The sequence below is a fragment of the Pelobates fuscus genome, chromosome 1 (genome assembly GCF_036172605.1).
Source record: "Pelobates fuscus isolate aPelFus1 chromosome 1, aPelFus1.pri, whole genome shotgun sequence".
In the NCBI taxonomy this organism is placed as follows: Eukaryota; Metazoa; Chordata; class Amphibia; order Anura; family Pelobatidae; genus Pelobates; species Pelobates fuscus.
This window is the reverse complement of record NC_086317.1, coordinates 434,582,133-434,726,311: the sequence shown is the minus strand read 5'-3', so window position 1 is coordinate 434,726,311 and position 144,179 is coordinate 434,582,133. Positions and strand designations below refer to the sequence as shown.

Genomic DNA, 144,179 nt, shown 5'->3' with positions numbered 1-144,179 from the left:
ATCATGTGCTACAGCACTCACACAGCAGACATTTATAGAGATTAATGCTGAGCTGGATGGACTAGAAAAGATGGATTGAGCTCACTGTTCTTGCCACAGACAGTATGGATGGACTATACCTTAATAATCAGCGGGATCACATACTGGGAAAGCAGAAGGTTAGATATTTAGAGGAATTATAGGATTCATGGCTAAAGGCGAAACTACATGAGTAATTAGAAGGTTTGGTAGTTAGGCTTTACTAGAGGAATATAATGGAGTTTTTTTTTTTTTTAAATATCTAGATATTGTTTGGAATATTGGCATAAGTAGGTCAATAAAACCATGTCCAACTTGATCCTACTATTTCTTAATGAATAATCCACAGTGTATAAATGTTTTTGGATTTTAAATGTGTGTTGATTCAACCATTTATATCCAGTAGTAAATAACCATTGCTATAGTGAAATTTGCCACGGATCTTAATTTACTTAGGAACATTTCAAAAGTCAAGCTTATTTTTAGAACATGATAAATTTCTACTTTATGCATTTTGTGTAGTTTGAGAATGGAATCCAATTAACACGTGGAAGTGGAGGTGACTATCTGGAAGCAACAGGTTCCTATTTTATACATGTAGAGTCAATTACCCACTGACATATTAATACATCTCTTATACTTCCATTTAGGATGAAGCCTGCAAACTAAATATATCCCAATTTTAAATCCCTGTATGTTGCCTGTTTTAAAATACTATCGTTATATTCCTTTCATTTAACATTTTGAACTGATTTAATATTTTTGCATCAACCTTTTCATTTTAAAGATTTAATATTTAAAACAATATTTTAATATTGTAATACTTTGATATTTTTGATCTATTGAAATATTTGTATATAGTATATATTTTTTTATATATTCATATTTTTTATTTTTTTAAGGTTTGTCTAAACATTTGAAAACCTTATCCAAAAATATTAAATCGAGGCCATAATACTTGATCTTAAACAATGGGTTCAACAAAGAAAAACAAGAACAATGGTTCAAAATACAAAGTTTCTAGCTGCAAGGATACATGCGAGGTTGTACATGTATCCTAATGTATACTGCAATAGCTAGCTAGTCACATAATTGAACCAGAGGAGACCATTTTTATCATTAGAAGTTGTTCTTATAATATCGGTATACAGTGACAAGAAAAAGTATGTGAACTCTTTGGAATTAGAAGGTTTTCTGCATGAATTGGTCATAAAATGTCAACTCATCTTCATCAAAGTATAGACAAACACAAAGTGCTTAAGCTAACAGCACACAAACAAGTATAATATTTCATGAATGCATCCAGTTAAACATTCACAGTGCTGCAGAAAAAGTCAGTGAACACTTGGATTTAAAAGCTAGTTGATCCTACTTTGGCATCAATAAGCTCAACCAAGCGTTTCCCGAGCTGCAGATTACACCTGCACAACCTTAGAGAACTGATTCAGCTCAGCCATATTCTTAGAATGTCTGATGTGAACAGCTCTTATGAGGACATTCTAAGTTAAGGTCTGGTCCCTGACTGTTTCAATACAAAAGATTTTTTTTTTAAGCCATTTTGTAGTACATTTCCTTTAATGTTTAGGATCATGGTCCTCCTGCATCACCCAATTTCTACTGAGCTTCAGCTGGCGTACAGCCATCCTGATATTATCCTGTAGGATGTCTTGATCAACCTGAGAATTCTTTTTTCCCCAATTATGGCAAGTGGTCCAGGCCCTGAGGCAGCAAAGCAGCCCCAAATCATGATGCTACTTCCACCACACTTAACAGTTGGGATGATGGTTACATGTTGGTATGTGGTGCCCTGTTTATACCATAAATTGTGCTGGATTTCTTTCCAAACAACTTACTTGCTTAGTATCATCAGTTCACAAAACACTTTCCCAGTAGCGTTGTGACGTGTCAAGGTGGTCTTTGGCAAACTTCAGGCGCACAGCAATGTTTTCTTTTTTTTTGTTGTAAATACTGTTTTTTATTTGTTTTAATATTTTCAATCTTTGAGCTTGAATAGCAAATAATGAGACTTGCCGGTCTCGTGTAGCAAACACATGGGAACAGAAACAATATGTTATATAAAGATAAAGTTTGACCACGCAGGCTCTGTACCAATCTGGTAACTTTGGCAGGACTCGCAAGTCCGCCTTTGCATGAATAGGTATATAGCAGTCAGTAGGTAGTCGCAATAACTAGATTCCATAATCATCTGAATATAATCAGGGGAGTGGGAGGAAGGAGGGAAGAGGAGGAAAATGAGCATAAGGAAAAATAAAAAGAAAATAGAATTATAGTCACATCTGTCTATTATGGTTTGTAGCAAAGCCGGTCTGCCAAGTCTGGTTTTGCTGTCATCAGGAGCCAGTGCGCCATATTGTTAGGTATGTTTGTTTAGGGCAAACATTGCTCATAGTAAGGTCCTCCGTTGCCCGGAATTCTTCCATCTGAGCAAACCCAGTAGTGAGTGGGGGTGTCTCTTGACTTTTCCAGTACTGTGGGATCACCTGTTTGGCAACATTTAGGTTCTGGATTGCTGCGGGTTCTTTTTCTTTTTAAAGCATCAGCTTTCTTCATGGTGTCCTGCTATGAACACCATGCTTGTTCGATGTTTCCCGTGAACAGAGATGTTAACCAGTTTAATGATTTCTTCAAGTCTTTAGCTATCTAGGGTTCTTTTTAAATGACATTTAGAATTATGCGATGTGTGCCCTTTGAGTCATCTTGGCTGGACAGCACTTCTAAGGAGAGTAGCCACAGTACTAAATCATCTCCATTTATAGACAGTTTGTCTAACAGTGGACAAATGAATATCTAGGCTCTTTGAGTTAACTTTTTAACCCGTTCCAGCTTTATGCAACCCAACAATTCTTGATCACAGTTCTGTTGGGAGCTCTTTTTTTTGTGAGGCATGGCTCACATCAACAGATGCTTTTTGTGTATGGTAAATTCTAAATGTTTGAGTGCTTTTTGAGTGCTTTTTATAAGTCAACATAGCTCTAACCCACACCTCCAATCTTGTTTCATTAATTGACACCAGGTTTGTAATTTCCAACGCTAAAGTGTTGAAGTGATTAGCCTAGGACAGGGGTAGGCAACCTGTGGCACGTGTGCTATGCACGGCACTCAAGGTGTCTTTGCACGGCACTCAAGGCTGCTAGACACAAACAGGCTCTGGCCTTTTAGGAGTACCAGTAAAACTTCAGTTATCTGCTAATACGAAAAGGTGGTAAAGGACAATCCTCAATTTATGCATTGCAGCACGTAGAGGAAGTGATCTCAGATCACTTCCTCCCAGCACTTGTGAATGGGAATCCCCACTGTAGTAGAGCAGCCCGCAGCTGCTCCTTGACCTGTACCTGGCCACAGGGAAGCCACTAACACTGCTAGGTATACACAGAAATGCAGAATAACCCTCCCCTCATACAAATAATACAAACAGCCCACACACAAGCATACACACAATCTTCACAAACTCAGCACCACTAACAATCCACATACATGCACTCAACCCCACATGCAGCCTCTCACATGAAATACCCCAAACAACCCCTCACATATACACAATGTGACACATCCACACACACAATTCCACAAGCAGCCCCCATACAGAGCCCACATTCATAGGTATCATACACAACACCACAAACTACTTGTGAACATATACAATATAACAGCTCATATATGCACGATTACAAAAACACAAAGAAACTGCAGTATAAATAACACAAGCAGAATGCGACAACATACACACCTCAATTTAAAAATATAGGACTGTCATGCTACGGGACATCGCAATCTTATTTCGGCACAGTGCTGCTAAAAGGTTGCCTACTACTGGCCTAGGATTTCACAAACTCTTTTCAACCTCTACTGTGAATATTTGAATGATAATGGTTAAGATACGTTTTTTTCCACTAAATGAAAATCACCTCTGTCAGTGCAAGTCATCAACATAATTTGAGCTCTAGTACTTAAAATGGATGACTACACACTTAGGACTATTTGTGCAATCCTGTGATTAATCCCACTGAAATCAGCTGATTGGGAGAAAGACAATACCTATTTAAGATCCATATTGCTGTGACTTGGGTCTCTTTTAAAATATTCAGTCTTTTCTGAATGACCAGAAGGAGGAAAAGCACATTCCACATATCATAAACTATAAATTATAAATCTATTAAGAACACATATGTATTATACACATATACCACTATTGCACATCCAATGTAAATGTATCTCTGTAGAGTTAACGTGGAGCCCACGTATATAGAGCTTAAATATATGTATTTAAGGCATAAGGCTGCTAGAGTAGGACCTGCCAAGAATGGTGTACATTGACGTTGTGGCAGGCTTTTGCAATGTATTAGCATATACGGTAACTAAACCCCCATTATTTTTTGCCTAGATTAGGTGTTTTTAAATAAAAACATTGCATTCTGGGAGACTTCAAATTGCTGTTTAGTGAATGAGCGAGTGGATTATGTATTTATATGCTACATATATATATATATTTTTTTTTTTAATTCTTTATTTTTGTAGTGCATAAGCTTTGAACAGTCGGTTGTGAGGTACCCCAAAGGCAATCCTCCAACGCATTATAAACAGTTGAACAGAGAGGTACATGAGATAGCTAGCACAAATTTTATAATTAAAGGTAATTGAGTGTGAACACGGTAAGAACAAGCTTAGGTGATATTACACTGAGTAACGCTGACAGTCAAGAGTGTGTCTACTGGGTGTACTAGTGAGGTTAAACGATGTGTTATGCTGGGGCACAAAATGTGTACCCACGTTAGGTCCGAACAATATTTTGTAAGAGTAAGTTAAGTAAAATAATAGCATTTTGAATAGTATACGTTTGCCATCGCTACACATGCTAATCATTAGGCGTATATGCTCATTATACATGCTAATCCTTATATGTTTATGCTCGTTTATGGTTTAAACCTGCTCTGTAAAGTCCTCTGTGCCAGTGTCAGCACTGCAATGCGCCAGCGGGCAGCTTCGGTCTTCCAGCCCCCTCATCCTGCTAAGGGTAGCTTACCCGACGCCTGTCCGAAGGCTTATAGAGTCCCGTATCCAGGCTGGGTGTTGCAGGTTGTCTCGGTGTGTTGAGAGTCGGTAGGTAAAAACTGTCGCTGGGGGGGCCCCCTTTGAAGCTTCCCTGGAAGTGAGCTCTCCCTGGGGTGTCCTGCTATGCTTCGTGGATCGAGGTCGGTGTCCCAATGAGACTCTCCTCCCGGCGGGTCGTGGTGGTGCTCTCCTCCCGTTTTGCTCTGTAGTGCCAGTCCACGTTGCAGCTCGGTGTATGCCGTTGCAGGCCGTGTGTGTCCAATTGCGTGGAGTAGCCCGCTGTGGGTCCAGAGGTTCTGGGGCCTCCGGGTGGCCTTCAGGCTGGTTTTGGCTGCGGCTCTTGCCCTGGTGTAAACGGGTGCGAGTGTCAGCATCTAAGGGGCTTGGCGCCGATTCCCGCCTCATGGGGTGCTGGCGGTGCCCACCATGCGTCCCTCTGGAGGTTCGAGGGTGGTTGCAGCTTATCTGTCGTCTGGTAGTCGGGCGGATCCACGCCGCCGCTTCCCTCCTTGCCCGTCTGAAGGCCGGTCCTTGGATGTGGAACTTGGTACAGAGGTGAGCAAGGAGGCCGTCGAAGAATTCTGCTGTATTCTTGGGGGGTTTGTTTAATGTGCGCTTTTTCGACGCCATCTTGTTTGGGCCTCGTTGGTCCCGTTTGGTTTTGATTTGGTCTCGTTGATTTACTGGGGTTGTTGTCCCCAGCGTGGACCGGGATAACCCCCGCCGGTCCTGAGGGGGGGGTAGCAGGGCTTTGTTTTTCTCACGTGTGTGAGCGGATACCGTGCTGGGGGATCGGCCGCCTCCTCCATGCTCCAGACCCCGCTCATGTTTAGGCCGCGTGGCCGGTTCGGGTATTCCCGGGGCTGTCCGGTGCAAGATTGGTATCATTCTGCTCCGCGTGAGGTCCCGGTTTGATATCTGAAAGGTTTGTGCTTTGGGCTGCATTAGGTCGGTTAAATCGAGCGTTTGTGTGCCCTTTAGTGCAGGAGCCCTCAGAGAACCCATCCGGCCATCTTGGCTGTCAGGCCCCGCCCCCTTGCTACATATATTTTAATGTTGGTCATCAGTTTTTAAGACGGATATTGCAGAAGTAGAAAAAGTGCAGAGACAGGCTACAAAATCAATAAGGGGGATGGAAAACATTAGTTATGAAGAATGACTAGAGCAACTGCATTGTTTTCTTTAGGGGGAAAAAAGGCATCTCAGAGAGATATCATAGCAATTTACAAATGCATACAGCTCAGTACAAATGTTCTAACCCAGTGGTTCCCAACCCAGTCCTCAAGGCACACGTACCAGTCCAGAATTTAAGGATTATCCAATTGTGTCTAAGGTATTTTTTAATTTCTAAAAACACCTAAGACACAACTGAGTAATCCCTAAATCCTGGACTGGTATGGGTGCCTTGAAGACTGGTTTTGGGAACCACTGTGCAAACCTGTTTGTTAGCAGGAATATACAAGAGACAAGTTGTCATATATTCAGACTGGAATAAAGGTGTTTTCGCTCACAGCAAAAAAAAAAAAAAAAAAAAAGAGTTATTTACAGTAAGAACTACAAAGATGTGGAATTCTCTACCCAAAGAGGTCATCTTCTCAGATTCTATATATTTTTTTTCAAAACTCTGAATATTTTATTGGAAAAGAAGAATATTCAACAATATGAATATTATATATGTGAATAGGTGGTTGATCCAAGGAATGTTTTGACTTCACTTTTTATGTCATAATTGTCCCTCACTTCAAATAGTTTTTATTTTGCCTTGTTTTGGATCATATTTTGGTCTATATGTTAAAAATAATATTAATATATAAAAAAAATGGAAATTAAAATCACAATAGCACAATAATAGCAGTATATTAATGCATTCATACTGCAGTTCAGAGTAAATCTTTCAACTACACATCTAAATCACATCCTCTTTCAGTTATTCATTAAAGCAAACCTAATCATATTTCAATCACACATTCCGATTGCTTATTTGATTTTATAACTTAACTTTGCACATTAAAACAAACTGAAACTGTTTAACCTTTAAGCATTTATGTGAGAGGTGTTCTAATTTTTTATAATGAATATAAATAAGGTAGAAAATAAATGATCAAGTATTTATCACTAGACACATTTCCATGATGTGATCAACTTTAAATTATAAAGGAAAATTAGCAATTCCCAAATTAAAACAGAGTATTATGAATCAAAGTCTAATCAAGCGTAATCAGACTAATTTATATCATTTGAGATCAGTTCGTATGAGGCTAAAATATATTAACAGAAGGAGTAAATTAAAGAGAAACGGTCTACTTGTTTTAATAAAGAAAGAGTGGAGTTTTAATCTATATACTCCGCCTTTACGTGTAATTATGACTGACTCGCACACCGACAAAGTTGCTCATTAAAGTTTGTGAGCATTTCAAAACTAATTTCAAATTTTAGGTAAAAAAAACAAACTAAAAAAAATCTTCAAGTCAGCTATATTTTCATGTTGGTTGTTCATCTAGGACAATGGAGGCTTTTTAGCAGGGGCAGGTGTGGCAATAAAGATGTCATTAGGACAGGAGTGTCCGATTATGTGTGCGAGTTTCTTAGCTTCATTTGGTTGCCTCTATTTCGGAAAAGATGCATCTAATTTAATATTTTTTTATTTTTTTTTATTTTGCTCTGGAGGTGAGCTCTTCTTCTTGGTGTTAGTGTCTGTTCAAGGTTCAGAAATTACTTGGACTATTATACCGATTCCTACCCGGCTATTCACAACTGCTGATCCCTTGGAATTCCTTCTGTAGCTCGTCTTCCTTCTCTGGCTTCTGAATCGGATGTGTACCTGACCACGCTCTTCTGAGCCAGGTCTGTATGTCACCACACTGTTCTCTGGCATCTGATCTGTATTTGACCATGACTTGACTTTACCTGCCAAGTTAGTTACAACGCTTCTCTCTGGCTTCAGCGTTAAATGCTCATCCTCTATATATTAATTTCTGAAAACTTACCTATGGAATGTTGTTCATGACTGTTGTGCAAGTTCTAATGTATAGCTTTAACCGGAGTTACTTTGAATTTCTATGTCCGGTGAATTACTCTCAAAGCTTTAAGTATTGGTACTTTATAACCTGTGACGTTCTTGGAAACCTATATCTTCATTTACATCCTCTCCTTGCTTGTTCTGAAAGAATATCTGGCAAAGTAACACTGCAGAAATTATAACTTCTCCTTGATCTGCCTATACTTTGTGCTAGCAAAATCATTAACTAATGTATCGTATTTGTGATAAACTTCTGCTAATATCACTCCACTCCCCCATCAGACAGACTATGGGTTTAGACTCTATGCCGATGTCTGCCTGCAACACAACATGCCTCCAGGCTTGGTTTTAATCATGGAAGTGTCACTGTGCTTCCCAAGCAAGGGCACTGCCGGAGTGGAGGCTGCGCTAAAGCTGTTGACCAGGCAGTAAGTATGGCGACAAGATAAACAAGATGCATAGAAGGTGAGTAAAAAAAAACCATTTTATTCATACACTACGGAGGGAGCTAGACAGGATTAGCTTAAATTATTATATGCATTACAGATTCACTTAGAATTAGCCTGACAGTATTTGCACGGAGCAAATGTTATTTCCTTTTCTACTACAACACCTTAACTATTCTCTGACTTCTGTTTGAATTGAATGACTTAATAGTTAAACATGATCTGTCCTTCCTAAGCAAATCATTCTAATGATATTATTGGTCAAAATGCACTTATAATCGTCTATCAAATAATTTTCTCGCCAAAGATGTCAAGCACTCAGAATTCTGAGCTCCTGGCTAACATTTGAATCCCTTTTAAATATTGACATCACATCTGCTTTAAAAAGTTCCTTTAGTTCCATTTTACAAATAAATAATCCTTTAGTTCCATTTTACAAAAAAAGATAAATCTTACTCCTGGCTAATCCATGGCAGCAGCACAATAGGGTTACTTCCACCCACTTGGCCATTAAGGACTACCAGATGGGATCTCCAGGTTGTGGACATGATGGGATACTGGTTGTGGACATGTTCTGCTTTTTTTTTTTTAAAGTTTACTGTTTTATTTCATGCTCACCAGCCCACATTTTGAAAAGGCCCAGCCAGTAGAGTTAAGATTCTCTTCTCCTGGACAGCCAGAACATGCAGCCCTGTTAAAGGTGACTCCTCCCTGGTTGTACTCCTTTCAGTGACCGGGGCTCTGAACTAGACTCTCTCCTAATGGAGATGACAATGGTTTATGGTGCGCACAAGCATGCCTCTAGTTTCAATACATTAGATTTTCAGGTTTTCAAATCCCCATGTGCTGGTGGAACACAGGTCTGCAAAGTTTAATTAATCCCGGCTGCTAATTTTATTTTTGGCATGTCTCAGGCAAGTGTATCAGTAGTATAGATTACCGGCTTATATGAGTAAGGGGGTTTACTGTTATTTCAGTTACTCCTGTTACATAGTATGGGTTTTCCTTATTACCATTTAGGAGGTTTATTGGTGAGCATCTATGTAAGTTTTATAAGCCTTTGGTTGGCATTCTAGGAAAGAGTGCTGTTGATGACTGTATGGACTACTGACTGTATGCTACAGTCAAGTACATTTCCAGAAGCCCGATACCAAGTCCACACTGGGCCTTGTTTAAAAGAAGATATGTGGCAGTGATTTCCAGCACTGGTGTATTTTAGCACATACACAGGTCTTCCATCAGAGAATGAAATATCCTTGGTTCTGGACACTTCTGTACTTGTCTGAGTCAGCACGTATACAATTCAAGCCTGGCTGTAAGACCATATTGGTGTGTACTTCAGCACATTAACGTCACCTCCTTCAAAGAGTGAAATATATTCTTTATTCAAGCAACTAATAGTATCCAATATAATCTTCAGACACCTAATGGTAAGTCCACTTCATCCATGGTTCTTAATAATTATGTGACATTGATTTATCACTTGTGGTGTTCAGCACATAAACAAGTTTCGTTAATTGAGGGCTATAATCTTGTACAGGAGTGAGTGAGTGTTGGTAGGATACATAGGTAAACCAGGAATAAATACATAGCCATACTTACCATAGTTTTCTTTTCCTGGATATAACCATAGCAGCATGGTATGCCTCCCGTATTCATTTTTTAGGATTGTGGAATATTTAGATCCTATCTAGTAGGAGGTGAATTCATAGCTTTTATTTCCTGTCCTAAATAGTCAAGTATGCAGAGCTAACCCTGTTGTAATCCTGCCATGAATTAACCATGAAAAGAAAATGATGGTAAGTAATATGATTAAATTTTCTTTACTGGGCAAGCTATTATTAGATTACCAGTGGGTATATGCATTTATGTCACTTGTCCATGGAGCTTGTCCAAGTGCACCTTAAACTTTATTCCATTGCAGCAATATCTATGTTGTATCAGATAATTACACATTTGTATACAGTTTTTGTAATACTGATTTAAGAATCTAGATCAGGGGCGCCCTACAAGTTAGATCACCAGATATTTTAAAACTACAGCTGCCACGATGCTTTGTCATTTTAAAAGCATTCTAAAGGCATGCAACGTATCATGGGAGTTGTAGTTCTACAACATCTGGGGACCTACCGTTGGGGGCCCTGGTCCAGAGCCACTTCCATTTTATACACTGCATAAAATAATATATTTAAAATACACACCTTCTTCTGATGCTCAGTTACCAATATCAGACAAATTCACCAATTCACCAATATCAGACAAATGTACGATGGACTCATATTCATATTATAGGCATTAGTTTCCTTAAAATACTTTGTTATTTGAATTTCTCTCTTTGATAGCAAGTTTTAGATTTTCTAATTTAGCCCACCTAAATATCCATCAACATATTTATTGCCTCTATTATTTATAAAATATATTTCCTAAGGGCAGACTAGATGGACCAGTAGCTTGTTACCATTTTGATGCTCAGATTACAAAATGCACCATTTGTTGTCAGTGGGTTTTCATCCACAGAACAGGTGATGCAAGATGTGTTACACTTTGTTCATGATCTGGTCGAAACAAAGTGCGCGTATAATATTCTGTACAGCTCCTCTGCAGCACCTATCGAAAGTATCACACATCCAGCAAGCCTGTGAACCATTTCATGCTGTTTTTTTTTTTTTTTTTAATCTTTGCATTGCAGAATATGTGTTTGTGGAATGCATTGCTCCCCCTCATGGCTGTTTGCTGTCATTACATTACTATTCCACATATCTTGAATCATTTTACTATAGTGTAACACTGTACTATAGTGTAGAGTGTATTTATCAACCACGTTTATTAATAAAGCCAGAACAATATATACATTTATTTTTTTCAGAATCCACTTTGACTAGGAAGAGATGTTACTTAAAGGACCACTATAGTGCCAGGAAAACATACTCATTTTCGCCTGAGGGTGCCCCCACCCTCAGGGTCCCCCTCCCGCCGGGCTCTAGGGGGTGGAAGGGGTTAAACTTACCTCTTTCTCCAGCGCCGGGTGGGGAGCTCTCCTCCTCCTCTCCTCCCTCTTCTTCTGTCACCGGCTGACTGCGCATCGGCGGCAGGAGCCGCGCGCGCATTCTCATTGCTTTCCTATGGACGCTGGCGTCTTCTCACTGTGATTTTCACAGTGAGAAACGCGGAAGCGCCTCTAGCGGCTGTCAATGAGACAGCCACTAGAGGCTGGATAAACCCATAGGTAAACATAGCAGTTTCTCTGAAACTACTATGTTTACAGAAAAATGGGCTAATCCTAGCTGGACCTGGCACCCAGACCACTTCATTAAGCTGAAGTGGTCTGGGTGCCTATAGTGGTCCTTTAACCCCTTAAGGACACATGACATGTGTGACATGTCATGATTCCATTTTATTCCAGAAGTTTGGTCCTTAAGGGGTTATACAAGCATACATTAATTGTTTAGCTGCTGTAAGGACTAATTGGTATACATCATACATACAGAGATCAGTGCGAAAACATACAGTACAATCTACCTATATATAAAATGCTGCATAATAGTAATACCTTGTTCACTTTAATAATTCAGGTTAAAGTATGCCCTAATATAGCAGTTCTCGACCATGCATACATGGCTTTATCCAGAAATGACACTATTGTAAATAGTATTTAACCCCTTCCACTGCTTGATCCAAAAATGTGTTGATTTTGACTTGGCTTTGACCATACCTTTTCTCTTCTCTGGTTTCCCTTCAACTCAGCTTTGCTAATCAGATTTGTGACTCTGGCTTCCTTTAACATGTTTCACTATTTACTATGGTTTTTTTTTTTAAAGTGTATGCATATTCATGTTCTATGTGTTAATTCCAACCATTCTAAAGATGTATCTGTTTCTTTCTATACTCTAAGTCCTGATCTATAATTTGTATGCACAAACTTTGGGATACCTGGGATGACCTAAATCACGCCTTGTCTTCTGTGTGTCTATGTACTGTGTTTTGGGGCACAAAAGTGTAAAAACTGGTTGAATAGAAGCAAAGTGAAAATAGCTCAATTTAGATATTACAAATCAGTAATCATTTCAGATAGATAAAACACACTTGACAGTTGAATTTTCTATAACTCTTTTCATACACTGATATATAATAGTACAAAACACAAAAGCTTTCTTTACAGGATAATTCTGTTTGCGATTAATTTTTATAACTGTATTTAAAATGTTATAATCTTGAGGGGGCGGAGCCAGCGCCTTAGCGAGACAGTCGCAGCTCACCACAGCTCCAACGGCCGACCCGACAAACAACTGAAACGGAGGCTAAAACCCCAACGGGGACCCGTGAAACCGTCCCCCTGCATACCCAAGACCATGGGGAAAAAAGTGAAAAAACACAGAGCGGAACCGGGCTCCGGAACCAGAGATATAGGTGCTTTTATGCACCAGACACAGCGAAGCGAGACAGCCAAGATGGCGCCAGCTGAGGCCTTTACCTCGCAATCTTCATACGACGACAGCCTCCCGGAGGACACTGTGCCTGCACATTCAGAGGTACGACCTAAGCCCCAACGGACACCAGATCGTGGTGACCTAGCACCATCAACGAAAGTCGATATCAAGGCTATGATGATAGAAATCAGAGCGATGTTTGACGCTGATATGGCACTTATTAGAGGAGAGGTGAACACTCTCGCAGCCCGTGTAACCTCAACGGAGGAGACGCTCAGAAGCACTAAGGTGGCACAAATGGCCACAGATGCAAATCTGGGATCCCTACAGAAACAGTGCACTACACTGGCAGCCCAACTAGCAGGCATGGAGGATAAAGCTAAAGCGCGCAATGTGTGTATTAGAGGGGTACCTGAAACCATCAACAATATGGAATTGCCTCACTACTGCAGAAGGCTGATAGCCACATTGCTACTACCAAAACAGGCTAAACTGGTTGGAATTGACTCCTGCTTTAGACTCCCCAAGGCCACAAAGGCACCACAGGATGCCCCAAGGTATGTACTACTTAAAATGGTTCGGGACTCTGATAGAGGGGCCCTTATGGGGGCAGCACGGGGTTCCCCTGCAATCACTTTTGAAGGAGCAAGCTTGACACTGTACAGGGACCTGTCGAGACACACCCTCACGTGGCGCAGAACATTCCGCCACATCACGCAACACCTACGAGAGAACTCTATCCCTTACAAATGGGGTCCCCACAGACTGATGGCGGAACATGCTGGAAAGACACACCTCTTACTGAGTGCTTCGGAAGCACCAACTTTCTTTCAATCGATAGGCATCCCAGCGCCTACGGTGAATACAGGAGCCTGCCCACCGTGGAACATCGCAGAAGTTACTCCCTTTGCTCCCAGGGGAACAGCACTAAGGGCGACGGACCAGCAAACCTGAGATGAGCGGACGCACACCCCTACAACATTATACAATGTACTTTGTTGTGGAGATTACAACTCCCAGTTGAAGGCCTCTTAGGCCCATTGTTTACACCAGTTTTATATGCATGTATACATGACCTTTCGTCACGTTGACACTTTCTCCGACGTTACTATTCACACTTACAGTTCAACTTAAGAGATACCATCTCTACCCTGGCTCCGTAAGCCGACTGCCTAAGACATGACCTACGCAAAACACCATTCCCCCCCACCCTTACGAAGACAGAGTAGGGCCTCAACCAACTGGTCTATACCTCCGCACCACATGGTAAGAGACCCACCTGGAAAACTCTGACCGACCAAAGGGCCCACACAGGGGCACGAGCATACGCAGGCCATACCTGCTCAAACTCCCCCAACCCCCACCATAATTGCCCTAGGCAAGGCACGTTAACCTAACTATTCAGCAGGGCACATAAAGCTTAACACCCAAACCCTCCCAGACATATTGCTGAACACCTTATATACTGACAAGAGGAGGATTACCCTGACAAAAAAAAAAACTGGTAGACGACGCACATGTGCGACTTTATGACATACGATGATGATCCAGTTTGTACAATGTTACATGTTATCTCTTTGAGCACATGCTGTAATTGATATTCTTGACTTGCAAACCCACAAAAATAAAGAATTAAAAAAAAATTTTTTATAATCGTGATAATATTTTTAAGTGGTTTGGTATTTATTGTAAATCATTTTACCTTAAGAGGTCAACGTATAACTCTTTCATGAAAGTAAGATAATTAATGAAAATTCGCACAATGCACAGCCAGCATCTAGTCTCCAAAAACCATAGCCCACTAGGAGAGCCTGTCCTTTTTAAAGAGGAGAACAAATACTGGCGCTATGCATCAAGGGAATTCATTCTTTCATGTTCTGTCTCAGCATGGATCACGAGGAGGCAACATATTTTGATTCTTCAGCGCTTCTCCATCATATTCAGAATAAATACATTTGGTATAGCATGTCTATCCAGTCCCACATATTGTTCTTGAAAGAATGACGAGGGAGAAATTATAGCAGATGAGGGGAGAAATCCCTAAGTCACAATACCCCAGGCTTTCGCCCTTCTGCAGGAATAGGAAATAAATTTAAAAAAAAGAGTGAGAGAGAGAATGTTTCAAAAATGTTTTTTTTTTCTTCTAAAGCAGAAAAGTCACTTTTAAAGAAATTACAGTTACTCATTCCTTCATTTTGCTATTTCAATATTTACTGGGGCGAATAATGCTGCAGAGATAAGGCTAGAATTTACTTACCTCTGCATCAGTTTCGTTTCGTTTTTTGGTGATTCGCTGTCCCAGGAGGCCCCAGGCAGACGCCTACGCACACGGCTACAGATCTTGGATAAACGTAAAAAAAAAAAGAGCCGATGTCAGAAAATAAGCCCCAACTCCCACCCCCTGGACCTTTTTGGAGGGGGGTGCAATGACTTCCATACATGCTGCTGGAATTAAGAAATTGGCTGGTGAGGGCAAATAGTACTACAATGTTGAAAAGTGGTGGCAAGCAAATAAATAGGGGTCACTGGGCAGGACTTATTACTCAGCAGAAGAAAGATTGAGCTAGGCTGATCTCATTTTCTCCCAGGCATCCGCAAAAAAGGTGATATTTATTGGATTTCAGCTGTTTTCTTTTTGTAGTGTTCTTGTCTTTGTGTGTTGTGTTCTTTCTTGTTTTGTCACAGCGGTGGTTCTCCTTGCTAACTGAACAGTTAGTGAAAAAGAATGTTTGCCTTGACACAGACCTGGGGAGTCGTGGCCTGCTGTGAGGCTGAAGGTTCAATGCAAGCTCTGCGGACTTTGGTTCAAGTGACATAAGAATTGTATGATTGTTTTAGGTTATGAGTTGCTGGCCAGTTAAACATTTAATATAAGCTGCAGCCGATGCCCTATCCATAAAATTGTTATATAGTCTGTCTCTAATTGGGGTATGGGAAGGGTTTAAAGTGGAATGAGTGGGTGCCTCTTGGTTTTCATGTCAATCATCACAGAAAGTCATAAGTATACTAGCTGAAGTAATGGATGCTTTCTCAAGTACACAGTCCTGATATGGTTATTCAGTATTTAAATTTTATTCAGTTTAATCTCTTCCCAGCTTTTCCATACTCTGAAAGCATTGGGTGAATCTGAGTGGAGAACACTTAAAACAATTGAACTGCTGTTGTTGATATTACAGTTGTTATATGATATATGTTACATTACATTTAGGTTGTTCTCTCCTTTTGTACATACTATTTTCTATATGTGTAATGTCAGTTTTATTGCACACGTTTTTCATGTAGGTGATATTTTCACTGTTTGAGGATCAAATGCTATATCTAAATAGGAGGGGGGGGGGGAGTTAAACTTTCATCTGAACACAGATCAATTTTTTGCTTTAAGGCATACAGGTGATGTGAAATAAAATATTGCCATATACTGGTGGTACCGTTTTTATATAAAGCACAAACCACATTTTGCAGTTCAAGAGATTAAAAGCATATTTGCGTTATCTCAGGTGAGAGATAAGAAGATGAGAGGGAACATTTGGAGAGATTAGGAATCAAATTATCAACTATCCTCTCCAGTACTTAATAGCAATCCGGGAGATATATTTCTAATACAGTGAACAGATTGTGCTTTGGAAGAAATAATTGAACAGTATTTGTAATACAAGGATCTAAGAGGTTAAGATAGAGGATGAGACGTTTTTGCATTCATTTTTGCTCAAGGAACCATATTTTATTATGTAGTATTATAGAGTCCATCAACTTGGATAATGAAATTTGGTATTGATTTAAATGAGAAAGAAATGAAGGGTCAGGGAACGAGGACTGGCTCGTTGGCAAGACGGAGCTTAAGTGCTCAGCTCTTGCTCAACCAATCCGATAATAACCGCTAAACTCGCTATTGGGCCTAAAGGAAAGGTTGAAAATGTTCAAAGAGTTGTGTGCCTATACCCCTTTACTTTCTTCTTCTTTTCTCCATATTGTTTTTTTATATATTAATTTAATATTGTTAGCATTTTCAAATATTTGCATATCCATTAATAGTTACAGCATATAATTGTGACATGTCTTAGAAACGTTACAGGAACAATGCTCTTACTCAGCTTTACTTTTCAGTAACACAGTTGTTCATGGCTAACACCACTGGTGTCCTTTTCTGGCATTGACTGACACTGAGACTATATAACTTTTTTGACAGCTATATGATAGGGATCATCTATATTTCTTTTTCACAAAATAGAATTGCCAGTGGGTTTTTATAATGGTTTATGTGATGGACCCCTAGTACCTTTCTCTCACTTGATATTGGCTGAGATACCTCGCCAGGGCTCATCATGTACAAGCATTCAGAACACCTTCACTGTTCATTTGCCAATGTTGTTATATGCTTTCTCACTGATATAACATGGAATAAAGAGAAGATTTGATTATATTATCATAGTTTGCAATAATTCGGGCTTGACGGCAGGCTGGAGCACTCCTTCAGTGGATGGATCCACACCTTTTTCAGGTGGACCCTTCCACCTGTCCCGATCTGCATACCTCCCATTGTTGGCAGGTATGACCTAACAGGATACAGTGGCACCTCGGTTTACAAATGGAAATCCATTGAAAATAATGCCTCGGTTTACAATTTTTTTTTTCGCAATACAAAGCAAGTTTCGCCTGGATGCAGTGCACCTGGGAGGTTTACAGCACCGTTCCCTGCATGCTGGAACCTGTGGGTAGCATGTGGCGTCGAGTGTGGAGGTGTTGGTGCGGCTTTTGCATCGAGTTTTGGAGCCATTCTGGAGATTGTTTGCAGTTGTTTTGGGACTTTTTGGTGCATTTCTCAAGCTGTGGAAAGGTAGGGAGCTGAGCTTTCTTCGTTTGCATGCCTTTTACTGTGTGTTCTGCATTGTGGGTTGGTTTCCATGCCAGCTCATTTTGACTTCTTTCTGACCTCCAGAACGGAGTAATTGGTTTTCAATGCATTCCTATGGGAAACCGCGTTTCGGTTTACAAATGTTTCGCAATAAGAAATGTCCCAGAGAACGCATTAAATTCATAAACCGAGGTCCCGTTGTACTAAGAATAGCAGAAAAGGTCACCAGGACTGGTCACTAAATTGCGGATTGTAGCAAATTGGTATCCGAATGGCACTAAGAGCTGAATTGGAAAAATCATCTAACTCAATTATAGTTGCAACTTACCAGTTTTGCTACTTGGAATTGAATTTGCTACAATTCTGAGTCTAGTGAATATCCCTGCTACTGAGGATGAAACTTTAATTTTTGTCCACTCCCATTAGGCATACAGATATATGTTCACATGCGGCAGTCTGCGCGGAAAAGACAAGCTAATGGGAATAACCAGACATAACCTCTTGATGTACACTGGCCTCTAATGGAGCATTTTGAGAATATCTTACTAGATGTCTTAGTTTATTGAAATCTGATTTGCAGGGGCACGTCATAATCCATTAGTGAAACAGAAATGTACGAGACAAGCAATAAATCAAATATTATGCAAGATTAAGCAAGGAGAGTTTTAAAATTGTGCTCACGTTTGCTAAAACGACATATACATGACAATTTGTATATGGCCCCTAGCAAGCAATACACATATATCGAGCCTGCTTTGAAATCTCTTTAAGAAATAGCAGCAACACAAATTATGCTAGAAGCTTTAGGAAATATTGGACAGTGATTTGATTGCAATATTTTATTTCCGCGTTGATGAATTAGAAGTTATGTGTTATAATGTGTTATACTACAGGGCGTTGTAAAATATTTTTATAATAAAGCTATTTCAAATGAAATTGTAAATTAGTCTAGCTTTTAGTGACAAAATAAATGTAATTTTCATAATGACAGAAACCATAGCTATTCTACTTTTAAATACATTTAAATTGCTTTTCAACATTCATTTTTTATTAAATATTTTATTATATATTCTTTATCTGTCACCGTTAATGCATCAGTTTGCCCAATTCTATTAGTCACTTTGTCCCTTCCTCAGGGGTACAATTTCCCCTTATCTCTCTTCCATTTGCCTTTCTCCATTACCCTCTTATTTTACATGCAGACCCCACTCTATTACCCTCACATTTCCTCTCCTTGTATTGCAGGGGAGGGGCTGAAGCTCTACAGTTGGCCCGGTTCTAGCTAGGACGCATGCTTGGTGGAAGTACCCAGCCGGTGTACCAGGCGGTCCGTCACAGACTCTATTTACGGAAGGTTAGAAACTTTTTTTTTTCTTCAGAATTCTTTCAGTTTCTGACTTTTCTAAATAAGGTATTCATGTGAATAAATTCGCAATGCATAAATCCAACTGCAAAGCAATATTCCTGTGTAGCAATGTACTGCATTTGCAGTGTGGTTTTAAAAATGAGGGCATGAAAAACACCAAGAAAATTTAGCATTTTCAGTCTAATAATGGCACTGAGACGTATGAGATTCAAGATTTTATTACATGCCGATCTAAAAATGTAATGTATTTATTGATTACGCCTGTGCAATCTCCAGTACACGGGAAATACTTGCACACCTCTTTGTCAGAGAATTACAGAACACATATACAATATTAAGACTGGCTTCCAAAGTGTCACAGCGTGCCATGTCATTTGTTTACTTGCCATAATGAAGACCCAAGTTTATGGGCATTCAAAAAAAAACATATTTTTTTTTTTTTGCACCTTTCATTTAGATCTTAATATAGAAATACATTTTAATAATTAAATAATTTAAAAGGGTTTTTTTCTATGATACAAGATTTTTTTTATTTATGACATATATATATATATACACACACACACACATTTCTCCCAACGTTCTTTTACCCTTCGGTTTGAGTCCTACACTAACAATTCACCTTTTTGTCTTTAGCTCTGTTTCATTAGAGATTTTTTACCAGTTAGCTGAAGGTGAATTGTTAGCGTAGGACTCACCTAAGAAGTTTTGCCTTGACATGGCAGGTGAGCTTACACCTAAATGGCCATTGGAGAAATACTAAAAAAAAAGGCTCCAGTTATTTAATTGTGCATAGGAATTTGGGATATTGCTCAAGTACCTTTTTTTTTTTATTATTTGGCTTTTATTGTATGTATTGGGGCTGACGTGTACTATAGTCATTGATGCCGCCCAGGAGTAGTGGGAGTTTGAGTGTACTGCATTTGTAGTGCTGTGCTTGCTTCCTGATTGGTTGGTTGGATGGGCTTCAGTGCAGGCACGATGTCATCAGCTGGGCGGAGTCTGCAGGCAAATTTGAAAAAGGACAGTTGACAGTTATCTTTTGGACGGTTGGGGTCAGTTAATTAAAGCAACAGTCACATACAGACAAGCTCTGGCAATCTATTATGTAATAAAGAAAGATAGAACCGCATTAATATCACTAATTAGCACAGAAGTGTGATTATAATGAGGGAGTAGAAATAGCATAAATGGCCAAGGGTTTCATCAATAATTTTTAAAAGAATATATTTTGCTACTGAACTTTTATTATAAATACCACAATAAGCAGGGTTTTAAAATGCAGTTCCTTTAAGATCATATATGCTTATTCTATTGATTGATAAATTAATCAACCCAGTCTGCCTTACACTCAATAGAAGCAATTAGAACAGAACAGAAATCATTAAAAGACTAATTTTATCATCGTCAATTTCTAAATTTGAAGAAAACTAATTTAATGTTCTGGAAATCAAAGGGAAAAATGAAATGGGATATGACGAACAATAAGCTCGGAGACAACGAAACATAATTAAGCGTTACTGCAAACTATAACCGACAGCTTTAATAAGACCCCTTTTGCTTAATCATAACATTACAAATTAAATATATTCGTGGCCAGGGTCACAGAAATGAGCTATGATAGACATTTCTAATTTGCAAGTCACTGAACTATGGTATAATAAAATCAGCCACTCGCTTTCCGTGCTAGGTTGCTATTTTTTAAGCTTTTCACGCCGAATTAGGTTGGAAATAAATAAAAAACTGTCAATTGTCGCTCTGCGTTGAAATCAACTTACTGATGTTGTAATTTACAAACAGATCATATGTCTGTCAGTAAAGACAAACAGTACATAGCACAGTGCACTAGTCATGCAAAAATGACATTTTAAAAGACATTTATTCTCTAAAACACACTCGGATTGTTCAGAAATGTAATGCATGTGATATAACAAATGTAACAGCCTCACACAGAGATACATGCAAAAAAAAACAAAACAAGAGTATAATGCACACACTAAAAAAGGGGGAATACTTCCTGCAGGGCCAATCCCTTCCATCAAATTGAACAAAATAAATATCCAGGCACACCCGAGGTTTCTTCTAAAAAGCAGTCTTTTTACGTGAAACAAGAAAGTGGAGACAACGTTTCGGCTCCTCTCTGAGCCTTTATAAAGACTTTGCCTTGGTAAAGACTCAGAAAGGAGCTGAAACGTTGTCTACACTTTCTTGTTTCACGTAAAAAGACTGGCTTTTAGAAGAAACCTCGGGTGGGCCTGGATATTTCTTTTCACACAGAGATATAATCTACCATTATGCAGATTAGAAAAATACATGCACATTCCATTTTTTTTTGGTTATTTCCCAGAAAGTAAAGTTTGCAGTAACCAATGGCAAATACTCCCTCTGAGAAGCAGAAAAAAGGGAAATTGGTTGGCAGCAGGGTCTGACGGGTCACCCACCCTCTGTCCCGAATGCCTACATCCAAACATTTTAAAAATGTTAGAGCCACCGCCTCTTAACCCCGCCACACATACAGGGGACATCTAGTTTATTTTTTATGCAATAGTTGGGGCATCCGCATCATAGCAAAAATTGCATGCCTAAATCTTAGTACATATTTTTTATGGAATGTATATTTGTAAATGTATGCATCTGTATTTGTATGCATGTTTGGATTCACCATTTAGAATTTGCCATAAAATACTAGAGTATCTCTCCTGAGTTTGGGCTCCGGATCTGTCTCTTACAGTCATGCGTGGAATAGGGATCGACCGATATTGATATTCTGTTAACTTTCAGGCCGATAGCCGATAACTTACCGATATTCTGTACATTTACCATTTTGAAAAAAAAACTAAACTATTTCTAAAGGTAAATGCACAAAATATACATGCCATGTGTAGTGGATGCAGTGTGTTTAGACAGGAGAGCTGTGTGTGTTTGTGTAGTGTATGCAGTGTGTTTGTGTAGTGTATGCAGTGTGTGTTTGTGTAGTGGATGTAGTGGATGCAGTGTGTGTTTGTGTAGTATATGCAGTGTTTGTGTAGTGGATGCAGTGTGTATATAATGAATGCAGAGTGTTTATGTAGTGTGTATAGTAAATGCAGTGTGCGCGTAAAGTGAATGATGTATATACTAAATGCAAAGTGTTTGTCTGTTTATTTGTATAGTGTGTGTATATACACTGCAGTGTGTTTGTGTAGTGTGCATTATATACACACACTACATTATATACAGTGTGTTTGTGTATTGTGCATTATATAAACACACATACAGTGTTTATATAATGCAGTGTGTTTGTGTAGTGTATATAATGGAGAGTGTTTGTGTATGTATGTAATTGAGGGGGCATTTTTTATTAAAACTTTTTTTTAATATTTTTTTAATATTTAATTATTATTATGGGGGGCGGAGCCAACTGCCGAACTGTTCAGACGCCATTTCTGACAGCTCCGACTCCTAACTTTAGAATCTCGCCTAAATCACAGTAATCACAGCAAATTCCATCACCAAAACTACATACCCCGAATCGGGAAAGCACGCCGCATCGATAGATGCCCTTCTTTGCGCAATCAACACCTCCGAAGCGGAAGCGGAGACCCAGGGCCTACTCCACGCACACACTGCCCGCCCTGGAGGCGCTCTTCAGCGGAGCCTACCGAGGCCTCTCAAATATCCCAACAACTGAATCTGCTACCGGCCCAGGGACCCACATGCCCGCCATGGGGCGACGCTCCCAGAAATCCGGAACCCAGATGGAAGGGAGAGATATCGGGGCCATGCTCCAGCAACCTGCCAGGCCCAAACAGACATCAGGGGTAAGCCAGCACTCCCCGACCGGAACCAGGTCGGAAACGAGAGACTCCGGGGCTGTGCTCTGGCAGCCTAGTGGGCCCCAACAGGCCTCAGAGGAACGCCAGCCACTCCCTACCCAAACAGGCCTGGAGGAACAAGCAGGGGGTAATAGCCACTGCATACTACCACCAGCGCCCCCAGAGGGATCGCCACCTGCAACAAAACACGACCTGCAAATTCTATTACATGATTTTCATAAAATCCTATCAAAAGAACTGGCAGGACTGAAGGCAGACCTACAAAGCACAAAGGATAGAGTACAGGCCGCAGAGACTGACATAACCGAAGTCTCAACTAATCTAACTAATGTACAAGACTTAGTACAAAAGCTCCAGAAGTCACACCACAACATGGCACTGCACCTGAATGCCCTTGAGAACAGCCACAGACGCAACAACATTAAAATTAGAGGCATCCCTACCAATGTCGCTGCTGAAGAGCTGCCGCACTACATAAGGAGATTACTAGCATCTATATTACCCCCAGCGACGGCCCGCAAACTGGCAATTGATGGCATATACAGGGTCGCAGGCCCTCCAAGGGCCTCATCACAACCGGCTAGAGATGTTATACTGCGCTGCACATCTTCCTCTGACAAGGGACAAATAATGGCGGCCCTCCGGGGCAAAACCCCACTAGCGTTTGAGAACTCTAGCCTTACCTTTTACCAAGATCTAACGAGGGCAACCCTCCAATGGCGACGATCGCTTCACCAAGTGACCCAACAACTACGAGCAGCAAACATAACCTACAGGTGGGGGACACCAGGCACGCTCCTATCAACTCATAATGGGACTACCCACACGCTGACCTCGATGGCAGACGCCTCATCCTTCCTTGAATCACTGGGACTTACCGCTGCAGACACACCAACACCAGTAGGACGGGAAGAACCCGAAAGCTGAACCCACTGACACCCAGTTCTGGCCCGATTCACCACCTGGCTGATTGTCACACAAGAAGAGACTGTTTTATTTTCTATTGTTTTCGTGTTAATATGCTAACTGTGTTATTGTAAACGTACATTTCTCATATACTGTTGAGTAAGTTAAGTTTTCACCCTGAGCGACAGGGCACTCTGCCCACACCCCCCCAAACCAATTGGGAACCCCCATAAGGGTACCCGAACACACCTCAACCGTTGCCCACTACACCTGTACCCACTCAGCCAACCGCGAGACCGCAAACCCCCCCCCCCCCCCCGCAGCCCCCTTGGTTAGGGGCATAACCACAACCACCACACTAGGAACTGTGGCCTAGACTAAAGACGAAGTGGTATCACGATACAAAAGAATCACCAGGCCTTGGGACCTAGCCACAAACTCACAACCTGAAGCCACAATACCCTCCATGAGTACTGACATGCTTAATACACCCTGAAAGGCACTCAGTCAATCCCTGACATGTCCTATCCAACGCTGTAGATACATTAAAAAAAAAAGTGCTGTATTATCATTTGACACTATTAATGCTTTTTCTTCTACGTATACCTTTGTCACACAAATGTATATCTGTCTATGCCCTCACTCTGCTGTCGTGGCAGGTGAGATACAAATGTTCAATTTGCGCACAAATAAATAAAGAATTAAAAAAAATATATATTTAATTATTATTATTTATTTTTTTGTCCCCCCTCCCTGCTTGTTACCTGGCCAGGGAGGGGGGATATGTGGTCCAGTGGCGTGTGCTGAGCAGTGGGGGCCGGCAGCGAGCGTTTACTTACCCCCCAGAAGCTCCTCCCCCCCAGCAGCTCCTGTGTAAATTTTGCGGCCAGTGGTAAACCGTGGCAACGCTCTGACGGCCGTAGGTCTCGCAAGATTTACACAGGGGAGCTGGAGGAGCTGCTGGGAGGTAAGTAAACTTTTGCTGCCGGCCCCCCAACAGGACCGCCGTGCTTATAATGGGCCCGGCGGTGAGGTTATGTATTATCAGCAATATCGGTATCTGAATTGCCAGATACCGATATTGCCGAAAATACAGAATATCGGACGATAATATCAGCCAGACCGATAATCGGTCGATCCCTAGTGTGGAGTGTCCCGCAGGTATCCTTAGAGACTTAGACATCTGACGGCCCAGACTAGAAAGCAGTTTTGACTGGAACAAAAACCATACATCGGGGCACACCCAATGGTTTCTTAATAACAGGCAGTCTTTTATTGGGAGTTCAGAGGAAAAGAATGTTTCGGCACTATCCTATGCCTTTGTCAAATCAGTATATTGCCGAAACTTTTTTTCCCCCCTTTGAACTCCAAATAAAAGACTGCCTGTTATTAAGAAACCATTGGGTGGCCCAGATATTTGCTTTTGTTACAGTTGGATTGTTTGGGAGTTTGCCCTCCTGGTTTGAAACACCCCGGTGGGAGTATTCCCCTAGTGAGTGTGTGCATTGCCTCCAACACTCTAGAAAGCAGATTTGTGAAAGTATAAAGCTGTAAAAGTAGGGGAGGGTTTAAAAAAATACATACACATAGGGCCACCCTTAGGCCTTTAAAGGGAATCTCCATTGCCAGGAAAACAATCTGTTTTCCTGGCACTGGAGGGTCCCTCTCCCTCCCACCCACCAATCCCTGGTTACTGAAGGGGTGAAAACCCCTTCAGTCACTTACCTGAGGCAGCGGCGATGTCCCTCGCCGCTGTCTCCTCCTCCGCGCCGCTCCTCCTCTTCATTGCGTCGCCCAGTGGGCGAGACTGATTCCGCCCACCGGCCGAGACTGATTCCGCCCACCGGCCGAGGAGACCTAATGCGCATGCGCGGCAATGCCGCGCATGCACATTACGTCTCCCCATAGGAAAGCATTGAAAAATGATTTCAATGCTTTCCTATGGGGAAATGAGCGACGCTGGAGGGCCTCACACAACGTGAGGACGTCCAGCGACGCTCTAGCACAGAAAACCTGTGCTATGAAGGAGGAAGGGACCTCTAGTGGCTGTCTAGTAGACAGCCACTAGAGGTGGAGTTAACCCTGCAAGGTAATTATTGCAGTTTATAGAAAACTGCAATAATTACACTTGCAGGGTTAAGAGTAGTGGGAGTTGGCACCCAGACCACTCCAATGGGCAGAAGTGGTCTGGGTGCCTGGAGTGTCCCTTTAAGTGCTCCCTGGCCTCACCCCCCACAACCAATACCTCCCACTTTTATTAAACCCAAAACTAAAAAGATTAGAAGGCTTTTAAAGCGGTAAAACAAGCCCACTGTAATTTGTGCTGTTTATGTGCATATTACAGAGCTCCACAGCAAAAAAAAAAAAAAACTCATAGTAATATGGATAGTAGTATAAAAGAACTCCACAACAATAATACACATATTTAAATTCCTCTCTATCTTTGCTGCTGAGGGAATTAAAGAAAGAGCTATGCATAATAGGAGACTCCGTGTCTTTAATAAAATCACAACTTTACGTCATATTAATAGTATAATCTGGGAATTAAGTAGGTTAAATTCTAAAATGAAAAAGTAACAGGCAAAGAGATCTGTTACAAAAGTTTGTGTAAGTACATTTGAGAAAAAAAATTCAAAAAAAAAATTCAAATGTAGGCTCACTGAAATCAGAGATGAGTATGTTAATAAATGAAGATCCGGAAAAGGCAGATATTTTAAATAAGTATTTGTTTTTCATTATATAGCAAGGATGAATATATAGCAAGAAATATACAAATGATTGCTGCAGAAAACCTACAATAAATTGTGATGACTCAAGATAAGGTGCTGCTGCCTCAAGGCCAGATGGTGTTCACACATAAGTTCTTAAGGAGCGAAGTGGAAAAATAAGCAAACTTTCTTTTCTTCCAAATTTCTAAATGGAAATTATAGACCAGTGAGCTTAATTTTGATGGCTGGGAAAGTATTTGAGTTATTTATCGATATTATGCAGGAGTTCATTAGGAACAACGTCAGTAGCAGAAATCAATATGGTTTTATAAAACAAAGATTGTGTCATACATACCTACTAGTTTATTTTATGAGGAAGAAGTAAATACAAGTATAAATCAGGGTGGTGTTGTGGATGTGATCTACTTAAAAAAAGAATCGGTCTACATGAAAATTCACGGGTAGAACATTGGCTTAACCCCTTAAGGACCAAACTTCTGGAATAAAAGGGAATCACGACATGTCACACATGTCATGTGTCCTTAAGGGGTTAAAGATAAAGCACAGAGAGTTGTCATTATAGGGATTTTTTTAAGCTGGATAAAAAAGTGGGAAGTGCTGGCCACTCAGGTGTCTGGTGTTGAACCTAGTTCTAGTCAACCTATTAAATAATCTTGAAATGGGCATTGAAGGTCATGTGTCAGTATTTGCAGATGACACAAAACAAAGTAAAGGTACTGCCCGCGCCCCGGGCCTTCAATGCTACAAGGGGTGGGAGAAACCCCCCCCTTGGGAGGGGGCACCAGGGGATCAACGTGAGGAGAGTTCATCAGCACCCTTGGTCCCTCTGTATCTCCCCAGAGACACCTGGCTTCACCCCCACTATCTGGACTCTTTATACCTGTTACTAACGTGAACTGAGATTTCGTATTCAGGTGTCATACAGGGATGAAATTTGCTGAAGTTGTGACTGTTGTGACTTCGTCCATCCAGGAAATTGCAATCGGCGTTAGTGAGTATCCAGGCGGGATCATCCACATGTGTATTCATAGGGCGGTATTACGCCTATGGAAGCCTGCATACTCCAGCTTATATATTATAGAGAAGACACAACTCGGGAAAGCTCAGTGTCTCAGTGTCTCGTGCGGGAAGCCTGGGCGTTCATAGCAGCGTGGTGTATCTCGCCATGCTCCACGGAGTCCTTCACCCCTCCTATTTCGTCACGCCCGCCGTCAGCACGTCAGCACGTCGGCACGTCAGCACGTCATGACATCTACTAACGTGAACTCTCAATTACACTGGTCTGGTGTGGTGGGGTTCGCGGATATCATACCACAGAGGGTGAGAGGAGGGAGGAGGGGGGGGAATGAGGAGGCAGCCATGTCTCCTAAGATCTGGGTTCCATCGCCACACACCTCCCAACCGCACACTATGACCAACGACCTCACGCTGAATAGGACTCCAGGCCTGATAGCCTTACGCGCCTTGATTCACATGCTCCGTCATGAGACAGCGATCCCCACTAACGGATCCAGTGGCAGGCCTCCCTACGACACACTGCACCGCATCATTGATCAACAGTTACAGATCTATTACCTTAGAGCGCTAAAATTGCAACACTAGCCAACCCTGACCTCATCGACAGCCATCACTTGCGCACATACGCCTACTCACGAAACGGGACCAGCACGAGACGAATTATCCCATGGCCACCTTCTTACCCGGTGTTAGCCCTATTCACCACACCACTGCCCGCCCCACCGCGACATACATATCCATGACCTCACGTTAGCCCACCTCTCCAATGAGGGACGGAAGGGGTAATGAGGCTGGACAAATACACACTTGACGGTACCGACGGTACAGACAGACGACAATCGGACCCCAGGTAAAAGGGACTGGATAAACCTTGGCCTTAGGGACCAATGCTCGAGGGACTCAGGCACCATTGAGATTGAGGGGAGGTGGGTTGACAACGCTAACCGACTTCACCTTGGGACAGGGTATGTACGGAATGGAGATTGTTGGATCCAGGAGGTTGTGCACATGCTGAGGGGAAACTACTGGGTGTTTGGGTTCTTTGGAACAAATATGCCATATTGAGGTTTTTGTAACTGTTTTGACTTTACTCTAATCATTTATTTATCTCTTAATTTTTCGTGTACTATAGTTAATGCAACCTAAACCTTAAAATGTATGCGCTCTATGTCCATCAACTGACCTAAACAAGTTTGTTATAGTGTTGAGGGGTGGGAAGCAGTGGACAATTCCACTTCTATCTTAGATCCTTACTTGGGCGGAGCTTGAGCCGCGCTACCCAACTACTAACACTCGTGCTGTAAATTGAGTGACCAGACCACGGGATCCCTCGAATTCTGAGCCGGCATCGGATCGAGCCCTCACTGGTGCTGGCCACTGCACGAGACTACCTTTCCCTACGTTGAGGGGAATTTGGACCGGGATACCCCCGGAACATTATAGGACACACATACGCCTTCTCCTTGAACGCCATACCGTTTAGCTAATCACACTTTTAGGGATACCGGACCCCGGTTTTCCGAACCGGACTCACTGCCATTCACCCTCTTCTCTCATTCCCCTCTCTCGCTTTTTCTCTTTCTTCTCCCCCCTTTACCGTCCTCCTCTCTCCGCCCGGTACCATCAGGTACCGTAGATACGGGACCCCCTCCCGAAACCACAGGAGCGCGGAGAGCACTCCAGACTCTGCCTGAATTTGAAGCTTCATACCACATACGCACACGACATGGCATACCAAAAGACGCCCCTGAAGATCATCACACAAAATTGCAGAGGTCTTAACATTCCTGAACGCAGGACACACTTGCTAAGGGAACTCAAGAAAAAACATGTTGCCGTAGCTTTGCTACAGGAGACGCATTTCCAGGAAGGGAAATCTCCCACACTACACAACCGACATTACCCCAACAACCATTTCTGCAATCATCCAATGGCCCATAAAGCTGGAGTGGCCATACTACTAGCGGCTGACCTGGAATTCAGAGAAGTAGACCATGTGCAGGACTCACAAGGAAGATATTTATTCCTCAAAGGCACCATCGCGGACAGATTATATACCATAGCATCTATTTAGGTGCCCAACTGGCGGCAAGCTCCCTTCCTCCGAAACACTCTACATCAACTGGAAGACTTCACGGAAGGGGTACTATTGGTAGGGGGTGACCTCAACGCCCCACTCGACCCCACTCTTGATTCATCCACGGGCCATAGTTGCCTTCTGCAGCGTAGCATCAGATCTATCCGGCAGATGATCGAATCCTTGAGACTGGTGGACTGCTGGAGAACACTTAACCCCACGGTAAAGGACTTCACTTATTACTCTGCCCTCCATAATCGCTACTCTCGCATCGATTACCTCTTCATAACACAGGAGGGCCTCTCCTACCTACTCAAAGCCGGGATCACTCCGGCCACGTGGTCGGACCACGGTTCGGTCGAGATGGAACTGAAGTCCCCACGGTTTGGACCTGGAGGCTTAACGAAGCTCTGCTACTGGATCCGGACACCAAAGAACAAGTTACCCAGGCGCTGGAACATTACTTCAGAGACAATGATTCCCCAGAAACGTCTCCAATCTCCATCTGGGAAGCCCACAAAAAAGTGTTATTCGAGGCACACTCATACACATTGCCTCACAGAAACGGAAGATGCTCATGCGTGAGATGGCCACTTTATATCATTCGATCTCGACCCTTGAACAGCAACACAAACGTTCCCAACTGAATGAAGTTTACGGGGAACTAATAGAACAAAGAAGAAAACTCAGGGACCTCCTCACGAAGCGGCATCTCCGTGCCATTCAACGTACGAGAGGCTTTTACTACACACACGCTAACAAGGGAGGTAAATACCTGGCGAGGCTACTGAGGGGTCCTACGCCCCGCAGACAAATATGTAAAATTCGCCTGGCCTCGGGGGAAGTGACCCCCTTCCCACAGAAGATCGCGGAGGAGTTTAGAAGATTCTATGAGAAACTAACATTCATACACGGGCGGGAGACGCTAGAACCATGGGTGACCACACGATGACACAGACATACTTGTCCGACACAATCACCCGTCGGATAGATCGGCACTCAGCCTCACTCTTGGACACCCCTATCAGTGTAGAGGACCTAGCAGCGGCCCTTAAAGTAACAAAAACTGGCAAGGCACCAGGCCCAGATGGCTTTACCACGGGCTACTATAAGAAATTCTCAGAAACATTACTACCGTGGCTGACCAAAGCACTCAACGCTGTGGGCGAGGGTGGAACCCTGGGACCGGAGTCTCTAGCTGCCACCATTACGGTTCTACTTAAACCGGGGAAGGACTCGCTGCAATGTGGAAGCTACAGGCCAATCTCACTATTGAATGTTGATACCAAATTATTCACGAAAGTCCTCGCGACCAGGCTTAACCAACTCCTCCCCGACCTAATCCACGAAGACCAGACGGGATTTATCCCGGGTCGAGAGGCCAGAGACAGTACCTTGCGGCTCTTCTCCATTCAACACCATGCGAGGAAAACGGGGACCCGGTTATTATTGCTTTCCACCGATGCGGAGAAGGCATTTGACCGAGTCAACTGGGCATATATGCTAACAACATTGGGACACATGGGATGCAGTCAGAGACTCCTCAGGTGGATAACCGCTCTGTATACTAGACCACGTGCTTACGTGAGGGTTAACGGGGCCACGACTTCCGACTTTGCGATCAGCAACGGAACACGACAGGGCTGCCTCCTCTTGCCGTTGCTGTTCACAATGACCTTAGAACCATTGCTACAGGAAATTCGGCAGAATCCAGACATTCAGGGATTCGAAAGCCAAGAGATACATCATAAAGTTGCAGCCTATGCAGATGACCTCCTCTTCTTTGTTCTCAACCCCAGGACCACATTACCATGCCTCCTCTCGGAATTCGAGAAATTTGGACGACTATCCGGATTTAAACTTAACATCTCTAAATGCGAGGTTCTGAATATCACCCTACCCACGGAGGAATTCCTATCTCTAGAATCGCAATTCGCGTTCCACTGGTGCCACGGCAAGATTAAATATCTGGGCGCATGGGTAAACACGAATCCGAGGGACCTACCACGACACAACTTCACACCCCTGCTGAATACTATCCTTGCCGACCTATCCAGATGGTCCTACCCGCACGTGACTTGGCATGGTAGAATCGCAGTGATCAAGATGAACGTACTCCCACGGATTCTGTATCTCATGCAGACTGTACCAATCGCCATACCAGCGACCTTTTTCTCCATCTTGAAAACAGCGATAACTAGATTTGTTTGGCGAAGAGAACGAGCCAGGATCCGGCATGATGTCCTCTGCCGACCAAAGAACTATGGAGGGCTGGCACTGCCACGGTCATGCAGTGCATTCTGGATTGGCACTTGGACTCCTCGCTCAAGCAATGGGTAAAACTCGACAGGGACCTCATCGGACCAACACTGGAGACACAGGTATGGGGCACGCCTGGGGGGCGAACAAACCGTGACAATGACGAAGGGCCGGTCCTACAGACCCTACAGAACTGGAAGACATTCAGGTCTCAGACCCACATCTCGCCCACACCTAGCCCAATGACGCCGATCACCCATAACGAGACCATTGGGGGAGGACTCCTCCCCCCACTCCCCTCCCGAGCGTGGCCTATTCCAAGTACCGGTACATATATACCCATACGTAAAGTTCTGACGAATGGGAACCTGCGAGATTTCACGCCATTCCTGGGAGAAAGACCCCGGACCCCTCTCCTCCTGCTCACATACTTACAACTAAAGCATTTCTACGACACCTTAACGCATAAAGATCGCTTACATAGAGACCTCACTTGGTTTGAAAATCTCTGCGATCCATGTTTCCATGAATCCACAGTTCCATGTGCTCCTCATACCAGGAGATGAACTACAAACTGCTCTCCCTATGGTACAGAACACCTTCCTTACTGCACCGCATCTTCCCGTCGATCCCCCCGGTGTGCTGGAGGTGCCAGGAGGAACGCGGTACGGTGCTACACATCTGGTGGGAATGTAAAGACATCGTCCCGTACTGGGAAACGATCAGAGATACAGTGACACATATCTTGGGAGATATACCGGAGTGGAATGCGGAATTGGCACTATTACACATCTCGTCACAACCCATACCGTCATATAAGAAATCTATACTGCGACACCTGCTCAACGCGGCTAAAGCTAATGGCTCTCTGGAAAAAACGTGAAAAAACTTGAAATACCCACTAAAAAGGAATGGATCCGCAGAGTAGAGGATATTCAGAGAGCGGAAGAAACACATGCCTTTCTATCAGGTAGAGGAACCAGACACACTGAAATGTGGACGCCGTGGCTCCTGTACATCGCCCGCTGCTGGCGGGGGGGGGATACCACTGTTGCCGGGAAGGGGACAGTAGGGGACACACACCCCACTTAATCTTCTTCTTAACCCTTACGCCTTTACTACCCTTCCATAATCTTGACCCCCTCCTTACCCTCTTTGGCTGGATCGCCGAAACGGGTTATGGATTCATAAAGACTCTAAGCAGGATCATTAGCTGTCACGAAATAAATAAGGAAGACATACACAACCACACCAACAGAAGAGAAGGGGACCCGACGAAAAGTCAGGGACACCCACCGGATACCACGGTACCTGGGACGTCCCAGGACCTGGAACCCGGGCACCTAGGAAGTCGAGAGGAACACACACAATCAAGTGTACTCTAGATAAACATACCCCCCAATGCGTTCACACACAATGTAAGGCGACCACCTTAGATCGTTTGAGTTAATCTCACACATAGCGACCGATATAGAGGTGGCACACCTTGGGGACAATGTATTAAGACCTAAGCAACGCTCGAGCTCTGTCGTAAGTAATTCTAGTTGTGATAGCACCCATATAAACACACAAAGCGGCAACCCGCCGACCCCCACGAAATAGAGTTAGAACGTAACAGGGCACTAACGTATGATCTCTAATTTAGAAGGTAACTGCGTCCTATGCCTCCTCATGGTGACGTAACCGGACTTACGAACCCTAACCCTGAATAGGTATGCTTGCCGTTGATCCTATATTCCATACACTACAAATGTCTCCTATTGAAGTACTTCCTGTTTATCTTGTTGATTTACGCATGCTATGCTAATCGTCTGGATCTGCGCATCCACCAATGCTTTTTCATACTCTACGAACGTTGTTTTAGGGGCCTGCGAGCCTCATACTCTGATTTCTACATTTCTACCTCTTAATAAAACGAGATTTACAAAAAAAAAAAGTAAAGGTAATGAACTGTGAGCAATATATTACTTCAAAAATAATTTATAAATTAATCCCTATAGAGGATTAGTAAGTCATGCTGGGGAGCTTGCAAGGGCATAACCCACAGAGCATTGGAGAATAAAAATTCAAAGAACCCCTACTAAAAGAGGAAAAATGATAAGGAAATTTTATTCAAAATTGTACAAAAACTATTGAAATCAGTAGTATTTAAAGTCTCAAATAATCATTAAAAAACAATAAATAATAATAAACCCATCACCAAACAAAAGAAAATATATACATGTGGAGTCCCCTTAGATCTCAGTCTATGGAGTGAATATAGGGAGGACATATGTTTATAATCACACAAAGGTAAATGACCCGGCAATATAAACCACAATTGATCCTTAGTAAAATAACAGAGGACGGTTACGGAAAATGCTACTTCATTAGTGTAGATACACACTGGAAGGTAAACTATTAGTCTGTCTTGATATAATGATACTCGAGTTAAGTATGTATCAATCAAGTCTCTGTAACACTAAGGTATATTACATTTGACTACATAAACCCAGAAAATTAGCTGGAAAGGGTTAAAATAAAACAAAAAAAACTCACAAGTAACTAATGAAAAAAGAAGAACATTTATTTGTAAAGGATAACTTGTGCCTAATGGTAAAATTGTATACTGCAAGCATATAACCTCCTAATACCAAAGGTTGGATCTCCGATATAAGGAGGTATCGGAGAGTGCTACCACGACTTAACCACTTATTTACCTTGCATTGTTTAAGGCTCTTCTATCAATGGTTAAAACGAGTCAAAGGTAGCTTTGCAATTACACATCCCAAAGAAATTGAGTTATAGCTAGAAACTCTTACGGACAAATCACCACACATATACCGTGAAAAATGAAATACAACTAAGCTAAGCGTCTGTGTGTGCCTTCTCCTTCTTTTGAATCAACAGCAGAAACAGAAGTTAGAAAGACTGAACTTGAGGAACCCAAGTCTTTTTTCAGCCTTTGTAACCATCAGATTTGGGACAACTAGATAGTATGGTTTACTGGTTACTGAGCCAGAACCCTATATGGTGTTAAACCTGTATTTAATTAGAGGCCTCCCCTTGGGGACTGGGCGCACACAACCCCACATGCTCAGGCACACGCACCGGTATCCAAGCAGGGCAATACAGGGGGGAAAATACAGAGACGAACCCCCGAAGACGACGAGACCATAGTGGCAGACATGATGGCGACAGGATGCCAATTCGGGAGCTCTCTAGTAAACGGGACATTGTCCAAAGCTAGGTTTGAAGGGCTACAGTTATCGCTTACCCGCTGAAACTAAGGCCACCAGGGAGTCAGAGGATGGGGGCGGGGACTGGGAGAGGGGACCTGGGGGGAACCACACACTACGAAGTTTGGAACGCAAACCAGATGGGGGGATGGGGAACACATCTCGGGCGGGCACGACTACTGCATTCAAATCTTACTCTCACAATGACACTCACACAACCTCCCACCACCACCGCACCCAAAGGAAAGCTATTCAGGCAATCTAACAGCTCTACACACACCCATAAGGATAATCCCCACTTTTGCTCCATGAGGACTCTAAAAGCCCCACTTTGAGGAGCCACGATACACCTAGACCTGAGGTGGCCTACAGGACCAAGCTTTAGGGGTACATTCTAGCTACATCGTGGGACAAACACTTATATGGCAGCCAGACAAAACGGCTGGTGGCCTGAGGACACCACCACACATCTAGAGGGAAAGGGGTTCTCACAATTCGTGACGCAATCAAAGGACTGGTTTCATCACTAGATAAATGCCCCCCCAAAAAACGAAATAACAGAATCACAATAGTAACATACGCGAACTGTTTGCAATACACCATAACGGAAATAGATAAGACAGCTAATTTATAAAAGTACACTCATAGAGACGATAAATAGCTCAAAAGGCCGCTTGACAATCTCTGCTAGTAATGTTATAAGTTATATGTTGCGGGAACTACGTGTCCCTTCTTCTCTAATATGCTAACAGACCTGTGTGTCTAAAGCACGTGTATGTAAAATCAGTATCTTGCCATTTAGATTGTATGCGAGACCTGCGAGTCTCAATTTTATGCCATAATCCGTGCTAATATGATAACCCAATAAAATCGAATTTACAAAAAAAAAAAAACCTGTATTTAATTAGACCAACCCATAAAAAGTACACAGAAAATGAGTCTCAAACAAATTAAGGATTTTATTAAATATAAACAAGACAATATTTAAAGTATAATTGTTAAACATAAAATACCAATACATATTTAAACATACAAGGAAGGGTAGCAAAATGTTCAGTTATAAATAAACTTACAAATACATATAAAATAATAGTAGACATTGAACAGTCAATATTAAACACATTAAAACAAAAAAACAGATACAGCTGTTAATATTGGTTCAACGTTTAATGATATAACACGAGAAGTATATGTTTAATTGTAAAACAGTGAGAATTTAGCAGAGACTATAAAATGTTAATGTAACATGTTGCTCTTTGACACATATCACATTCGATGTTAACATAAATCTGTACAGTCTACAATTTACAGCAGGGGTCCTCAAACTTCGGCCCCCCAGATGTTGCTGAACTACAACTCCCACGATTCTCTGGCTATCTATGTAATTCAAAGAATCATGGGAGTTGTAGTTCAGCAACATCTGGGGGGCTGAAGTTTGAGGACCCTGATTTACAGTCTTCTCTTCACACTCAGTTTCATGATAAAAGCAAACACAGTTAAGCCTTCTCATAGAATAGTATTGTAATACTCATCTAGAAGGAGAATTCTATTGGAGCAGTGCTACTTTGTCACACATGCCCAGTAGGGTCACCAATAGTCCTTTATGGAGAAGTATTTGATTGCCAAAGAGCATCCGTCCGGCTGATTTCACACAAAGGAGAAGTTGCAGCAGCTAAAGACGAGCAAATCAGTGGATTTGTAGAGGTGAGTTTTACTTTTTTTTTTCTCTAGGGGGATCCTAACAATCTAATGCCCCAAGGAACACACTAACATTAATATACATATATGTGTGACGTTAAGGAATATACTTTCAGATTAGAAGGCTGTAGAAAAATAACTCCACCTTTTAAAGGTCCAAATTTTACAATGAATATGTATGGCCACACGCTGCAATAGATTCCTATAGACTGTGTCAACCACTATGTTATCTGCATGACAGTTTTATGATAAAATCACATGTTCTTCTATAAAAAACACAGTGAGGTTTAGGATAGAATTCAAATAAAGAGAACATGGAAAACCTGTTCAGCCCATAGTTTATAGTATGGTAGAACCCCGAAATAACTGACCATGCACTGTGTGTCTTCTACACCTGTGCACAAATACTTTTCACCAGAGACAAACAAATAAAAACCCTGTTAATCTGTGCTCGAATAAATCGAATTGTCACGTAAATGCAGGATGGATCTCTTCGTTCAAGCACAAATTAACAGGAACTAAATTTGTTGAGGCACAAGTCTAGTGTCTACAATGTCTCTCTACGAGAAGCAGAGTGAACACATTGCAATGTGTTTCAATGAGACAGGACTTTAGGGTTCTAGGATAGGATTTCATAACAAATAATAAATGCCTATTTTTATGTCAAATGCATTACTCGAGAAAACATTGTTTTTTTTTAACGTATACTGTTCCTTTAAAACAGGTCATCTTTTATCTATTGATAATTTTAGCAAGTGTTTTATTCAATTCTTGACCATTATGAATTTTAATAATCTGTTGTTCTACTTATGTTGTTAATAAATGTAGAGAGGATATGCTCCATGCCTTCATCTAATAAACATTTTCTACTACATAGATAGTGTTGGTATGCAGCCTCAGTTTAAAGGGACAATCCCTTAAAGGGACAATACACATCCTACCTTTATCATATCTAAATATGAATTCCATTTTGAGTAGGAAGACAGTTAATATGACGATGTTCAAAGAAAATAGTAGAGGGTATGTAATAAATATACAGATCCAAAGCAGCTAGGTAAAAGGAAATTGTTTTGTGTGAGACCAGCAATTTCTAGTTCTACCTCGGAGTGCAAGCGTCTATGAAGAACCAAATTCTGCCATCCATTTTTCATACTTCTCCAAATCTGCAGCAGAGACTGACTTTGAAATCTTTTTTAGAGCCTGCTCAAAATCTGTCATAGTGACAGGCATCTGAAGCTCTGACTTGGACAAGGCACGCATCTGCTCCGGTGTTAAGCCCTCAATACGTCTTCGCATGGCCATCATTGAAGCATCCCTGAAAAACAAGTTTTACACAACGTTGTAAATGAGGAAAAAATGGCAAAATTATAATATTAATCCATAAATACACAACAAATTCAAGTTTAGTCTAAACGTGGCTCACTGGGAGATTTTGAGACATTTAGTTATACTCCCTTTCAAAACATTCATTCATTAAGATTCAAATACAATTTGTATGTCATGCTTAAACTGTAGAATAACAACCATACAAAATTAAAATGATCTCATTTTTGTCGTTTAGGAACTTACTGAAATAGAAGCACCATAGATAAAACAAACACTTTGAAATAATACGCTTGTGTAGGCTTATTCTCCAAAAATGTTTTTGTTTTAATTGAGATTTCAAAAGTGGTGGAAATATTAAGTGAAAGAGTAATTTTATAATCTTTAAGATTCAGTTGGACTACAGGTAATTAAAACGGTACTATTAAGAACCTCGAAATGTCCCAAGATATTACATTTGTAATTACATTTCTTAGAAATAGAAAAACGTTGATTAATTGCTTTCAGCACAGCCAGGTTTCTTTTACAAAATCCAATTATTTACAAAAAGGATTACATTTTCTTACAAAATGAGATCTTAATTTTAAGTCAAGGCAAACTATAGAAAACAGGTGTAGCATTACAAAAAGTTCAAACGATACAACAGTCCATCATAGGAGAGATAATTAAATTTAAACATGAAATCTAAAATTGTAAAAACCCAAAAAGTGACAATGTGCTTTAAAACAGTACAGAGAACAAAAAAAACCAGAGGTACCAATTGTAGTAATGTAACAAAAAGCAATGAACTATAGAATTTGAAATAAAGGGATATAGAGTAAAAAGAGAGCAAAATAAAGGAGTGATAAAATGTTGGGATATTGGTCAGCATATATGAGAAAGGCAAAATTAAGCCCTACACTCAAACTCCCACTACTCCTGGACAGCAGCAATGACTATAGTGCGCATCAGCCTCAATACATACTATAAAAACCAAAGAAAAATAGTTACTTGCGCACTACCCCAATCCCTATGCACATTTAAATAACTGGATTCTTTTTGGTATCATTCCAATGGCCATTTAAGCGTAACCTGCCACGTCAAGGCACGACCTCTTAGGCAAGTCCGACAGTAACAATTCACCTTGCTGTCTGAGCTTACACTTAAATGGCCATTGGAGGGATGCTCTTAACCTCCAGGTATTTAAATGTGCATAGGGATTTTGGATAGTGCGCAAGTAACATTTTTCTTGTTTTTTTTATTGTATGTATTGGGGCTGATGTGTACTCTAGTCACTGCTGCCGCACAGGAGTAGTGGCAGTTTGAGTGCAGGGCTTAATTTTGTATGTTTGTATTTGCTTTTGTATCACACAGCCATGATACAGTGCAGCCACCCACCCCACGTTTCCTATTAAGGGTTAATGAGTGTGTACCGGTTTAGAAAAATGCCCCTCTTTTGTCTCAGAGATTTTTACCTGTTAGCTGGAAACAGAAGGGTGAATTGGTAGTGTAGGACTCACCTAAGAGGTTTTTGCTTCATGTTGCAGGTGAGCTTACACTTAAATGGCCATTGGAGTGATACAAAAAAAACCGCAAGTTATTTTAATGTGCACAGGGGTTTGGGACAGTGTGCAAGTAACTTTTTTCTTTGTTTTTTTTTCAATATTTGAGACAGGAATTCATTATTACATGAGGTCAGCAAGAGATAGTTATGGTGATTGGTAGTGAGGAGTTCCATTTCTCCACCAAAATTTATTTTGGTGGCCTGTTCTGATAGGAGCAACAAAATTATTCTGAAGAATTTAGATAATTTGAATGTCATATTGAAAAAGTACTTTGGAAAAGAAGAGCACTTGGTACCAAATATTTCTAAAGAGAATCTCCTGACAAAATATTAAAATATTTAAACAAGTGTGGACTGTATAACGTTTTTGCTCTCCTAACACTATTCTCTAGGATTGAAACCTTTCATGGTCAATACAGAGCAGGTCCTTTAAGGGATATTCTGACCAGATGATATTCTTCAAGGGATATAAAACTGGGATTCCATATTTGATATAAAAATTGGTTCATCTTACATAATTGTGCTATTAATGTAGGGAGACATACGGGAAACACTTTTCATTGTATAAGAAGGGGATCTTGATTTATTTATAGGTCGAGGAGAAAACAACTCAATATCTTTCCTCTTTAAAGAACCTCTAACATGGTTTGGCTTTGCAGGTCGTCTGGAGTCATGAAAATAGGTAAAAATAGGTAAAGCCAGTGATCCCATGGTGGGACTGCTCCCTCTTAAATCTTGGTTGTAAAATGCATTTATTTATTTATTAAATATTTGACCAGGAAGGATACATTGAGATTTTTCGAGTATGTCCTGGGTAAAATACAGGAGAATAGAACATTGCTCATTTTATCATGCTCTCATCATGAACTGCTTCTTGGACTGTACTTTAGGCACATGTTCAACTAGACTTAACTATAATTAACTGATGAAAACACCGCATGAAGAGGCTGCACATAATAGCACAGCAGGGGAATTCCCTATATCAAGAGAGGCATCCCTGGTATTGGAAGTGCTAGCTGCCACTTTTCCAATCTTATTTTATATAAATAGCATATTACCAACTAATCATAGTGAACACTGTTAGAAGGGAGGGAGTGATAAAAAAAAAGAACTCAAAGACAGATTAGACTACATGTATCCCCAAGTCACAGCATATGGTTAGCAAGCATACTAGAAATTCATAGTATGTTCGTATTGTAATATGCTACCGTTCAAACTAAAATAAGACATATAAAAATGGATGAAAATCCACATGACAGACCGTGAGTCCTATAAATACTCATTGCTACTCGGGTGTGCAAGTGACCTATCAATTAATTTTTACTTTTGTTGTTCAACTGAATACCGAGGCTGTGAAGGGCATGTAAAACAAAACAAACGCACACATTTCTAAAAGGCCGTGTTACCATGACAATCCGATTACTATATAAAGATGCAAGTCAAGTAATTAATGCACTATACTCAGGAAATAAATTCACCACTTATCATCGTGTAATCAAAAAAAGCCACAGAAATAACGGCTTACATTCTATCCCCATAAAAATCTGTAGGACAAATCCTTTTTTACATTTATAATTGCAGTGTGGTAATAATTTATAGGTGAGTGTGTTTTTATTAATGTGAGAAAATATAGGGTTAAAATTGTGTCCAATCAATAACTCAGAGCAGCTAGCGTCCACCCAGAATAATGTCAACAACTACCTAAATACACAGTACAAAACAAAGGCAAAAGGTAGAAGCAAACACAAGATTAAAATAACAACCCTCGATATGCATTTAGTTCATAGGAATATGGCAACTCTACAAACATCATAGTGTAGTATATATAGTTTTAAACATCAAGTAAGGATTTTCCAGTTGAGTCACTAACATAGAGTTGAGTCTTTATAAGTCGGGTCAGAACTCCGCAATCACGATAAATCAGACAGAATACAAATAAAGTATTTTATTGTGTAATTGTTTGCATCAGCCTTCTGAAGTCCAAAGAAAAGAAAAATGTTACCTGCGCTTTCTCCTTAATCCCTATGTATATTTAGACAAATGGAGGTCATTTAGTTGCTCCAATGGCCATTGGAGGGAATGCCCGCCTGCCAACGTCAAGGCAGACCCCCCTAAGCGGGTCCTAACACTGACCCTTCAGCCTTCTGAAGTCCAGCAGTCTTTATGAGAAGTTCTTAACGTTGCTAAAACTTACGATTCTCAAATTCTTTCCTCATTATCTGAACTTCCTTTCGGACCTATTTTTCTTTAAAACATAAAAAGTTGGGACTACTTTGTTTTGTGAATTTTTCCTACACTTGGCAATCTTGACAAAGGGTGGAGCTTAAGGCAAACTTAATTCTATGTTAGCGTAAGAAAGGAAGAGGAGTTTGCCTTGGCTTCACCCTCTTGTCACAAGTGTAGATAAATAGATCAGAAAGGAAGAAAGCAAGTACATATTCTGAAAGAGGAAGAAAAGAGGAAATAATAGAATAATGGTAAGCTAGAGGTGGCAGAGCCACTTTAAGAAGAAATATATACAGAGTAGGTGTCACGTATTCATCCGCACATAAAAATGTGGTTAATGGCATTTACCGTCCTGACAGGAAAAGTTGTGCCAAGCAGCAATCATGCACATAATAGTAATTGCTTTTGGGGTCAAAGGACGGTTACAGCGAATCGGATCCACAGGAGGGGTATTTAAACCCAATTCTCCTTTTGCTCACTGCCCTGTCGTGGTTTCATCCTGACATCCTGAGTGCGTTCCTGATCTTGATTTTCTGGTATTTGACTTCGGTTTGACTTCCCTGATTTCTGGTATCCTTGACTTTTGGCTTTCCCTCATCTTTGTGTCTGATTCTGGGTCCCTGACCTCGGCTAATATTTTCACTATTCTTGGATCCGTTAAGTCTGGCCATTCTAAGGTCCGGTTATACGTTATCCTTAGTCCTAGGTGTGACACAGTTCTGCGTGCTGGATCAACTGTAATCCTGACAATAGGATGTCTGATTGATTTACGGTGTCTGCTAAGTTCCAAGCTGACTTATAAAGGCTCACTAGATGACCCACATAGGGTAGCCCAATTTGCCTTTTTTACCAAAATATACTGGTTATTTCTTTACATGGTTTTGTAGAGTTGCCACATACCTATAAACTGAATGCTTTTCGTGGGTGGTATCTGTTAATCTTTTGTGTGTTTTGTACTTTTGCTTTTGGAGTGAGTTTATATTAACTATTGCTTAATGGTATGTAGTTATTGGGAAATAATGAATCTGTTCCAACTTACAAACTGTAACACACAAACACACTATGGGGGATGAGGACACGGTGTGGTTTCTACTGTAATTGAAATGGAGTAAGATTTTTAAGTAAGAATATAAAGACTGGTGATAGAAGAATTTACTTTATCATTGCATTCAAGAAGAGAACTCCGTATTGTGACAAACACACATCACTAAATAAATTATAATGTAACAGTAGAAAAAAGAAAAAAAAGTCTGATCTGCTACTGGAAACCACAATAAAAGCTTAATAATTCAAGTTATGAATTAAATACTGAAGGAATTTTGAGTATTCTGATTATACATTTTTATGAAATTAGGCCACAGCAGGTTTCCATACCTTAACTGCTTAAAAAGGTTTGCTTTTAAAATGTAGATAAGCATTACATGCAGAGAAAGCCTTTGACCGCATCGGCTGGCCCTTTCTGAGACAGACGTTACCTGCCTATGAGTTTCCTTCACAACTTGTGAAACAAATCTTAGCATTATATTCTACACAGAGAGCCCAAGTAATGCAGGCGGGATTCCTGTCTAGCCCATTTACCATTTCTAACAGGACAAGACAGGGTTGCCCTCTGTCCCCCTTGTTGTATGTCCTTGCCCTAGAGCCCCCCCCTTTGTACCATTAGAGACCACCCATCCATTCACGGCATAACATTGCATGGGACTGAGCACAAGATAAGTGCGTTTGCAGACAATATATTACTTTATATTACTGATCCCTTAGAATCTCTCCCTCCTCTTATGTGCTTAATAGGGGATTATAGCCTGCACTCCTAATATTCCCTAAATACGGCGAAGACACAGGCCTTAGGCTTAGGTCTTCCCTCCCTTGTGATGAATATACTGCGGAATACATACTCTTTCGAATGGAGGAGGGATAGTTTAAAATACCTGGGCCTTCTGTTTACAATAAAGGTCACGGATTTGTATACGGGAAACTATATTAGGGTTTGGAATGACTGCAAATCAATACTAGCTAGATGGGGTTCCCTGTTCCTGGCATGGATAGATAGGATAGTTGCATTAAAGAGGTCAATACTCCAGAGACTGCAGTATGTATTCCGCAGTCTTTTTTTTTTTTTTTTAAATGTCCAGAAAGATATATCCGGATTTCTTTGGGTGGGTGGTAATCCCCGGGTATCTATGAAACTTCTGAAGGCGCCTGTGACAGAGGGCGGGTTGGCTGTCACGGATTTCTGTGCCTATCACACCTCGGTACTAGCATCTGCACTGCCACACTTTCTCAAAACTCTCTTCCTGTCACCCCCCACCCCCTAACAACCTCACACATTTGTATTATTTTTATTGACAAACACAGTTAAAAGATTTCCTCTACCTCACGTCAACACATGGTATACCCTTGACATCACAGTTTTCATATAGGCAATTGCAATCTTTCCTTCAAAGCAATAAGACTCAGGACCCTCACTCACCATAATCTTTGAAACATTTGACTCAGATTGCTACCCTCCCTCCCCACTTTTCTTCTGTACCCAGATCCCTGTTTTTGTTTGAAAAATAAAAAAGTGTTACATTTAAAATGTAGATAAGCCACTCAAGAAAATCAGTAGCTCCCCTTTCATAAAAAATATTGTTACGTACCTTTTTATGAATGGGCAACCTTTGGCACTGCAGATGTGCATTACATCCCCCATAATGCCCTTACCCAAAGCATCATGGGAGGTGCAGTCCAAAACATCTGGAGTGCCAAAGGTTGCCTATGGCTGGCCGTGAGCATCAGCTGAATGCCTTATACCAATCAGCAGTGGATTGGTAATCGTAGATTGGTAAAAAGGAAGATGATTAGATGTACCGTATTTTTCGCTCCATAAGACGCACCTCACCATAAGACGCACCTAGATTTTAGAGGAAGAAACCCAGAAAAAAAATATTCTGAACAAACTGTCCCATAGTGTTTCTTACTATGGGACAGTTTGTACAGAATATTTTTTTTCTCCCCTGTCCCATAGTGTCCCCCCCTCCCATAGTCTTCTCCTCTCTCCCATAGTCTTCACCCACCTCCTCCCCATAGTCTTCACCCACCCCCTCCCCATAGACTTCATCCACCCCCTCCCCATAGACTTCATCCACCCCCTCCCCATAGACTTCATCCACCCCCTCCCCATAGACTTCATCCCCCCCCTCCCCATAGACTTCATCCCCCCCCTCCCCATAGACTTCATCCCCCCCCATAGACTTCATCCCCCCCCATAGACTTCATCCCCCCCATAGACTCCATCCCCCCCCTCCCCATAGACTCCATCCCCCTCCCCATATTCTTCTCTCCCATACTGTCCCCCTCCCCTTGTCCCATTATTACTTACCTGTCTTGCAGCGTTGGCCGGCAGCACAGGGCGCACCGCGGTAGTGGAACTTGAATTTCATGTTCCGGTTTCCGGCGGGACTGAAAGGAAGTGCGCACTCAGCTTGTGCACACTTCCTTTCAGTCCCGCCGGAAACCGGAACATGAAATTCAAGTTCCACTACCGCGGTGCGCCCTGTGCTGCCGGCCAACGCTGCAAGACAGGTAAGTGAAGCTTCATATTCGCTCCATAAGACGCACAGACATTTCCCCTCACTTTTGAGGGGGGAAAAAAGTGCGTCTTATGGAGCGAAAAATACGGGTAATTTTTTTTGTTGAAAATCTTCTGTATTTCTGCACTATTATTACAAAAATATGCTTAGTAAAATTAAAAACAAACAAAACAAAAACACTGGGTTTAAAATAGGCTGCAAATCTATATTGTAATTCGTTGCAGTTTATTTAAATTTATTAAAGTGGGTAGGTCACATTAAATGAACAGAACATGAATCACTAGCTGGTGTAGGAAACCTTTGGCACTCCAGATAATGTGGACTACATCTCCCATAATACGCTTATATCCATAATGCTGGCAAAGGATAAGGGGAGATGTAGTCTTTAACATCTGGAGTGCTGATGGTTGCCTATCCTACACTAGAGTATAAAAATATCCATTTTGTTTTGTTACCATTTTTTAATGGTTCATTAACATTTGATAACACTTTAATAACACATTTATTTCCAAGAGAAAATAACTATAAATTTAAAATGCAATTTTCAACATGCATTTGACCACCATTCCCTGGCCAGCTCTTTATTTTCCCAAGTATTTAAATGTTTACAAACAGAAATCCCACAGTCCCCTTTAAGACTGCTCGTCTCTCACACTACATACTATAACATTATATCCAATACCTTTGATTAATTTATATAATTCATCATTATCCTTACTGCTTTCCAAAGGAAGACTTGTGTCATTGTTTATTATTATTATTATTATTAAACATAAGAGATTACATATGTTCATGCGTAATATTTTGTAATGCACACATGCACGCGATACTCCCAAAATTTGAATATCGTGCAAAACTTAATTTATTTCAGTAATGCAACGTAAAAAGGGAAACTAATAAATGAGATAGACGCATTACATGCAAAGCAAGATACTTCAAGCCGTGATTTGTCATAAGTGCGATTATGGCTTACAGATCATGAAAACCCCAAATCCACAATCTCAGTAAATTAGAATATTACATGCAATCAATAAAACAAGGTGTGGCGAAAGCGGCCTCGCCACTGGTTTTTGGACTACTTGCCAGCCTCCTGCCATGTGGCTATGGCCCTAGGGTGTGATGGCCCTTTAAAAACAGCATTTGGACTTATGGACTTGTATTGGACCGTGCTGGCCCTTTAAGAACCGTCTGGAGACATATTGAGACTTTGTGTGACAATGCCCCTTTAAGACTGTCCCCAGACCTTTAAAATCCTTTGTGCAGGGCTTTCTCTCTGTGTGTTCTGTTCTGCTTTCTAAATAGTGGGTGATTTTTGGAGCATCCACAAAGTGTTCAAGCTGCTATTATCCAAAATAATCACTAAATAATAAGCGCCTGTAATTCACACGTTTGTCTTTCTCAGGGCTTTCTCCCACTTGGTTCAGTAAATGGGGCTTACTGAACCAAGTGCACCACAGGCGGACCACCCAGAAGTGGAAGCGTGCAGGCAATTTACCTGTAGGTAAATTGCCGACCGCTGGGCGGCTGCCATTCGTACAAACGAACACGTGGCGGCAGCAATCTTTACTCAGCCGAACGGGGTCAGCGGTGTGTACTGCCTCAATGCAGCGTGGCATGGAAGCTATCAGCCTGTGGCACTGCTGAGGTGTTCTGGAAGACCAGGATGCTTCAATAGCGGCCTTCAGATCTTCTGCATTGTTCGGTCTCATGTCTAATTTTTCTCTTGGCAATGCCCCATAGAGTCTCTATGGGGTTCAGGTCAGGCGAGTTTGCTGGCCAATCAAGCACAGTAATCCCATGGTCATTAAACCAGGCTTTGGTGCTTTTGGCAGTGTGGGCAGGTGCCAAGTCCTGCTGGAAAAGGAAGTCAGCATCCGCATAAAGCTTGTGTGCGGAAGGAAGCATGAAGTGCTCCAAAATCTCCTGGTAGACAGCTGCGTTGACCCTGGACTTAATGAAGCACAGTGGACCAACACCAGCAGATGACATGGCTCCCCAAATCAACACAGACTGTGGAAACTTCACACTGGACTTCAAACATCTTGCAGTGTGTGCCTCTCCATTCTTCCTCCAGACTCTGGGTCCTTGGTTTCCAAATGAGATACAAAAGTTGCTCTCATCAGGAAAGAGGACTTTGGACCATTGAGCAACAGGCCAGGTCTGTTTTTCTTTAGCCCAGGTAAGAAGCTTCTGACGTTGTTTGTTGGTCAGGAGCGGCTTGACAAGAGGAATACGACATCTGAAGCCCATGTCCAGGATCCGTCTGTGTGTGGTGGCTCTTGATGCACTGACTCCAGCCTCAGTCCACTCCTTGTGAAAGTCCCAAACACATTTGAATGGCCTTTTCCGGACAATCCTCTCCAGGCTGCAGTCATCCCTGCTGCTTGTGCACCTTTTTCTTCCACACTTTTACCTTCTACATAACTTTCTATTAATGTGCTTTGATACAGCACTTTGGGAACATCCAACTTCCTTTTGAAGATTTCCCTCCTCATGGAGGGTGTCAATGCTGGATTTCTGCACAAGTGTCAGTTCAGCAGTCTTCCCCATGATTGTGATTCCTACTGAACCAGACATAGACCATTTAAAGGCTCAGAAACCCTTTGCAGGTGTTATGGCTTACTTAGCTGATAGAGTGGGACACTGTGAGCCTAGAATATTGCACCTTTTCACAATATTCTAATTTACTGAGATTGTGGATTTGGGGTCTTCATGAGCTGTAAGCCATAATCATCGCACTTATGACAAATCACGGCTTGAACTATCTTGCTTTGCATGTAATGCGTCTCTCATATATAAGTTTCCACTTTTACGTTACATTACTGAAATAAATGAAGTTTTGCATGATATTCTAATTTTTTGAGTATCACCAGTACAGGTAAATCCCTCATATCATTGCATCTCTGGTCTTATTCTTGTTTGGAGGAAGCAGCCATCTTTAAGTTCTAAATTTTCTCAGAAGCACCACTTATCTGACCAAAAATCGCAGACAATCATGAACTAGTGTGAGATCACAAAACCAGTTATTATGCACAAGCACTAAAAGGGACACTATCGACACACACATCACTTCAACTCATTGAAGTGGTCTGGGTACAGTGTCCCTATTGCACTTTGTGCTGCAATGTAAAACATTGCAGTTTTAGAGAAACTGCAATGTTTACATTGTCGCACTAAAACAGCCACTAGAGGCGCTAACGGAATGTTATCGTTTGGTACAACTTTGTATTCCTGGCACTATAGTATCCCTTTAAAGAAACTCTGGGACTGTTTCAGAAATTCACATTGTGCCTGGTGTTCGCAGAAAAGCAGGCCATCTACAACCTACCCCACAAAGCAAGGGTAAGCTTACTTAGTGCTCGCTAGGATGAGGGGCAAGAAGATCTAATGTGTGAATATAAATAACATAAATACCTGCAGACATTGGTTATATCTGCACCGGAATAGCCTTCAATCTTCTCAGCAATGGTTTCAAGGTTAACATCAGGATCTATTTCAAGTTCTCGCAGGTTTATTTTCAGCAGTTCTGCTCTTCCACTTGCTGTTGTAGAGAAATAGGGATCTTATATTAGCATCATCAAAAACACATTGTTACACTGGTTTGCTTGTTGAGAATAACGCAGGGTTATAGGACACAATTTCCAGATCATTGTTTGATAAGAGAGTTCATTAAGCACCACCCACTTATCTCCCCCTCAACTTTAAACACAGTAAGGACTGATGAATCCTTAAACAGGTGGTGACCAAAAAGAACATAAACAATTATAGAACTACAAATCCCATGATGCTCTGACAGTATTTAAAAATCTTCCTGAGGCTACTAGCTACAGCTCCCCGTACGTCACCTGAATGTATTTGATACAAGTAGTGCACACATGCGCAGCTTCTATTTTCTGTCATTTCCTAGCTAATACTTTATTCAAGTGTGTAGCACCTCAAGTGGCCTGGATTTGTTACTTAGGTAGCGTTTTTAGTTTTTTAATGAAATGCTAAAAAAGTGGTAAATCTACCCAGAGTGTTGCTTTAAATTGGCCGTGTCATCTAAAACCTACCTTTCTCCTATGGTTTCCTCTTCTGTTTCCTAAACTGTTCTTACTTTCTTAATTTATGAGTTGTAGGGACTACTTTGTCTTATGTGTTTTCCTATGCTTGAAAAATGACCCCCCCCCCCCCAAAAAAAAAATATATATATATATATATATATATATATATATATATATATATATATATATATATTGCAATTTGTTCTATCATTCACTCATTTTAGTTGCAAGGTGGGAGCTACTGGCTCGCGGCTTCCTCCTTGTAATATACCGTATTTTTCGCTCCATAAGACGCACTTTTTTCCCCCTCAAAAGTGAGGGGAAATGTCTGTGCGTCTTATGGAGCGAATATGAAGCTTTACTTACCTGTCTTGCAGCGTTGGCCGGCAGCACAGGGCGCACCGCGGTAGTGGAACTTGAATTTCATGTTCCGGTTTCCGGCGGGACTGAAAGGAAGTGCGCACAAGCTGAGTGCGCACTTCCTTTCAGTCCCGCCGGAAACCGGAACATGAAATTCAAGTTCCACTACCGCGGTGCGCCCTGTGCTGCCGGCCAACGCTGCAAGACAGGTAAGTAATTATAGGACAAGGGGAGGGGGACAGTATGGGAGGGGGGGGTGGAAGTCTGTGGGGAGGGGGGGTGGAAGTCTGTGGGGAGGGGGGAGATGGAAGTCTGTGGGGAGGGGGGGAGATGGAAGTCTGTGGGGAGGGGGGGAGATGGAAGTCTGTGGGGAGGGGGGGAGATGGAAGTCTGTGGGGAGGGGGGGAGATGAAGTCTGTGGGGAGATGAAGTCTATGGGAAAGAGGAGAAGACTATGGAAGGGGGGGGACACTATGGGACAGGGGAGAAAAAAAATATTCTGTACAAACTGTCCCATAGTAAGAAACACTATGGGACAGTTTGTTCAGAATATTTTTTTTCTGGGTTTCTTCCTCTAAAAACTAGGTGCGTCTTATGGTGAGGTGCGTCTTATGGAGCGAAAAATACGGTATTAAAATAGAATATGCCTAAATTCTCCCAAGCTCCCCTCACGTTATGGGGTGACATCTAAATGCAAGTATTTTTATTTTACAGGTAGTTAGTTTATTGCCCCACCATTACTATTATTAGGGTGACTGGGTAGGTAGGGCATTTTCTTTTATGGAGGTTGACAAGGGGCTTGGGGAACCATAGCACCAGTGGGGGAGTGACTGTGGGCTTGGGAATATTTTTTTTTTTTATTAAATATTTATACAAACCAGCCCTACAAAGGAGAACATTATAAACTATGCTCAAAAAATAAAGTGCAGTGTCTTGCTGTTTTATATTCCGTCAGACCCTTAAAGGCAAAATGCTTTTAAAAAAGAAAAAAAGATTTTTTTGCTTCAGAACATCCAATTGTTTTGTTTCCAGAACAGGAGATACAAAATGCAATTTTTGCCATCACTTGACAATCATTCAATCATCTGACACAAGAAAATGCCTTCACTTGCATTTACAACTATAAAAATAAATATAAAAAAAGTGAAGTTCCCCAACGTGGAAGGTCTCAAATGTAGGCCTCCTTCTTGACACCGTCTTTATACAATGGCATATTGCTCGTATAAAAGTTCTCTTATTCTAAAAAAGTCTTTACAAAGACATCCCTCTGTGGCAGAACCGCCACTTTAGTCCTTTGTATGTATATGGAATGGCTGTAATATTTGTATGTGTATGCAGTAGATGGCATTCAGATGCTTGTTGCCCAAAAGCCATACGCTGTTAAACGGTTAGTTTCACGAACGGTGTTAAAATCCACAGTTCGTGAAACGAATTAAACTACCGAATGGGAGACCACACACAGGGGGTCGTGTGTCTCCCATTAAGGATGGTTACAATGTATCACTGTTAATTCAGGTATATGCGGGTGGGCGCCGTTCGTATGCCGAACACGTGGCGGCGGCCATCTTTTTCTCTCGAAAGCCCAGCGGTGTTTGGTCGTCGAGTGCCTGGAACTAAAATCGGCTACTCGACTTCACGGACTTACAGATCGTTCAGATACTTTGTTCGTTCGGTAAATTAATCAGTATAAGTCTTCCTAGCATTGCCAAGACTGTTCGTGAAAATATATATTCGCATGGCTTTCGTTTTCTACAGCAGGGATCTGAGCAGCAATTCACCAGATGGTGCGCTCAGGTCCCAGCTATTCAACAAGGGGTCATTCGGTCAATTCAACCGTATATTATGCCTGTTATGGATTTTAATGTTAAAGTGCCTGTTTTACTGTACGGAGAGATAATGGGATTATCAATACATTATTGCCCAATTATCTCTCCAGTACAGTATGGCCTGATGGGAAATGTCCTTGCAAGAGAAGTTCCCCATACAGTCCCCTGACTAAAACCCATGTAAAGTGATTAAGGAAACCCCTTGCATGGAGCACTGCATAAATACTGGAACTTGTGATTAAAACCTCAGTTGTCTCCCAGAACTGTGTTTCGTCCGGTTACTGGGGGATTTGGGATATTAGCTTCATTCAGCGCTTTTCTTGGATTACTTTTTTCTACCAGCGGAGATATTAATATTTAATATTGCAGCTCCGCTACACCCTCTAAGCCAACCCGTCCAGTTTCAGTCCTCCGAACAGCCACCATATTGTTGCAGATAAGCACGCCACCAACAAACTCAGCCTGTATCCCCTCCCGCAGGAGAACTTGCTTAAAATCAGAAAGCCGTGGTTCATTCATAAAGACATGATGTCCTGGAACCTCATTACTTGGTAATGGCTCAAGAATCGGGATGATCTGTTTCCTCGGTGAAGTCTTTGTCATCATAGCCAAAGAGGCTCTTTATCACTTTCTACTGAGCAATGATACTGGCATCTGATCCAGGAGGGTCCACTTGCATTTCTGAGTCCTCTCTGTAATCCTTCAACTCTCCTTCCTCCAGGATGACACCTGTGTCCACCTTAGACACGCGCATGTCCAGAAGTCCATCAATCCACGCTAATTCAGTGTCCTTGGCTTTGCAGAACTTAAGAGAGCTGACTAAAGAGTCCTTCAGTCGAACCTGGTATATGTGAGTCTCACTTGTGGCATCCACTGTTTCATGCAGTTTTGTGGTGTACACTTTAATGTCTTTTCCTCCAAATGCTCTGCACGCCTCAGCCAGGTCTTGGCTGGCATCCAGCAGTCCATGTAAAATAACCAGCTGACGGGGCTTCATCTGGTTAATAATCTTTTTGACTGAGTCGCCATCAGAGCGACCCTCGTAGTCTATGTGTGCTTTGATTTCCATCGGTTCTGTTGTGGAGACACATTTGGTAGGAACGTCAGATAAGTTTTGGTCCATTGGTTCTTCACCATTAGCTAGGCCAGATTCCAGTTTGCTTTTTTCCCCTCTTCCATGGCTTGAAGCTCTGGAACCAAGAAGTCTTCTGGCTTTATGATTTCACCATATTTGTCCCATTTAATTCGCTCTTCTGGTGCAGGAAACATGGGATAGGATTCTTTTTGGGAATATTTTTTATTATTAGCCCCACCCTCCACCTATCTTTCTTCCTCCTCCCCACTTTATTAGTTAAAGCTCCCACGTGATGCCAATGGATGGGGGCATAGGGGAACAATGGGTTCACTCCCCCACCACTTGGCCACTAATGAGTGTGTGGGGCCTTTTTCTAATAGCCCACATTCAAGGGAATGGGGAGAAAACACGTTCATCCTAGTTAAATTATTTTATTAGGTGCCACACCATGGGGGCGCATGAGGGAACTGTGCCAGGTGCACCTTTATTGGGTTAGCGACTGAAGAGAAATAGCTGCCCAGCCACTTGTCTTTTTATTTATTTTTTTATAACAGCCATAGCCTGCATTGTAAATTTATTAATCCGAACGAAATTCCATATGAACAGAATGGACAAACGGGCGAAACCTAGTTAAGATGAAACAAACAAAAAAAAATTGAAATTGAAATGAAATTCAAATTTCAAAATGAAAATGTTGTCAATATTCTACGTTGACCTGTCCCAGGACACTATTAGATGGAGGAAGTCTCTGCAACCACTCTGCTCCGCACCCACAATATTCCATAAGGTTGGCGATCACCGCAACTACTCCACATACTGCAAGGCGATTCCACCTACGCCATCCAGGATCTGAAGGAAGCTACAGCCATTTTGGAAAGCCTAGGCCTCCCACAAGATTTGCTATCCCGGCAGGGAACAAAAGGGGTCACTACAGCAGCACACACATGGGATCAACCTCATAGGGTTTTCTCGGACGTTTTTTTTACAAATCTTTTTGTTCCTAGTTCAGTTGATTTATTTGCCGATTTGATTTAATTTTCACAAGTTTGTATTGTTCATTAATTGCTACTGCTGTGCATAACAGTCACGCTAGCACACCCTAATATGTGCCATTTATGTGAGAAAATAGCGGTAAGGGAAAAGCACAACAGAGATGGACTGCATCCTACCCTTAGTTGGGCTCAAAATCCAAGGGACCACCAAGTTTGCAAACAGGCTACTAAACATATAAAACACCCTCAAAGTTTGTGTGACAGAGCCGCTGTAAACATATTTTGTATGTTTTAAATTGCAACTATTGCGTAAAAAAACAGTCACATATATTATACAAAAAATAAACAAACATTTCATGAATGGAGAGTTCCATCAGATTTGCTAGGGCACACACTTACTTCTCATTCTTTTTCAATGTTTTACGGCAGAAAAAGACAGAGCTTATAATAAAGGCTGAGAGAGCGCCAAGGTGTTCCAGGATAGAAGCAAATATAGCACTGTAGATATCGACACGTAATCTCACAAACATGTATCAAATGTGATGGATCAATAATTACTATATAAAAACCCTGGGAAGCGACAGGTCCTCTTTACTATTTAAATTACCACTATAGTCACCCACGCCACTTCAGCTCAATGAAGTGGTCTGGGTGCCAGGTCCCCCAGGTTTTAACCCTTCAGATGTAAACATAGCAGTTTCAGAGAAACTGCCATATTTACATTGCAGGGTTAATCCAGCCTCTAGTGGCTGTCTTCCTGAGGTGCTGCTGCAACGCTGAATGCAAAAATCATTCAGCATGCAGAACGTCCATAGTGTTTTTAATGCGCGTGCGCCTCTGGCCGTGCATTCCGCTCCACTTGGGAGCTGACGTCTGAGTGGGAGGAGAGATCACCAGCGTCGAGGGAGCCCGGCGCTGGATAAAGGTAAGTGGCTGAAGGGGTTTTAACCCCTTCAGTCCAGTGGGAGGGGGCCCCTGAGGGTGGGGGGAGCCTAAGGGTTATATAGTGTCAGGAAAGGTTCTGGCTTACATCTGTATATCTTTTGCATAGACTACATCTTCTGGACTGCACAAACAGCATTGTGAGATGTACACAGTTGTCTGCTTTTTGATTTGTTCATGGAGTCAAATGTACATTAGCCAATTATACAATTGCAGTGAGTTAAATCTATCCATTTGCAGTGAGTTTTGCTCATGCAATGCATAGGATAAATTATAATACTTATCCAAAGGGGATTTCTGTTTTCCAACATCTGGGGATGATGACCTACTCAAAACGATAGAGTTGAATAAATAATACATAAAACAGATTTTCTCTAATTTGTGTTATATTTACAACCTAGAGTGTTCAGTTTAGGTTTTTGTTTATATAAAACCGAAAAGGTTTCTGCAAAAATATTCTCTTACGGGAATTACAATCAGAGCTCATGAACAGCATAAATTAATGTTACATGCAATCCTTGCAATCAATGTAATGGTCCCATGTGAAAGATGTATTTAGCTCTACCATCATTTTAGATTTTCATTCCAGTTCTGTCTGTAAATGCCCTTGACCGTGAAGAATCTTATGGGAAAGAGAATTAATAGCATCTTTGGTAATGACTGTCTGGATAGTACAATCCAGACCTAATAACATTACTTGTAAAAATCAACCGAAATATTCTACTGAGCATTCAATAAACACCACACCCCTTGTAGATCATTAGATTATCCTGAAAGGAACCCGATTCCCCCAAATGATAGATAAAAGCTGTGGTGCCACTAAATTTATCAGATGGCTTCAAACATCCTGATATTTGACAGAATGGATCACAGACATGCTTGAAATATACGATACGTATCAGGAAATCTGGAACGGAATGATCAGGTTACTGCATTCTGATATAGCTGAAGTCTAGACAGAGTAGTTGCAAAGACTGACCATCTGAATTACAATGATCTGATCACTAAAGTGAGAATTACAAACGCACAGGATGGAAGCAACTGAAAACGGCCAAGATCTATATCTGTGGATATTAAACGATTAATGTAGTTTTAGTAATACATAGCACTTAAAAGTAAAAACAACAGGCATACATGGCACAGCAGACCCCTCCTTGACTAGGAAGAAACTCCATCAATCAGGAATCCTATGAATCCCTGTCCAGAAGCATTTTAGAGGGTAAGAAGTTATATGAACCCCCTGTTGACTGGGTTAGTTCTCTTGCTTAATAAATGAATGATGATAATAGTTATTACAATACCAGATCTTATCTGCTTTCGATAATGCCCTATGATGACACTCTCTCCGCATATTAAAAGTGACCTGCTCTTCAAAGATAATATAATAAGAATTCAGCCAGACACTACTATAAACCAATATTACGCACATCTTTCTATTAACCCTAGTTATGAAGCCTAATTATCCACCATAGTTATAGTTTAATCCAAGGTTCTAGAAACATAGAAACATAGAAACATAGAATGTGACGGCAGATAAGAAACATTCGGCCCATCTAGTCTGCCCAGTTTTCTAAATACTTTCATTAGTCCCTGGGCTTATCTTATAGTTAGGATAGCCTTATGCCTATCCCACGCATGCTTAAACTCCTTTACTGTGTTAACCTCTACCACTTCAGCAGGAAGGCTATTCCATGCATCCACTACCCTCTCAGTAAAGTAATACTTCCTGATATTATTTTTAAACCTTTGTCCCTCTAATTTAAGACTATGTCCTCTTGTTGTGGTAGTTTTTCTTCTTTTAAATATAGTCTCCTCCTTTACTGTGTTGATTCCCTTTATGTATTTAAATGTTTCTATCATATCCCCCCTGTCTCGTCTTTCCTCCAAACTATACATGTTAAGATCCTTTAACCTTTCCTGGTAAGTTTTATCCTGCAATCCATGAACCAGTTTAGTAGCCCTTCTTTGAACTCTCTCTAAGGTATCAATATCCTTTTGAAGATAGGGTCTCCAGTACTGTGTACAGTACTCCAAGTGAGGTCTCACCAGTGTTCTGTACAATGGCATGAGCACTTCCCTCTTTCTACTGCTAATACCTCTCCCTATACAACCAAGCATTCTGCTAGCATTTCCTGCTGCTCTATTACATTGTCTGCCTACCTTTAAGTCATCAGAAATAATCACCCCTAAATCCCTTTCCTCAGATGTTGAGGTTAGGACTCTATCAAATATTCTGTACTCTGCCCTTGGGTTTTTACGTCCAAGATGCATTATCTTGCACTTATCCACATTAAATGTCAGTTGCCACAACTCTGACCATTTTTCTAGTTTACCTAAATCATTTGCCATTTGGCTTATCCCTCCTGGAACATCAACCCTGTTACATATCTTAGTATCATCCGCAAAAAGACACACCTTACCATCAAGACCTTCTGCAATATCACTAATAAAAATATTAAAGAGAATGGGTCCAAGTACAGATCCCTGAGGTACCCCACTGGTGACAAGCCCAAGCTTCGAATATACTCCATTGACTACAACCCTCTATTGCCTGTCACTCAGCCACTGTCTTACCCATTCAACAATATTGGAATCCAAACTCAAAGATTGTAGTTTATTGATAAGCCTTCTATGTGCAACAGTGTCAAAAGCCTTACTGAAATCTAGGTAAGCAATGTCTACTGCACCACCCGGATCTATAATTTTAGTTACCCAATCAAAAAAATCAATAAGATTAGTTTGGCATGATCTCCCTGAAGTAAACCCATGTTGTCTCTGATCTTGAAATCCATGTGTTTTTAGATGTTCAACAATCCTATCCTTTAACATGGTTTCCATCACTTTCCCCACTACTGAAGTAAGGCTTACTGGCCTATAGTTGCCCGACTCCTCCCTATTACCTTTCTTGTGAATGGGCACAACATTCGCTAACTTCCAATCTTCTGGGACTACTCCTGTTATCAATGATTGGTTAAATAAATCTGTTAATGGTTTTGCTAGTACACCACTAAGCTCTTTTAATAGCTTTGGGTGTATTCCATCAGGTCCCATTGACTTATTTGTCTTTACTTTTGACAGTTGAAATAGAACCTCTTCCTCTGTAAACCCACGTGTAATAAATGACTCATTTATCCTTTTTCTTAACTGAGGTCCCTTTCCTTCATTTTCATCTGTAAATACCGAACAAAAATATTAATTGAGGCAGTCAGCTAGACCTTTATCCTCATCTACATACCTTCCTTCTTTTGTTTTTAATCTGACTAATCCTTGTTTTACTTTTCTTTTCTCATTTATATATCTAAAAAAAGTTTTGTCCCCCTTTTTTACTGACTGTGCTATTTTCTCTTCTGTGTGTGATTTGGAAGCTCTTATAATTTGTTTAGCCTCTTTCTGCCTAATCTTATAGGTCATTCTGTCTTCCTCACTCTGGGTTTTTTTACTAAATTACTAAATGCTAACTTTTTGTTTTTTACTATTTTGGCCACATCTGCGGAGTACCACAGTGGTTTCTTGAATTTTTTGCTTTTACTGACAAGCCTAATGCAATTTTCTGTTGCCTTCAGTAGTGCAACTTTTAAATAATCCCATTTCTTTTGGACTCCATTTAAATTGCTCCAGTCTGATAATGAATCCTTTACACATATTCTAATTTTAGAAAAGTCTGTTTTTCTAAAGTCTAAAACTTTTGTTTTTGTGTGGTGTGACTCAGTCACTGTTCTTATATTAAACCACACTGACTGATGATCACTGGATCCTAAACTTTCACCTACAGTAATATCTGATACCAAATCTCCATTTGTTAACACTAAATCTAGTATGGCCTCTTTACGAGTTGGCTCCTCAACGACTTGTTTTAGAGACAATCCCAGTAGGGAGTTTAGAATATGTGTGCTCCTGGCACAAGTAGCTATTTTTGTTTTCCAATTCACATCAGGAAGATTAAAGTCACCCATGATGATAACTTCCCCCTTCATTGTCATTTTAGCTATTTCTTCAACTAGTAGATTATCTAACTCTTCAATTTGTCCTGGGGGCCTATAAATCACACCTACACGAGTTACTGTGTGATTACCAAATTCTAACGTAACCCAAACGGACTCTATGTTCGCCTCACTAACCTTTATTAGGCTAGATTTTATGCTATCCTTTACATACAGGGCCACCCCTCCCCCTTTCGTGCCTTCCCTGTCTTTTCTATATAAAGAGTACCCTGGTATTGCTATGTCCCAGTCATTTTTCTCATTATACCATGTCTCAGTAACAGCGACTAGATCTACACTATCAGTTGCCATTATTGCCACAAGTTCATGGATCTTATTCCCTAAACTGCGAGCATTTGTAGACATGACTCTAAGCTTATCATTTTTTAACACACTTGCTACAGGCACCTTCTGTCCTTGTTTTGGGGGACAATTGGATTGATGTTTTATCACCCTTTTGCCCCCCCCCCCCCCTCCTAGTTTAAATACATCCTAGCAAAACCTCTGAACTGCTCACTGAGAACATTTGTTCCCTTTTGAGAAAGATGCAAACCATCTTTTTTGTACAGTTTATTTCCATTCCAGGTTCTGCTGGTAATAGCCATAGAATCCTGCTATTAGTTATCCATTCACCACATCACATCATGTGAAGGTCTAGGGAGCCACAGAGCAGGTTCATCTTGTTGGTAGAGGGTTCAATGGGCACCCAGCTAAACAGCCCTAACTGCTCAGGTGTGGAAGGTAAAATGAGATCTGTTGGGCAGATGTAATCTGCGTTAGATTATCCCCAAATAAAAGCATAGGTTGGGATAAAGAGTGAATAGATTAGTTTTCCACCTACTCAGTGATCTATTAAACTTTATTCTGCCACCCACAGTGTGAGGGACAGGGGGAGCCATACTGCAGCCTCTTAGTTACTTGTCAAACAATTTTATTTTAAACCTTGGCTGGCTGCACATGGTTTCTTGTACTTAATTCCAGGCTTGCTTGGAAGTTCACTCCCAGGCTAGTCACTCCCCTGTCTCTCAATACACAAGTGCAGTTTGTAGTGCCAGTTGGAGGACAACGGATGATTTCAAAATAACCCCAACAGTATTTTTTGTTGTTGCATGTGTATATATATATATATATCTATTAGGTAAAACGGTTGCCTTACGGATTCATGGTTTGATGTACCATGAGTAAACAGTATACTGTAACTTTGTTTCTGTAGAAAGCAAAAATGAAGATATTTAGCCAGTGGTGGCTCTAGATTTTGTAAGGACTTCGGCAGAACTCAAACATGAGTTCACCCAATAACACCCATAGGGAAAAAATAAATAGGGGTTACTTTGTGTGTTTAAGGAGCTCTAGTTATATTAAAGGCTTGCAGAGCTGGATAAATGCATTCGTTGTTTAGAGGCTTGCAGTGTCACAGCTCCTTGTGCTGCTGCATGGTGAGCTCTTCAGCTGTAGTAATGGTATACTTTGCAAACTAAATTAATTGGCAATAAATACTTTTTAATTAGCAATTAAAGGGACACTATAGTCACCTGTACAACTTTAGCTTAATGAAGCAGTTTTGGTGTATAGAACATGCCCCTGCAGCCTCACTGCTCAATCCTCTGCATGTGACTTGCACAGCCTTCCATAAACACTTCCTGTAAAGAGAGCCCTATTTAGGCTTTCTTTATTGCAAGTTCTGTTTAATTAAGATTTTCTTATTCCCTGCTATGTTAATAACTTTCTAGACCCTGCAAGAGCCTCCTTGTCAGGCCTTAAGCCTCCTGATGTCTCCTCATGCTTCCGGGTTTGACGGAGCCTAGCCACACCCCCATTGACGCGATCTGCTATTTAATGCGACCGCACCAGCTGATAGATGCTGGATTATTGAAACGCGTACCGCACCTAACTCACCGGCTCACATACCTCGCTGAGACGACCACATGCTACTGGACCGGACTGGAGGATTATTCAAGTCCCCAACATCTCTCCTCATCACCGACAAGTGCCTGCACTCTCTGCAACCATACACTGAAGCAACCGCCTCAGAGGAGAGCTGGGGACACAATCCCTCTACTTCTGGAAGCTAAGTATCTTACAGTCTCTGAGATAAGAGCTAACAATGCTAAAGCTAACAATACTAAAGTCTGCTATCAAGTTGTCCAGCAAGCCTGCTACAGCTTTCCTCAAATCAAGTATTATTCAAGTTCAGCTGTACCTGTCTTGCTACAGATAGTCTTATTTCTTCATACTAAAGTCTGCTATCAAGTTGTCCAGCAAGCCTGCTACAGCATCCCTCAAGACAAGTACTATTTAAGTTCTGCTGCACCTGTCTTGCTACTGATAATTTCAATGTATACAATCTCTTATAATTTGAGCTGTTAACAAGAATAACGGACTCTAATGAATTCTGAACCTTGTCATTGCTAACTGAAGCAAACCGTTTATTATTTAAAGAAACAGTACCTGTAATTCTGGAACTGAAGTCTCAGTTCCATCTAAGTGTCTTAATAAAATATCAAAGTCCTACGAAATCTGCAGTTGTGTTCCACATCATTTACTGTGAACGTGACACTCCTGTATGTGATTAAAGTTCAATTTAGAGATTGAGATACAATTATTTAAAGGTAAATTACATCTGTTTGAAAGTGAAACCAGTTTTTTTTTTTCATGCAGGCTCTGTCAATCATAGCCAGGGGAGGTGTGGCTAGGGCTGCATAAACAGAAACAAAGTGATTTCACTCCTAAATGGCAGTGAATTGAGCAGTGAAATTGCAGGGGAATGATCTATACACTAAAACGGCTTTATTTAGCTAAAGTAATTTAGGTGACTATTGTGTTCCTTTAAACTAAATAATTTATACACTATGGCAGAGTAGGTTTTCATAGCCTAGTAGTCGTATATACATAAGTGCTGGTTTGAAGGTGTGTTAACCCCTTAAGACCGCAGCCAAGTGTACAAGTTGTGATCAAAACAAAACGTAAACAAAACCTGGCATTTGCGCTATATGTCTGTCCTACCGTAATTCACCTCTTTCATATTAAATGCACCCACACTTCTTATATATAATTTTATTCAGGGGAAACAGGGCTTTCGTTTAACATCAAATGTTTAGGTATAAAACATAATTTAATATGAAAAAAATATTTAAAAAATGGGAGAAAATAGGAATAAAAAAAAAAAAAAAATTAGTTCTTGTTGACATTTTAACTGTGAATGTCAAAATACTGTTTGCTTTTACTGCAGTAACATACACATATTTGTATTCAGCGATGTCTCACATGTAAAACAGTACCCCCTATGTACAGGTTTTATGGTGTTTTGGGAAGTTACAGGGTCAAATATAGCGTGTTACATATTTCAGTTTTTTCACATTGAAATTCGCCAGATTGGTTACGTTGCCTTTGAGACCATATGGTAGCCCAGGAATAAGAAATATCCCCATGATGACATACCATTTGCAAAAGTAGACAACCCAAGGTATTTCAAATGGAGTATGCCCAGTCTTTTTTAGTAGCCACTTGGTCACAAACACTGGCCAAATTTAATATGTGAAAATGCAAAAAACTAATTTGAACGCAAATTTTGGCCAGTGTTTGTGACTAAGTGGCTACTAAAAAAAAACTGAACATACCCTATTTGCAATACCCTGGGTTGTCTACTATTGCAAATGGTATGCCACCATGGGGGTAATTTTCATTCCTGGGCTACCGTACGGTCTCAAAGGCAACCTGGCGAATTTTAATTTGAAAAAACTGAAACGCAAGCCTTATATTTGACTCTGTAACTTTTGAAAACACCATAAAACCTGTACATGAGGGGTACTGTTATACTCGGGAGACTTCACTGAACACAAATATTAGTGTTTCAAAACAGTCGAACGTATCACAATAATTATATCGTCAGTGTAAGTGCCATTTGTGTGTGAAAAATGAAAAAAATGTCACTGACAATATCGTCATTGTAATACATTTTACTGTTTTGAAACACTAATATTTGTGTTCAGCAAAGTCTTCCGAGTAAAATAGTACCCCCCATGTACAGGTTTTATGGTGTCTTGGAAAGTTACAGGGTTAAATATGGTGCTAGAAAATTAAATTCCCTGAACTTTTGGCCTGTGTTGTCAGGCAGGTCCTGCAAATTGTAATTAATAAAATGACCTAATTATGTAAAATGATTACATAAATATATACGTAGAAATATATATATATATATATATATATATATATATATATATATATATATATATACACACACACACATATGCTTATGTATATAGATATATATATTATTTCGTTCTACATGTATTTTGATATCTATCTATATATATATATATATATATATATATATATATATATATTAATTTTAAAATACAGTTAGAACGAAATTACGCATGTATATATATTTAACGTATTTATATATTTTTATTATATATAAATATATATAATGAAGATTTTATATATATATATATATATATATATATATTTAATCAATATCATTGTATGTGTATTTTGATAATATATATATATATATATATATAATTATGTATATAGTAATATTAAAATACACATAGACAGTGTGTGTGTATATATATATATATATATATATATATATATATATATATATATATATACACACACACACTTAGATCATATATATAATAAATATATATACACTGTGTGCAGAATTATTAGGCAAATGAGTATTTTGACCACATCATCCTCTTTATGCATGTTGTCTTACTCCAAGCTGTATAGGCTCGAAAGCCTACTACCAATTAAGCATATTAGGTGATGTGCATCTCTGTAATGAGAAGGGGTGTGGTCTAATGAAATCAACACCCTATATCAGGTGTGCATAATTATTAGGCAACTTCCTTTTCTTTGGCAAAATGGGTCAAAAGAAGGACTTGACAGGCTCAGAAAAGTCAAAAATAGTGAGATATCTTGCAGAGGGATGCAGCACTCTTAAAATTGCAAAGCTTCTGAAGCGTGATCATCGAACAATCAAGCGTTTCATTCAAAATAGTCAACAGGGTCGCAAGAAGCGTGTGGAGAAACCAAGGCGCAAAATAACTGCCCATGAACTGAGAAAAGTCAAGCGTGCAGCTGCCAAGATGCCACTTGCCACCAGTTTGGCCATATTTCAGAGCTGCAACATCACTGGAGTGCCCGAAAGCACAAGGTGTGCAATACTCAGAGACATGGCCAAGGTAAGAAAGGCTGAAAGACGACCACCACTGAACAAGACACACAAGCTGAAACGTCAAGACTGGGCCAAGAAATATCTCAAGACTGATTTTTCTAAGGTTTTATGGACTGATGAAATGAGAGTGAGTCTTGATGGAACAGATGGATGGGCCCGTGGCTGGATTGGTAAAGGGCAGAGAGCTCCAGTCCAACTCAGACACCAGCAAGGTGGAGGTGGAGTACTGGTTTGGGCTGGTATCATCAAAGATGAGCTTGTGGGGCCTTTTCGGGTTGAGGATGGAGTCAAGCTTAACTCCCAGTTTCTGGAAGACACCTTCTTCAAGCAGTGGTACAGGAAGAAGTCTGCATCCTTCAAGAAAAACATGATTTTCATGCAGGACAATGCTCCATCACACGCGTCCAAGTACTCCACAGCATGGCTGGCAAGAAAGGGTATAAAAGAAGAAAATCTAATGACATGGCCTCCTTGTTCACCTGATCTGAACCCCATTGAGAACCTGTGGTCCATCATCAAATGTGAGATTTACAAGGAGGGAAAACAGTACACCTCTCTGAACAGTGTCTGGGAGGCTGTGGTTGCTGCTGCACGCAATGTTGATGGTGAACAGATGAAAACACTGACAGAATCCATGGATGGAAGGCTTTTGAGTGTCCTTGCAAAGAAAGGTGGCTATATTGGTCACTGATTTGTTTTTGTTATGTTTTTGAATGTCAGAAATGTATATTTGTGAATGTTGAGATGTTATATTGGTTTCACTGGTAAAAATAAATAATTGAAATGGGTATATATTTGTTTTTTGTTAAGTTGCCTAATAATTATGCACAGTAACAGTCGCCTGCACACACAGATATCCCCCTAAAATAGCTATAACTAAAAACAAACTAAAAACTACTTCCAAAAATATTCAGCTTTGATATTAATTAGTTTTTTGGGTTCATTGAGAACATGGTTGTTGTTCAATAATAAAATTAATCCTCAAAAATACAACTTGCCTAATAATTCTGCACTCCCTGTATGATCCAAGAATATATAAATTTATTTTTACACTGATTTAACATGTTTTATGTATTTTTTCAGGCAGCATGGGGAGTACCCCCTGCTGGCATTGACATGGCTATGCCGTCCATGTGATCATGAGGTCCTCACAAGGACCTCGCGATTACATGGCCCAGGGGGGCCGAAGAGGACGGAGGGGGACTCCCTGGGCTCCCAGGTAAGTCCCCATACCGCGATCGCCGGCAACCGGGTAAGTACAAAAGATCGCAGGGTGTTCTATGCCGCCCTGCGCGTTTAGAGCCACCAAAATAGGGGTGGCATAGAATGCCCTGCGTCTTAAGGGGTTAAGGTACTGGAAACAAAAATGAAAATTCTAATTGGGCAAAAAAAGCTTTTAAAAGAATTTACCAAATAATAAAATGACAGGTAAGAAAATAGTGTGAGTTCCCCTCCGGTCTCTGAAGTTCCCTGGCCTGGGCCACAGTAGGGGTGCGCTAGGTTGGGAAACACAGTCAGGAAGGAATATGTATGGGATCATAGTTCTTTCGGGAGAAGGTGGTGGCTGGGAGCCATGTACAAGCAGTGGAGTATTTTGGATTGTGCTGCCCTAGGCAGGGCAAAACTCTGGCACCCTTCCCTGTCAGGGCCGCACACACTTTGATTGACAGACACATTCTCACTGACATATACTTACTGAAAGATACAGTCATTGGCACACACACTGTTTAACCAACACACACTTTCACTGACACACACACACACACACACTCATTGACAGGCATACACACGGATTTAAAAAACTGACAGACACACACTATTACTCAGACACACACACCCATTGATAGACACATACACTCAATGACATACACACACACACACTCACTGATAGACACACGCACTTATTGACCGACACACACACATGCACTCACATTAATGGTGTACTCTACTGACATTAATGTGGTCTGTGTGGTAATTCTTTTCCCTCTTAGTAAAAACCCCAGAGTGATCATAGCCCTTCTAAAACCTATCAGCCGAGACTTGATATAAGGGTATAATAAGCACACTCGTTTGGAGTGACTGTTGCCTTTTTATACCTGGGTCCCCAACAGGGGGTCACCAGGAGAACAATGAGATTACACAATACCTGACAAGTTAACTTCAGCAATAATAATAACAAACAATAATTTAGCCATACAGGTGTACGTGGTCTCCAACAATCTCTAGATAGGTGGTATGTGTCAAAATAACATCCACATGACTGCCAACCCAAGTAGAACATTGCTCAGAGCATAACACTGCCTCTGCCGGCCTGCCTTCTTCCTATAGTGGATCCTGCTGCCATCTCTTTTCTAGCTAAACAACACACATGCACACAGCCATCCACCTGATGTAAAGAAAACGTGATTCATCAGACCAGGCAACCTTCTTTCATCAGTCAAGGTACTTTACGCTTCCCATGTGCTTCAATTAGCCTTGAGCACCCATGACTCTGATGCCAGTTACCCAGTTGTCCTTCCTTGCACAACATTTGATGGGTACTAACCACTGCATACTAAGCCCAAACCACAAGACTTACCGATCCAATCAGATCAAAGCAGTATTTCTTCATAATACAGTAAAGATGCAGAAATAAAAAATATAATCCTTTGCTCAAATGTAATTGTGATCATACATGATAATACACTCCTGGCAAATACACCATTTACCTTGAGAAGCAGTCAATAAGCATGATGCAGAAAAATATGCTACATCCATAGAGCAAGCACCATTTATTTCCACCATACCTGTAGGTAAGGGTATATAGATCCGTTTTTCTAATCTTCTTTTTAAAGCCTCGTCAATATCCCAAGGAAAATTGGTAGCAGCCAGGACCATAACCATTTTTGTGGGATCATCATTTTCTAATGTGCCTCCAACACCTGCGGTATTAGCAAATATATGCAACGTTAATAGAGGATAATAGAGACAGCACTTTTAACAGAGCCTTGAACATTGACCAGTATTGCATGTTTTCCACAAGATCACAAACCAAAATATATATCTTAAATGTTTTTTGGTTTTTTTTTTTGGGGGGGGGGGGGGGGGGGTTTGTTTACTATCTTCAAAACAGCGTAACTTTTGTTGAGATTGTTGACATAATTTTAGGAACAATTTATGCTGACATCACAAGGTTAAAAACCAAACATTATAAATACTTATATGCATTTATAATGTCAGAGTGTTCCTGTTGCCTTCAGATTCCTGGGCCCCCTTTACAAAGAATAAGCAAGACAATATCTATGGAGGCTCTTGCTCTATCATTCATAGACATTAAAGTCTCCTGGCAGATGTGAAGCAAAGAGCAGAAAATCAAACATAGTGGTGCCCACAGGGTACAGTATAACTCACCATTGCTGCAGCCCTGGGTCACTGCATGCCAAAAACGGTGATGTCCCCATGGGGGGGGGGGGTCTTTGCAACCCCAGAAGGTGGCAGAGTCACTTTAAGCTGTAGTAGTTTTGGTGCTTAGATTTTTCCTTTCACCACAAACAAAATGGTGATTTTGGGGGGCTTTTAGATTAAGTCACAGGTTAAAGGTTATCAAGAGCCAATCTCACAATCTGGCATCATGCCTGTGACAAACACTCCTTCCCGCATACTTTTGCCATGGACTCCTGGAGGAGTGTGGAAGCAGGCCTCCTGCCCACCAACTATGGTCCAGGTCTGGGACACCGATTGGGAGCTACCCTGCCCAACCGCCATTAGTAGCTTTCCCTGCGTGCCCCTAGTTCGACACTTTCCATTCTTGCGAATGGAACCAAAACACTAGCTCTCTGGCAGCCATTCGCATGAACCAAACCCACGAATAGTCCCAGCGGTACTTAGTCGCAACCGCTATGAAACTAATTTCGCCATGAGGACTTTGTGGGTTTCCGGTCTCCTCAGCGGGACTTAGCCACAAATGTTATGGAACGTGAGATAACCATGTGGTTCCCGGACAGCTTGGTTCGCAGTTTTTGAACCACGCCAGGAGAGCACTTTTTGGAGGAAAGGTGCCTGAGATTAAGGGAAACAAACGCTATGTAAGAGCCAGGCGGAGGAGCTCCTGAAAGTTGACCGGCAAAAGCACCAAACGCATTGGAACTATTTTGGGAATAGGACCATGTGTGCGGCCGGTCAGAACTTTAACATGGTAAAAACAAAAACATAGAATTAAATTAAAATATCCAGTTTCTTCTATAGAAGATAAAAAATGTCCCAGTAATAAGCTCCAGTCCCGATCTATATAAGATAAAGAATGTCCCAGTAATAAGCTCCAGTCCCGATCTATATAAGATAAAGAATGTCCCAGCAATAAGCTCCAGTCCCGATCTATATAAGATAAAGAATGTCCCAGCAATAAGCTCCAGTCCCGATCTATATAAGATAAAGAATGTCCCAGTAATAAGCTCCAGTCCCGATCTATATAAGATAAAGAATGTCCCAGTAATAAGCTCCAGTCCCGATCTATATAAGATAAAGAATGTCCCAGCAATAAGCTCCAGTCCCGATCTATATAAGATAAAGAATGTCCCAGTAATAAGCTCCAGTCCCGATCTATATAAGATAAAGAATGTCCCAGCAATAAGCTCCAGTCCCGATCTATATAAGATAAAGAATGTCCCAGTAATAAGCTCCAGTCCCGATCTATATAAGATAAAGAATGTCCCAGCAATAAGCTCCAGTCCCGATCTATATAAGAAAGAATGTCCCAGCAATAAGCTCCAGTCCCGATCTATATAAGATAAAGAATGTCCCAGTAATAAGCTCCAGTCCCGATCTATATAAGATAAAGAATGTCCCAGCAATAAGCTCCAGTCCCGATCTATATAAGATAAAGAATGTCCCAGTAATAAGCTCCAGTCCCGATCTATATAAGATAAAGAATGTCCCAGTAATAAGCTCCAGTCCCGATCTATATAAGATAAAGAATGTCCCAGTAATAAGCTCCAGTCCCGATCTATATAAGATAAAGAATGTCCCAGCAATAAGCTCCAGTCCCGATCTATATAAGATAAAGAATGTCCCAGTAATAAGCTCCAGTCCCGATCTATATAAGATAAAGAATGTCCCAGCAATAAGCTCCAGTCCCGATCTATATAAGAAAGAATGTCCCAGCAATAAGCTCCAGTCCCGATCTATATAAGATAAAGAATGTCCCAGTAATAAGCTCCAGTCCCGATCTATATAAGATAAAGAATGTCCCAGCAATAAGCTCCAGTCCCGATCTATATAAGATAAAGAATGTCCCAGTAATAAGCTCCAGTCCCGATCTATATAAGATAAAGAATGTCCCAGTAATAAGCTCCAGTCCCGATCTATATAAGATAAAGAATGTCCCAGTAATAAGCTCCAGTCCCGATCTATATAAGATAAAGAATGTCCCAGTAATAAGCTCCAGTCCCGATCTATATAAGATAAAGAATGTCCCAGTAATAAGCTCCAGTCCCGATCTATATAAGAAAGAATGTCCCAGCAATAAGCTCCAGTCCCGATCTATATAAGATAAAGAATGTCCCAGTAATAAGCTCCAGTCCCGATCTATATAAGATAAAGAATGTCCCAGTAATAAGCTCCAGTCCCGATTGGGACTGGAGCTTATTACTGGGACATTCTTTATCTTATATAGAAGCAACTGGATATTTTTATTTAATTCTATGTTTTTGTTTTTATATTTAAAGTTGCAATAAATGTATGTATTTTAAAGTCCCATCAGCTTCTAACTTCATCTTGCTGCTAAAGAAGGGCAGGTGCCCCCCTCTAGAGGTACCCAGGTCTATCATCAAGAGCCAGGTTTTCATTGGCTCAGGAAAAGTTGAGCACAACCATAACCACTGTGTTTTTTATTTTGGTTGAAACTTAATACACTAGGAAGTCTCCCTTTCTCTCTCCTTTGAGGAAATCCATTCCAGGCAAAAGGGTGCAGTGTCTCCATACGATACTACTGTGCAAGTGATTTGAGCCTGTCCCTTTAAGGCTCTGATCAATGTGAGTTTGACTACTTGAATTATCACCAAAATGCATTATCACCTGTGGATTTACACTATATGGTGTTTTATTTTTTGTTTCCTTTATATGTACTGATATACATCTGAGATTGAACCCTATTTTAGGGTAAGTGTATACCTTTAGCGCTCCACTCATTTGATTAGTAGAGTCTGGACGTTATATCCAGATTGTACTAAGCTCACTTTGGTTCATTACTATAATTAGTGGGGATAAGAGAGTATCCACTAGAGTGTGTATCTGCTTATTTCTAACTCAATTACATTTGTAAGCGCACTATACACAGTAATCACCAATCTGTGTGTTTTGTATTGGAAAGAAGTCTAACTCTAAATATAAATTACCATCCATCTGAACAAGCAGCTCCGATTTGACTCGCCGACTTGCCTCATGCTCATCAGATGTGCCTCTGCGACTACAGATTGAGTCAATTTCATCAATAAAAATTGTTGTAGGTGCATAAAATCTAGCCTGGGGAAAACAAATAAAAATATTGTACTACACGGGAACATGAACAACACATAGATGAAGCAATAAAAATGACATGCGACAATGGAGGAGGAGATGTAAAATATCTTATTCTATTCAAGCTACAATGTTGATGAAAGTAGCTCAATGCTATGTTTTTTTGTGAATTTATTCTATTCTACAATCCCAGGTTTTTGCGAACAAGTATTTCACAGGGGTGTAATGTTGGTTTAGAACAAATGAACAGAGAAGGAAGAAGATGGACCTCAAGAAAATATATATTATTTATAGAGTGCCCTTTCACAGTCATGCTCATCATTTATTTAAGCTGTTCCAATATAATAAGGGGAAAAACGGTTCAATACAAAAATGATAACTAGACCAAGCTTGTGCAATAGTGAACCCAATAGTGGATCACTTTCCTCACACAGCTTTTTCCTCGCACAATATAAAAACAGTTCAACATAATCAGGGTTGTTATTTCAATTTAAGAAAATGCCAGTATTAAACGTGAATTTCAAAATACGCCAAAAATGTATTCTATAAAAAAGATGGCCCACTAGAAATATTATTTCTAATTCACTTATTTTGACCTAAAATTTTAAATTCACACTGAATTCTTGACAAATTACACTTTAATGAACAACTGTGATTTTATATTGATGAAGGACACAATCAATTTAGTACAGAAATAGCATTCAGAGGTTGGAACTTGGCATTAGGACATTTAGTGATCAAGAATAAAGAATGATAATTATATAATATTTAAATAGATTTGCTTATTTTTATATCACACAAAGATGGCATTGCTGTATTTTATAGATCCCACAAATTCCTTCACACATTGTGCCAACAAATGTATAGTTTAAATAATAATTGCATTTGATAAAGAAGATTTTCCCTTGCTCTTATTAAAATAATCAAAGGAACACTATAAGGTCAGAAATACACCATTTACGTAAGAGAAGAAACTTACCTTATTCCACTCTGGAAAGTGCGGACCCTTTTCCTGCTCTGCCTCCTTGGCCGACATAAACAGAATGAAATGATTTCAGCCAATCCAATGCTTTTTACATAGGAAAAGCATTGGATTGGCTGAGATCGTCAAGGAGGCAGGGTGGGGGCGAGGCCAAATGCCAGCCTGGCCAATCTGCATCTCTTCATAGAGATGCATTGAATCAATGCATCTCTTTGGGGATAGTTCAGTGTCTCCATGCAGAGCGTGGAGACGCTGAATGTCTGTGCTGCACACTGTGCAGTACTAATTCAGAAAGCACGTCTAGTGGCTGTCTGAGGAGGGGCCACTTGAGGTGTCCCTAGGCTGTAATTTAAAAACAGTGCCTTTTCTCTAAAAAGGCAGGTTTTACTTTAAAAAGCCTTTAGGGACATGGTATAGACACCAGAACAACTACATTTAGCTGTAGATGTTCTGGTAACTATAGTGTAAAAAATAAAATAAAATAAAAAGTTCAAAAAGCATGCAGTATAACTCAGAACTACAGTGTACCCATTTTTCTTTTGATGCTAGCTTCTCTGAGAAGTTTTTTGCTACCTTGCTACCTGTGATCAGTGGTGTACATACCAGGGTCGCAGGGGTCGCAGCTGCGACCGGGCCCGGCCCACCAGGGGGCCCGGCTGCTCTGCGACCCAGTATGTACCCAGTGTGGCCAGCCTCTTCTCCTGGGGGGCCCAGGAGCTGGCCACCTCAGGGCCCCCGAGGCTGGCCCTGATGTCACCCGGCGGACGGGCTGGTGGGCGCGCGAGGGAGCACTCTTCACTCATATTCTGGCTCCGGCATCAGTATGCGGTGACCTGCCGCCCAGCAACACCACTAGACCCCAGGGAATCCCCTCAGCACTCCCAAAGGTAGGGAGGCTGGGGGATTTAAAAAAAAAAAAAGTGTGTGCGTGTGTGTTAGTGTTAGAGAGTGTGTGTGTGAGAGTGTGTGTGTGTGTGTTAGAGTGTGAGTTTGTGTGCGTCTGTTAGTGAGTCTTTTTGGTGTCTGTTAGAGAGTGTGTGTTTTGTAAGTGAGTGCGTAGGTGTGTCTGTCAGTGAGTGTGTGTCTGTCAGTAAATGTGTGTGTCTGTTATCTAGTGTGTATGCGTCTGTTCGTGAGAGTGTGTGTGTCTTCAGCACTTACCTTTCTCAAGCGCCGGACTCCCTTGGCGCTGGGGATCCCTCCACCCCGATCTGCCTCTCAGCTCAGAATGCGCATGCCTACCCCCATCAGACTCTCCCATAGTTTTTAATTGTTTAAGAAGTGCCTCAAAACATTTGTTCAGAAATGCTTATGGACTCCCAGAGTAACTTATCTATACTTATCCAAATCTGTATCTTGCTCTCCTAAAGAGCCATACTCCACTCTCTCCTTCAGCTCTGCTACTTTTCCACCTTGTTTGGTGGCTGTCACCCTTGCTGCCCTGCGTTTATTTGAATGACACCTCCTCTAGACTATAAGCTCGTTTGAGCAGGGTCCTCATCTACCTATTGTTCCAGTGTCACTGTGTAATTGTCTCATTTAGTGTATTCTCTCCCCCCCCCCCCCCGATAATACTGTAAAGCGCTGCGTAATTAGTTGCTGCTATATAAATAATAATAATAATCTGTGATATTGACTAAGAAGGGTCATTGGAACAGCATAGTGCTGGTTATATAGAAACTGTGTGTTGAGCAGTATGCAGCTACCATGAAATCTAGCACTATTGACAAACAATGGGACATTTAGGATGTGACTCCAAAAACATTTACAAAGATTGGATGCAGCTACAGAAGACACTGAATCTTTTGTACCACTTGGTATCTACATTGCAGACCTCTCTGTAACCAGTGCAACAGTGTGTGGATAGAGCACTGGACAAACCTAATCACTGACCAGTTTGTACTATGAGAAGTGAGTATATATATATATATATATATATATGTACAGCCTCTCCCAATTAAGGAAGCTGAGTTAGTCTTACATGTGTCACATCAAAATGAAAATGTGGGTTTGATGCTGGTATGCTACTTGCAAAATGGTTTACATGTTAAGAATAGAGGCTAATTCAACAATAACACTTACCATTTCAAACAATAGGCGGACAAGTTTTTCTGACTCTCCCCTGTATTTGGAGGTTAATGTTGAGGAAGACACATTGAAAAAAGTTGTGTCGCATTCAGTAGCCACAGCTTTAGCAAGCATGGTTTTACCTGTGCCAGGAGGTCCAACCATAAGTACACCCTGGAAACAAGAACATAGATCAGAATTTTACAAACCGAGCTTAATGTGTCTGATGTATAAGGAGAGCTTTTATAAATAATATGCAGGCCTTTTTCTCCTATTCTCACACATCACTGAATTACAAACTGTACACTACAATTCATTTCCAAATGAACATTTCCTGTTTAAAATAAATAAAATAACACAAATCTATAGATAATTTACACACACCAAAAGTGATAAGATAGCAGTGAGGGTAAATAATTTAATATAAAATTACCCTCTTCACTTGTTAATTGTAGATTTAAAATACTCCTCTGGATCTTAACCATAAAACCACAAACCAGTCTGCAATACTAATATCTTATATAGTGTAATACGCTCTAAACACCATAAAATAAAAAGGTGGACTATTGCACTCACAAACGCAGGTAGTTAGGCCAATCCGCTCGCGGTCCTTAAGTTCATTGCGGCTGTTCCACAATAGCGTATGGTTAATTTATTTGATTATTGATTCTGCTTGGTAACTACCTGCGTTTGTGAGTGCAATAGTCTACCTTTTTATTATATGGTGTTTAGAGCGTATTACACTGTATGTGATATTTGTATTGTAGATTTTTAAAATAAAATTAATTATGGAATTATAGAAACTTGACAATTATGGAATCTGTCAGAAATATCCTCTGCAAAAACAGACATGCATTGAAATGCAGTGCGGGGTGTAGATTACAGTTAATTACCCCTTTAACATACTTTGCAAAATGCTGTATTGGGAATTCTGTGATTGGACAGCCACAGAAAGTCTGGGTGGAGTTAAAAGGGGAGGTTTTGCAAGCAGTTTTTTTTAAAAAAATAACCTCAATGATATGCTTAATTAAACCCATGCAAGTTTTCATTTGGGGTATATTTACTAAAAAGTGATTTACATTTATTTTGAATCTAGGCAGTACATAGTGAATATACTAATGTCACTTTCTTTATCACTTTCCACTTGTACCACAAGTGTATTAACCACTTTCCAGTATTTTAGGCGCATTGAACTTCACCTGGGTGGTGAAGTATGTTACCATGGTTACTTCCAGTTTGAGTTCCAATCTTCCCTACAGCTGCACAAGGGTAAGTATAGTCTACATATTTTAATGCATTTTTGTGCATCTCACTAAAATATCCAGAAAGTACTTAAAGAACCATTATAGGCACCTAGACCACTTCAATGAAGTGGTCTGGGTGCCAGGTCCCTCTAGTTTTAAACCTGCAGCTGAAAACATAGCAGTTTCAGAGAAACTGCTATGTTTCACTGAGAGTTAATCCAGCCTCTAGTGGCTGTCTCACTGATAGACGCTAGAGGCGCTTCTGCGATTCTCACTGTGAAAAATCACAGTGAGAAGACGCTGGACGTCCATAGGAAAGCATGGAATGGAATGGGCGGTTTGAATGCGCGTGCAGCTCTTGCCGCGCATGCCCATTCGGATTTGACATCAGCAGGGGGAGGAGAGGTCACCAGCCCGGCGCTGGAAAAAGGTAAGTGGCTGTTTGGGTTTTAACCCCTTCAGCCCAGCGGGAGGGGGGCCCTGAGGGTGGGGGGGGGGGGACCTAATGACCCTATAGGGCCAGGAAAAAAGCACTATAGTGGTGCTTTAAAGTCATTAGAACCTATACGAGATTCATACCTTCCAGGGTCTTCGGATACCTTTAAAGAAGTCGGGCATCCACATAGGAAGGACAACTGCTTCTCTCAATAACCGCTTTGCTTCTTCCAAATCGGCAATATCATACCTCATTAAAGAGAAAACACAGGAGGAATTAAAATTTATTTTGGGTGTTAATGGTGGCCCTTTAGCTAAAAACAAATAAAAAGGACTTGAAAATTGTGCTAGCTCTTGTACTACAATGAGGTGTTTTAATGTCCTCTGGACCGTTCGTGGGGGGTGGGGGAAAAAATAAAACTAGAGCATAAAAAATTAAATAAAATAGCTTTTTCACTTTCCAGGAATTAGAATAACATACATGTACATATACACACAGGGAAATATAGATTACAGCATTAAAATACTGTAGTGTCACATGTGATCTAATGCTTCTTCCAATGTAAACAATCATTCCCTACTCCTTTGCTACACAAAAAGGTTATAATTCCTAATCCCCCGTCCAACTTCCGGCCAATCTTGCTACTGCCGTTTGCCTCCAAGATCCTTGAGGGAGTTGTGTATGTGAGATTGACAGACTTCCTCAAATCCAACTCTCTGCTTGACCCGCTTCAATCTGGATTCCGCGCTCGTCACTCTGATGAAACAGCTGTGACCAAAGAATCCAATGAGCTTATCACTGCAAAATCCAAATGCCACTACTCTATCCTAATTCTTCTTGACCTTTCTGTTGCTTATGACACTGTTGATCAGCAAAAGCTTCTACTCATCCTATGTAATCTCGGTCTACGAGATAGCGATCTCTCCTGGTGCTCTTCCTACCTCTCCCAGCACGCTTTCAGGGTTTCTTTCTCTGGTTCTGCCTGTTCTCCCCAATCCCTCTCTGCTGGTGTTTCCCAAGGGTCTGCCCTTGGTCCCCTACTGTTCTTGATCTATATGTCAGGATTACTGTTGATCCAGCACGCAGAAATAGTATCACACCTAGGACTAAGGATAACGTATAACCGGACCTTAGAATGGCTGGACTGAACGGAACCAAGAATAGCCAAAATACTTGCCGAGGTCAGGGATACAGAAGGAGATACAATGATGAGGGAAAGCCAGAAGTATAGGATACCAGAAATCAGGGAAGTCAAACGAAGCCAAAGTCAAATACCAGAAATACAAAGATCAAGAACAATCTCTCGGATAACCAGCTAAGGGAAACCATGACAGGGCACTGATAAAAAGGTAACTTGGGTTTAAATAACCCTCCTAGAGCTGTATTTGGCTATATATGTGACCTCTGACTCCAAAACATGCGTGCACATCACGTTGCACGCACGTAAGCGCCATATTTGATATGGGCAAAGGGTATTTCTTTATTAAAATTGGAACCACAGCGGCTGGCATCTCTGTTAACGCCACACACGCCGGGAACCCCGCGGGTAAGAAGAGTGTTTCTGTCGGCGTGACCACTGTTTTTCAGTGCGGTCATGCAGACAGAAACCTACGGCACCGTGACACTATACTGCCTCCCTTGGTAAACTCATCAGCTCCTTCAGCTTCCAATATCATTTCTATGTGGATGACACGTAAATTTTTCTCACCACCCCTCTTGACTCGCGTCTCTGACTGTCTCTCTGCTATTTCCAAGTGGATGACTGCTCATTTCCTAAAACTTAACCTGTCTCTGGCAAACACTCCTTTTCCCGTACGTTTGCCACAAGCGCCTGCCCAGATTACTGCTGTGGAACCTGGCCCTACATCCATACGACTTTTCCATCCATTATAGACCTGGTAAGCAAACTGGGAATGCTGATGGGTTATCACGACAGACAGAACTGTAAAAGTGATCTGAGAGTACTGCCCCGGATATCCCCAAGCCGATCGGTTGGGATCAGACTGTGTATGCCGGCTTGTGGTTAAGGGGGAGCAGTGTGGAAGAACTACTACTCCGCGTATGTTTTTTCCCCTTGTTCGCAAATCATGTTTGGGCTTGAGTAGAAGATTGTGCTTGTCCCATTCTGAATGCAATTGAAATGAGGTGTAGTTATTAATCTGTGGGTAAGTGTTCATTTATCTTTTGGATATGATACTGGAGCACAGGGGCTTTTCTTGAGGGCTGATGACTATTCATATCAAAGGTCATTTACTGTTCAGGATTCTGCAGTGGTAGTATCTTACCATTTTATGTGTTTGCTCTCACCTATCTACTTTATTACCATTATAACTTCTGATGATGTCAGCCAAGGAGGCAAATCAGAGGCAGAGACAGCACTGGCAGACTGGAATATAGGTAAGATTTTACTATTTAGGGTTGGGGGGAGGGGAGCTAAATGATTTTTGTGTTTCTGGCCCCATAGTGTTCCTTTAACCAAAAGAAGAAGCATCCTGTCATGTAATAAAATTACGTAGACTGCAAAGTTAGGCAAGATTACTTTTTAGTAAAAGCAATTTGTCTGCACCAGACATAGTAGATTAGGGTGAGGGAAAGCGGTCACACCTCTGGTGATGAGAGGGGGGAGAACAAAGCTCTTCCTTCCCAAAATGTCACTTTTTGCAGCGTGGCTGAGTTGGGCTGTAGCAGAGGTTCTTCAAGTTCCTTTGCCTGGTTTCATCCAGGCTCCGAGCGGCATGCAAAGAGTGTACGTCATGTCCTATCCTCTATCCACTCATCTGACATGTTTATCTACTGGGAGCCTGAAGGAGAGCAGATAGACTGAGCAGAGGAACACGAAGATCCTCTGCTATAGTCCTGAGTGACCAGCGCTGCAGACTGAGACATAAGTCTGCAGTGAAGGATACTGGATAAAGGGAAGAAACACAAAAGGGGAATTGAAATTGACACAAAAAGGGAATGAAGACCATAAACCAGACAGCATTTGGTGAGTGGATACACTTAAGGGGATAACAGAGTTAAGGAGAGACACAAAGAAGTAATGGCAAGGAGAGACGCAAGCAGATAATTGGGGTAAGGAGACACAAAAGTGGTGAGTGGGTAAAGACAGACCAACAGGAGGATATAGGGGTAAGAAGACAAAGAAGATTCAAGGGAGTGCAAAGAGATACAGAGGGAACAACATTTATTTATTTTTAAATTTGAAGATAGAGAGAGATTGCCAATAGGCAATTCATACTCAGCAAAAAAAATGGCTTCACCAGACTTGTTATTGCTATAGAAGACTCATTTTCATTACAAACTACAGTAATCCTCAAAAGCCCACAGAATGCTGAAGTTTGATTTACATCATTTTACCATTTCCCCACAGAGTAACTGACGTAAATGATTTTGTTTCCTGGCCAGTAACATTTGTGCCACCCACCACCTTACAATGGATTTGCCGCTTCACATAAACACAAGTCTGTTACATATAATTGCTTGCCACAAATAGTGAGAATTCCTGCCAGATTAATGCAAAGGGAGAGGAATTAAACTAAACTAATTAATACAATACGTTTTCTTCCTCCACATGAAAATATAGGTATAAAAGTAAAAAAATAAATAAAAAAAATAACATGAATAAATTTGTCTTTAATGAGAATTTAGTATAAAAGGGATAATTAATTAATGGTCACTTTTGACCTCATCTTTTCATCATGGTCGCTGTTCACTATGTAAACTTTATTAAGAAATCAAGGATTTAATTGAAAAAACACACAAATGTCTTCCAGGTCTGCTCTTGCCTTCTAAAACATAGATAATTTAGTGTGCACTTACTTAAGTTGTAAGTACGCATTTTTGCCAAAACCAAGATATGCAATAAAACAAATTCCAAAAATCTACCAATTACTGCATAGTGCTTTTTATTGGTGTATTACAAAGAAGTACAATATTTTGTTCCACCAGTGGTGAGGGTCTTTGTCCAGCATCTTCGAACAAGATCACTTATTGGATAAAATGTTGTCCTTTGAGTAATACATCAATCACAGCATGCTGATAAAAATGGAATAGTACTGGAACTTCTTAGTTAGAATATGGAGTATAAATAAAAAAAATAAAAATCAAGTAAGTTTAGACCTTCTTACTGCCCTGCCTGTATGTGATACACGCTGGGGTTTGTAGTAAGTGCGTGGTCAAAACTTCTAAATCCGTAAAGAAGTTCACAGTTTCTTGGTGACTACTAAAAGGATTACTCCACCAAACATGACCACTGTAGTGATGACCACCATGACCCCCTAGTTATACACCCAGCACACGGGACTTGCAGAACACAATTACCGGATTGCCTGTGTGATCTCTTCCGCCCCCTCCGTAACTTGAATAGTGTTTTTTTTTTAAATTATTAAAATTTCCCTTTCCTTCACCCTCCCCTCACCAGTTCAGATCACGCACATGCACTCTGAGACGATGAAACAGTCCAATTGCAGGTTTCCCAATGAGAAGCCTGTGAATGGACCGCGCATGGAAGACAGCGCCAGGAGCTTCATCCGGCACTAAATGTCCAGTAAGTTATAAGCTGGAGGACCTAATGGTTACACTCCATAAGGCACAAAAAAAAAAAAAAGACAAATGACACTTGGCTATTTTGGCATTACATTTGAAAATCCCCCAAAAAACGCTAAACTAAGCCTCTCAAATATTACATATACACATATATATATATATATATATATATATATATAAATAAAAATATGTACAGTACCTTGCACTCAGGCTGCCAATTATTTCCAAAAAAACGGGTGCAATACCAGGGCTGTTTATCCATAAATACAAATTGATGTTGCTTTAAAACTTAACTTTTATTCGATTCCATAAAACAGATCGACGTTTCAGTCCAACATGTGGACTTTCATCAGGATCATATGAACGTTACCAAGGTTATCACATATATATGAATGCATTAATTGTAATGAAAGTGATTAACTCACCCCAGGTGCTGTGAATGTGAAAAACCAGCGTCCTTCCCGGCGGAGTGCGCATGTGCCGCGGTATCTCCGCCCATTGGTGTGACGTAATCACGCACGTTGCCGTCGTTGCCATGGAGGCGCGGCTTCACTAAAGCGTAACCATGGCAATAATAGACGCACAACAAACACCCCGTGTGAATAAAGAAAATTAGAATAGCTGCTGCAGATTCAGTAGCTGTGGTTCCATCTTAACTAGATCGAAAGTAAAGAGATTAGTTTAGTGTGAATACAGATGATGTATACTGTCATTAAAGTGACTAGTGACATAAGTGTCTCATTATACTGTGTGGTCAATGTAGTAAGGCAACACATTAAGGTTGCTAATAAAGTGACAAGTGCATACTTAATAGAGTGTCCTATATACAAATCACAGTGTCTTAAAGTGCCATGTGGTTAAAAACAACAAAGTGCCATAAGTGCAAACATATTAACATTCTATATATGCATATTAAATACTACATATTAAAAATAAACCTAATATATTGAGGGCTGTGAGGAATCTGAAACATTCTATATATTTTTGATTGCTTAATCCAACTGCAAAGTCCAATTCTATGTCCATAGTAGTGGATACTGCTAATAGGTATGTCATACCTCAATATATCTTATTTCCACTTCATTTTGATTCATACTCTATGCTAGCCCACAACTGTATAATAATAAAATAATCTATATACATGAAATTATCATACACTATATACACACTAAAACAAATAACTATCAAGTATAATGCAAGCAGGGCCTAAAAGCTCTCAGGTTCACAAAAAATAATGCAGAGATAGTGATTCATTAAGACCTCTTGGGGGGACAGTATCTAGTTCGTATATCCAAAATGCTTCTTTATTTAAAAGCATCTTCCCCCGGTCACCTCCTCTTCTTGACAACGGGATGTGGTCAATCGCCACAAATTTTAACGTGGCCAAGGTATGTTTCAATTCTAGAAAGTGATTAGCTACTGGTTTGTCCGAATGGCCATCCCTATACGCCAACCGGATGCTGGACCGGTGTCCTCTGATGCGTTCACATATAGCGGTTTCCGTTTTCCCTATATAACAGAGACCACACGGACAACTCAATTTGTATATTGCATGTGTGGTTTTGCATGTTATAGTAAACTTGATAGGGTAAACCTTGTTGTTATGCGGATTGTTAAATGACTTCGCCGGGATCATATGGCTGCATGTGACGCATCCCAAGCATCTAACTGATCCCCTAATTTGTACTTTTGTGGTCTTCTGATAGCTGGCTATGGGGTCCGTATGGACCAAAAGGTCTTTTAAATTTGTGTTTCTTCTGTAGCAAACCAGTGGTGTTGTTTTGAATTCACTTGGGAGTGTTTCATCACTTGTTAAAATCTTCCAATTTTTCCTAACTGAAGCTGCAACTTGAGGGGATGCTGGTTGGTACAGCATAGGGAATACCAGTTTTGAGGACTGCTTCTTATCTTCGTGAGCGCGTGCACTACGTGCTTCTTGGAGCGCTTTTTCAAGGTTTCGGCTATCGTAGCCCCTTTGTAAGAATTTAATTTTCATCTCTGTAATCTGGTTTTCCATAACACATTTGTCCGAATTGTTCCTGATAACCCTCAGAAACTGCGCTTTCGGTAAGGAATCAGCTCCTTGGGGTGAAAGTGACTTGGGGTGTGCACTTTGATAATGTAGCATCGTATTTCTATCCGTCGGCTTGGTATATAGTGAATATCGGAGGCTTGTGGTACCCACTTCTATCTAAAGGTCTAAGTAGTGTACTTTGTCTGCACTTATGTCCGCCGTGAACCTAACCGGTAGTGGTAATCGGTTAAGATATTGGACCATCTCCTGTGCTTCTTCCACTGATTTTTTTCCATACGATGAACACATCATCGATGAATCTGTAGTATGCTCTAATACAGTTGTTTTATCGCTCCAGTATTTGACTTTCCTCATAAATGAACATGTACGCGTTGGCGTACATAGGCGCCATGGCAGACCCCATGGATGTACCCGCCACTTGAAGGTACCATGTGTCTTCGAATCTGAAATAGTTGTTTTGTAAAATCAAAGTGAGGAGTTCCAATATGAACTCTATAGGCGGGCCTTGGTATACCGTTGATCTTGTCAAGACTTGCCGCATGGCCTCCACACCGTCATCATGTGGGATAATTGTGTAGAGGCTCTGTACGTCCATGGTTATGAGGATGGGTTTCTGTTCTTCATATTGTATTCCTTTAATACTGGAGATAAGTGCCGCTTTATTTGATATCGGGTCAAATGTAGATTTGACCCGAAAAAGGTCCTCTTGTGTTCCCAACATTACCCACTACTACATCACGTGGGTTAGAAAAATGATCAGGAGGTCTATTTCTGCTGCACCAAGTGGCCTCTGTGACAGATTAAATATAGGGATTATCTCCTGCGTGGAGGTTTCCCCTGTGCAAATTTGTTTCCCCTTATGGCCTCTCCGTGTCCTAGTTCTGCGCCTCCTCTGTCTCGGCTCCTCGTCACTGCACCGCCTCCCGTATGGTCTAAAAAAGGTACCATATTAGCTTGGGTAGAATTGTTGATATCGGTGTCTGAGGCTGATTCGCCCGAAGTTATGTCTACCGTGGGTATTTTAGGTCGTTGGATCCTCCTGCGCAATCTCCTTGGTCTCTGTGGGTTGACTCTGCCTGTTAACCACCCGTATACCCTATGGTCAAGATAATCCTGGGCCACCTTTTCGAACTTCTGTTTTTTGAAGTGTATGAGCTCCGTTTTATATTTCAGAATCTCCTCCTTAAGTCTCTGTATTGCCTTCATGCCTTCCGGTGATGCTAATAGCATTGCATGTTCTGTTTCCAATGATGTAATTTTTAGATTAGTGTCGTTTAGATCTGTTTTGACATCTTTAATGATGATAAGCATTAAATCTAAGGATGCTTTGCTGAGGACGTGCGTCCAATCTCTGCAAACCGTAGCTTTTGCCCGTCCAATCGTTGGAATATTATGTATTCTGAACCCTCTTGGGATTCTCTTGGCTTTAAAATAGTCAGATAAAAAGATGCCATGTAAATCTAAATCGGCTTGTTTCCTATATAGGCGTAGGAGCTTGAAGTTTTAAAGCAACATCCGTGAGTGCACCCACATCAATTTGTATTTATAGATAAACAGCCCTGGTATTGTACCCGTTTTTTTGGAAATAATTGGCAGCCTGAGTGCAAGGTACTGTACATATTTTTCTGTATTTAGGAGTGTGGGCTTTTTCACTCCAACCTATGCACCGGACACTTATAACACATGCACTTTAGCTAGTATTTTTAGCAAAGTTGCAGTGTTTTGCCATTAGTAGCGATTTTTTGGATGCAATTTTTGTAATATTTTTTCATCATGGACGAATTTTTAGTGCAAGCAGGGGCATACTGCACTGAAGCAGAGACATTAGATTTTGCTCAGGAGGATGCTGACACCATCCTGTGGCACCAATCTAGCTCTGAACTCCCCCACAATTTGACAGTGAACGATGTTTACTTCAAGCTCCTACGCCTATATAGGAAACAAGTCGATTTAGATTTACATGGCATCTTTTTATCTGACTATTTTAAAGCTAAGAGAATCCCAAGAGGGTTCAGAATACATAATATTCCAACGATTGGATGGGCAAAAGCTACGGTTTGCAGAGATTGGACGCACGTCCTCAACAAAGCGTCCTTAGATTTAATGCTTATCATCATTAAAGATGTCAAAACAGATCTAAACGACACTAATCTAAAAATTACATCATTGGAAACAGAACATGCAATGCTATTAGCATCACCGGAAGGCATGAAGGCAATACAGAGACTTAAGGAGGAGATTCTGAAATATAAAACGGAGCTCATACACTTCAAAAAACAGAAGTTCGAAAAGGTGGCCCAGGATTATCTTGACCATAGGGTATACGGGTGGTTAACAGGCAGAGAGTCAACCCACAGAGACCAAGGAGATTGCGCAGGAAGATCCAATGACCTAAAATACCCACGGTAGACCTAACTTCGGGCGAATCAGCCTCAGACACCAATAACAATTCTACCCAAGCTAATATGGTACCTTTTTAAGACAATACGGGAGGCGGTGCAGTGACGAGATGCCAAGACAGAGGAGGCGCAGAACTAGGACACGGAGAGGCCATAAGGGGAAACAAATTTGCACAGGGGAAACCTCCACGCAGGAGATAATCCCTATATTTAATCTGTCACAGAGGCCACTTGGTGCAGCAGAAATAGACCTCCTGAGTAGGGGCCTATCGTTTGTGCCTACATCAAGACCAGAGCAATTTAAATGGAAAGTTGAGCTACATAAATTTGGCAGAACGCTGAGACTCAGATCATTTTTCTAACCCACGTGATGTAGTAGTGGGTAATGTTGGGAACACAAGAGGACCTTTTCGGGTCAAATCTACATTTGACCCGATATCAAATAAAGCGTCCATTAAATAATTATTGTCAGTTATGAATAAAGACGCAGTGAGGTATATGCAACAAGACCATAGAAAGAAACAAAATATCTCAAGGCAGCAGAGGAAGATCATCAAAGATTTGGCAGAGGATCCAACGATCATAATATGGTCAGCGGACAAAGGTGGCGGAATTGTGATAATGGATTACATTCACTATGCCACAGAGCTTAAATCACAACTATCAGATCGCAACACCTATATGCCGTTGAATGGAGACCCTACAAGAAGTATCCAGAACAAAATCGATGAGATCTTAACTATGGGCCTAGCAGCTGGCTACATAGACTTAGAGCTGCGCCAATACCTCACTAAACCTTATCCACGAACACCCATAATCTACACGATTCCCAAAATACACAAAGATCCCACTAGACCACCAGGACGTCCTATAGTCTCGGCAATAGGAGGCGTCCTAGAGCCCATCGCCAAATGGTTGGACCACCTATTTCAAGGTCCGGTAAAGCAACTGCACACTTGCATTAAAGACACTCCGGCACTTATCTCCAGTATTAAAGGAATACAATATGAAGAACAGAAACCCATCCTCATAACCATGGACGTACAGAGCCTCTACACAATTATCCCACATGATGACGGTGTGGAGGCCATGCGGCAAGTCTTGACAAGATCAACGGTATACCAAGGCCCGCCTATAGAGTTCGTATTGGAACTCCTCACTTTGATTTTACAAAACAACTATTTCAGATCCGAAGACACATGGTACCTTCAAGTGGCGGGTACATCCATGGGGTCAGCCATGGCGCCTATGTACGCCAACGCGTACATGTTCATTTATGAGGAAAGTCAAATACTGGAGCGATAAAACAACTGTATTAGAGCATACTACAGATTCATCGATGATGTGTTCATCGTATGGAAAAAAATCAGTGGAAGAAGCACAGGAGATGGTCCAATATCTTAACCGATTACCACTACCGGTTAGGTTCACGGCGGACATAAGTGCAGACAAAGTACACTACTTAGACCTTCAGATAGAAGTGGGTACCACTAGCCTCCGATATTCACTATATACCAAGCCGACGGATAGAAATACGATGCTACATTATCAAAGTGCACACCCCAAGTCACTTTCACCCCAAGGAGCTGATTCCTTACCGAAAGCGCAGTTTCTGAGGGTTATCAGGAACAATTCGGACAAATGTGTTATGGAAAACCAGATTACAGAGATGAAAACTAAATTCTTACAAAGGGGCTACGATAGCCGAAACCTTGAAAAAGCGCTCCAAGAAGCACGTAGTGCACGCTCTCACGAAGATAAGAAGCAGTCCTCAAAACTGGTATTCCCTATGCTGTACCAACCAGCATCCCCTCAAGTTGCAGCTTCAGTTAGGAAAAATTGGAAGATTTTAACAAGTGATGAAACACTCCCAAGTGAATTCAAAACAACACCACTGGTTTGCTACAGAAGAAACACAAATTTAAAAGACCTTTTGGTCCATACGGACCCCATAGCCAGCTATCAGAAGATCACAAAAGTACAAATTAGGGGATCAGTTAGATGCTTGGGATGCGTCACATGCAGCCATATGATCCCGGCGAAGTCATTTAACAGTCCGCATAACAACAAGGTTTACCCTATCAAGTTTACTATAACATGCAAAACCACACATGTAATATACAAATTGAGTTGTCCGTGTGGTCTCTGTTATATAGGGAAAACGGAAACAGCTATATGTGAACGCATCAGAGGACACAGGTCCAGCATCCGGTTGGCGTATAGGGATGGCCATTCGGACAAACCAGTAGCTAATCACTTTCTAGAATTGAAACATACCTTGGCCACGTTAAAATTTGTGGCGATTGACCACATCCCGTTGTCAAGAAGAGGGGGTGACCGGGGGAAGATGCTTTTAAATAAAGAAGCATTTTGGATATACGAACTAGATACTGTCCCCCCAAGAGGTCTTAATGAATCACTATCTCTGCATTATTTTTTGTGAACCTGAGAGCTTTTAGGCCCTGCTTGCATTATACTTGATAGTTATTTGTTTTAGTGTATATAGTGTATGATAATTTCATGTATATAGATTATTTTATTATTATACAGTTGTAGGCTAGCATAGAGTATGAATCAAAATGAAGTGGAAATAAGATATATTGAGGTATGACATACCTATTAGCAGTATCCACTACTATGGACATAGAATTGGACTTTGCAGTTGGATTAAGCAATCAAAAATATATAGAATGTTTCAGATTCCTCACAGCCCTCAATATATTAGGTTTATTTTTTAATATTTAATATGTAGTATTTAATATGCATATATAGAATGTTAATATGTTTGCACTTATGGCACTTTGTTGTTTTTAACCACATGGCACTTTAAGACACTGTGATTTGTATATAGGACACTCTATTAAGTATGCACTTGTCACTTTAATAGCAACCTTAATGTGTTGCCTTACTACATTGACCACACAGTATAATGAGACACTTATGTCACTAGTCACTTTAATGACAGTATACATCATCTGTATTCACACTACACTAATCTCTTTACTTTCGATCTAGTTAAGATGGAACCACAGCTACTGAATCTGCAGCAGCTATTCTAATTTTCTTTATTCACACGGGGTGTTTGTTGTGCGTCTATTATTGCCATGGTTACGCTTTAGTGAAGCCGCGCCTCCATGGCAACGACGGCAACGTGCGTGATTACGTCACACCAATGGGCGGAGATACCGCGGCACATGCGCACTCCGCCGGGAAGGACGCTGGTTTTTCACATTCACAGCACCTGGGGTGAGTTAATCACTTTCATTACAATTAATGCATTCATATATATGTGATAACCTTGGTAACGTTCATATGATCCTGATGAAAGTCCACATGTTGGACTGAAACGTCGATCTGTTTTATGGAATCGAATAAAAGTTAAGTTTTAAAGCAACATCCGTGAGTGCAGCCACATCAATTTGTATATATATATATCTATATCTAGTGCACTTGATGGACTAGTGGGGTCAAACTTCCATGATGTCATGGTTTATTAGTTAGGTAGTCAGAGTGGAACACAGAGCCTTCGTCCTTAAAGGTGTCAAAGACATCTGACAGGACGACAAAGCATTTGATAAAAGTTGACAGAAAGAAAATAAAATGAGTTGAACTGGTTGAAAAAGTCATGCAGAGTAGATGAAATTAGTTAAATATTTAGAAACAATAAAGAGCCCTTCACTGCTCAATGTTGTTTAGCTTGTATTCATGTCATGGTCCTTAACTAGTTACCATTCGGGGGCAGCAGTTCGAAATATTACAAAAAGCTAGCAGATATAATTTAATCAGTGATATGTTCCCTGTATAATTAAAATTACTGTCCTGAGTCATCACTATCAGTATTTTCTAGGACTCCGTCTCTGTGTGTTCCAAAAAGTATTTTTCATTTAGGATCCATTCACTCATGGCATTTAACCATTATTTGATTTAGAATACATAATGTTTCATCAGTTTATTTTGTTTCTTCAGTCATATCTTTTAGGGTGACAAGCATGCCTTCACTTATTTTATTTCATTTTGTTTTACTTGGTTATTTTCAGCTTCAGAAGACGCAAGTTAATTTGATTTTTATTGTACTGTTCTTTGTTTTTGATCAGCTTATTATATTCATGCAACACTTATTTTTATCTATTTGAATATATTTATCTTGAAAGTATATTTCTCATTTCAGATGGTTTCTTGACTATAAAGCAGAAGCACGAATGGGAGATATCATGCGAAAAAGAGGATAGGGGTATAACAAAAAAGTAAAAGGTGAAACTGAATAGCTAAAAAAATGACAAGAATGGGGAAATAAATAAAAAAAATAAACCACCAACACACACACACAACAGTTTTAATTCTACGTAGCCAGAATTGACACTAGGCAGCCTGGAACAGAATAGCTAATAAAAATGAATTGTTCTTACCAACGCACATTTGGATTCCTTGAGATGATGTCTCTTTCTAAAGACTCAACAAGATCCTTGTCATATCCTGCACCATCAAACTTCTTCAACTCCTCTTGTTGATTTTTCCGACCCTAAAATGTATGTAGAGAACAATTACCTTTCCAGGAGAAAAAACCAAACCAAACCAATCATGTTTTCATAACTTTCCCAGAGTTCCCAGCTTGAAATGTAAATGAGCACAGACATCACATCACTCACCAGTGGTCTAGTTATCTAAAAAAGACTGGGTAAGCGGATCCACTACTGGCAGAGAATACAATTTCAGCAACGAGACCACAATACTGGCCTCCAAGGTCTAACAAACAACAAGATAAAGATACTGATATAGCTACATAGACATGTATTGCTGGTATCCAAAAAATTTTAATAAATCTACACTCAATACGATAAGTTCAGAAATAAAAAGTAATTGTAGACAGAACAAAATGGATTCTGATTACAGGAATATTACAAAAGATACACGGCCATCCACCTATCCCAACTCTATGACTTCAAAGCTAGGCCATTATGAAAATGATCACAATGCAAAGGTTATAGAAGTTTAGAAAGCTCAGCACTGTATTGTAGAATGTGCAGACAAGAAAGGAAGTTTGTGAGTGATTAATAATATGCAGTGCCTTGCATTTTAGGTGTTTGACAGAATAGTGCTTTATACTGTCATGCTGTTATACTCCAACAGTGCTCCCCAAAAAAAACTGGCATAGGCGCTATATCTATTTCATTGAAGGAAAAATAACATGAAATAAAATCCTGTGGATTCATATAGGAGTTGAAAATGTATATTTGAAAATGGATTGCATTTAATATTTACCGGTAACTTTAAATGCAAGGTTGCAACATAGAGAACTTAAATGCCTCAAAACGTTTTATTTTTATTTCAATAGCCTGATGGAAAACCTGGTTTTAATGATTTCTATGGAACGTTTCTTTAGAATATGTAACAAAGAATAAGATGTTATGAAGCTGAATCACCGGAAACAGGACACAGGGGCTGACAAGTATTTAGAACATGTGTATATGCAAAAGGCTGAAAAACCTAAAGAAAGTTCCACTACTGACACATAGTTAAACAAATTTTTTTATTTGTAAAATACACTGAGCTATTTCTGGTTTGCAAGCATGTCCAGTAAAGTACATTATAAAAAATATAAAAATAATTACAAAAATTAACAATGAGTGTAGTCACTTTTTAGATGTGCAACAGTGCAATAGATATAGATGCATATGCTTTCAGGGACTTCAGACTGGTGAGTTTTGGTGCGTTCTGCAAAGTTATTCCATGTATGTGAAACACAATGCTGTAAAAAATACTTTTCTTAGTCTCAATAAGAGACTACTACAAACCAAGGAAATAAAGAGTAGGAGGTGGTACAGAGTACAGTACAGTAGGATACAGGTGGTAGCAGTAGTGAGTACACCTAGATCTGAGATTTAGCCAATTTAGTGGTTTCAAAATATAACAATTATGAGTTGGAGTTGCTTTGGAAAAATAAGCGTTGAGTTTGTCGAGATGTATGTACTACATCTCCTTACTATATGACTTGCAAACATTTTCTACACCAAGTGGTTTCCAAACCAGTCCTCAAGTCACCCCTACCAGTTTAGGATTTAGGGATTAAATCGGCTAAGGTGTTTTATTTCTGAACAGAAAATAAGGTTTGGGATAAATCTTGGAAGACCATTTTTAATTTATTCAGATTTAAAGTAATTAAAATTAGATATTGGGATCTAACCAGATGCCAAGTTATTTATATGAAATAGCTGTAGAAAAGTTACATTTAAAGGTTTATTTACAATCTTAAAGCGGCACTGTCATGGCCGAATCCCGTTGTTTGATTTTTTTTTTTTTACACCCCTCCCGACTCCACTACATCTAATTGTCCCCCTAGTCATCCCCATATTACCTATTTTTGTATCTTTATTTTCTCCCCAGACCTAGGTCCTGGGCATCGCAATGTTTGTGTTGGTAGATGAAGTCCTGGTGGGACCTGTGAAATTCAAGGAAGAACTTGCGCGCTGGTAGCTCGCTTCTTGTAATAAACCAAATGAATGAACGAAGAGGTCTTTGTTCATTCGTTTGAAATTTCTATTCATTCTTTCTGACGAATGAATAGATGAAATTCCGGTTCGCATGCCCAAGTATTTTAACTAGGCATGCGTGGGATAATTTCTCTAACCACAGGAAACTGAGGACACTTTGCTCCTTTGCTGGTCATAGATGGTCAGGCGTAAGAAACCTCCATAAGACAAATAGTCCCTACTTTGTCTTATGTTTTAAAGAAAACTAGAGCAGACAGGACGAAATGAAGAACAGATCCTGCCAGAGGGAGAGAAGAGGAATCAGTTGGGGAAAGGCAAGTTTGGCATGACAGTGCCGCTTTAATGCCCCTGGCCTAGATTGGCAAAAACCCTGCAAATTCCAGAAATTGTTCTCAAGTTTTATCAATGCTCTGATTTTGCAACACCATCTCCAAATCAGGCTGAATGTAGTTTAGATGCCAGCCTGTCCAGATGCAATTGAAAGGCTGTAATCCAAATTATGAAATTAAGAAACCAATTCAGACAAATTGATCACCATCAGCCTAGAAATTAATTAATTTAAAAAAATAAATTTAAAAAAATGGTACATTTTATCATACAACAAGTAAAACAAATCGAGGGCTGAAAAATCAATTATCAGCCAATATTGCTCAATACTCCAAAATCCAGTAAAGAATGCACACACTGAAATGAGAATGATGTTTCACAAATGTAAATAAGTTGAAATAATTTTAGATATACACATGTTGTATGTGTTTTGTATAACCAAATAACAATCAAATCCCTATTTTGTACAGGGTGTTACAAAATATGAAACAAACGTTCTCTGCTTTGTCCCCAGAAGCAGGAAAATAACAGATCTACAACCTGCAGTTATCTATTTCTGTGTGCTATGTGCAAAAGCTACTTTTTGTCTGCCATCTAGTGTCCACTGCCTAATGTAGTACTTTGAGAATGGATAATATGAAGCTAGATCAGGGGTAGGTATACTTTTAGTTGTATTGTGCCAAAACAGAATTGTGAAGTATTAGGTTTGTCTTCTGCTTGTGTTATTTATATGTGTTGCAATGTACTTTTGTTTCAGTGTATGCAGCTCTAGTCACACCTCCCATGACTGACTGACACAGCCTGCATAAAACCAAAATGATTTCATTTTCGATCAGATGTAACATGCTTTAAAAGTTTTCTTCTCCTGCTCTGTAAATTGAACTTTAATCATACACAGAAGGTTCCTTCAAAGTCGAACAACCTATTAACAGAACATGAGATAAGAAATTCTAAATTAAACAGAATTTGCAAGGAAGTGTAAACATTAGATGACTCTTTACAGGAAGTGTTTAAGCAGGCTGTGTAAGTCACATGCAGGGAGGTGTCACTAAAGCTGCATAAACAAAGCAATTGAACTCCAACATGGCAGAGAATTCAGCAGTGAGACTGCATGGACATAAATTGATAAATCAAAAATGATTAATTAAGCTAAAGTAGTATTGGTGACTATATAGTGTCCCTTTAACAAGGTGGTGCCCTCGCACCCCAAGCAACGATGTCCCCATTAGGATCTTTGCAAAATATGTTTAAAAGTTTAAAACATGTTGAGTCATGCTTCGGCAAGAAGGAATCATTTTGGTGTTAAAAACTTCAGCTTGCTGAAATGCTTTAAGGCTTGACTATATGCTGCCTTTGTCCCAGTTCAAAAAAGTGTACATTTTAAGAGAAATCGGCACTTTTTAATTTATTTAGGAACGCCCCTCGGAAGTCAAGCTGACAGCCAGAAAGCCTTTCTAATTCACTCGGCTTAAATGATCTGTAAGTTAGAAGTGAGAGTCTCCATATTGAAGTAAAAGTTACGCATTAGTATTACGAATACAAACTAACACGTTCCTCTGCCAATATGTCGCCTCCCCCAGCATTGTAAAGGGCTAAACAACCCTTTATTCACTTTCCTGATCCCAGTGCAAATGTTCTCAGTGCTGGGTCACGCTCCGCCTCCTCTACCGTCAGCCAATGGGGGGGGGGGGGGGACCTATTTTAGTTTTCTTCAATTAAATAGAATGAGGCTAGAAGCAATCATAGGTCATTATAAATGTCTCATTCCCATAAGGTTTTATGGAAACTATATTAATGGTCCCTTTTAGACAGTTACACAAAATAATTTTAACAACACAACACGATGGAAAAAAGGGGTAGGAGCAGGGCAGAATTAACATAGGGGCTGATGAAGCTTTTTTTTTTTCTTCACATGCTCTTGGTTAAGTATGGAAACTTAAGAGGGATGTAGGGGAACAAAACTTGTGTGGACTGGCTACCAATTAAATTAGTTAACGTAAAGCTGACTTTGTGCACTATGCAAGGCCTCTTGCTGCTTCAATCTCTAACACTGTGGCATGTCCCCTTTCTTCTACACTCAGTACATACACCTTTACTCTGTCCCAGACTGTATAACAGGAACTTCTGTCTGCTATTAAGAAGGTTAGGAGAGGAGTGGATAAGCCAGTGCAAAGAGACAGTCCATAGAAAGCATAGAGCTAGCGCATCCTTAGACATATTTATTTTAAGCTCAGGGTGTGGTCTGCTTTGTATACCCTTAGTTGGCCTGCCTGCATGATTGGCAGACAGCCTGACAAGCATTCACACCAGGCTGACCTTATTCTTTGGGCAGACAGGCCTTCTTTTTGGGCATGTTCATCCCTTGGGTGGTTCAAGTCACGCGAGTCATGTTGGTGGCCCACCCTTTTACTCCACCCACCGATATTCCTGCTTCACCAGACACTGCTGTTAGGGGGTATGTATTTATGTGAAAGATGAAAACGAGAGATTAGCATAGGTTATGTGTTTCCTTATAGCTGCATCTTGTGAGTTTCCCTCCAGCACCACCTCCACCAGATACATGACGCTTGAGAGGTATGACTGTTTTCGGTCGATAAGCTTCTGTAATTAGGCCCATCATAATAGCACCAGGCCCAAAGGCTCTTAATGTGGCCATGGGAAGGGGAGGCGGGTGGGGACAGGAACACCACCACCCCATCCCTTTTTCTCTCTCCTCTCTCTCCACTCTAATCCGATAAAATAGTAATCCTACTCAGTGCAGCCATAGTGACATAAATGAAAAATGGACCTTTGAGAGCTCATTGTTCTGGGATATATTCTTTACATGCATATATTACATTTGAATAGATACTTGAGCAATGATAACTCCGTACTGGATTGCTTTCTATTATCAGCAAGGCTTCTCGTATAGAATCCTATTCAACAGACTACACTAGCGGCTGGTGAACTTTAAAGATGGTGGGGCGCGAGACTCCTCCCCTAGAATTGTACTTCTTCCTATACAGTACAGAGATACTCCTACAATACAGAGAGCCAAGCATAATACAGAGATAACCCGGCCAAAAACACAGCGGAGAAAAAAATAGATCTAAAATATACACAGCTGGGCACAATAACAAAGATACCTATACAATATACAGAACTGGGTAGACTACAGAGATACCCATATTACAAGTGGGGCCGAGTATCATACAGAGAAATAACACAGAGAGCTGGGCACACTTAGGAGGTACTCATAACTATCCCAAACAGCTACATAAAAACGGATTGCCCTAGTGCCCGTATGGACGAGCCTCCACTGATAGACTATAACTCCATTGCTTAACAATGAGCCTAGAATGCACTTTGAGTGAGCATTCAAAAGTATATGAGGAAGACCAACATACTGATGGTTATCTGATTGACAGCCAGGAGGACTCTATATAGAGGACAAGATCTCCTGAAAATTGCACTATTATAAAGACAGAGTAGGCATTTTGTAAGCCCCTGAAGCAGAGGAATGTGCATTTGGGTTCCTTTAAGTAATAAAGTTCATAAAAAAAGTTTCTGCAAGAGTGTTCCGTAAGTGGAAGTCAGATTATATAGGAACACGAGAATCCTTTCCTAAAGCAAAGTAAATTAAAAAAAAAAATTAAAAAAATCTAGATTTTACCCAGTTTGCCACGGACAAAATGCATGAATAAATATACACAAATGGGCTCACTTCTTGCTATATTTAAACCTCCAAAACCAAATGTTCTTCTATATATTTGCCAAGTATGTGCTATGGAATTTACAAGCAAATAAATCCATTGAGAAATATGTTGCAACTGAACATATTTTCAAATATTATTGCACACATTTCGTAACCATGTTTGATTCCTCACAGATTGTCTGTAGACATGCAAAAAAAAAAAAAGCATACACAATTTATCCATTTCAGCTTAGGGAATGTATTTAACTGAATAAAATTATTTTGTATAATTAGGTCTCAAGAGCATTTTACAGGTAACTTCGGGGATATACAATTTATTTATTTATTGCAACACCGTTCCTCTCCTCGACCGAAACACTGCAGACCCCTGAGAAAAAGTGGGTTAAATAATCCTACATTTGCCAAGGCATTAATAAGATGAATGGCTGGATAACCCCACAGGACAAATTCCTCGATGCGGTATGTGAAAATTATCAGAACAGCAGCAGTGACTGCAAAGCTTCTGCTGACACGTCTTGTTGCTAAGCGAGCCTGCTGTTCAATCACTTTTCCTGCAAACCAGTTATATACGCTAATGAACAGCCTTCCCAAACCCAGAAAAAAAATAGATCTATTTTACTTTTTATATTCACCGTGTGTACAGGGAAAGAGTATATTTTGAAGCTTTAAAATAACATTAATGATATGATGTACAGTATTTCCAAAATGCACAAACTACATTTACGTTCCTATAAAATATTTACATTGAGAAGTTAAAAAAAAAAAAAGGAAAGAAGGAGTCCTGTGGACTATGGAGAATGATTTTGAGTGAGTATTATTTATTTTAATATAGTCATATCATGTGGACTTCACCACCAAAGGAATCCTTTCCTTCCCCAGAGACGTCATGGAAGAGGCATGGTCTCCTCCAAGATGGTCCAAGCCAGTGCTCGTCATAGAGGCTGTGACAGACCGCCTGGCAACCCAACCGCTGCTTCCTAGTACTGGCGAGTACCATAAGCACTGCACTGGAACACCATAACCACCGCAGACTCCGCGAACCGCCACAGCTTGGTTGGGGTCTCGCCGTCTTCCACCCACTCTGGACCCAAGACCAGGATCCAGCTTCCAGTAGGTAGACCTCTTAATCCAGAGAGCAGGAACAGAAACAGCTCTTACAAGTGCTTAGTGATTATAGCAATCCCCAGAGTGTAGGTAGTTGTCCAATCCCCCAAACATGAGCCAAAATGAAGGGTAGAACAAGTCTGAGGCTTTATTGGTACAGGTTGGCTTACATACAATTCCTCAGTTAAACCTGCAACCAACAGATGGCGCTGTACAGACTCCACAGTAAAATCCACCTAATTTTTGCAAGTATCAGCAGGACAGGAGAGTACACAAACATTTAACCCCTTAAGGACACATGACGGAAATATTCCGTCATGATTCCTTTTTATTCCAGAAGTTGTGTCCTTAAGGGTTTAATTATAAACAATACATTTCACACACCCTACACCCATAATTTGTAGAGAGCTGCCAAAACATAAGAATAACCTGGGGACCTACATAAAGTATCAATCTTCAGCTCCCAGTGATGGTGACGGTGACTACCGTCACAACTGATTTTTACTCGGTCTGTGCCGCAGAACCGCTTCAATTGTCTGTCATACTGACAGCCACTAGAGAAGGACTTAACCCTGCAATGCAAACATTACAGTTTCTCAAAAACTGCAATGTTTTGGATTGCAGGGTTATTAAAGGGACAGGGACACTGTACCCAGACTACTTTATTGTGGTGAAGTGGTCTGGATGACTATGGTATTGCTTGACACAGGAAAAACCATTGTGTTTTTTGTATACAATTTAATATATAGACTACAGAGATCCTGGTGGGTTTTTTTGGTGCTGCACCGTGATTATCACAGAGCTGGGAAAAACAACCATTTTCTAAATACCCAGCAAGACCTCAATCATTTTTCCTTTAGCCATCACCTAGGTGGCCTGCATATTGTTATATTTGCTGCCGGGTTGTTGTTTTTTGTGTGTTTTTAGCCTGTTTTAATGGATTTTGCTTGACACACACATTATAGGTCCAGGGGGATTTGTCAACTCCTAGTCCTGTACATTAGAGTGAAAACAGGTTAGGGGGTGGAGGAGTAGATGGCCAGCAGGCTTGTGACCGTGGGCATAGCAATGTAATGAGGGGAGTAGTATTGAACCAGGAAAATAAGCACAAAACTAATTGGGGATACTAACTGAACGGAGATCAAGGGGGATTTCTCTTTAATAGTATTTTTCTGTAGCATGTTTCTCCTGCCGTGGGCCAAGATGTGACACTTTTTACATTCTCATGCAGGGAAAAAAACTTTGGTTCTTGGGGATATTGATCCCTTTACACTGCACTTCTGAATGATATACAGTACTCCATATTTAAAAAAAAAAAAAAAAAAAGATTTTCTAGAATACTTTTTTTTTTTTTACCTTGTCTTCTTTACCACGTGAACGAACATCTCTTTCTCGATTTGAGAACTTATCATTTTTTGAGATGGGATGTGCTTTTCCTACAGGCCCATGTGGCTGGTTTCCTGGTGATTCTTTCCTTAGTGGTTTTAAATCTCTGTTGGGACGTCTAATTTGAGGAGGAGCCCTGAGAAATACATATTAGGAATTTTACATCGTTGTGGAAAATAGGAAGACATGTTTGCTAAATTATTGTACATGAATTGAAACAGAATTTTAATTTCATGGAACGTGACAAATGTCTGCCATTGTCATTGATCTGCTCATCCACAGACCAAAAATCACAATGATCAGTTTTATAATGAAGAACTCAAGTGCAGTTAGTTTAAAAGGTGTATACTGTCATGGTACACAAAAGTTTTGTTTAAATGAAAGTTGAGAAAATATCATCTATATATTACGAAACCACAATTGCTGGCAATGTATACATTTTATAAAATGTTTAAATTTATAAAAATGTATTATTTTAAGTTCGGGTCCTGTCGATACCGGTCAATCGAATGAGTGACAAGTGAGAACATTCTTCCAGGCAAATCTGCTGTCCATTGCACATATTTTTCAAGCAAGGTTATCTCACACTTGCTAGGGATATACAGACACAGAGATCACTCGACAAAACAGTATACATATGCAGTGGTATGTACACATTGATAGCTTCAAAATCTGTACTATATAGCTTTAATTGCACAGTACAGATATACAAAGTTGATAAACTATCAATAGTTTGCCAGGAAAATGCAAGGTAACAATTGCAAATGAGAACAAACCAATGGTAAAATGTCTGCAAAATAAGTTCCACAAACACGGGAGCAATATGTAACAATTCAGTCTATAGAGTGCAGAAAAAGACACTGTAAGACAACTATATGGTTTAAACCTCTCTGCATTGTAAGTTAGAACATTAAACAAGGATGTATAACAGAAACAATCTGGGGGGGGGGGGCGCAAAATAGGTATACAGTTGAAACAATGAAATTCATCACAGCACATTATATGAGTACATATGCACACACAACACACAAAGTGGCAGTTACATTTCAGGTATTTAAATACCAGTGTGGCAGTTGAAAAGAATAGTGGAGGGCAGATAAAAGAATTTAGAACTTAGAATGCAACGTTACATATACTGTATACCTACTTTTGGGCCACCCTGTATAAAACACCAATTGAGTTAATACATTTTTACAAGTGGACAACTAAACGCAATATTCGAAATGATATTTTAACAGCATGAGAGTCATATCTCAGATCTTTTACTACCAGCTGTATTATATACTGGGATAAACCATCAATGTTATTTATTGTGGAATATGCACTATTATATGAAGGGTTAAGTAATCACAGGGTTATTTACTGAAGTAAGAATTCTAAGTGAATTCAAAGTTAATTTAAATTTCAAGGCCAGGGTAGACGATCTGGAAGCACTAGTTTTCCCAGTCTGGTTATTTCGACCTTACATTTGAAATTCACCCTGGATTTTCACTTTAGCAAATAATCCTACCCAGTCTTTAATTGCTATGCCTCCCATTATAGAAAGGGTTAAACCACTAATGTTTAATTACCAGGGGAATGTCATCTGCAATATAAGAAAGGTTTAAACAAGCAATCCCTTCTTTGTAATCCGGTGGACACTGCTATATTGCTAGGAGGAAAGATCGCCATTGTATTTGAATACTACAGAAAAGATTCTACCTTGCAGGAGACAATCGTGACGTAAACTATTTGATGAAGTCAGCCGTTTTTTTATTAAAACCATTCAGAAGTTATAAAGGAATTACCGTAGATTATTCATAATAAATTATTTGGTTGACGAAAAAAAAAAAATCCAAATCTTTAAAATAGAAAATAGTAGTTTTTTTAAGTAAATAAATCTCCTTAAAGAAAGAGCTGCAGTGGTTATGGTGCCACAAGTGCCCTGGTGCCCAACCAGAGTAATTTGTCAAATGGTTTTAAAACAGTTTGACGATGAAGCTGGGTCCCCTGGGAACCAGTTAATTAACTAGTTAACACCTAGTTAATCCTGGACCGCGCTCATTGGCAGAGAGGGCTTTGCAAGGCATCCATACACTGGTTTGATAAAGTCTTTACATATAGGGATAAGCCAAATGGCAAATGATTTAGATAAACTAGAAAAATGGTCCGAGTTGTGGCAACTGACATTTAATGTGGATAAGTGCAAGATAATGCATCTTGGACGTAAAAACCCAAGGGCAGAGTACAGAATATTTGATAGACTCCTAACCTCAACATCTGAGGAAAGGGATTTAGGGGTGATTCTTTCTGATGACTTAAAGGTAGGCAGACAATGTAATAGAGCAGCAGGAAATGCTAGCAGAATGCTTGGTTGTATAGGGAGAGGTATTAGCAGTAGAAAGAGGGAAATGCTCATGCCATTGTACAGAACACTGGTGAGACCTCACTAGGAGTATTGTACGCAGTACTGGAGACCGTATCTTCAGAAGGATATTGATACCTTAGAGAGAGTACAGAGAAAGGCTACTAAACTGGTTCATGGATTGCAGGATAAAACTTACCAGGAAAGATTAAAGGATCTTAACATGTATAGCTTGGAGGAAAGACGAGACAGGGGGATATGATAGAAACAATGAAATACATAAAGGGAATCAACACAGTAAAGGAGGACTATATTTAAAAGAAGAAAAACTACCACAACAAGAGGACATAGTCTTAAATTAGAGGGACAAAGGTTTAAAAATAATACCAGGAAGTATTACTTTACTGAGAGGGTAGTGGATGCATGGAATAGCCTTCCAGCTGAAGTGGTAGAGGTTAACACAGTAAAGGAGTTTAAGCATGCGTGGGATAGGCATAAGGCTGTCCTAACTATAAGATAAGGTCAGTGACTAATGAAAGTATTTACAAAATTGGGCAGACTAGATGGGCTGAATGGTTCTTATCTGCCGTCACATTCATTGTTTCTTTCTATACACCAAAACGGTTTCATTAGGCTAAAGTTGCTTTGGTAACTATAGTGTCCCTATAATTATGTTTCTTTTTTTTTTTTTTTTTAAATCAGAGTTGCAGCATAAAGGTTATACACAGAGGAGATTTTCTATTTATGTGTTTTTTGTTTGGTTTTATATTCTGTATAACTTGCACTTGACCCAGATAATATACTCCAGTAGTATTAAGGTTCAATTTCACTAGCCATTGTATTTCATTAGAAGGCCAAAGGACACACACTGCAATAAAAATGAAATTGCTTTCACCTACAAACACGCCAAAATACAGAAGGATATAATAACAGGGTGAAGAGCAAACAAAACAATGTCAATGAACAAATACAGAGGTCAGAGCCCCTTTAATGCTAACCTGTGCTCTGCTGGAACAGGAGGTGGCCAAACCGCTGGGTCCTTGACAGGTTCATCTTGCAAAGCAACTGGAAACTCCGCAGGTTTTTCAATTTTGAAGGATTCCAATGTGTTTACAATAACTTTAACTTGTTCATACTCCTCTACTAATTCTTGACATACCTGAAGAAAAATATATATATATTTTATTAGCAGTTATGTATATAGTTAAAAATTTAAAAAGTGCCTACAAAAGTATATAGAGCATGGAAATATTGTAGTAGAGGGGGAAAAATGCCTGCTGTATGGATATGGGTAAGTGACAGTGAAGGGGACCAGGCTGCCTGTTTCCTGATAGAAATATTCATTGGTCCAAAAATAACAGACTGGGCAAAATTAAGTTATCGTGATATATAAACTGCTGAGATGAGCCCTATAGATAATCCAAAGCTGGATGTCCCACCATAAGTGTCAGGAATTTAAAGTGAATTCAAAATTTAAGTCAAAAGAAGCTGAACTGGAACCATTGTTAAAAATGTTTCGAGTTGGGCTATTTTGGCCTCAAACTTTAAATTAACTTTGAATTCCCAATAGTTCTCACTTTAGTGAATAACCCTGTTAGACAGGCAAGCTGAGCAATTATAGACATACACATTCTGAACTGCTCCCATGGCTGTCATTGGTCAACGTGACTCGACATGAAGAGATGTAATGTTCCTAGATCTGACCAAGGTAATAAGTGTATCTTAGGAGGATATTTCAGGAAGGCAACAATTCACAGCAGCAACAAACAATGTCAATTTCCAAATACCATAATGTAGTCATCATCAACAAGAAGGCCATTTCATTTGGAACACCGCAGCTTTAAAGGCCCCAACCCAAATCCATCTGTGCAACAAGAAGGCCATTTAATTTTACTCTGCCCACCCAGGTCCCTTCTAACTATATAGAATGCACTTCCAGCTGTTTGTAACCATAGTCAAATCATTCCCTTCACATGTGATCAGCTGCTGCAGTCATACTTTTAATTATCTCTGCCATCACATACACATTCCTCTGCTACCTCTAGTCTCATCTCCCCATTTTACCCTTTAGATTGTAAGCTCATGGGCAGGGTCCTCTACCTATTATATCGGTATGTTTTTATTTTGTTTGTATTTTTCCCAATTGAATAGCGCTGCATAATATGTTGGTGCTTTATAAATGTAATGAATAAATAAACAAATAAAATAGAATTAATGCATGCGGTCATATTTGAATATGGAAGCAAATGTCCATTTCTTCCTTGATTTGATACAATAAAAAAACTTCTGCTAGAGTAGAAGGACCTTGCCCCCATAATCCTTGACTTAACTTTTTATTGTCTGTAATATGTCACTGTGCGTTTGCACCATAATTAAATTAATTCCAAACATTCAATAATCTGCTTTAAAGTCACAAACTTACTGAAGATAAAAAAAATATCTTGAGATAAAAAAAAAAAAAAAAAAAAAGGTCTTTGCATGTCAGAAGGGTTTTAGAATTTGCACTTGTTACCTTGTTAAGCTGAAACAAAAAATGGCAAAACCCATGAAACAGAAAGTTGAACAGGGATCACACTCACCTGCTGCCACTTGACCTTCACTACAGGATCTCGAATGGACTGGAAGTGTTTCTGGATTTGCTGGATGACACCTTGATAATAAACCATAGAGGAGTCGTAATTTCCAAGCAGGGCATATTCTCTGCCCTTTTTAGCATTATCAATAATCTCAGCCAAATTCATTATGGGACACCTATAGTAAAAGAAAGGGAGAAACAAATATTTGAAAAGCCATTTCAAAATGTTATTTATACATATATATATTATACCAAAGGAATACTATATGGTCAGAAACAGAAACATGCATTCCTGACCCTACAGTGTTAAAATCATTATCTAGACCCCTTCCCCCCTCCCCTTGCTCGCTTAAATATAGTAAAATCTTACCTTTATTCCAGTCTGTTGGTGCTCTCTCTGCCCCGGTCTGCCTCCCTGGCTGACATCATCAGAAGAAGTGATAATCTCAACTAATCACAATGATTTCTAATAGGAAAGCATTGGATTGGCTGAGATTGCCAAGGACGTGGGGCAGGGGAAAACGCCACTCTGGCCAATCAGCATCTCCTCATAGAGATGCATTGAATCAATGCATCTCTATGATGAAAGTTCAGGGTTTCCATGCAGAGGGTGGAGACACTGAACATCTGAAGAGTGGCCATAGGAGGTGTCCCTAGGTTGTAATGTAAACACTGCCTTGTCTCTGAAAATACAGTGTTTACTGCAAATAGGCTGCAGGAACTGACTATACTCACCAGAACAAATACAATAAGCTATATTTGTTCTGGTGACTATATGTCCCTTTAATGATTCATTTACTTTGGTGACATGATTTGTAATTTGCTATGAAATTCATTTCTGTTTAAAGGGACACTATAGTCACCCAGACCACTTCAGAGAAACTGCTATGTTTATATTTGGGGTTAAGCCAGCCTCTAGTGGCCGTCTTCCGGACAGCCACTAGAGGCGCATCTGCAACGCTGGAGGCATATAATGAGAAATGCTTTCCTATGGACACTTTGAATGCGCGCGCGGCACTTAGCGCACATGTGCATTCGGCTCCGCTGACGTTGGCGTGGAAGGAAAGGTCAACAGCGCCGAGGGAGCCGGCGCTGGAATAAGGTAAGTGGCTGATGGGGTTTTAACCCCTTCAGCGCCACGGGTGGGGGCACCCTCAGGGCACTTTAGTGTCAGGAAAACCGCTTTGTTTTCCTGACACTATAGTGATCCTTTAAGTCACCTGATGCTTCTCTTCTATTTTTTATCTTTATGCTCCCTGCGGATAGAAAAAAAAAATGTTAAATGTGTAAGAAGAATCTATTCCTATCACTTGTACGTAAAGTACACATCGGAAACTTGAATGTGGTATGTTTTCTTTTGTGTTTTTTCATTTTCTTTAAGTGTCATTCTAATCATCATAACATATTCATTGCAAGAGGTGCCCTGTCACAATGGTTTAAAGCCGGGCTTCCCAAACTTTTATGGCCCGAGACCCACTTTTCAAAATGGTAATTTTTCGAGACCCACTTGCTTTTTTTAATGCATATTTTAAAAAGTGAACACCATGACAATCCGCTTTAGAGGCATACAATTGGCACGCCATAGCAGTCCGCTTTAGATGTACACCATGGCAATTGCTTTTAGAGGCATAAATCTGGCACACCATAGCAAACAGCTTAAGAGGCATACAATTGGCATACCATGGCAATCTGCTTTAGAGGCATACAGTTGGCATACCATGGCAATCAGCTTTAGAGGCTTACAATTGGCACACCATGGTAATCAGCTTTACAGGCATACAATTGGAACATTATGGCAGCTTTAGATGCATAAAATAGGCATACCGTGGTAACCAGCTTTAGATGCATAAAATTGGTACATTATGGCAATCAGTTTTAGAGGCATACATTTGGGCATACCATGGCAATCAGCTTTAGAGGCTTACAATTGGCACACCATGGCAATCAGCTTTACAGGCATACAATTGGAACATTATGGCAGCTTTAGATACATAAAATTGGTACATTATGGCAATCAGTTTTACATGTATAAACTTGGCACATCATGGCAACTTTAGGTGCATAAAATTGGCACACCAGTGCAATCAGTTTTAGAGGCATACAATTGGAACATCAGGGCAGCTTTAAATACATAAACGTGGCACACCATGGCAATCAGCTTTAGATGCATAAACTTGGCATATCATGGCAATCACTTTTAGATGCATAAACTTGGCACATCATGGCAATCACTTTTAGATGCATAAACTTGGCACATCATGGCAATCAGCTTCAGAGGCATACAATTGGCAAACAGTCAGATGCATTAAATTGGCACTCCATGGCAATCAGCTTTAAAAGCATACAATTGGCACACCATGGCAATCAGCTTTAGATGCATAAAATTGGCATATCATGGCAGTTTTAGAGGCATAATTTGGCATATCATGGCAGTTTTAGATGCATAATGTTGATATATCATTGAGTTTTAGAGGCAGAAACTTTGCATTTCATGGCAATCAGTTTCAGAGGCATACAACTGCTTACTCACAGACTCAGTCAGAATCAGACGTTGTGTCCTGCTCATCCAGGCCCCTCACATTGATTATCCCAGTGGTAGAACTAATGTAGAGAGAGCCCTGGTGCAAGTATGCTTTCTGGGGCCCCCTCTAGTGTAAGTGTGGCCAAAAGGTAGATCTCCATCTGTCGGAGAACTTCAACAATGCTATGCCTGCTGAGAATCTACCATTTGCCCATCGTTGCAGGGTTATATTTGTGAGCAGTGTTTGAGCGTTTAAATGTAAGCATGTTTGTGTATTAAAGGACCACTATAGTGCCAGGAAAACAAACTCGTTTTCCTGGCACTAAAGTGCCTCGAGGGTGCCCCCACCCTCAGGGTCCCATTCCCGCCAGGCTGAAGGGAGAGAAAGGGGGTTAAAAACTCACCTTTCTCCAGCGCCGGGCTCCCTCGGCGCTGGGGACTCTCCTCCTTTAGCCGTCATCGGCTGAATGCGCATGCGCGGCAAGAGCCGTGCGCGCATATAGCCAGTCCATAGGAAAGCAGAATGCTTTCCTATGGACGCTGGCGTCTTCTCACTGTGAAAATCACAGTAAGAAGCGCTGAAGCGCCTCTAGCAGCTGTCAATGAGTCAGCCACTAGAGGCTGGATTAACCCATTTGTAAACATAGCAATTTATTTGAAACTGCTATGTTTACAGCAGGCAGGGTTAATCCTAGATGGACCTGGCACCCAGACCACTTCATTAAGCTGAAGTGGTCCTTTAAGTATGTGTGTGCATGTTTGGGAGTGTTTGTATGTACTGTTGCCATTGGAATGTAGTGGTGTACTTGTTTGTAATGTTTGCGTCTGAACGCAGGGGTGTTTGAATGTAGTGCTGGACTTTAAATGCAGGTGTGCTTTTTGTGTGTAGTGTCGGTGTTTGAATGAAGTGGTGTTTGTATATCATTTTAGTGTTTTAATACATGGGTGTGTTTGTATGTAATGTTTGCGTTTGATTGTAGTGTGTGTATATTGTGTCTATAAAATATACATATACACAAGGTGTGTTTGGATGTAAGCATGTTTTTTGCATGGAGTATGTGTGCAATGTATACACATAGAGACACACAAATACACACATACAGAGACACACATACACATACTGACACAGCGATACGCACACAATGACACTTATTTTCCTACACACAGATACACATACACTCATGTAAACAGATACACACTGACACACAAATACAAACACACTGACACAAAAGGAGACTCAGATACACATACACGCAGAGACAGGTGAGGGTGACCGTGTGGTAGGGAGTGTGTGTGCAGGTAACAGTGTAGGTGGGCAGGGTGAAAAAGGGTTACAGTGGGCGGCGGGCAGAGGGAGAAAGTGTTACAGTGGGTGGGCAGGGGAGAGAAAGGGCTACAGTGTAGGGGGCAGGGGGAGAAAGGGTTACAGGGGTTACAGGGTGGGGAGGGGGGCAGGGGGAGAAAGGGTTACAGGGGTTACAGGGTGGGGAGGGGGGCAGGGAGTGAAGGGGTTACAGGGTGGGGAGGGGGGCAGGGAGTGAAGGGGTTACAGGGTGGGGAGGGGGGCAGGGAGTGAAGGGGTTACAGGGTGGGGAGGGGGGCAGGGAGTGAAGGGGTTACAGGGTGGGGAGGGGGCAGGGAGTGAAGGGGTTACAGGGTGGGGAGGGGAGGGGGCAGGGAGTGAAGGGGTTACAGGGTGGGGAGGGGGGCAGGGAGTGAAGGGGTTACAGGGTGGGGAGGGGAGGGGGCAGGGAGTGAAGGGGTTACAGGGTGGGAGGGGGGCAGGGAGTGAAGGGGTTACAGGGTGGGAGGGGGGCAGGGAGTGAAGGGGTTACAGGGTGGAAGGGGGGCAGGGAGTGAAGGGGTTACAGGGTGAAAATTAATTTACATTAGGGGGCAGGATCTGGGGGCTGTGTCCTACCTTCATTTAATTCCCTGGTGGTCCAGTGGGGTAAATCTCCAGTCTGAGAGCTGCAGACAGTGTAATAAAAGTCTTGCGAGCTCCCTGAGTGTTGCTCTGGGAGCTCGCGAGACTTCTATCACAGTTGTGGATAAAAAACATTGCACAGCATGTGGCTCTACATAATTCAATTTCAGCACTTTCAGAGTCTAGTGGCGTTGTGGAGACAGGCTCCGGCACAGAGTCTAGTGGCGTTGTGGAGACAGGCTCCGGCACAGAGTCTAGTGGCGTTGTGGAGACAGGCTCCGGCACAGAGTCTAGTGGCGTTGTGGAGACAGGCTCCGGCACAGAGTCTAGTGGCGTTGTGGAGACAGGCTCCGGCACAGAGTCTAGTGGCGTTGTGGAGACAGGCTCCGGCACAGAGTCTAGTGGCGTTGTGGAGACAGGCTCCGGCACAGAGTCTAGTGGCGTTGTGGAGACAGGCTCCGGCACAGAGTCTAGTGGCGTTGTGGAGACAGGCTCCGGCACAGAGTCTAGTGGCGTTGTGGAGACAGGCTCCGGCACAGAGTCTAGTGGCGTTGTGGAGACAGGCTCCGGCACAGAGTCTAGTGGCGTTGTGGAGACAGGCTCCGGCACAGAGTCTAGTGGCGTTGTGGAGACAGGCTCCGGCACAGAGTCTAGTGGCGTTGTGGAGACAGGCTCCGGCACAGAGTCTAGTGGCGTTGTGGAGACAGGCTCCGGCACAGAGTCTAGTGGCGTTGTGGAGACAGGCTCCGGCACAGAGTCTAGTGGCGTTGTGGAGACAGGCTCCGGCACAGAGTCTAGTGGCGTTGTGGAGACAGGCTCCGGCACAGAGTCTAGTGGCGTTGTGGAGACAGGCTCCGGCACAGAGTCTAGTGGCGTTGTGGAGACAGGCTCCGGCACAGAGTCTAGTGGCGTTGTGGAGACAGGCTCCGGCACAGAGTCTAGTGGCGTTGTGGAGACAGGCTCCGGCACAGAGTCTAGTGGCGTTGTGGAGACAGGCTCCGGCACAGAGTCTAGTGGCGTTGTGGAGACAGGCTCCGGCACAGAGTCTAGTGGCGTTGTGGAGACAGGCTCCGGCACAGAGTCTAGTGGCGTTGTGGAGACAGGCTCCGGCACAGAGTCTAGTGGCGTTGTGGAGACAGGCTCCGGCACAGAGTCTAGTGGCGTTGTGGAGACAGGCTCCGGCACAGAGTCTAGTGGCGTTGTGGAGACAGGCTCCGGCACAGAGTCTAGTGGCGTTGTGGAGACAGGCTCCGGCACAGAGTCTAGTGGCGTTGTGGAGACAGGCTCCGGCACAGAGTCTAGTGGCGTTGTGGAGACAGGCTCCGGCACAGAGTCTAGTGGCGTTGTGGAGACAGGCTCCGGCACAGAGTCTAGTGGCGTTGTGGAGACAGGCTCCGGCACAGAGTCTAGTGGCGTTGTGGAGACAGGCTCCGGCACAGAGTCTAGTGGCGTTGTGGAGACAGGCTCCGGCACAGAGTCTAGTGGCGTTGTGGAGACAGGCTCCGGCACAGAGTCTAGTGGCGTTGTGGAGACAGGCTCCGGCACAGAGTCTAGTGGCGTTGTGGAGACAGGCTCCGGCACAGAGTCTAGTGGCGTTGTGGAGACAGGCTCCGGCACAGAGTCTAGTGGCGTTGTGGAGACAGGCTCCGGCACAGAGTCTAGTGGCGTTGTGGAGACAGGCTCCGGCACAGAGTCTAGTGGCGTTGTGGAGACAGGCTCCGGCACAGAGTCTAGTGGCGTTGTGGAGACAGGCTCCGGCACAGAGTCTAGTGGAGTTGTGGAGACAGGCTCCGGCACAGAGTCTAGTGGCGTTGTGAAGACAGGCTCCGGCACCAAGTGTGTGGAACCAACCAATGACAAAAAGGACAAGGTGAGGCCTGATAGAATCCCCCAACAACAACTGCTTTCTATCATAAGAGGTGTGGAGCTGGACAATAGCGGCCTTGTGAGATGTCTTCCTGGAGCTAATGCTCGCAGAGACGTATTTTTAATATGGTTAAGCAAACAAAGCAGGAAGGGGAATTGGATGTACATGTCCATCTAGGGACAAATGTCTTGGCTTGCAATGAGGTTTCAGAGGTAAAGGAAGCTTTTTGTGTTTTTGACAATGATATATGGCAGGTTGCTTTCACACGGTCATTCTCTAAAGTTCTGCCTGTGCATAACACTCAGAATGATAGGTGGATGCGTATTAGGGACTTTAACTTGTGGCTTGATGAATGGTGTCGGAAGCAAGGATTTGGCTTCATTTCTCATGGTAGTTCTGTTTGGAATAGAAATAACCTGTACAAAAAAGATGGTTTGCATTTTTCTCAAAAGTGAACAAAATGGGCAAAAAGGCGATAAAACATTGCACCCCAAAACAAGGACAGAAAGTGCAACTGATAATGTAGATTTAGTCGCTGTTACTGAGACATGGTATAATGAGAAAAATGACTGGGACCTAGTAATACAAGGGTACTCTTTATAAAGAAAAGGCAGGGAAGACAAGAAAGGAGAGGTGGCCCTGTATGTGAAGGATAACATCAAATCTAGGCTAATAAAAGTTAGTGAGGCGAACATAGAGTGTTTGGGTTACGTTAGAATTTGGAAATCACACAGTAACTCGTGTAGGTGTGATTTATAGGCCTCCAGGAGAAATACAAGAGTTAGATAATCTACTAGTTGAGGAAATAACTTCCCCCTTCATTGTCATTTTAGCTATCATCATGGGTGACTTTAATCTTCCTGATGTGAATTGGAAAACAAAAATAGCTACTTGTGCCAGAAGCACACGTATTCTAAACTCCTTACTGGGACCATCTCTAAAACAAGTTGTTGAGGAGCCAACTTGTAAGGAGGCCATACTAGATTTATTGTTAACAAATGGAGATTTCGTATCAGATATTACTGTAGGTGAAAGTTTACGATCCAGTGATCACTAGCGAGTGTGGTTTAATATAAGAACAGTGACAGACTCACACCACACAAAACCAAAAGTTTTAGACTCTAGCATTCAGTAATTATAAAAACAAATTTAAAAAAAATCAGAGTGAGGAAGATTAGGCAGAAAGAGGCTAAGCAAGTTATAAGAGCTTCCAATCACACACAGAAGAGAAAATAGCCCAGTCAGTAAAAAAGGAGGACAAAACATTTTTAGATTCAGAAATGAGAAAAGGGAAAGTAAAACAAAGGATTAGATAAAAAAAAAAAAAAAAAAAAGGTAAGTATGTAGAAGAGGATAAAGGTCTAGCTGACTGCCTCAATGAATATTTTTGTTCTGTATTTACAGATGAAAATGAAGGAAAGGGACCTCAGTTAGGAAAAAGGACAAATTAGTCATTTGTTACATGTGAGTTTAAAGAGGAAGAGGTTCTATTTCAACTGTCAAAAGTAGAGACAAGTAAGTCGATGGGGCCTGATGGAATACACCCAAAGAAAAATAAAAGAGCTTAGTGGTGTACTAGCAAAACCATTAATGGATTTATTTAACCAAGCATTGTTAACAGAAGTAGTCCCAGTAGATTGGAAGTTAGCAAATGTTTCCCCATTCACAAGAAAGGTAGTAGGGAGGAATTTGGCAATTATAGGCCAGTAAGCCTTACTTCAGTAGTGGGGAAAATAATGGAAACCATGTTAAAGGATAGGATTGTTGAACATCTAAAATCACAGGGATTTCAAGATCAGAGACAACATGGGTTTACTTCAGGGAGGTCATGCCAAGCTAGTGTTATAGATTTTTTTGATTGGGTTACTAAAATACTAGATCAGGGTGGTGCAGTAGACATTGCTTACCTAGATTTCAGTAAGGCTTTTGACACTGTTGCACATAGAAGGCTTTTCAATAAACTGCAATCTTTAAGTTTGGGTTCCAATATTGTTAAATGGGTAAGGCAGGGGCTTAGTGACAGGCAACAGAGGGTTGTAGTCAATGGAGTATATTCGAAGCAAGGTCTTGTTGCCAGCGGGGTACCGCAGGGATCTGTACTTGGACCCATTCTCTTTAATATTTTTATTAGGGATATTGCAGAAGGTCTTGATGGTAAGGCATGTCTTTTTGCTGATGATACGGAATCTGTTTGCGCTATATAAATGGCAATAATAATAATAATAATAATAATAATAATAAATAATAATAATACAAAAATATGCAACAGGGTTGATGTTTCAGAAGGGATAAGCCAAATGGCAAAGGATTTAGGTAAACTAGGAAAATGGTCAGAGCTGTGGCAACTGACATTTAATGTGGATAAGTGCAAGATACTGCATCTTGGACATAAAAACCCAAGGGCAGAGTATAGAATATTTCATAGAGTGCTATCCTCAACATCTGAGGGAAGGGATTTAGGGGTAATAATTTCAAATGACTTGAAAGTAGGCAGGCAGTGTAATCGAGCAGCAGGAAATGCTAGTAGAAGGCTTGTTTGTATAGGGAGAGGTATTAGCAGAAGAAAGAGGAAAATGCTCATGCTATTGTACAGAACACTGGTGAGACCTCACTTGGAGTATTGTACGCAATACTGGATCATGGATTAACCCCTTCAGGACGGAGTCAATAGTGCACGTTCTGATCAAAACAAAAACTGGAATTTGCGCTATATGTCTGTTCAACCGTAATTCGCCGCTGTCACATTAAGTGCACCCACACTTATTATATATCATTTTGTTCAGGAGAAACAGGGCTTTAATTTATCAATAACTATTCATATATGGAACATAATTTATTATGAATAAAATAAAAAAAAAAATGTGAGAGAATAAGATTTTTGTTTTTTAATTTGTATTTCCGTCTGCCATTTTAGCTGTGAATGTCATAATACAAAAAAATGCAAAAAAATGCACATATTTGTAATCAGCGATGTCTCACGAGTACAACAGTACCCCCATTAACAGGTTTTATGGTGTTTTGGAAAGTTACAGGGTCAAATATAGAACGTTCCATTTTCAAATTGAAATTTGCCAGATTACCTTTGAGACGGTGTGGTAGCCCAGGAAAGAGAATTACCCCCATAATGGCATACCATTTGAAAAAGTAGACAAGCCAAGGTATTGAAAGTGGGGTATGTTTAGTCTTTTTTAGTAGCCACTTAGTCACAAACACTGGCCAAAGTTAGCGTTCATATTTGTTTTTGTGTGAAAAAAGCAAAAAACGAATATTTAGCCAGTGTTTGTGACTAAGTGGCTACTAAGAAAGACTGGACATACCCCACTTGCAATACCTCGGGTTGTCTACTTTTGCAAATGGTATGCCATTATGGGGGTAATGCTCATTCCTGGGCTACCATACGCTCTCAAAGGCAACATAACTAATCTGGCAAATTTCAAAGTGAAAGAAATGAAATGCAAGAGTTATATTTGATTCTCTAATTTTCCAAAACACCATAAAACCTGTACATGGGGAGTACTGTTATTCTTGGGAGACTTCACTAAACACAAATATTAGTGTTTTAAAACAGTAAAACATATTACAACAATAATATAGTCCATAAAAGTGCCGTTCGCTTGTAAAAAAAAAATGCAAAAAACGTCACTTTTACTTAAAATATCATAGTTGATAGCAGGAAATGTAATTAACGCTGTATTGACCCTTATCTGTATATCACTATTGCATTTCCCATCTTTTTGTTCTGTACCCTATTGCACATGCCTTAATAAAAGAAAGATTGACAAAAAAAATAAAAAATATCATAGTTGTAATACAATTTACCAGTTTGAAACACTAATATTTGAGTTCAGCGAAGTCTCCCGAGTAAAACAGTACCCCCTATGTACAGGTTTTATGGTGTCTTGGAGAGTTACAGGGTCAAATATAGTGCTTGCAAATTAAATTCTCTGCACTTTCTCCCTGTGTTGTCATGCATGTCAATCAAATTTGAATTAATCAAATCACATAATTATGTTAAAAGATTACTTAAATATACATGTAGAATTTTAATATATATACAAATATATGTATTTAAATTCTACGTGTATACTAATGTAATCTTTTATGTATACACACATATACATATATATAACGAAGCAAAATAATCCTGCACTCCACAATCCAAATGTAAACGCCCGGTGCTTGTCCAGCAAAATACAGACAATGAAAGGAAGATAGCACTCCCAGGACTTGTAAATAAAGTAAAACTTAACTTTTAATCAAAACAGCAGAAGGTCGACGTTTCAGTCTGTTAACCACAGACTTTCATCAGGACTAATGCAACATAGCATAAAATGACATATATATACAATCAGTACATAATGGTAATCAACTTACCCACCACCAAACCAATTACTTCTCCCTATCAGCTCCGGCTGGGTTTGCCGCGGGTTCCGCCGACGCCAGTGCGTGCGTCGCAATGACGTCATCACACGGCGCCGGCGTCATCACGCCACGTGACCACACGCCCGTCGGCATCATGGGGAGTGTTATCATGGAAATAAACTCCATGGCAACCAAATAAAAACAATAATGAACGGCTGAAACGGCATTGAGAAGAACACATGGACAGTATTAACGAACTGAATACAGAAATGTAACCACTATCACTATATAGCCGGGAGATTCAAAGCTTTAAGTACATACAGTTCTAGGCAGATAAATTTGATCGATAGGACCCTGCAGGGATGAACTCTATAGGAAGCTCAATGTTAATTACAGATTAGATAGACAGGTCCATAATATCAGTATAGGGAAAAAGACCCTTAAATCCAGCAAAGTGTGTACAATATATACACTATATACACTATCTACAATCACAGCGCCTACTAGTCAAATAGATTGTCTTGGTAGCCCAACAAATTTAGTGACTAAGAAAACAATTCAAATGGACCAACCAATGTCCAGGGTACTTAGACCACGATATCAAAATCCATAAGGAGACCAGGTAGTGTCCCAAATGTACAATAGCCAAGATAATAGGGTATATCTACTCGGTGGCTTGTAAAAATAATATTTAAATAGCCTGTTATGGTACAACCTATTATAAAACATCTAGATAAGTAGAATTAGAGAAAAACACACATGGAGAACCCACTATATAAATGGGTACCCCTGCCAGTCCAAAAGCTATACTAGTAATTATTACTTATAGAAAACATAGAAATATGAAACATATAGGGTTATGAAGCAAATGACCATCCTCGAAACTGAACAACCAGGGAGGTAGCTTAACCCCAAGGGCGGGCTCCCAACACCTATGTCAGTATACATCAGGTCATTCAAAATATTAGATCATAAGAACACAGATAGTGAATATTTTTCATTCAGTCCAAGAGGGTGGACCGTTTGTAAAGTCCTTATCCAGAACAGTTCTCTTTGTAGGAGCATTCTTTTACGATCTCCCCCCCTCCTAGGTGCAGGTACATGATCGATAGCCATGAGCTTCATAGATGGCAAATTATGGCCCAGTTCAAGAAAGTGCTTCGCTACCGGTAACTCCGACTTCTGGTCCCTATAAGCTGTTCTAATGCTGGACCTATGGTTTCGGATACGTTCCCTCAGGGGCAAGTCCGTTTTCCCAATGTACGTTAAACCACAAGGACACATGAGTTTATATATCACGAAGTCACTGGTACAAGATAATCGATGTTGGATGCGGAAACTAGCCCCCGTGTGTGGATGTGTGAACGTCTTTCCAGGGATCATGTGTCCACAAGTCACACATCCAAGACAGCGATAACATCCCAGGTTCTGTGGAGTATTACCCTTCGTATAGCAGTGGACTGGATCGGTGTTAACTAACAAATCCCTCAGATTCTTGTTCCTCTTGTAGCAAAACATCGGAGGATTCTGGAATATTGGAGGTAATGTTACATCGTTACTGAGTGTTCTCCAATTTGCCTCAATGATTTGTTTGAATTTAAGAGATGATGTTGTGAACGTGGTGGGGAAGACCAATCTGTCAGTCTTTGTCTTTGGAGCAGGAGTGTCAATTGTAGCCAACCCTCGGTCAAGTGCCTTCTGTAGGATCTGGCATGTATATCCACGTTGTCGAAACTTCTCCCACATTAACCCCAACTGTTCTTGGGCTCTCAAAGGATCTGAGTTGTTCCTCAAGACACGCAAAAATTGCGAGTAGGGCAGAGAGTTTTTTAATGAACCAGGGTGAAAGCTATTGGCCTGAAGTATAGTATTTCGGTCCGTCGGCTTGGAGTATAGAGTATAAGCCAGCTTCATCCCCTCACGGAGTACTCTGATGTCCAAAAAATCAACAGTTGTCTCATCCATTATCGCTGTAAGTTTGATGTTACTTGTGCTTAAGTTGATGGATTGGACCATCTCTTGGGCCTCAGCTATGGTACCAGTAACCAGCATAAAGATATCGTCGATATATCTTGCATATTTCAGAATGCGGTCTTGGTAAGGTTCCAATATAAATCTATTTTCGAATTCGAACATATAACCGTTGGCATACATGGGTGCCATGGCTGCACCCATGGATGTACCGGCGATTTGTCTGTACCACTCCGTCTCGAACCTGAAGTAATTCTGGGAAAGGACTATTTCCAAGAGCTCCAACGTGAACTCTACAGGAGGACCTGTATAGTGCGTGGACTGCGATAGTATTGATCTCATTGCGTCTATACCCTCCTGATGGGGTATCACGGTGTATAGACTTGACACATCGCATGTCAGTAGAACAACCGGTTCAGAAGGTAATGTTGTCTCGGATAATAACCTTACGAAACTCGGGGTGTCCTTTATACAGGTGGAAAGGTGTTCAATGGGTTCTTTAAACAAGAAATCAAGCCACTTAGCCAGAGGTTCCAGAACTCCCCCAATCGCTGAAACTATGGGGCGGCCCGGAGGTTTGTCCAAATTTTTATGGACTTTAGGTAATGAATAAATTACTGGGGTTCTTGGTGACGTTGCCTGGAGGTATTGATAAAGTTCCATGGAGATATAGTTGGAGCGAAGCCCTCTTGATAGACATTCTTCAATCTGGTTAATAACCAGATCCGTAGGATCCTTTGATAGTTTGACATATGTGTTATGGTCCGACAGTTGTGATAGGATTTCAGACCGATAGTCTGAATAATTTTGGATGACGATGCCACCCCCTTTGTCGGCCGGACGGATGATGATCTCCTTATCAGCAGATAAGGATTTGATAATGGCTCGTTCATTCTTAGTACAATTTGAATGATGTGGATGGTTGTGTTTCAAGTGGTCAGACGATTCCTTCTGCACTGAACGTAGGAAGGACTTAATGGATACTTGATTGGGCATGGGGTCGAATGTGCTTTTCGTTCTGAATTTGTTAATAGAATTCGTTGTATCCTTAGTTTTGGTCTTAAAAAAATCTTTTAATCTTAACGACCGACCGAATTTATAAAGTTCAACTTCCCAATCCAAGGGCTTAACTCCAGACGTAGGGACAAATGATAAGCCTTTACTGAGCATACTGGTTTCTTCCGATGTCAGAGCTCTAGAGGATAGATTGAAAATTGGGGCTATCTCTGTTGACGGGGTGGCCGTCCTCTTGCCCCAGAAGGTACGCCCCCTCTGGCCACGTCTAGTGATGTACCTCCGCCTGCTACTCCGTATCTGCTCTGGTACCGTGTCCGTATAGACGGTTCTTCGGCTGCTGCCCTGTCTAAAAAAGGTTGTGCAGTGCTTGATGAGCTGTCTGTTCTCCGTGTTGAAAAAGAATCATGTGGTAGTTCAGACTCAGAGGTGGATTCTCCTGAAGTTCTATCTATTGTGAACTGTCTAGGTTTACGGATGGGTCTGCGTTTCTTAATGAAGTACGGTGTATCCGACTTTCCACTGAGCCATCTATATACCCGATGCTCCTTATAATCCGCTGTCACCCTCTCCTGTTTTTCTCTTTTGAATCTCACCAGGTCAGTTTTGTAATTCTTAATGTTGTCCTCCAGTTTTAATAGGGTAGTTGCCGATTCCGGTGCTGATAGTAGTACAGCCTGTCTTGTTTCTAATTCGGAGATCCTCCTCCTAATTTGAATTAAATCTTCTTTAACGTCCTCAATGATGATGAGCATCAGGTCTAGTGAACATTTATTTAGAACTGAGATCCAGCGTTTACAGACCTGTGGCTTCAATCTACCGATAGTGGGGATATTCTTGACCCGAAAACCTCGTGGAATCTGTAACTTGCGGTGGTATTCAGACAGGAAGAGCCCATGCAGGTCCAAATCAGTCTCTCGTTTTCTAAGTCTTAATAATTCAAAATAAATGTCCCTTAGAGACGTGGTATTAGGTAAATCAGATGTAGATGTAGCCCACCGTATCCTATCTGCATCCTCCTCACTGTACTGCCATGTTTCCGCCTGTTCAACTAAACCACCAGCCAATGTAAAAAAATCTTCCATAGATGAAAAAAATGTGGGATAATAAATTGAATCCAATATATACAATTATATATAAGTACTCACTATGGTACCAAAATAACGTTCTCCAAAAGAGCAGATGAATATAAATCCAGGAGTAATTCGAACTCCAAAATCAGGGTGCATAGAAAGCTGGCTCCTGCCACTGAGCCATACATACAACGAAGCAAAATAATCCTGCACTCCACAATCCAAATGTAAACGCCCGGTGCTTGTCCAGCAAAATACAGACAATGAAAGGAAGATAGCACTCCCAGGACTTGTAAATAAAGTAAAACTTAACTTTTAATCAAAACAGCAGAAGGTCGACGTTTCAGTCTGTTAACCACAGACTTTCATCAGGACTAATGCAACATAGCATAAAATGACATATATATATACAATCAGTACATAATGGTAATCAACTTACCCACCACCAAACCAATTACTTCTCCCTACAAGACAGGCTGTACTACTATCAGCACCGGAATCGGCAACTACCCTATTAAAACTGGAGGACAACATTAAGAATTACAAAACTGACCTGGTGAGATTCAAAAGAGAAAAACAGGAGAGGGTGACAGCGGATTATAAGGAGCATCGGGTATATAGATGGCTCAGTGGAAAGTCGGATACACCGTACTTCATTAAGAAACGCAGACCCATCCGTAAACCTAGACAGTTCACAATAGATAGAACTTCAGGAGAATCCACCTCTGAGTCTGAACTACCACATGATTCTTTTTCAACACGGAGAACAGACAGCTCATCAAGCACTGCACAACCTTTTTTAGACAGGGCAGCAGCCGAAGAACCGTCTATACGGACACGGTACCAGAGCAGATACGGAGTAGCAGGCGGAGGTACATCACTAGACGTGGCCAGAGGGGGCGTACCTTCTGGGGCAAGAGGACGGCCACCCCGTCAACAGAGATAGCCCCAATTTTCAATCTATCCTCTAGAGCTCTGACATCGGAAGAAACCAGTATGCTCAGTAAAGGCTTATCATTTGTCCCTACGTCTGGAGTTAAGCCCTTGGATTGGGAAGTTGAACTTTATAAATTCGGTCGGTCGTTAAGATTAAAAGATTTTTTTAAGACCAAAACTAAGGATACAACGAATTCTATTAACAAATTCAGAACGAAAAGCACATTCGACCCCATGCCCAATCAAGTATCCATTAAGTCCTTCCTACGTTCAGTGCAGAAGGAATCGTCTGACCACTTGAAACACAACCATCCACATCATTCAAATTGTACTAAGAATGAACGAGCCATTATCAAATCCTTATCTGCTGATAAGGAGATCATCATCCGTCCGGCCGACAAAGGGGGTGGCATCGTCATCCAAAATTATTCAGACTATCGGTCTGAAATCCTATCACAACTGTCGGACCATAACACATATGTCAAACTATCAAAGGATCCTACGGATCTGGTTATTAACCAGATTGAAGAATGTCTATCAAGAGGGCTTCGCTCCAACTATATCTCCATGGAACTTTATCAATACCTCCAGGCAACGTCACCAAGAACCCCAGTAATTTATTCATTACCTAAAGTCCATAAAAATTTGGACAAACCTCCGGGCCGCCCCATAGTTTCAGCGATTGGGGGAGTTCTGGAACCTCTGGCTAAGTGGCTTGATTTCTTGTTTAAAGAACCCATTGAACACCTTTCCACCTGTATAAAGGACACCCCGAGTTTCGTAAGGTTATTATCCGAGACAACATTACCTTCTGAACCGGTTGTTCTACTGACATGCGATGTGTCAAGTCTATACACCGTGATACCCCATCAGGAGGGTATAGACGCAATGAGATCAATACTATCGCAGTCCACGCACTATACAGGTCCTCCTGTAGAGTTCACGTTGGAGCTCTTGGAAATAGTCCTTTCCCAGAATTACTTCAGGTTCGAGACGGAGTGGTACAGACAAATCGCCGGTACATCCATGGGTGCAGCCATGGCACCCATGTATGCCAACGGTTATATGTTCGAATTCGAAAATAGATTTATATTGGAACCTTACCAAGACCGCATTCTGAAATATGCAAGATATATCGACGATATCTTTATGCTGGTTACTGGTACCATAGCTGAGGCCCAAGAGATGGTCCAATCCATCAACTTAAGCACAAGTAACATCAAACTTACAGCGATAATGGATGAGACAACTGTTGATTTTTTGGACATCAGAGTACTCCGTGAGGGGATGAAGCTGGCTTATACTCTATACTCCAAGCCGACGGACCGAAATACTATACTTCAGGCCAATAGCTTTCACCCTGGTTCATTAAAAAACTCTCTGCCCTACTCGCAATTTTTGCGTGTCTTGAGGAACAACTCAGATCCTTTGAGAGCCCAAGAACAGTTGGGGTTAATGTGGGAGAAGTTTCGACAACGTGGATATACATGCCAGATCCTACAGAAGGCACTTGACCGAGGGTTGGCTACAATTGACACTCCTGCTCCAAAGACAAAGACTGACAGATTGGTCTTCCCCACCACGTTCACAACATCATCTCTTAAATTCAAACAAATCATTGAGGCAAATTGGAGAACACTCAGTAACGATGTAACATTACCTCCAATATTCCAGAATCCTCCGATGTTTTGCTACAAGAGGAACAAGAATCTGAGGGATTTGTTAGTTAACACCGATCCAGTCCACTGCTATACGAAGGGTAATACTCCACAGAACCTGGGATGTTATCGCTGTCTTGGATGTGTGACTTGTGGACACATGATCCCTGGAAAGACGTTCACACATCCACACACGGGGGCTAGTTTCCGCATCCAACATCGATTATCTTGTACCAGTGACTTCGTGATATATAAACTCATGTGTCCTTGTGGTTTAACGTACATTGGGAAAACGGACTTGCCCCTGAGGGAACGTATCCGAAACCATAGGTCCAGCATTAGAACAGCTTATAGGGACCAGAAGTCGGAGTTACCGGTAGCGAAGCACTTTCTTGAACTGGGCCATAATTTGCCATCTATGAAGCTCATGGCTATCGATCATGTACCTGCACCTAGGAGGGGGGGAGATCGTAAAAGAATGCTCCTACAAAGAGAACTGTTCTGGATAAGGACTTTACAAACGGTCCACCCTCTTGGACTGAATGAAAAATATTCACTATCTGTGTTCTTATGATCTAATATTTTGAATGACCTGATGTATACTGACATAGGTGTTGGGAGCCCGCCCTTGGGGTTAAGCTACCTCCCTGGTTGTTCAGTTTCGAGGATGGTCATTTGCTTCATAACCCTATATGTTTCATATTTCTATGTTTTCTATAAGTAATAATTACTAGTATAGCTTTTGGACTGGCAGGGGTACCCATTTATATAGTGGGTTCTCCATGTGTGTTTTTCTCTAATTCTACTTATCTAGATGTTTTATAATAGGTTGTACCATAACAGGCTATTTAAATATTATTTTTACAAGCCACCGAGTAGATATACCCTATTATCTTGGCTATTGTACATTTGGGACACTACCTGGTCTCCTTATGGATTTTTATATCGTGGTCTAAGTACCCTGGACATTGGTTGGTCCATTTGAATTGTTTTCTTAGTCACTAAATTTGTTGGGCTACCAAGACAATCTATTTGACTAGTAGGCGCTGTGATTGTAGATAGTGTATATAGTGTATATATTGTACACACTTTGCTGGATTTAAGGGTCTTTTTCCCTATACTGATATTATGGACCTGTCTATCTAATCTGTAATTAACATTGAGCTTCCTATAGAGTTCATCCCTGCAGGGTCCTATCGATCAAATTTATCTGCCTAGAACTGTATGTACTTAAAGCTTTGAATCTCCCGGCTATATAGTGATAGTGGTTACATTTCTGTATTCAGTTCGTTAATACTGTCCATGTGTTCTTCTCAATGCCGTTTCAGCCGTTCATTATTGTTTTTATTTGGTTGCCATGGAGTTTATTTCCATGACAACACTCCCCATGATGCCGACGGGCGTGTGGTCACGTGGCGTGATGACGCCGGCGCCGTGTGATGACGTCATTGCGACGCACGCACTGGCGTCGGCGGAACCCGCGGCAAACCCAGCCGGAGCTGATAGGGAGAAGTAATTGGTTTGGTGGTGGGTAAGTTGATTACCATTATGTACTGATTGTATATATATATGTCATTTTATGCTATGTTGCATTAGTCCTGATGAAAGTCTGTGGTTAACAGACTGAAACGTCGACCTTCTGCTGTTTTGATTAAAAGTTAAGTTTTACTTTATTTACAAGTCCTGGGAGTGCTATCTTCCTTTCATTGTCTATACATATATATATATACACATACACACACACACACGGTTATTTGATAGATAGATATATATAGAATGTCATTCTAAGTGTATTTTGTTACACACACACACATATACATATATATATATATTAATAACAAAATACAGTTAGAATGAAATTACATTTGGATAATTAATTTATATAAAATTTTGTGTCAATATTTTAATTATACGTATATATATATATGTAGATCTATATATATATATATATATATATATATATATATACACACACACACTTATATTAGTATTAAATATTAAATATATATATAAATAAAACTTTTAATTTATTTTTAAAGATGTTTAATTTTTTTTTTTTTTACACTACCTACCAGCAGGGGGACTGTCTGATATTTTAGACAGTCCCCCTGCTGGCAGATCCATAGCCAGCTATAGGGGTCCATGTGATCGCTCTTTGAGAGCGATCACATGGCCCCCGGGGGCCTCATTTGCCGTGGGAGGGCTGCCTGGGCTGTCGGGTTTTTCATCCCCCCTCCCCCCCCCAACCCATGACTCCTCTTCTGCAATTGTCAAAAATAACCCACTACATTCTCAGTGATTACTTTTCTAGCAACCTATTTTCAGTATCCCTACTTTTACCCTTTTTGTCCCTATACCCCACTCCCTTTAGCTTGTAAGCTCATTGAGCAGGGCTCTCAACCCCTCTGTTCCTGTGCGTCCATTTGTCTGGTTACAATTACGTGTGTTAGTTCACCCATTGTACAGGCTACGGAATTTGCTGGCGCTATATAAATAATAATAATGAGTTTAAGCATGCGTGGGATAGGCATAAGGCTATCCTAGACTTAAGATAAGGCTAGGGACTAATGAAAGTATTTAGAAAACTGGGCAGACTAGATGGGCCAAATGGTTCTTATCTGCCGTCACATTCTATGTTTAGAATAGTGGATCGCAGATAAGTGTTTCCTAAACACTGACCTTTGGTAATACATAAATTACGAAATTCACAACCATGTATCAGAACATATTTAAAGAGCATAGTGGCCGCAGTCTGTTCTTTCAAATATTTAGATATGTTGCTAGACCTCAATAGACGAGGTGCCCTGTACACAAACAAATCCTGAATTAGCCCCACCGTAAGGAAACAGATGCCGGTCACTGAATATGGTGATGTAGTGTATGTACCTGCGCCGCAATCCCACCTTAATAAACGTATTACATTATACAACTCGTTCTGCCACTTTGTGCTACACTGTAATTACATGGCCAACCATTGTTAAAAGACCTAAACTGGCTGTCGCTGGAATCCCGACGCACACTTTATCATTCCAGCATTGTATTTAAGAGCTTTTCTGGGAAGCTCCCACCCTGAGTAGAATGCTCTCCTCAACTGTTCCCACCTCCTATAACCTTCGATCCAATACCAGCACTGTATTTAGCATACCGCAACCTGATGATGCAAAAATAACCCCTATGGGGCATCTTTATGTTGCTGCACATTATGTCTGACCTGATTTAACTAGTACACAGCAATCCAGAGATGCAGCTAGAATGGCTCGATTTGTTTAATTTTTATGTATTTGGAGTCCGGGCAGTGTGGACACTTACTCCATACTATAGTGTGAGGGACGGATTAGTTCATTGCTGTAGTTAGTTTAATAGTTAGGTAGGAATCCAGTAGGCGTTATATCATGACCACTGATACTAGCAATACCGTGGGTACATGTGATTCTTTCTGGGGGTTGTTCTCCCATTATCATTTCCTTTCTCCTGTCAGGATTTGATTGCTACATAGGTTCCTAATGTTAGGTTCCCTTGTAGGCACTACTATGTTCCATTTATCAGCACAGGCTGAAGCCTTTCACAGTCACTGTGTCTGATACATCACCACATGTTTAGCAGTATTATACTTTTCCTTCCTCTTAAACATTAGTTAAGTGTTCTTGCATAGCAAGACCACTTAATGTTATCTCACATATATATTATTATAGCCAAATTTGCCACCCTAACTCCTCCCACAGTTTTTACACTACATAGACAAAAATATACCAAAACGTGCAGATTGTTCCCGATCGGATTGCTATTACTTTGTGGAACGTTTCTCCAAATGGTTCTCGGAATATCGTCGTTCTTGTGGCGAGATTTGTCCCATAGGAATGAATGGCAAAGCTAGAGAGTGGGAGCTGGCAAAAGCTGAAAAATCAGGACATGATTTCTAAACTGCCACCACTCCCTCATTTTCAGGCCCACCTACACAAATCTTATATCAAAACGTTCAGCTTTCCCTGCGCTTTCCCTGCTGCCACAAAAAATATCCACAGCTAAGCCATAGTCCTTATAGTTTTCACAATACGACCATTTGTTTGCAACTCACGCAGTCCATTGACATTCATTGAAACTCCACTCTGCAAAGCTCACATTTGAAGGGCAATTTCTAAACTGCCACTGTGCCTTCATTGTTAATAGCTCAGAGACATACTATACATCAAAAACAGTAATTTTACTTACCGTAAATTCCTTTTTTCTTAGTATAGTGGCAGTACTTACAAGTGGGATGTTCCTTAGGATTCTGGACAAGAAGCTCCCCCTTCTTTAGAATTTAAATGCTGTGCTCCGCCTGCTGCCTCCATATAAGCTGTAACTCAGAGACACTCACCAGTAATACAAAAGAACCAAAAAACGGAGACCGAATGATGCATAGAATTTAATCTATTTGAAAGCGGAGGGAAAGCCAGTACTGCCACTATACTAAGAAAAAAGGAATTTACGGTAAGTAAAATTACTGTTTTTCCCTTCGTATAGTGGCAGTACTTACAAGTGGGATATAGCAAGACCCCTGCAAACAACAAAGGGTGGGAACTCAGCAGGCCACAGCTTGTAGCACCTTACGCCCAAAGCAGCTTCAGATGATGAGAATACGTCCAGCCTACAATGCTTGATAAAAGTATGTAAGGAAGACCAAGCAGCAGCTTTGCAGATGTCTTCAGGTGAGGCGGCTGCTCTTTCAGCCCAGGAGGTCGTCATAGCTCTAGAGGCACGAGCCTTTAAAGGGAAACTAAGGGGAATCCCTTTGGATTGATAAGCCAACCTGATTGTATACGTTAGCCATCAGGCCAAAGAGGGTCCTGAGACAGCACAACCCCTGTTAGCGCCATGAAAGAATACACATAGATCTAAGGATCTAATCCCTGAGTCATCTGAAGACAGATTTTCAGGGATCTTCTAACATCTAGGAGATGTCACATTCTTTCCAGATCCGACGAAGGAAAATGATAAAACCCCGGTAGGACAATAGGTTGGTAATTGCAGCACCAAAAAAAACCTTAGGCAAAAAAGAAAGCTTGGTGTGCAGGACCACCTAGTTGCGATGAAAAAGGTGAATTCCGGAGAGAAAGAGAGAGCTCGGATCACACCTACTCAACTAGCAGAGGCGATAGGCACCCGGAAAACCGTCTTGAAGGTAAGAAACTTGATAGGAACCTCCAGTAAATGTTCAAATGGTGGTTCGCAAAGGGCTCGAAGCACCAGACAGATCCCAAGTAGGGAAAGGTACTACTTAGGAGGCCTCTTAAGCCTTATGGACTTAAGAAATCTTAGAAAAATCAGGTTTGAGGCAAAGCCACGAACCAGGAAGTGATTTAGAGCTGAAATCTGGCCTTTGAGCGTAAAACTCCCAGGCCGGCTTCAAACCCATCTTGCAAAAAAGAAAGATTTTCCGGGATAGAGGTTTTGGCCGGATCCAACCTCGAAGTGAACACCAGGTTCTGAACTTCATCCAAACTCTGAAATAGATTTACGAAGTGGACCAGCGGACAGAAGACAGCAACACATCACATAAAGGTCAGAGAGACCATGGCCTTGAAGGATCACCCTTGCAGCAACCATGCAGTCAGGTGAAAAATATCCAGAGTTTCCACGGGGAGAGTCACATTCTCCAATATTTGAGAAGAGACTGGAGATGCCAACGTGAGATTGTCAAGTTTTCCACTTCCGAAAACCAACTCCTGTTCGGCCAGAAGGGCAGGACTGCCAATTACTTGCCTTCTTCATCTTACTTATGAACAATCCGTGGTATAAGAGCGACAGGAGGGAAAACATAAGCCATGTCGAAGGTCCAAGGTATCGATAGACCGTCTAGGACAACTGGGTACTCTCCTGAATGGAGAGAAGCAAAACATTGAACTTTCCTGTATCTCCTTGTGGCAAACAGGTCTATCTCCGGCCTGCCGAAGCGTGAACCCAGCGCCAAAAAATTTAGCTTGACAGTGCCCAGTCTGCCTGAGACCAAAGTCTACGGCTGAGGCCGTCTGCACTAACTTTAGAGACCCTCTGACCTGGGTAGCTGATATAGCGAGAAGATTCGCTTGAGCCCAAGACATATGAGGTAGCAGAGCTCTTGAAGAGCTTTTACCTTCGTGCCACCCTGGCGAAAAAAAACACTGTAGTGGCGTCGTCCGACTGAATCCTCATTGCCTGATTTGTGATGGCTGAACGGAAGGAAACCAGTGCCTTCCAAACCGCATTAATCCCTGAAACTTCAGGAAGCGCCTGACTCCACTCTGTTCCAAGACCCTGACGGAACTGAGAAGCTAGATGGGCGCCCCAACCCATCTGGGAGGCATATGTGGATATCATAAACCATTGTTTCTGAGCAAACGATAGGCCCTTTGAGATTTTGCTTCTGTGTTTCCACCAGTTCAGGAGTCCTTTCACCCCTTTGGATAGGTGGAAGGGAGAGTCTAGATCTTCCTGTTTTCGTGTCCATTGGGAAAGGATGTCCCATTGCAATGGTTTTGCTTCTGCCTTAGCCCAGGCCACTGCTGGGATTGCAGAAGCGAGGAGGCCTAGAACCTCATAGCATCTCTGATTGAACTTAGGTTTTTATGCAGCTTTGATACGGCTTTTAAAATCCTCATTTGTTTCACTAATGGTAGAAAAAGAGAGAGGGACTGTGAATTTCCTCTAAGACCCAAGAACTCTAGACTTCGTGACGCAGTCAGCTTGGATTTTTCCAGGTTCAGGATCCAACCGTGATCTCTTAAAACCTTCATTGTAATCGTGAGATGAAGATTTAGCAGTTGTCTTTATTGGGCCTTCAGGAACCAAACGTCCAGGTATGGAACAATCGAGATACCTTTCAGACGTAAAACCACTGCTATGGATGCCAGGATTTCCGTAAAAGCTCGAAGAGCTGAGGACAGGCCAAAGGGAAGAGTTTAAATGTAAATGGAGAATCCTTCGCTTTCTTGAAACAAGAATGCTTGGGCACTTCCGGATTTGAACCCGGGACCTCTCGCACCTGAAGCGAGAATCATACCACTAGACCAACAAGCCAGTGTTGCTAGAACCGCAAACCTGAGAAACTTCCAGGAAGATTCTTGAAACCGGTACATGGAGATAAGCATATTTAAACCAACTCTTCATGTAATCTCCCTTTGTAAAATGTGTGTCAAAAGACAAAATACGTTCCATACGGAACTTCTGTCATGGTAAGCAGGTGTTTACTAGTTTCCATCTGGTTTTTGAACCAGAAAAAAAGGCGTGAGTAAACTCCCTGAAATACCCAACGTTTGGGTACTTCTCTACCACATTTCTTAAAGAAGAAGAGAATTTGTTTACTCTTGATGGATAGCTTGACAGTAGGAAGGATGGACGTGGTTTCGATGAAACTTTATTCTGTAACCTTCTGAAATGGTTCTTGTAATCCACCTATGAAGCACTCTTTCCTAGTCTTGGGTGAAGAACCGAAGGCGTCCTCCCATTCTTATGGCGTCAAAACTTCCTCTTTTGTCATGCCTGTTGGATTCCTGTCAAGACCACTGGCTGTTTATTTGAGGTACATAGTTGGTCTCCCATACAAGTACTAACCAGGCCCGAGTCTGGATGGCTTCTGAGATCTGACGAGATCAGGGATTTTCAGGCTGGTATGGCCATAGGCCATCATGCTTTTGAAACCTGCAAAACCGCCCTGGTAACGAAAGGACCTCTGACCCTTGTACTGAAAACTTTAATATCCCTGGGTTCTTGAATCCAGAGGCAGGGCTTTCTTCGTATCAGACATCTGTCTAACAATGTCTTCCAAAGGAGTGCCAAAAAAAAAAAAAAATTTTTGTTCCTTTCAAAGGGTAATTCACATAAGGATGCCTTAGACGCAGAGTCAGCTGTCCATGTTCGTAGCCAAAGAGCTCTTCTGGCTACTGACGACAAACCCATAATCCTCGCTGATAAACAAAGAAAACTCATCTTTCAGTAGGAACAAGAGATGGGAAGGATCTGTATCAGATTTCCCATAATGGAATCTTCCAGGGCTTGTAGCCAAACGCTCTGAGCTCTGAGAACCGCTGAACCTGCAAATTCAGCTCTGCACTGATATCCTGCGGCCTGGAATATACTACACGAAGTTTCGGCCCGTTCGTCCATTGGGTCTTTAAGCCCTGAGACTTCGCCAATGGGTATAGTGGTTTTCTTTGATAGCTGGTCAATCTGAACATCCACTTAGGAAGATCTTCCCATTTTTCTCCAGACTGTAGCTTGACTTGAACGTACGTCTTTCAAGATTCTTTCATTCTCTATGATGGAGATCCAAGATTTAAGGAGACATTGGGAAACCTTTAACCTTACCCTTGGTAGGTTCAGTTTCTTGTACCGCCGTCGTCACTTCTTTAATAAATTTCTTCAGCTCTTCTGGTGGAAACCCCTCCTCCACACTTGAAGCCAGGCTGGAAATATCCGAAGGCGAAGAGACGTCAGACACAGAAGGAGATCTATTCCTCCTACGCTGTGTGGGCAGTTTCTCCCGAATAGCTTCAAATGTCTGGGACAAATTTTCCTGAAACCAGCCCAGGAAGGATGCCATATCAGTCTGCTCGGCTTTTACTAGCCGATCCGTTGCGCACTGATTGCATGTATTTTTGCGACATCCGTCAGGTAGAGGTAACGCACATTCCAGACAACATAAGTGCTTAGATTTACTTGTGGTGTTTGGAACAGAAGTTGACATCTTGTCTATATCTGTCTTATCTGGAGACATAGGACTTATTCTAGAAGCATGCATAAAAACAAAAGGTGAAAAAAAGGAGAGTTCAATAGTTAAACCTCACCTTAAATCACCTAAGATCCGTGTAGGAGGGCAGGTGACACGGAGAACCAGAACTGTACACCCACCCTTGGGGTCAGGAAGGTCCTGCACAGCCATGTATCCAAATTTTAAATTTGGCGCCAAACACCGTTTCGCGCATGCTCAGTAGCGTGATTCTGTGTTTGGTGGAACGCAAAGCCTCCCGGGCGTGCGTTCCACCGCTGTGCGCATGCGTAATGAGCAATGAAGGAGAACCGCCTGGGAACTCCGTCAGAAAAAACCACAAAAGACAGTACCCGGTCACGTTCCGTAACGCGAACCCGGAAGTACTGTTGCCGCTCAGTTCCCGCCCGGGAAACTATCGGGCACTCACCTCCCGGTCAGCAACCTGTGCTGAACGCACCAAATCTCCACCTGCACTGTGGGGGAACCTGTCCGTCCCGTTGCCGGGACAAGAAGAACTGGTGAGTGTCTCTGAGTTACAGCTTATATGGAGGCAGCAGGCGGAGCACAGCATTTAAATTCTAAAGAAGGGGGAGCTTCTTGTCCAGAATCCTAAGGAACATCCCACTTGTAAGTACTGCCACTATACGAAGGGAAAATGTAGGTCTGGGTCTTGTGATTCTCACAATATAGAGCTCTTCACTGTAGGATTTAAAATACGACCGTTTGAAGATGGCAACCGCAAAAATACTCTGACCTGTGCCAGGCTGCAGCAGCAAGTGATGTCATAGACAGGGCCTTTTGCACTTGCTAATGTTTTATAACTGTATGTTTTAATGTTACTGTGAAGCACTTTGGGCAACAACGTTGCAATTAAATGTGCTATATAAATAAATAATAACAGTTACTCCGCCCACTCCAGTTGTAGACTACTGGTGGAGGCAAGAACACTTCACACAATTTCCCCAGAAATTGTAGCTTTTCTAGTTACAATTTAATGTAACACTTTGTTGTTCTACTATTTGTTGTTGGATTTCCTCTTTATTGTTGCTGCCCAATTAATCTAATGTACAGCATTATAGATAAGTTTGCTCTTGCCAAGTACTATCTTGCAGCTACTTGGCAGTCATTTATTGATTTTAACAGCACAATAATCAGTGATTGTATTTAATTAGGGTGTATTATATTTGATATTTGGTATGGTTTTTTCTTTACATTTTTGTATAGTGAATATTTTTTTCCAATACAAGTTTATTTTATGTATGGTCAAGTTACCCTGAATGTATGGGTTATATCTACCAGTAATAGGTAGATCATCTATTTCTGTCTAAAATCCATTTACTGACTAGTTCCCTATTAGGAAACACCTTATTGTTAAAAAGTATGTTTATTACCTATATACAAACATGAATATGATACACATACATTAATAACGTGTATTCATGCAAATTTAGGCCCAAAGGGTGGATTTTTAAAAGATTCTCCAGCCTATTTTAGCCTAAATTCTGAAATTTATCGTTCACAAAAAAAAAAAAAATCTTAGTTTAGTGAATACCCTTGCCCGTTTCCCAGTGTTTCTGGCCCTGGTGTCAAACTCCATCCCTATAGTATATCCAGTGCACTCGTAGGATTTAAGAACAAAATTACTTCTTTATTTTTACCAGGAATGCAAAGGCATACACACAAGTAGATTGCTCCCTTCCATGATATCCTCATGTACTGGGAGTAATCCACCCACCTGCTGAAAGAACAGAATTAAGAACTTCTAGCTGCTTAGTATAGTGGCACTCCCAGTGATAAAAACAGTATGTATTAATTCTCTCAATGGAAGGCCATTGGCAAGATGGAAACCTAACTTGCATTTTGCTGAAGTGTAGAGCATAGAGCAATCACAGCAGAGGAATGGTAGGTTGAGCAGATAACAAATTCTGTTATGTCCTACATGGCTACTCAGCTAAACAAAGAGTGAAATTATCTAAAAATAAATATAAAAAAAAAAATTAATAATAATAATAATAATAATATTAAATATATTCTCCCACCTGTCAATCAACCCTTTGGCATAGCCTCTATGTCGAAGAATTGATTGACAAGGGAAAGCAGAAAAGACCTCCTATGCGTGGTACTACATAGCAACCACGGTGCATGTGGTGTGGTTTTGCAACTCATTAGCCAACTCTGCTAGTTCTGGCTATGGAGTATAGGAACAGAGTGACTCTAAATTTATCTATGAATTACACTATATTACAGAAGCTGGCCACAAAGCCAGCGTTTCGGTGTCACAGAGGAGGTTTGCCCAGCTTGAGTAAGTGTCTCCAAGCTGGGCAAATCAAAGAAAAAAGTGGGAGAAGCAAAGTGTGGGACCATCCTGGGCAGCAAAAGGACTAGGGTATATTGTATGCATATATTGCCCTAAACTCCTCCTGACACCAGTCCTATGTTCAACCCTAAAATTATCTATGAATTATATTATAATACTAAATCTTTGATTGAACTGAGAGTACTACATGAACTTAAAGGAACACTATAGTATAGTATTCCTGACACTATAGATCTAAACAGCCTCTTAGTCCTCTGGCACCCACTTACCTCCAGTTAAAAATGTGATTTATTCACCTTTTTCCAGTGCCACATGGGTCCGGTCACACAATGGCTCTGCCCAAGCTCAATCCCCTTGGCTGAGATCATCAAACTTGATGATCGCAGCCAATCCAATTCCTTCCCATAGGAAAGAATTGTGAGGCTTTGCGCATGTGCTGCACCAATCAACATCTCCTCATAGAGGAGCGTGGAGACACTGAACGTTAGTGCTGCATTAACCCAGGAAGCACATCTAGCGGTCGTCTGAGTGACTGCCACTAGAGGTGTTCCTAGGCACAGGGCCGGCGCGTCCATAAGGCGGCACAGGCGGCCGCCTTAGGGCGCACGGGCTCTGGGGGCGCAAGATTTCAGTGACCGGCAGGAGGGAAGCTCTCCCTCCTGCCGGGCCACAATCTCGGCCCCCGGTGCGGCGTGCGGCTGTGCTGTAATCAGGCGCGGCGAGGGAGCTCTAACCTCTCTGCTCTGCTCCCTCGCACGCTGTCTGCTGATACCACGGGAGCCGGAATATGAAGTCATATTCCGGCTCCCGCGGTATCAGCAGACAGTGCGCGAGGGAGCAGAGCAGAGAGGTTAGAGCTCCCTCGCCGCGTGTGATCTCAGCACAGCCGCACGCCGCCCAGCAGCCCCACTGGACCCCAGGGAAGGATTCATCATCCACACCAGCTCTCCAGGTAGGGAGGCTGGGTGGAAAATATTTATTTATAAAATAATTAGTGAGTGTATGTGTGTGTGTGCGCGTCTGTGAGTGACAGAGTGTGCGCGTCTGTGAGTGACAGAGTGCGCGCGTCTGTGAGTGACAGAGTGCGCGCGTCTGTGAGTGACAGCGTGCGCGCGTCTGTGAGTGACAGCGTGCGCGCGTCTGTGAGTGACAGCGTGTGTGTGTGCGCATGTGAGTGTATGATGAGTGTGTCTGTCAGTGTATGATGAGTGTGTCTGTCAGTGTATGATGAGTGTGTCTGTCAGTGTATGATGAGTGTGTCTGTCAGTGTATGATGAGTGTGTCTGTCAGTGTATGATGAGTGTGTCTGTCAGTGTATGATGAGTGTGTCTGTCAGTGTATGATGAGTGTGTCTGTCAGTGTATGATGAGTGTGTCTGTCAGTGTATGATGAGTGTGTCTGTCAGTGTATGATGAGTGTGTCTGTCAGTGTATGATGAGTGTGTCTGTCAGTGTATGATGAGTGTGTCTGTCAGTGTGTCTGTCAGTGTATGATGAGTGTGTCTGTCAGTGTATGATGAGTGTGTCTGTCAGTGTATGATGAGTGTGTTTGTCAGTGTATGAGTGTGTGTCTGTCAAATCAGTGAGAGTATGTTTGTCATTGAGTCTGTGTGTGACTATCAGTGTGTCTGTCAGTGACGTCTGTGTGTTTGTCAGTGATGTCTGTGTGTTTGTCATTGAATGTGTGACTTTCAGTGTGTACAGAGTGTAGCGGAGCGCGGTACAGGAGCTTCTGTTTCCTGTACCTGGCCAGACTGACAGGAGGTGCTCACAGAGAGAGCACTCCCTGTCAGTTCGGCCAGGTACAGAAAACTGAAGCTCCTGTACCGCGCTCCACTCCGCTACACTCTGTACACACTGACACACCAGGAAGGGGAGTGTGACCACTAAAGAGGTGTGGGGTGCACCAAGGGACAGGGAGGGAATGGGAGAGAAACACCAAGAGACAGGGAAAAGAGGGGGGAGGGGAGAAGAACACTAAGGGACAGGGAAGGGACCATTAATGGTCGGGGAGGGGAGAGGGGCTGGTTAAGAGGCACATAGGTGAAGATTTTTTTTTGGGGGGGGGGGGGAATGCATCTTCGCCTATGTACCTAAAAATCCAAGCACCGGCCCTAATGGCATTAATGTAAAACACAATCTTTTCTATGAAAAGGAGTTTACATTAAAATGCCTGCAGGGAAATACTATACTCACTCATTAAGCTGTAGTTGTTCTAGTGGCTACAGTGTCCCTTTAATTGTATAAACGCCACACCTGCTTTATTAACCCTTTACCCTACTGCATTAAAGGACCACTATAGTGCCAGGAAAACATATGGACGCTTGCGTGCTCTCACTGTGATTTTCACAGTGAGAATCACGCAAACGCCTCTAGCGGCTGTCAGTGAGACAGCCACTAGAGGATTTGGAGGCTGGATTAACCCATTTATAAACGTTTATAAAAAAATGGGTTAACCCTAGCTGGACCTGGCACCCAGACCACTTCATTAAGCAGAAGTGGTCTGGATGCCTAGAGTGGTCCTTTAAGATCCTGCACTCACAAAATTAACCCCACATTGTGCTGTATAATTAACTCCATATATGGTGCATTAAAGTGGCACTGCCACAAATGATATAATAATTGAATGTCTTATTTGTTTCTTAGTATTACAGGCAACTGAGCGAACAATGAAAGGGTGCCTAAATTAGACCTGGAGCTTTTCAGGACCCCAATGGGGGCTACAGTGCATGAAGTTTTCTCCCCCAGCAATGCCCCTGGGCAGACCAGAGGTGGGAGTTACAGAAGAGTAACACAGATAAGACCCACAAAGCTGAGGACATAGTGCTGGATTGGAGATAGGATGAGTATATCTCGAAATCTTGTAAATCTCGAAAATATGTATCTCTGTCATGCATTACGTATATTAAATGCATTTAGGAGCAATTTATCTGACGCTAAACTTAGCTTGACAAGTTCACTTTATAATAAATAATTGTTTTAAAAAAAAAAAAAAAAAAGAATTGAAAGTTTGATACTTCAAAGACCTGTTTCCCTTTGCTCCAGTCACTACAGCCAAAAAACAATCTAAAACATGCAATGGTGTTGCAACACCCCTTTCAATCACTCTATCTAGGACTAGATACAAGAGGGATTTATTTATTTCACAATTTCACTCAGAACTCTAGGTCAATAAAACTGTGCTTTGTATTTGTACCGTAGTTACCCAGTTATACATATATGCAATTACATAAACAGCTATCAGCAGGTCAGCGAAGTCACTAATAATTACCAGTAGCACCATCTCTTCACAGACAAGTTCCCAAAACACAAATCCCAAATGTTCCCCAATGAAACTGAACTAAAAGGGCTGCTCTAAAACACTAAAATACATATATTATATGTAAAGTAAAAAAATAAATAAGCTGATAATAAAAATTCGCATAAATGGCTACAGACTATTGTACATTCTACATTACAGACTTTTGGGGTGAATCAGGTTAAAGTGTTATTATTAACTTAACCCCTTAAAGACCAAACTTCTGGAATAAAAGGGAATCATGACATGTCACACATGGCATGTGTCCTTAAGGGGTTAAAGAATACTGTGAAATTACCTGACTGTGTAAATATACAGAATTTCTGAAAATAATAATAAAAATCAGCATCAATGTCTCACAATGTTAAAAGTCAGGTGGATGTTGGGAGCACACCGTGTATGCTGTGTCACCCACCCCATGGCAGCCCCCTCACCTCTCTCTCTCTCTCTGTGTGTAAAGTAAAACACCGGGCTCCTGATTTCTATATGCAGCACAATAAGTGTGAGCAGATAGAGGGGATGATGGATCCCTGCTGCAAAGGCTCACGGAACTTGTAGTCCCGCAGTGGTCCCTCTTCCGTTTCGTTCTACGTTCGATTACTGGAACAAGTACTACAAGTCCCCGATGCTCCGCGCGTTACTCCCAGGGTCAGTGAGAGCAGGGTGTCAGGGTGTTGTTTGAATCAGGGATAATTAGCCCGGTAACGGGTAGTGTATGGAGGGTGTAGGTTGGTGTGGTACCGTTACTGCTTGTTAGCTGCTCTTGCAGGATGGCCTTTCCGGTGTTACCGGCCTGGCAGAATGTCAGTTATCAGGCTGTGTTTGCAGGGTTGCCATGGATGCTACTGGATGCTGGAACACTGGAGACGCCCGGGGGGGAGGAGCTTCATTCATACTGTATCAGATCCCCCCTCGCTCTCTCCTCCCTCTCCAGAGACTATCACTGCACAATGACACTATCACTGCACAATGAGACCATCACTGCACAATGAGACCATCACTGCACAATGACACCATCACTGCACAATGACACCATCACTGCACAATGAGACCATCACTGCACAATGACACCATCACTGCACACGGAGACCATCACTGCACAATGAGACCATCACTGCACAATGACACCATCACTGCACAATGACACCATTACTGCACAATGAGACCATCACTGCACAATGACACCATCACTGCACAATGACACCATCACTGCACAATGAGACCATCACTGCACAATGACACCATCACTGCACAATGAGACCATCACTGCACAATGACACCATTACTGCACAATGAGACCATCACTGCACAATGACACCATCACTGCACAATGACACCATCACTGCACAATGAAACCATCACTGCACAATGACCCCATCACTGCACAATGACACCATCACTGCACAATGACACTATCACTGCACAATGAGACCATCACTGCACAATGAGACCATCACTGCACAATGACACTATCACTGCACAATGACACCATCACTGCACAATGACACCATCACTGCACAATGAAACCATCACTGCACAATGACACTATCACTGCACAATGAGACCATCACTGCACAATGAGACCATCACTGCACAATGACACTATCACTGCACAAGGACACTATCACTGCACAAGGACACTATCACTGCACAATGAGACTATCACTGCACAATGACACCATCACTGCACAATGACACCATCACTGCACACGGAGACCATCACTGCACAAGGACACTATCACTGCACAATGACACCATCACTGCACAATGAAACCAACACTGCACAATTACACTATCACTGCACAATGAAACCATCACTGCACAATTACACCATCACTGCACAATGAAACCAACACTGCACAATTACACTATCACTGCACAATGAAACCATCACTGCACAATGACACCATCACTGCACAATGAAACCAACACTGCACAATTACACTATCACTGCACAATGAAACCATCACTGCACAATGACACCATCACTGCACAATGAAACCATCACTGCACAATGACACTATCACTGCACAATGAAACCATCACTGCACAATGACACTAGCACTACACAATGAAACCATCACTGCACAATGACACTATCACTGCGCAATGAGACCATCACTGCACAAATAGAATATTACTGCACAATGACACCATCACTACACAATGACACCATCACTGCACAATGAGATCATCTCTGCACAATGACACCATCACTGCACAATGAGACCATCACTGCACGATGACACCATCACTGCACAATGACATCATCACTGCACAATGAGACCATCACTGCACAATGACACCATCACTGCACAATGAGATCATCACTGCACAATGACACCATCACTGCACAATGAGACCATCACTGCACGATGACACCATCACTGCACAATGACATCATCACTGCACAATGAGACCATCACTGCACAATGACACCATCACTGCACAATGAGACCATCACTGCACAATGAGACCATCACTGCACAATGACACCATCACTGCACAATGAGACCATCACTGCACAATGAAACCATCACTGCACAATGACACCATCACTGCACAATGACACTATCACTGCACAATGAGACCATCACTGCACAATGACACCATCAATGCACAATGACACTATCACTGCACAATGACACCATCACTGCACAATGAGACCATCACTGCACAATGACACCATCACTGCACAATGAGACTATCACTGCACAATGAGACCATCACTGCACAATGACACTATCACTGCACAATGAGAATATCACTGCACAATGAGACCATCACTGCACAATGACACTATCACTGCACAATGAGAATATCACTGCACAATGACACTATCACTGTACAATGACACCATCACTGCACAATGAGACCATCACTGCACAATGCTACTATCACTGCACAATGACACCATCACTGCACAATGAGACCCTCACTGCACAATGAGACCCTCACTGCACAATGAGACCCTCACTGCACAATGAGACCCTCAATGCACAATGAGACCATCACTGCATGGGAGTTATACTGTTTATCCTCTATCAAGCCAGTATTGGCAAAATGTAGACACACACACACTCTCTCTCTCTCTCTCCTATATACTCTGCATCGACTGTACACACACTGTATCCACTATACACGCACTCTGCATCCACTATTGAAACATAGAAACATAGAAACATAGAATGTGACGGCAGATAAGAACCATTCGGCCCATCTAGTCTGCCCAGTTTTCTAAATACTTTCATTAGTCCCTGGCATTATGTTATAGTTAGCATAGCCTTATGCCTATCCCACGGATGCTTAAACTCCTTTACTGTGCTAACCTCTACCACTTCAGCTGGAAGGCTATTCCATGCATCCACTACCCTCTCAGTAAAGTAATACTTCCTGATATTATTTTTAAACCTTTGTCCCTCTAATTTTAGACTATGTCCTCTGGTTGTGGTAGTTTTTCTTCTTTTAAATATAGTCTCCTCCTTTACTGTGTTGATTCCCTTTATGTATTTAAATGTTTCTATCATGTCCCCCCTGTCTCGTCTTTCCACCAAGCTATACATGTTAAGATCCTTTAACCTTTCCTGGTAAGTTTTATCCTGCAATCCATGAACCAGTTTAGTAGCCCTTCTTTGAACTCTCTCTAAGGTATCAATATCCTTCTGAAGATATGGTCTCCAGTACTGTGTACAGTACTCCAAGTGAGGTCTCACCAGTGTTCTGTACAATGGCATGAGCACTTCCCTCTTTCTACTGCTAATACCTCTCCCTATACAACCAAGCATTCTGCTAGCATTTCCTGCTGCTCTATTACATTGTCTGCCTACCTTTAAGTCCTCAGAAATAATCACCCCTAAATCCCTTTCTTCAGATGTTGAGGTTAGGACTCTATCAAATATTCTGTACTCTGCCCTTGGGTTTTTACGTCCAAGATGCATTATCTTGCACTTATCCACATTAAATGTCAGTTGCCACAACTCTGACCATTTTTCTAGTTTACCTAAATCATTTGCCATTTGGATTATCCCTCCTGGAACATCAACCCTGTTACATATCTTAGTATCATCCGCAAAAAGACACACCTTACCATCAAGACCTTCTGCAATATCACTAATAAAAATATTAAAGAGAATGGGTCCAAGTACAGATCTCTGAGGTACCCCACTGGTGACAAGCCCAAGCTTCGAATATACTCCATTGACTACAACCCTCTGTTGCCTGTCACTCAGCCACTGCCTTACCCATTCAACAATATTTGAATCCAAACTCAAAGATTGCAGTTTATTGATAAGCCTTCTATGTGCAACAGTGTCAAAAGCCTTACTGAAATCTAGGTAAGCAATGTCTACTGCACCACCCTGATCTATAATTTTAGTTACCCAATCAAAAAAATCAATAAGATTAGTTTGGCATTATCTCCCTGAAGTAAACCCATGTTGTCTCTGATCTTGAAATCCATGTGTTTTTAGATGTTCAACAATCCTATCCTTTAACATGGTTTCCATCACTTTCCCCACTACTGAAGTAAGGCTTACTGGCCTATAGTTGCCCGACTCCTCCCTATTACCTTTCTTGTGAATGGGCACAACATTCGCTAACTTCCAATCTTCTGGGACTACTCCTGTTAACAATGATTGGTTAAATAAATCTGTTAATGGTTTTGCTAGTACACCACTAAGCTCTTTTTTTTTTTTTTTTTTTTTTTTTTAGTATAAATTCTTTTATTTAATTTCTTACACACATACATTTAGCACTATGACTACATAAGTCCAATACTGTTTTAACATAATTAGCACATTTAACACATTTACATAATACAAAATACAAAATACAAACACAATACAGTGTTATCTGCCGGGTCAGGCATTGAGAGGGGATATATCATTAACTCATAGCTCTAATTCTTTCTGAGCTCAGGTAAATCCTAATATGCTTTATGGCCGATTTTCAATTTTGTTGAGCCACCCTTGCCATAGGTCTCTCCTTTTGGGGGCATTCAAATATGGGATGCTCAGATCTCTCTCCATCATTGTCTGAAGACGGATTTGGTCCTTAATCGTATCCCAATTGATCGTTTGGTTTGATTTCCAATTCCGTGCTAAGACAATTTTGAATGCAATAAAGCAGTGAATAACAAAGCATCTGATACTATAGACCATCTTTGGCCAGTGCATGTGTAGCATTTGTACCTTTCTTGTGAATGGGCACAACATTTGCTAACTTCCAATCTTCTGGGACTACTCCTGTTTTCAATGATTGGTTAAATAAATCTGTTAATGGTTTTGCTAGTACACCACTAAGCTCTTTTAATAGCTTTGGGTGTATTCCATCAGGTCCCATTGACTTATTTGTCTTTACGTTTGACAGTTGAAATAGAACCTCTTCTTCTGTAAACTCTCGTGTAATAAATGACTCATTTATCCTTTTTTTAACAGAGGTCCCTTTCCTTCATTTTCAGCTGTAAATACCGAAAAAAAATATTCATTGAGGCAGTCAGCTAGACCTTTATCCTCATCTACATACCTTCCTTCTTTTGTTTTTAATCTAACTAATCCTTGTTTTACTTTTCTTTTCTCATTTATGTATCTAAAAAAAGTTTTGTCCCCCTTTTTTACTGACTGTGCTATTTTCTCTTCTGTGTGTGATTTGGAAGCTCTTATAACTTGCTTAGCCTCTTTCTGCCTAATCTTATAGGTCATTCTGTCTTCCTCACTCTGGGTTTTTTTTATAATTACTAAATGCTAACTTTTTGTTTTTTACTATTTTGGCCACATCTGCGGAGTACCACAGTGATTTCTTGAATTTTTTGCTTTTACTGACAAGCCTAATGCAATTTTCTGTTGCCTTCAGTAGTGCAGCTTTTAAATAATCCCATTTCTTTTGGACTCCATTTAAGTTGCTCCAGTCTGATAATGACTCCTTTACACATATTCTAATTTTAGAAAAGTCTGTTTTTCTAAAGTCTAAAACTTTTGTTTTTGTGTGGTGTGACTCAGTCACTGTTCTTATATTAAACCACACTGACTGATGATCACTGGATCCTAAACTTTCACCTACAGTAATATCTGATACCAAATCTCCATTTGTTAACACTAAATCTAGTATGGCCTCTTTACGAGTTGGCTCCTCAACGACTTGTTTTAGAGACAATCCCAGTAGGGAGTTTAGAATACGTGTGCTTCTGGCACAAGTAGCTATTTTTGTTTTCCAATTCACATCAGGAAGATTAAAGTCACCCATGGTGATAACTTCCCCCTTCATTGTCATTTTAGCTATTTCTTCAACTAGTAGATTATCTAACTCTTCAATTTGTCCTGGGGGCCTATAAATCACACCTACACGAATTACTGTGTGATTCCCAAATTCTAACCTAACCCAAATGGACTCTATGTTTGTCTCACTAACCTTTATTAGGCTAGATTTTATGCTATCCTTCACATACAGGGCCACCCCTCCCCCTTTCTTGCCTTCCCTGTCTTTTCTATATAAAGAGTACCCTGGTATTGCTATGTCCCAGTCATTTTTTTTCATTATACCATGTCTCCGTAACAGCGACTAAATCTACACTATCAGTTGCCATTATTGCCACAAGTTCATGGATCTTATTCCCTAAACTGCGAGCATTTGTAGACATGACTCTAAGCTTATCATTTTTTAACACACTTGCTACAGGCACCTTCTGTCCTTGTTTTGGGGGACAATTGGATTGATGTTTTATCACCCTTTTGCCCCCCCCCCCCTCCTAGTTTAAATACATCTTAGCAAAACCTCTGAACTGCTCACTGAGAACATTTGTTCCCTTTTGAGAAAGATGCAAACCATCTTTTTTGTACAGTTTATTTCCATTCCAAACAGAGCTACCATGAGCAATAAAGCCAAATCCTTGCTCCCGACACCATTCACCAAGCCACAAGTTAAAGTCCCTAATACGCATCCGCCTGTCATTCTGAGTGTTATGCACAGGCAGAACTTCAGAGAATGACAGTGTGGAAGCAACCTGCCGTATATCATTGGCAAAAACACTAAAAACTTCCTTAACCTCTGAAACCTCATTGCAAGCCAAGTCATTTGTCCCTAAATGGACAAGTACATCCAATTCCCCTTCCTGCTTTGCTTGCTTAACAATATTACAGATACGTCTCCTGTCTCTGTGAGCAGTAGCTCCGGGAAGACACCTCACAAGACCACCATTGTCCATCTCCACACCTCTTATGATGGAATCCCCCAACAACAACTGCTTTCTATTAGGCCTCACCATAGTCTTCAAGCCTCTCTGCACAACACCACTAGCCTCAGTGCCTCTCTGCACAACACCACTGGCCTCAATGCCTCTCTCCACAACAGCACTAGCCTCAGTGCCTCTCTCCACAACACCTCTAGCCTCAGTGCCTCTCTCCACAACACCTCTAGCCTCAGTGCCTCTCTCCACAACACCTCTAGCCTCCGTGCCTCTCTGCACAACACCACTAGCCTCAGTGCCTCTCTGCACAACACCACTAGCCTCGGTGCCTCTCTGCACAACACCACTAGCCTCAGTGCCTCTCTGCACAACACCACTAGCCTCAGTGCCTCTCTGCACAACACCACTAGCCTCAGTGCCTCTCTGCACAACACCACTAGCCTCAGTGCCTCTCTGCACAACACCACTAGCCTCAGTGCCTCTCTGCATAACACCACTAGCCTCAGTGCCTCTCTGCACAACACCACTAGCCTCAGTGCCTCTCTGCACAACACCACTAGCCTCAGTGCCTCTCTGCACTATACACACACGCTGCATCTACTACACATTAACACACATTGCACCCACTACACAAACATACTACATCCACTACAGACACACACCCTGCATCCATTATACAAACACTGCATCCACTAAACACATGCTGCATGCACTACAGACACACACACACACTCGTATACACACACACACACACACACACACTGTATCCACTACACACACAGACACTACATACACTATACACACAAAAAACACACTGCAATCTGTACACACACATACACAGGTAGAGCTGTGTAAGTATGCAAATATTTCTGATGACAGTCCTGCCAAAATTTAAAATTGTAGCCTTGACGTGCTAGCAGAAATACTAGCAAATGTATACATTTAAAATTTAAATCACTTTAAAAATATGTTCACTCCCCACATGTCCCCCACTGAGTGACAGTCAGTTCTCTTGCTCCCAGTCATTGTGTTACTGCCCCAGCAGGCTTTTCTCATGCTCGGGGAGTATGGCATTTACTGATTGCAATATGCTCGATAGAGTATTGCCCTACATGGGAAAGCATCCTCAAGCAGTGACAATCACTCTTCACTCACACACAGCCAACCCCTCATACAATCATACTGAACCAACCAAAACAATCACACTCAGCCAAACCCAACATATAATCACACTGAACTAACTCCCGCACAATCATTATCAGCCACAACGCACATCCTACTCAGGTATATTGCTTAGGTGGTTCCAGCAGAGGCGACCCTGATAATTGCACCAGGGCACCATTGTTCTTAGTTATGCCCCTGGTAGGAAAGCTGAGCTGGTGGAACATATGAAAGACGTGAGGGCTTATTCATAGAGGCTATGCGAGTCACAGCCAGGAGAGGTTGGGCTATGACTGCATAAGCAGAAACAAATGTGTCCTAAATTGAGTATTGAGAAATGAGACTACAGGGGCTTATCTAGTGTTAATGAAAACCCCATAGGAAAGCTTTCCTATTGGTAGAGCGTAATGTGCTTGCTGCTCATGTGCATTAGCCCCCCGTCAGATAACGTCAGAGGAGGCAGAGCACCGACCAGGCGCCCAGGGATATTGGGATTGGGAAAGTAAATAAATAGAGGGTTTTTAATCCTTTATTGGAAGGGCACTAGGGAGGGGGGAGATTGAGAGAACTATAGTGTTAGTAATACAGGTCTGTATAGTATCCCTTTAAGCTAAATTTGGTTTGGAGCTTAGAGTATCCTTTTAAACATATGAGCTTAAAGCATAGAAATATTAATATCTGGTAAATTAAAATGTAAATTAAAATGTAGTTGTCATTTCTCTATAATTCTCATGTTACTGCAACAAACAAGATACAAGAGTGATCTCTTGTGTCTTGTTTGCTGAGCCTCCCATAACCACTGCTGAGAGGTGTGGATTCCCCTATTAGCATTTTCACCTATATGATTCCCCCTAGCTAGATAATGTTGGCAGAGTTATGGCATGAAGTCATTCACCCAGTCGTGATAATAGGTGTTTCTAGCAAGGCAGTTGGAAACGTGGTAATATCGCCTGAAGCTTTTGCTACATTATTAGTGAAGATGAAAGCATTTGTGGTTTAAAATAAAAAAAAAAAACAGGGGGAGGTGGGGGGGGGATCAAAACAGGAACATTTTTTCAGATGTATTAATCAAATGTTCCTTTTCACTTTTATCTCTATCAAAAAATATTACAACTGAAATATATCAAACTGCACCTCATTTTAAAATATATTCTGAATCCTTAGATCTTGAGATCTAAAGGTTTATAGTAGTGGAGAGAAATAAACGTGTTTCGTGTGTTGAAATGACCTGATCCGTCCCATGAAGTCTAACGCTTTGGTAAAGATTGTTTAAGGCAATGTATTTTTTTTTTTTATGAAATCTTTTATTTGCTGATGTTTGCTTCTTGTTTGTATCATCAAAAGTACAATATATATTATTATAAAATATATTTAACACACATCACTAGTCTGAGACTTTCAATATGTTATATATTTGTGGCTGCTTTAATCAATGTATTTATTACTGCAAGTACCATGATACGTATTATACAGCTCTACAAAACGAGACCCATCAAATGCCAACATTTTAAAAGGTAGGGGAATGAGGAAGATGCTCTTATAAGCTAACTGTGTCATTTTTAAATGCATGTATAACAGAGAAGCTGTTGCTCTAAGTAAAGTCTTCACATATATAATGGGATCAAAGTGGCTCGGCATCACATTACAAAGGTGAGTGACAAATTATTCCTAAAATAAGCTAAATGAAATGGACTTCACTCATGATCGGTTTACTTTAAGCCATAATGTGTGTTCATTTTAATGAATATATAATTTATCATAATGAAGAATAGGTTCCAACCTACCTATCCTCCCTAATACACAAGTATGTCCCATCGAGGCCCCTACGCTCTGCCAAAGACCTACGTATATCCTCTGTCCGTCCTCCCACCTCTAATGCTCGCCTCCAAGATTTCTCCAGGGCTGCACCTCTTCTCTGGAAGTCCCTTCCCTTCTCCATAAGACTTTTACCCAGTCTCCACTCATTCAAAAAATCATTGAAAACTTACTTCTTCAAGAAAGCATATCAATTAAACTGTTAGCATTCCTCCAACTGTCAAAAATCACCTACTAAACCCTCAATGAA

The 144,179-nt window shown here is 41.2% G+C and overlaps 2 protein-coding genes and 1 pseudogene across 2 annotated transcripts; 1 reads left to right on the top strand and 2 right to left on the bottom strand.

Moving 5' to 3' along the window:
* Window positions 1-37,846: 37,846 nt before the first annotated feature.
* KATNAL1 (katanin catalytic subunit A1 like 1) lies at window positions 37,847-134,631 on the bottom strand. Its single transcript, XM_063429480.1, has 11 exons — window positions 134,515-134,631; window positions 102,110-102,281; window positions 100,529-100,689; window positions 97,157-97,322; window positions 88,594-88,706; window positions 75,352-75,457; window positions 73,544-73,702; window positions 70,359-70,485; window positions 66,774-66,908; window positions 48,996-49,122; window positions 37,847-38,232 (listed from the first exon to the last, which is right to left on the bottom strand). The coding sequence occupies exons 2-11, from the start codon at window positions 102,269-102,271 to the stop codon at window positions 38,034-38,036; spliced, it is 1,455 nt and encodes a 484-aa protein (XP_063285550.1). The 5' UTR covers window positions 102,272-102,281; window positions 134,515-134,631; the 3' UTR covers window positions 37,847-38,033.
* Window positions 52,168-66,744, bottom strand: LOC134600977 (cleavage and polyadenylation specificity factor subunit 2-like; annotated as a pseudogene).
* LOC134582528 (putative per-hexamer repeat protein 5) lies at window positions 103,948-113,670 on the top strand. Its single transcript, XM_063439234.1, has 3 exons — window positions 103,948-103,960; window positions 106,724-108,423; window positions 113,638-113,670. Exons 1-3 carry the CDS (start codon window positions 103,948-103,950, stop codon window positions 113,668-113,670), a joined length of 1,746 nt encoding a protein of 581 aa, XP_063295304.1.
* Window positions 134,632-144,179: the final 9,548 nt, after the last annotated feature.

Excerpts from the sequence above, each read along its gene's own strand:
- LOC134582528 (XM_063439234.1), top strand. Across the intron at positions 108,424-113,637 it reads CCAATGACAAAAAGGACAAG|GGTTATGAAGCAAATGACCA; the intron begins GTGAGGCCTGAT and ends TGAAACATATAG.
- KATNAL1 (XM_063429480.1), bottom strand. The coding sequence starts at position 102,271 with ATGAATTTGGCTGAGATTATTGATAATGCTAAAAAGGGCAGAGAATAT. Across the intron at positions 97,323-100,528 it reads CCTGTTCCAGCAGAGCACAG|GGCTCCTCCTCAAATTAGAC; the intron begins GTTAGCATTAAA and ends TGTATTTCTCAG. Across the intron at positions 75,458-88,593 it reads AGGAATCCAAATGTGCGTTG|GTATGATATTGCCGATTTGG; the intron begins GTAAGAACAATT and ends CTCTTTAATGAG.